The 144179-nt window shown below is 43.0% G+C and overlaps 2 protein-coding genes and 1 pseudogene across 5 annotated transcripts in view; all 3 read right to left on the reverse strand.

The window, feature by feature from the left end:
• Positions 1 to 19493: 19493 nt before the first annotated feature.
• LOC133423122 (protein NLRC3-like) lies at positions 19494 to 90624 on the reverse strand. Of its 4 annotated transcripts, none has more exons than XM_061713261.1 (12): positions 90570 to 90610; positions 86890 to 86977; positions 84256 to 84442; positions 83295 to 83414; positions 82123 to 82242; positions 80440 to 80675; positions 74831 to 76619; positions 63628 to 63804; positions 51502 to 51675; positions 27911 to 28087; positions 25350 to 25523; positions 19494 to 24510 (listed from the first exon to the last, which is right to left on the reverse strand). In XM_061713261.1, the coding sequence occupies exons 3-12, from the start codon at positions 84402 to 84404 to the stop codon at positions 24495 to 24497; spliced, it is 3132 nt and encodes a 1043-aa protein (XP_061569245.1). In that variant the 5' UTR covers positions 84405 to 84442; positions 86890 to 86977; positions 90570 to 90610; the 3' UTR covers positions 19494 to 24494. The 4 variants fall into 4 exon arrangements, with proteins under 4 accessions (XP_061569245.1, XP_061569244.1, XP_061569247.1 ...); XM_061713260.1 differs by having other exon boundaries at positions 74831 to 76622; XM_061713263.1 differs by lacking the exons at positions 19494 to 24510; positions 25350 to 25523; positions 27911 to 28087; positions 51502 to 51675 and adding an exon at positions 52309 to 52540 and having other exon boundaries at positions 74831 to 76622; positions 90570 to 90624.
• Positions 90625 to 103732: 13108 nt separating this feature from the next.
• Positions 103733 to 105052, reverse strand: LOC133423137 (caspase recruitment domain-containing protein 8-like; annotated as a pseudogene).
• The window catches only part of LOC133423116 (NACHT, LRR and PYD domains-containing protein 14-like), a 43851-nt gene continuing 4720 nt past the window's right edge, over positions 105049 to 144179 (reverse strand). The window contains exons 2-15 of the mRNA XM_061713251.1: positions 141118 to 141304; positions 139925 to 140044; positions 138831 to 138950; positions 135651 to 135886; positions 133768 to 135559; positions 133088 to 133264; positions 131572 to 131745; positions 112750 to 112923; positions 112394 to 112570; positions 109796 to 109969; positions 109086 to 109268; positions 107230 to 107403; positions 105253 to 105335; positions 105049 to 105131 (exon numbers count right to left, since the gene is read on the reverse strand). Coding sequence (XP_061569235.1) covers positions 105049 to 105131; positions 105253 to 105335; positions 107230 to 107403; positions 109086 to 109268; positions 109796 to 109969; positions 112394 to 112570; positions 112750 to 112923; positions 131572 to 131745; positions 133088 to 133264; positions 133768 to 135559; positions 135651 to 135886; positions 138831 to 138950; positions 139925 to 140044; positions 141118 to 141266 — 3816 coding nt within the window. The 5' untranslated portion in view covers positions 141267 to 141304. The remainder of the gene's footprint in view (positions 105132 to 105252; positions 105336 to 107229; positions 107404 to 109085; positions 109269 to 109795; positions 109970 to 112393; positions 112571 to 112749; positions 112924 to 131571; positions 131746 to 133087; positions 133265 to 133767; positions 135560 to 135650; positions 135887 to 138830; positions 138951 to 139924; positions 140045 to 141117; positions 141305 to 144179) is intronic.

Genomic DNA, 144179 nt, shown 5'->3' on the forward strand with positions numbered 1-144179 from the left:
TTCCCCCCCAGCTTTCAGTTTCTGTCTTGCCCCGCCTGTGTCCCATCTGCCCTTATTGTGTCTGCACCTGTGTCTCGTCATGTCTCGTTATCCCCTCAGTATATCTGGTCTTGTCATTCCCTTGTTCCCTGTCGGGCCGTACTGTTCTTCCCTCCATGTGCTCCTGGTTTTCGATCCCTGTATACGTGAGTTAATCTTGATCCTGCCAAGCAGCGCTTTTGTTTTTACCCTTCATGGAATAAACCCTTGTGTTTTTTGAGAACTCCTGCCTCCAGCCTCCCTCTCTCTCCTGCGTTTGGGTCCACACCTTACCCCCAGACGTGACAGAAGCGTGATTTGACGTTTTTTTTCTTCCGCCAAAGCGTTGTACACATAGATCTATGTGAAGCACTTTCTGACTTCCTGCTGTTGAATCGTCTATTTAAGTCTGATATGTGATGACATTAAAAGTATGACATGAATCTGGCTTCATTTCACCACCCCACCGCCTGCGTCCCCAGTTCCCCACATCTTCAAAATGTTTGTGCGCGAGGGTCAGGGTTGGCTTAAAGATACACACATTTTTCGGTTAGTTTTTTTCTTTTTAAATCCCAACCTTTGCGTAGAAGGTGGCTTGCGCATCTTTCAAGCCCTGTTTTTTGCGCAAGCAAGCTTTATAAATGAGGCCCCAGGTGATGTTGGGCAGCGTCACATCCAGCAGCTGGACCGTCAGCACTGACACCCCCCAGGGAAGTGTCCTCTCCCCACTGCTCTTGTCCCTCTAATGACCGCTCAATGCACAAACCTGGCAAACACTTCTGCTTCTAGTTCACTCGAGAGGATCCTCGTTTCACAAACAGAGAAAGTGAATGTGAGTCCGACATGTCAAGAAAGCACAACTGAAAGTTGAAGTGCTACATTACTGTTTCAACAACCACTTTAGCAGCTATTCTAACTTTGTCTCAGCTATTTTCTGTCTGAGACAACTCCTGCAACAGTGACGGTAAATATGTGTTCTTTCTCTGTATTGCAACCCCCCCCTCTCCACGTACCGTCCACATTCAGGTTGATGAAGCTCTCCTCATATCCAGCGATGGTTATGGTGTCACACAGATATCTGCCCCGGTCCTGGACCGTCACTCCTCTCAGCAGCAGGGAAGCGTTTCCTCCTGAGATCTGGTCTTCAAAGAGAGATGTTCTTCCTCTGAACCTCTGGGCCTGCTCTCCCGCTTGGTCCTTGTTGTGATAGTAGGAGTGAACCCGGGTTTCTGGTTGCGTCTTTTGAATCCAGTGGACAACAACGTCATTGTGAGCTGTGAAATTGCAGGGCAGGATACACGTCTCCTTGAACTGACAGGAGACCTCAGTATCTGTAGAAACACACACGTACAAACCTATGATCCATTTGGAATCACTAATTAACCCAAATGACATGTTTTTGGACAGTGGGAGGAGGATCAATTATCTGGAGAGAAGCAGGAACCTTCTTGCTCTGAGGCAACGGTACTAATCACTAAGCCACCGCATGTTCTTGTTAAATTAAACAAACATGATTGGATGACATCATCCAGTTTTATATCCATTATAAAACTATCAGGAACAATGTATTTTACACTTTGCAGGAGTTTCAGAGAACTGGGAGATAGATTAAAAAGGCCCAAACATCATTTGTGACTCGTGGCCTGGCTCACACTCCAGTTCTAAACCAGTTCCTCACCATCAGTTTAGCCAACTATATTGTAATCATGTCAGTAGAAAACTATGAGGCACTTTCTTCATCTGGTCTTTTCTGGGAGGTTGTCTGCCGAACAGAAAAGGTCTGTGTGTAAGTTTACTTTGAATTTCCTACAAGAAAAACTTTAACTGAGAAAAGTTGTTTGTCTCTATTTCTAACCAAGTGTCTTCTTTCTCATATCAACAAGCACGCAGGTTTAAAATACCCAACACCTCATTTCAAGGTCACCTTCACAGTGCACACAACACCGATTAAAAGAGCAAAAAAATAAAAAAGACAATATAAATTATTAACTTAAAAATATTTGTTAATTTGTCGAGTATAATATCTCATAATAATACATTTATTTTAAATCCGGAAGAACCAGTATGTTGTTGTCCTTATAGATATATATAAAGGCTAGACGACTCAAGGCGGAGTCTCCAGCGTCGTTCACCGGCGGCCATCTTACCACAGGACACTGTTTGGTGCGCTATCGTTGTTGCTGTTGGAGGGTGAGTGGTCTGTACAGACAAAAATACTCATAACTTGCTGAAATCTTGACGGATTTACAAACGGTTTGGTTTATTATAAACGTCATAAAAGGGTATGATTCGGGATGCTTGGACATGTTGAAATTGTATCTTTTCTTTTCGAAAAACGACTTAATATATATACACATGTAATAATATGTTGTAATATATATATATATATATATATATATATATATATATATATACATGTTATAATGTAACATAAATACATGTTATAATATCATAATATATATATATATATATATATATATATATATATATATATATATATATATATATATATATATATATGTACATGTTATAATGTCATAATATATATATATATATATATATATATATATATATATATATATATATATATATATATATATATATATATATATAACACACATGTTATAATGTAATGATATAAATACATCATAATGTAATAATATATAAACATGTTATAATGTCATAATATAAATACATGTTATAATGTAATAATATATATATATACATGTTATAAGGTAATAATATATGTATATATGTTATAATGTAAATATAAATATTACTAAGAATACTATAGAAATATTGATTTAATATAAATACCATGTCATAGCTATCTGTTTCTTGTTATTTTCATATAAAAGTACGTTTGTCAATGTTTATAATTATTCACAAGTATGCAGTGTCATAACTACATCTCTGACGTTCATAACAAACCAACCTGTTTGGAAATCTGTTGAAAATTTAGCAAGTTAAGGTTGTTTAAAGGGGACCTATTATGAAAAACACATTTTTTCTTGCTTTAACATATATAAAGTGGTCTCCCCTCAGCCTGCCAACTCAGAGAAGGAGGAAACAACCAGATTCTGCAGTGTCTATACAGCCGCCCGGATGAGCCGTCCCGTGTGATGTGGATCTACGAGCCGTTCGGATTTGGTGCATTTTCGTTACGTAACCAAAATGCAAACCACGGCCACAACTATAAAACCGTGTAACTGCATGTGAGCGTCCGACTATCGTAGCACTGCGTGACATCGTCTCTCTGTCCATCTCCCTCCAGCAGCTGCCACTTTATTGAGGTTTTTGTAGAGAAATGAGGAGGAATCATAGAGATAACTTCTCATTTTAACTAACTGGATCAGTCGTTCCTCATCATGACTGTTTCCTACAGCACTTTCAACCGGCTTTCAACGTGAGCGACAGGAAGAAAATAGAAGCAGGGCGTCCGACAAATGTTCAGCTCAAAACGGCTAGTTAGGACAGTCCAATAGAAAATAAAGCAATGGAATTGATTTGGTTACTGACGCTCGCTTGCAGTGCATGCAGTTATAACATGATGTAATAATAACTCCGCCGGCCTGATCTTCCGCCATTTTTTTGTAGCGGTGTATCGCGTCATTCAGGCAGCCAATCAGCACAGAGCCTCATTATCATAGCCCCGCCCACTCAGAATCCCGCATAGATAACGAGGTTAGAGAATGGGATGATAAAGACATGGCTCAGAGGCTGAATTTCTAATTTATTTAGCAAAAACAATCAAAAGCTTGGTTTTAAGACATTCAAGGCCTGTTTAAAATAGGGATTAGATGCCATAATAGGTCCCCTTTAAGCAGTACATGCACCATTAAACACAACGTTATGAGTGAGCGAGCTACCTGTGGCAAGATGGCCGCCGTGTGACGACGTTGCTCTGCATTGGCAGCAGCGCGGGTGAGTCATGTAGCCTTTATAGATATCTATGGTTGTCCTGCCAACGGATAACGGACATGATCATACATGCCGACGACCATGTTGCAAAGTGCAAATACTATCTAATCAGTTTTACGACTTTGACAGCTGTAGTTTTAGCTGTGCGCGCTCCCGTGGAGGCGCGTTCTCGGGATCGAACCGAAATTATCTTTATAACAACGCAATACAACGTTTGGTTGTTTTTTTAATGTAGATACTTGGATCAAACTACAATAATATTAATGGTCTCAGTGAAGTGACACTATTAAAAGTTAGACATAAGTTGGTTTACGTGTTGGTTTTAAAAACTAATATAGCAGCACTCACCACCGCAGACAACCGACGTGCACAAAAGCAAACCATAAACCATCGCAGTGATCCTGTTCATGTTCCTCATGGTCCTGCTGCAGTTGGACGCTCCAAGCCCTGATTTTAAATATTTACAACCTCAAATGCACTAAAAACAGAAACATTTCAGCCCAGTTTGTTGAGGACTCCCAGAAACAGCTTAACTAAAGTGAAGCTTCTGACTGAACTTTCGTTTTCTCTCGACACTCCCACCAAGACAGACTTGTTGAGAGACTTTACCAAGTTTGACTTGATTACAGCAGAGAAGTTAATGAATAATGAGGTCTGAGGTTTAATTCGTGCGTAAAAAGAAGTAACAGGAAGTACCATACAGGTATTATCAGTTGGACTCATAATTGTTTTACAACAAACAATAACATGTTAACAGGCTTGTCATGACTGTCTTGAGAGCAAGTTTTACCTGAATATAATATACATATACACTACCGTTCAAAAGTTTGGGGTCACATTGAAATCTGGAGCATCACATTTGTGGGGTCAATTAAACTCTCAAAATGGCCAGAAAAAGAGAACTTTCATCTGAAACTCGACAGTCTATTCTTGTTCTTAGAAATGAAGGCTATTCCATGCGACAAATTGCTAAGAAATTGACGATTTCCTACAACAGTGTGTACTACTCCCTTCAGAGGACAGCACAAACAAGCTCTAACCAGAGTAAAAAAGAAGTGGGAGGCCGCGTTGCACAACTGAGCAAGAAGATACGTACATTAGAGTCTCTAGTTTGAGAAACAGACGCCTCACAGGTCCCCAACTGGCATCTTCATTAAATAGTACCTGCAAAACACCAGTGTCAACATCTACACTGAAGAGGCGGCTGCGGGATTCTGTGCTTCAGGGCAGAGTGGCAAAGAAAAAGCCATATCTGAGACTGGCCAATAAAAGAAAAAGATTAAGATGGGCAAAAGAACACAGACATTGGACAGAGGTAGACTGGAAAAAAGTGTTGTGGACGGATGAATCCAAGTTTGAGGTGTTTGGATCACAAAAAAGAACGTTTGTGAGACGCAGAACAAATGAAAAGATGCTGGAAGAATGCCTGACGCCATCTGTTAAGCATGGTGGAGGTAATGTGATGGTCTGGGGTTGCTTTGGTGCTGGTAAGGTGGGAGATTTGTACAGGGTAAAAGGGATTCTGAATAAGGAAGGCTATCACTCCATTTTGCAACGCCATGCCATACCCAGTGGACAGCGCTTGAATGGAGCCAATTCCATCCTACAACAGGAAAATGACCCTAAACACACCTCCAAATTGTGCAAGAACTATTTAGAGCAGAAGCAGCAGCTGGTATTCTATCGGTAATGGAGTGGCCAGCGCAGTCACCAGATCTGAACCCCATTGAGCTGTTGTGGGAGCAGCTTGACCGTATGGTACGCAAGAAGTGCCATCCAACCAATCCAACTTGTGGGAGCTGCTTCTGGAAGCGTGGGGTGCAATTTCTCCAGATTACCTCAACAAATTAACAGCTAGAATGCCAAAGGTCTGCAATGCTGTAATTTCTGCAAATGGAGGATTCTTTGACGAAAGCAAAGTTTGATGTAAAACAAATCTTATTTCAAATACAAATGATTATTTCTAACCTTGTCAATGTCTTGACTCTATTTTTTATTCATTTCACAACGTATGGTGGTGAATAAGTGTGACTTTTCATAGAAAACACCAAATTGTTTGGGTGACCCCAAACTTTTGAACGGTAGTGTATATACAGTATATATATATATATATATATATATATATATATATATATATATATATATATATATATATATATATATATATAAAACTCACACAGAATCAACATTTCCATCTGTAACAATCTTTAATTCACCGTCTCGACTCGACTCCTTTTTATTTATAAAACCAGCATGTGTGGTATGATTTCCAGACAGAATCATAAATATTCAGGGATTAGTCAGTCTGTTAAGATGAAATATTAGAAAATCAACCTCTAAATAAAGACCTCTGGTGAATCCAGGAGTAACTGATCAGTAATTAATCAAAACAATGTGAGAATAAGTCGTCGTAAATCTAACACGTGTACAAAGCAGACTTTTATAAATGAGGAGTTTATACATTTTTACATTTTACATAATAAAAGAATCAGATAAATCAGAGTCGTGATTACAACATTCTTGATAATATAATATCTGTATAAGCACCGACTCTTGGGAATATAAAGTATAGTATTTCTACATTAATGTAGAACACTTGTATGTATGACAAGAATGAAGGTTAACGTTGACATGAGTGGGACAGAACCAGGCCCCGCCCCCATTTAACACTATCATTTCATTCAGATATTTAGATATTTATGTTCATATAGACAGCAGACGTCACTCGTGTCTTTGGTACATTTCAAAGTCATGATCTTGATGTTGTTTATCCATCCATCCATCCATCCATCCATCCATCCATCCATCCATCCATCCATCCATCCATCCATCCATCCATCCATCCATCCATCCATCCATCCATCCATCCATCCATCCATCCATCCATCCATCCATCCATCCATCCATCCATCCATCCATCCATCCGGGGCATCACTAGACTTAAGACTGTACTTGGGCACAGATAATACACGCGAAAAAAGACTTTTACACTTATTTATATTTAGAAAAGCATAAATAGTACTTTAAACTAAGATAGATTAGATAGTCCTTTATTGATCCCCACAGGGGAAATTTGGGAAACTATCAGATCAGATCAGATGATGTTAATAACTGGATCTTTCTTTTACCACCTGACTGAACTGACGCACTTGGCTTGATGATTAAGGAAAATGAACCCACATTTGCAAACCTAGACCGTTTGAGCCTGAGCCACTGCGGTATCCCTGGGCTTTATCTAGTGAACCAACACAAGCTCTCATCATTGAGCAGAGGTCCTGACCAGAACCAGAACCAGCAGGATCCCACCGTTACCGCACTTGTTCACCCGGATAGGAACCTCACAGATGATTTCTGTGTCTATTTTTCATAATTTACAGAAACATTTTCCACAATGTTTGTTTTATAAATTAACGCATCACTCATTGTACAAAATAAAGCAACAGAAACCAAAATAACATTTTGGTATTTTGGTATCATGCATCGCCCGAATGAAAGGTGCTAATACGCTGATCTCCTGCAAACCCAGGTCTCGTTATAACATTGAAAGTCTCACATTAAGCAGCATTAAGATTAGTAAAGTTACATTTCTAGGATAGTTTGATAAACGTCGGCACCGAGTGGAATAATTATTAATCCAGTATAACAGCTTGACATTCGGTGTGTCCAAAATGCCATACTAAAAAGTATATACTAAAAAGTATACTTAAGTTCGGCACACTTTTGAGTAAATGTCAGTACTATGCATTCATTCGGACGTACTATTCAGAGCGCACACGTCACTTCCTGCCGTTGGGAGGAAGTGACCTGTCACAGCAGCAGTAGCAGCTGTTACCATGATAACAGCAGCAGTAGCAGCCCCGCTCCGCTCTTTCCTGTTTATCCTGGCCCAAACAAGATGCCATTATATAATATTATTATATACGAATATTATAATATTAATATTATATAATAATATTATTATACTTAATATTATACTTATGACTTATACGTATCACTTAGCAACCAAACACCACTGCATTGCATTGTGGGAAGTTTTTGCTCGGCTAGTGTCCATCAATCCACACTAATACATTTCTCCAGAATGAGTATGGATAGTACTTACTATTGAGTACGTACTAATGTTTCGGACGCACTAAAAAATCTCGCATACTCATTTTGCATACTCAGGGTGGAAGGATGTGATTTCGGACGCAGCCATAGTGTAGCGCCCTCTGCTGGTGAGAGTTTGATATTGCATCACCACGTTTATCAAACAATAAACAAACCTTTTCCCATCAGACAACAAAGACAATTTTCAACACACTCATCATCTTTATACTTAATGCAAGTAATATTAAACATCACTGATGGCTCTGTATGCCACATTTTCACCACGTAACATTTACGCTGTTTTACACATCATAAAACTCAATAATGAATGAAGACGAGGTGGAGACGACAGAGCCACAACACAGAAGGACATAAACCGTTAAAAAGGTCAAATTAAAGGCATGGCAATTAGTGTGTCGACTCGAAGGAAAGTCAAAGTTAAAATCTGTTTTCACCTCTATTGTGAATAATCCTGATTTCCAGCCTGGGATGGTGGATGTTGGTTTTAAACAGTGGGGTGATAATGGTGTTCATAGACTGAGGGACTTACTCTCTGATAATATGGTTATGACATTTGAACAAATGATAGAGAGATATTCTATCTCCAGAAATGACTTCTTTCGTTATTTACAGATAAGGCATTTTATCTTGCACAGTACTACCTTGGTTGAGAACCATGACAGCTCTCCTATTGAGAAATTATTATTTTTAACAGGAAGAGAGATATCTGTAAGCCTATTTTATAAAGCTCTGTGTTTCACACCACCGGTTGGGCTAGACAAGCTTAAAGGCACATGGGAGAAGGAGCTAAACATCATAACTGATGATGAAGAATGGAAGGATGTATTCAATAATTTCAGTTTGCAATCGCGCCCAAGCAATACAGTTAAAAATGATACACAGAATGCACATATCCCCCAACCGTAGACTTCAATCTCTCACCCATGTGCCTTAAATGCAAGATAGAAATGTGTACCCTAACTCATTGTTTTTGGTCATGTTGTAAACTGCAGGTGTATATTGGTCTAATGTGTTATCTGAAATAGAAAAGATATTGGACTTAAAACTGGATATGGACCCTGTATCTCTTGTATTGGGCGTCCTAAGACAACACTTAATATCAAAACATAATCGGAGGCTGTATTGTATTAAAAATTACCAACTATTAAAGGCTGGCAAAGAGTGGTGTTTGATCTGGTGCCATTAGAATACCTGACATGTATATAACATTCAAAAATAGACCAATTCTATAAAGTCTGGGAGCGTTACTTGAACTATGTAGAGCCTGATGTCTTGACTGGTCATACTTTACATTTTTACGGTAACCCAGGGTATTATTTATATGAATCTGAGCTGGTGTTTTGTTGTTTTTTTTCTGTTTATTTGCTGCTTGTTATTTCTGTGGATCATATTATGTATCCATTCTTTGCTTGTAAAAGTGAAAAATGAATAAAAATATTGTATAAAAAAAAAGGTCAAATTAAAATCTGACTTCTCTGCTTCCATCAGCAGACACTTTTTTTTCCAAATGTTCTTGTAAATTGAACATCCAGGTGGAATAAAAAGTCAGGCATTATCACAGCTTTGGAGGTTTGCTACTGTGGACACAAAATCCAAATTGTATTTATAGTAAAACATAAAATAGCCACGTACCTAAGAGGGCCTAAAAATGTGAAGTTTTCAATCAAATAATTTGCCCATAAATCAGCTTGAAATTCGACTGATTGTGATTAATTAGTAATTAGGATTCTGAAATACCACTAATAGTGGGGCAGCATAGCTAAGCTATTGTGCATTTTGTGATACAAGCAACAAATTTGGCACAAATGTACATTGACATATGGCGAACATTTTCAGATATTGAGCCACTCGGAATTCTCTCTTCATGTCCGCCATATTGGAATTCAAAATGGCCGCCATTTAAAATCTAAATTTGCGCTTATCTGTGGATCTAAAATTGCTATTGACTCGATTCTGGTGCCAAAATGTATGTTTTGGGGGACAAGGAATCCAATGGTAACAATATGCATTGCATATTTTTTAACCACTGAGCCGCCATCTTGGATTTCAATATGGCCGCCATTTGAAATCTTCATTTTTGTTTATCAGCGGGTCTAATGCTGCTATTGACTTGATTCTGGTGTCTAAATGTATGTATTTGGGGGCAAGGAATTCAATGGTAACATTATGCATTGCGTATATTTTATAGATATAGATATATTTATAGATTATAGATATTGATGCAGTCCATCTTGCACGTGCTGCACACATTGTTCGCTGTCATATATTCGGAGAAGCCAAGACCTTTACAGGATTCCCTGAAGGGTGTCAAGAAGAATCTGTGCCACCGTTGCTGCTTGCACTAGTCAACATGATTCTCGAGGGACCCAGCATCAAGGACCAGACGAAAGACACTAACCCTGCAGCAATTACCGCAGCCCAGATACTGAAGTTCAACAGCGTCAAACACAAGCGAACTTGTGGCACGACATCGTCCACCTGTGTCAGACACAGTGTTGCACAAGAGACCCCACTTCCAACATACATAGGGATGATGTTGCATGCACATACACGCAAGAAATAATTAGTTGACAGACTTTCACACCTTGGCTTAAGCATCTCGTATGACAGAGTGCTCCAACTCTCATCACAGATGGGCAACCGTGTCTGCAAACAGTTTTACAGAGAACAAGTGGTCTGCCCTCTAAATTTGCGTGGCGAAGTGTTTACAACTGCCGCTGTAGACAACATAGACCATAACCCCAGTGCAACAACATCAAAAGACTCCTTCCATGGTACCGGTATTTCTTTAATACAACATCCTTCTTACACTGGTGAAGGTGTGAATCGGAGCATCGTCGTTGCCGGAGAATCTGGAGATGCACGGTCCAAGACTGTCGCCCCCTTGCCGCACTATTATACTGACGTACCCCCGTCTCTAGCAGCATCAAGGGGTCGCCTGTCACAGCTGCTAGAGTAGAGTCATTGGCCAGAGGAAACTTCCAACAGCAGACTCATGAAGAATACCAATGGCTAGGCAATGTAAAAAAGGTCCTAGAAGATAAAACTGGTACAGTAGACAATGAAAACACATCTTGGGCTGCATTTCACGCTAGCTGACAGCAACCAAATGCTGGATGCATCTGCCCCACGTCACTGCTCCCACTCTTCATGGAGTGTGCTCACACTGTAGCCATGATCCGCCATTCAATGGACGTTGTGAAGAATGCTGTAAAACACATGAATCCTGGACAGACACCAGTGATCACCTTTGATCAGCCACTGTTTGCTTTGGCCAAGCAGATACAGTGGAAGTGGCAAGATAGTTATGGTGAAGACCACATAGTGGTGATGTTTGGTGGTCTCCACATCGAGATGGCGGCACTGAAGACACTTGGGGACTGGCTGAAAGGAAGTGGTTGGGTGCAAGCACTGGTGCAAGCTGAGATTGCGACAGCAGGGACAGCAGACTCATTCTTGTGAGCATCTCATGTCTTGCGCACTAGAAGAGCACATCAAGTGACTGCAGCAGCACTGTACATCCTGCAACACCATGCCTACAACCGCTTCTGTTTGGAAAAAACCAGAGAAGCAGAGGACCTTCCCGCGTTTGAAGACTGGTGTTGCCAGAGACGAGACAACATCCCCCAGTTTCGTTACTGGGCAACTGTCCTGGAACTAGAATTGTCGGTTCAAGTTTATGTGCGTTCTCTCAGGCAGGGATCGTTTATGATGTACATAGATGCTCTGACAGATTTGGTCCCCTGGTTTCACGCACTAGATCATACCCACTATGCTAGGTGGACACCAGTGCACCTGAAGGACATGGCCGAGCTAAATACCAAACACCCAAACGTAGCCAGCAAATTCAGCGAAGGTCACTTCACGGTTAAAAAAACGCAGAGGGTGTTCTCTTCAATCCCAACAGACCAAGCACATGAGCAGAGTAATGCCTGTATCAAAGGAGACGCGGGCGCAGTTGGGCTTACTGACAACCCTAGTGCCCTTCGTTGCTGGATGGTTGCAGGACCAGAAGTTGCTAGGGTGATCGAAGAATTCCAAGATGGGAACCAATACTGTAGACGGCAAACAGCAGACACACGCCATCATGATCAGACTCCAAGTGTACAGGCCTCATTTGTGAGAGATGTCTCATCTCTCGTTGGTCAGCCGTTTTGAAATTCAATATGTTGGCTGATTTATAAAGATACACAATGCAGATTGTAACCATCGGATTCCTTTCCTCCCAAAACATACATTTGGACACCAGAATCGAGTCAAAACCAGCATTAGGCCTAAAGATAATCGAAAATGTAGATTTCAAACAACGGCCATTTTGAAATTCAATATGGCGGCCTATTGATACAAAATATGCGATGCAGATTGTTTCCATTAGATTTCTTGCCCCCAAAAACATACATTTAGACACAAGAATCGAGTCAATAGCAGCATTAGACCCAAAGATAATTGAAAATATAGTTTTCAGATGGCGGCCATTTTGAATTCCAATATGGCGGACATGAAGGGAGAATTCCGAGTGGCTCAATATCTGAAAATGTTTGCCATATATCAATGTACATTTGTGCCAAATGTTATGCTTGTATCACAAAATGCACAATCCTTTTGAAATTTTGAGCTAAACCGCCCCACTATAACCTCCACTGGTCGTATGTGACGTCACCAGGTCTGGACCAAGACGGCCTAGTACCATGGATGTATTATAACTAGTACCCCTCGCTGCAGCACCGCGGAAGGGGGCGGGGCGTCGGACATCACAGGGGCGGGGCGTCGGACATCACAGGGGCGGGGCGTGATATCAAAATGACACAGCACCATCTGGTGGCCATTTACAAGAATTACAAATGCAAATTTATATTCAAAGTCATCATTTATATACAGATGAATCTCCGAAAATAAGAATACCGTGCAAAAGTTAATTTGTTTCAGTAATTAAACTCAAAAGGTGACACTAATATATATACTCATAATATGCAAAGATAGATATTATATAAGATTATAAAACATACTTGTGTAATATAATTATTATGTTTAATATTACATAATTATAATAAAAATATATAGATTGTCATTGGGTATTGAGTGTGATGAGTAGGCTAGCACTAAAAATCATTGGTAGTAATGATTCCATATATACAAATTACATTTTTTCAACAAACAAAACCGGGACAAGGACAACAAAAGCAGGTGTTTTGTGTTAATGTGTTTATTCATTCAGCGAGTCAGCAGTGAGGAGACGCTGCCCAGAGAGTTGGAAAACTCAAGAGATGACTCCATTTATACCAGTGGCTCACAGTGAATTCAGTAGCAGGACTTCAGTTCAGTTGCAACTTTTCCGCCCAAAAGCTCCCCACACACTTTCCGCAGAGTTTTTAAAATGTTTTAACATTTAAAAAACAATCCAAAACAAAAGCAGGGAGGTGGATAGGGTCCTCGCTGCAGCACTAGGGGAGGTTGGAGTCAAAACTAAAACTTGCCTCCATTTGCCATTACATATTCCGCCTGCAGTCGGGTCACTCCTTTGTGCTGCAGGATTAGGATTATGATCTGGAAAACAGTTAAATGATCCGATCATAGAAGTGCACTGTTACTTTCATATGTTAATCTCCCATTTCCCAAGCGAGCTAGATTGATCATTTACCTCTGGGAGCATGACATCGAAAACGAAGTCAAGCAGCCTTATCTCCCCTTTTTTTATTCTAGTGCCAATTCCTGTGACCTCCTCAATAATTCTGAGGAGCTCCTGTAGCTATTTCAAAAGAAAAGTTAAAATCAACAAATTAATCATTCACATGCATGTCACATCTGTGTGTATATACACATACTGTACACATGACTGATGACATTTTGATTTACCCGCTGGTCACTGAAAGGCAGACTCCTCAGCTTCAGGTGCTGTTTCAGTGAGAGGGAGGTGGTTGGGTTCAGCCACAGGTAGAATCTGTTAGAACGGACTGTTCCATTTAACAGATCATCATGTCATTTCTGAAAACAATTTCTGAAGTGAAGTTAACATAAGCCCCGCCCCTGTGATGTCCGACGCCCCGCCCCCTTCCGCGGTGCTGCAGCGAGGACCTTCTCAAGACGGCCGCTCTGTCAGCACGTTATAGTATAGTATATTTTTATAGTATATATCATATATTATAGTACTCTGTCAGCACGTTATAGTATAGTATATTTTTATAGTATATATCATATATTATAGTACTCTGTCAGCACGTTATAGTATAGTATATTTTTATAGTATATATCATATATTAAAGTATAAATTGTATTCGATGGTGTTTTTTCAATAAGAGGATTGCAACAGTTCGCCCTCCGGTGGTTATATATGGTAACTGCACTCAGTGTAAAGTTAGAAGAATTAAATGACAAAGGTACATCCTGTTATTCCTTTCAAAATAAATCGACAATAAACAGTTAAAAGGGCACGACCACAACGAATCTGTTTCGAGGAGAAATTAGTGCAAATACAATCTTCATCCGTCTTCTTTAATTAATTAATGTAATTACAGTCGGTAATCTATGATTTTTTCTCTAATTAAAATGAATTACAGACGATAATGTCGTTAAATTGAAGAAAACGGTAGTTTCTAGTGTCACCACCAGAGGGCGGTCGTAACAACGTTTCGCCCTCTAGCGGCTATACAAGGTAATTGCACTCAGTGTAAAGTTAGAAGAATTAAATGACAAAGGTACATCCTGTTATTCCTTTCAAAATAAATCGACAATAAACAGTTAAAAGGGCACGACCACAACGAATCTGTTTCGAGGAGAAATTAGTGCAAATACAATCTTCATCCGTCTTCTTTAATTAATTAATGTAATTACAGTCGGTAATCTATGATTTTTTCTCTAATTAAAATGAATTACAGACGATAATGTCGTTAAATTGAAGAAAACGGTAGTTTCTAGTGTCACCACCAGAGGGCGGTCGTAACAACGTTTCGCCCTCTAGCGGTTGTACAAGGTAACTGCAGTCAGGGTAAAGTTAGAAGAATTAAATGACAAAAGTACATCCTGTTATTCCTTTCAAAATAAATCCACAATAAACAGTTAAAAAGGCAAAATGAGTCTGTTTCGAGGCGAAATTAGTGCAAAAACAACCTTCATCCGTCTTCGGTCATTAATTCATGTAATTACAGTCGGTAATTTATGAATAGTTCTGTAATTAAAATGAATTACAGACGATAATGTCGTTAAATGGAAGAAAACTGTAGTTTCTAGTGTCACCACCAGAGGGCGGTCTGTTCTCATCATCGCAACAACAGTCAACAAACTTTCTGCAGAAGAATAAAAAAAAAAGCTACGTATTTTCTTTATTTTTAGCACTTTAAACAGAAACAGCGGACCAAAGTGCAAAACTGCAATAAAAGACAATATTGACATGACACAAGATATGAAACATAAAACAGATCATGAAACCTAAAATAGAGAAGAATGGAGGACCGGACATGTTTAACATAGCTGGGAAGGATATTTTCATCAGTCAGCTGGCTGATGATACTACTCTTTTTTTTTTAAAGATGCAAGTCAAATACCTTTTGCACTTAATATAATTAGTGATTTCTCTAAGGCTTCTGGTTTAAGCTTGGATATTAACAAGTGTGAACTCTTAGCTATTTAAAATTGTGATGTTCATTCTATTTGTAATATCACAGTAAAAGAAGAGGTTAAATACCTGGGGCTCATCATCACAAAAGATCAAAAATCAAGATCCTCCCTAAATTTTTCTCCGATTATTCAGAAAACTCAAAAGAAGTTAAATCAGTGGCTGCAAAGAGATTTATCCTTGAGAGATAAACTGATCACTAAAGCGGAAGGAATTTCTCGGCTCACTTATGCCGCTATTTCTTTACACTTAGATAATAAGATAAGTAAAGCTGTTGACCAGGTGCTCTTTAATTTTATCTGGAAAAATCGCACACATTATATAAGAAAGAGTGTTATTATTGTTACAATTATGAAAATGGAGGGCATACTTTCTTAGATTTTACCACCTTAAACAATACATTTAAAATTAATTGGGCTAAAAATGTTCTTAAAAACCCTACCTCGATTTGGAATTTTATTCCACATTACATCTTCTCTCAGTTTGGAGGTCTAGATTTTATTTTAAGCTGCAACTACAATGTAGGCAAACTTCCAGTTAAGCTGTCTGTATTCCACCAGCACCTGGCCTGGGCTCTAATATAGAAGCATCATTTGTCACCACAAACTTACATCATCTGGAATAATAAAGATATCATTTCAAAAAAAGATCACTTTTCTTTGAGACTTGGTTTCAGAGTCAGATTTGGCTGCTGAGACAGCTGTTTAATGAGGAGGTCACTGCTCTTTTACAATTAATTTTATAGATACAACCTCCAAGTAACCCCAAAGGAAAATGCTGCTGTTATTAATGCCATTCCAACAGGTAGGATGTTGATGATCTTGATGTTATTTAGAGTAAACACATGCCTTCACTTGGACATGTTTCTCTCCCCAGTTTAATTGACTCTCCAGAGGCAAAATCTGTTTCTCATTCCACCCCCGAAATACTAATAGGAAACTGGAAGAAAGTGTGGATGCTCCCTCATAAATGTTTAATTGTAAACAAGGTTAAGGAGGTTTCCTTCAAAATTATCCATAAGTATTACCCGGCCAGTCATTATATGCAGAAATTTAAAAAAAACATTAATACAAACTGCTCATTTTGTGACCTTTATCCAGAAAATGTTTTACATGTTGGTTTTGTTCTTACACAAAAACATTTTGGGCAGACCTTTGTAGATTATTATTGATCATCTCACCGAAGATTTTTCTTTGTTTTGGGAAAACCTTGTGTTTGGCTTCCTAATATGTTCTAGAGAAGAAGAAAAATGTTACTTTTTAATAAATCTATTTTTAATTTTGGCAAAAAATTTTATACATAATACATTTTATACATGTGGTCTTTGTCAATAAAGATTTATTTAAAAAAAAGAAGACATGTTTAACATACTGTGAGAAGCAACACAAAACCACAGTTTCACGATTAAAGGAGTCAGTTTGGGGGACAAATGCACAGAGGTGTTAAACAAATGTTCATAAATGTATATGTTTAAATAACTGATTAAAACAATGAAATGGTTCTCTCCCAGAACGACGCGGCCTCTGGGGCTTTTCCATTTACTCGGCTCCTCTCCGCTCGTCTCTTCTCTTTTTTAAGGGTTTTCTTCAATGTGACATTTCCGGTTATAGTATAATAAAGTTATAGTATAATATAGTTTATTTTTACAGTATATATTATTTAATAAACCGTTTTCTATGGTGTTTTTTCAATAAGATGATTGCAAAAGTTCGCCCTCTAGCGGTTATACAAGGTAACTGCAGTCAGTGTAAAGTTAGAAGGTTTAAATGACAAAAGTACATCCTGTTGTTTCTTTCAAAATAAATCAACAATAAAAGCAGGACGACAACGAGTCTGTTTCGAGGAGAAATTAGTCTAAAAACAATCTTCATCTCTCTTCTGTCATTAATTAATGTAATTACAGTCTGTAATGTATCAATAGTTCTGTAGTTTGGATGAATTACACACGATAATGTCGTTAAACGGAACAAAACTGTAGTTTCTAGTGTCACCACAAGAGGGCGGTCGTAACACCGTAACACCCATATACACATATACGTATCCGCCCCATGGAGCTGCTGTGATACGTCAACGTCGCCGCCATATTGGATGTTCAAGACTGCGCTGTAAACTAATACAAGTAAATTGACTTATTTTCATAAAGCGCATTTCTACAAAGAAATGTACGTTTTCCGTCTCATTTATTCATTCACACACGCACTAATATACTTGGGAAACAGTTAGGCACCAAATATAATTTATTACATTTTCTCAGATGGCAAAAATAAGAACTTTATTGATCCCACATAGGAGTAATTCATGTTATATCAGCTGTAGAGAACAAGGTAGTGCCGAAAAACAATATATATCCCCCCTCACAAAAATAAGAAAAATAGAGAAACATATTTTCTCATCAACAAAACATTTAAAATTTTTCAAGTAACAAAATAACATAAAAAAGAAAGTCCAGAGTGCTCAGAAGGTTCATCTAAAATAATCATGTGACGAAGGTGCTCTTTGGTGGGAAAAAGGATGTCAAAAAATAAGAAAAATCCAAGGCAATCTTGTTCAAAGAGACTATACTACATGTATAAAAAGCCTTTATTTGAAATGGCTATTTCATGTAGAAGATTTTAAAAAGTCATCTTCTACATGAAATAGCCATTTCAAATAAAGGCTTTTTATATTTGAAGAAGAGTGCCTTGGATTTTTCTTATTTTTTAACAAAATAACACATTTGAACCATTTTTCAGACAATAAAATAATATTGGAACCATTTTCAGACAATGAAATAACATTTGAACCATTTTTCAGACAACAAATAACATTCTTATTTTTGTGAGGGGAGATATATATTGTTTTTCAGCACTACCTTGTTCTCTATAGCTATAGATATAACATGAATTACCTATAGCCTATGTGGGATTAATAAAGTTCTTATTTTTGCCATCTGAGAAAATTAAATATATTATATTTGGTGCCTAATAATAATAATAATAATAATAATAATACATTTTATTTGTAGAGCACTTTTCATGAATAACCTCAAAGTGCTTACATAAACAAGGGAAAAAAAATCAAGACACATAAAAGACAAGAAGTAAAAAAGGATAAAAATAATAAAAACATCTAAAAAAGACCAGGGAAAGCCTTCCTGAACAGGAAAGTTTTAAGCCCCTTTTTAAAGGTGTCCACAGACTGGGGTTGACGTAGCTGTCCAGGGAGGGAGTTCCAGATGTGGGGGCAGCGGAGCAGAAAGCTCGGTCTCTGGAGCGGAGTCGTGTGCGGGGCTGATAGAGGAGGTTGGTGTTTTGTGAGCGGAGGTTCCGGGTGGATGAGTGAGGGGTCAGGAGGTCTTTGAGGTATTGAGGGGCAGTGCTGTAGATGCAGAGGTGGGTGATGAGGGTGATCTTGAATTGGATTCTTGAGGTTATGGGAAGCCAGTGTAGGTTCTGGAGAATAGGGGTGATATGGTCGTATTTGCGGCAGCACAGTTCTGAATGAGTTGGAGTTTCCGAAGGTGTTTCTTGGGAAACCGATGAGCAGGCTGACTGCCTAACTGTTTCCCAAGTATATTAGTGCGTATGTGAATGAATAAATGAGATGTAAAACGTAAATTTCTTTGTAGAAAGGCGCTTTATGAAAATAAGTCCATTTACTTGTATTAGTTTACAGCGCAGTCTTGCCACATCCAATATGGCGGCGACGTTGACGTATCGTAGCAGCTCCATGGGGCGGATACGTATATATGTTTATGGTAACATGTATGTTTATGGTTTATGGTCATGAAACAACTGTAGAAAAATAAACAAAAGCTACAAATGTTTTTTATTTTATTTCATTTTATTTGTGTTGTTATTAATACTGCTGCCTCAGTAAGGTTGCAGATTGTATAACTCTATAAACTTTATACAAAATAGTGTTGAAAAGCTGAACGCAGGTGGCAGAAAACTAAACTTCAGGTTCATTATGACATTTATAAAGAGAGACTGAGCATTTATAATACAGAACCGAGGAATGCAAGACAATCTTATTTTTCTGAAATCATTAATAAAAACGACAACAATGTATTCTGTTCACTACTGTTAACAGGTTAACAACCCCCGGAGTCAGTGGACCCTGAACTTCTATCCAACCCTGTCTGCCATGAGTTTACCTCCTTCTTTACTGACAAGATCCAGAAAATCAGACGGTCAGTCAGATCTCCGATGCTAGAGCAGGATATGAGACACCTCTGTGTCCAATGAGAGAAACCAGGACACAATTCTGTCCAGTCTCCCATAAGAACCTGGATGACATCATACAACCTGTGGTCATCAATCCAGTCATATTTATACTGAAAAGGGAGGTGTTTTGTACGAAAACCCAAACGCAGAGAAAAACAGGAGGGGACCCATCAATCTTAAACATCCGTTCCTCTTCACCGTCCTCACCTAAAGAAGAACTCAGCTAATCAGTTTGGTCATAAAAACAGGAGCTGGTTCTGTGCTGAGAGCAACTATCAGAGTACAATCTTATAGAAAAAAACCCTCATACTTTTAACAGTTTCATAAAATCCTAACACAACAAACTATCATTCCAACCGCGTTAATAAAGACGAAGAAGAAATGCAGAAGTGTAATTCAGGCTTTAGTCCATACGCTGCTCCGTAGTTTCTGATGTGCAAAACTTCTCGGATGTTTTTAAGGATGTGATTTTTTTTTTTTATAATTGTTTCTTTATTTGGAATGGACAGGTCATTATACATATATAGAGACATTGGTTAGATCACTGAAGTCATTCCAGTTTTTTTTTGTTTTTTTCCCCCGTCCAAGTCAGAGAATCAGGGAGTGTCCTTAACCCTGTGGGCCCTTAGAAGGGTATTCCTGGGCTGTAGGTACTGTAGATCAGTGGTTCCCAACCTTTTTCCCTCTGAGCCCTTCCTACTTGTGTCTAAGACCAGCCAGGCCCCCCGACCCGTACGTACTAGCACAAAAAAAGTAAAGTAATTCATTACAAATCTTTAATTGAAAAAATTAACATTAATTATGTTTTTTTGATACATTTCTCTTTGGTTTACCCTGTATACATATGACTTTGTTTTTTTCACCTTTATTTTGTGTCACCAATGTATAAAATACGCACAAAAATAATTGCAAGGACATAAAAATATTTCTGAAAAATGTCTCTTTTAATATGAGAGCAAAATGTTTTAACATTCCTTTAAAACCTGTCGGCGTAGTAGTATGATTAAATATTGAATAATGATATAATAAGTAATACAATCATTTCCTGTGTTTGTCACCAGTGAACAAAAAACACAAAAATGATTCAAAGACATTCATAAATTATTCCTAACAATGTCTTATGAATGATTGTGTCATTCTGTTCATTCATGAACTAATGCCAACCTTGGGCTTGTATAACTGACGAGGGATGCGATGTTGGGTTTGATGCTTGTGACAGCCAGCCTGAAGTCCTGGTTGACATCAAGTCTGTTGCGTGCTTTTGTTTTTGTTGTTACAAGGGCGTTAAAGGCTGTCTCGGACAGGTATGTACTGCTAAATATAATCGACGGTGGCATGTAGGTTTATAAGAATCTTTTTGCAGAAAAAAAAAGAGCGACAACAACTACCCATAACTATGTAAATAAACACCTGCACCGCCGGCAGAGTCAGGATGCAGCGGCGCAGTCAGAAGAGCAGTGAAATATGCCCGAGTCACAATTTTTCCTACTGTACTTTTGTACTTTTTTCATAATCATTTTTCATTTTCTCTTGTACAAATCCAATTAATTGGGTTGCGGTGGGGTGGTGCTGATCTCCGCAATTAGAAGCCTTGTATAATAATTGTAAAAAAAACAAAAAAAAACAAGGGATTACCGTATTCCATTATGATTTTTTATTTATTTAACATGCGCAAATATAATTTTTACAACTGCATATCCAGGCAAAGTTTGGAGATCTCTGCCGTCCCCCCAGGCGCGGAGCCCAGGTTGGGAGACACTGCTGTAGGTCAATTAGTTCTTTGTGTGGATCATCATTCCACTAGTAACTTAGTCTTTTTTGTTGTGACATGAGTCACAACTGTGGTTTCACATCATCCTTTTGGAGAATGCTTACATATTGTCAAAGAGTACAAAATAAACAGTCTTAAACAGTGTGTTTACTTTTGAACAACCCTGATTTCACTTATTCAAGGTAGAACATTTTGCTGAAGAACTATGTACAAATAACAGGAGGGTCACCTGCCGCTGCCATCATATGAATAGTCAATCAAAAATAAAATAAAATAAAACACAGAATTAGCAGTGAGGTCAAATAAAGTCTGCTCTAATGGGGGATAGGCTATGAAAGAAATCCAATTGGTCCAGATTGGGTAAAACTTATCCTCTTGGGTTCTCAGTTGATAGGTTAGTTTTTCCATCCTAAATATCTCTAGAGTCAGTAATCCCAATCCAGTCATCCAGAGTAGGTTGGGTTGGATTTAACCATCTCCTGGTTATGGCCTTCTTACTCGCCACTAAGAGTGATTGCAGTAGTTTTATTTCTTTCCTGCATTTTAGAAAAGGGGCAAGACCGAAGTATAAGGTTTCAAAACTTAAAAGGATGTGATTTGATTTTTAAAATGTTTAACTCATTTGGTTGATTTTGGAAAGAAAGTTTAGCGTGTTAGCATACAGTACTAGCAAACTCGTGAAAAACGGTTCGACTTAATAGTTGTTTAGGCTACAACAATACTTCCAAACTAGAGAAAAACATTCTCTACCCTGACAACAGTGAGTTGTTACCAGAACTAGCATTGATAGCATTAGCATCCAGCTACGGGGACCAGAACTATATTCTTGACCAATAAGTTTGTTTCTGCTGCAAATGTAGACATTTCAACACGGAGGCCAAAGGAGACTCGTCTTTGGAGCCAGCCCCCAGTGGTCAGTCAAGGAACTGCAACCTCCTTTACTTCCGGGTTAGACTCAGCAGCCCAACCTTTTTCTCTCCTCTCTCTCTTTTCAAACAACAATATAACAGGAGTTTGAGTTTGGTGAATACGTTTGCTCTGATTCGTTGCTGTTTATAAAGTTGTGCAGTTTGTATGGGGACTTTTCTTTTATTCTGTTTTCACTTGATATTTTTACTTTGACGGGTTTGACTCTAGACACTGAACAGCATCTCATCATCTGGGCTTTTATAGTGAGGGAAATTAAGTCAGGTTTTTAGGAGAATCGTTCACTTTGTGAGACAAGCACCAAATTTTGCATGAACATTGCCGAGTACCTACTTATGCAGAAAAGCCCGTTAGCCACCTGAAAATCCAAGATGGCGGCCATTTTTCAAGATGGCTGTCTTATGAAAGCTAAAACAAGGCTGTCCGTGTAGAACTTGAATTGCTGAACATATTTTATCCATCCATCCATCCATCCATCCATCCATCGTCCGCCGCTTATCCGTTCCCGGGTCGCGGGGGCAGCAGTCTCAACAGAGATGCCCAGACTTCCCTCACCCCAGACACTTCCTCCAGCTCTTCCGGGGGGAGTCCGAGAAGTTCCCAGGCCAGCCGAGAGACATAGTCTCTCCAGCGTGTCCTGGGTCTTCCCCGGGGTCTCCTCCCGGTGGGACATGCCTGGAACACCTCCCTAGGGAGGAGGGACATGCCTGGAACACCTCCCTGTGGAGGAGGAACATGCCTGGAACACCTCCCTAGGGAGGCGTCCAGGAGGATCCGGTACAGATGTCCAAGCCACCTCAGCTGACTCCTCTCAATGTGAAGGAGCAGCGGCTCGACTCCGAGCTCCTCCCGGGTGACCGAACTCCTCACCCTATCTCTAAGGGAGCGTCCAGCCGCCCTGCGGAGGAAACTCATCTCTAAGGGAGCGTCCAGCCGCCCTGCGGAGGAAACTCATCTCGCCTGCGATCTTATCCTTTCAGTCACTACTCATTACCATAGGTGAGGGTAGGTGCGTAGATTGACCGGTAAATAGAGAGCTTCGCCTTTCGACTCAGCTCCTTCTTCACCACGACGGTCAGGTACACCGACCGCATAACTGCGGACGCTGCACCGATCCGTCTGTCAATCTCCCGCTCCATCGTTCCCTCACTCGTGAACAAGACCCCGAGATACTTGAACTCCTCCACCTGAGGCAGGACTTCTCCACCCACCCGGAGAAGGCACGCCACCCTTTCCCGGTGGAGAACCATGGCCTCGGTCTTGGAGGTGCTGATTCTCATCCCTGCCGTGTCGCACTCGGCCTCAAACCGCCCCAGCACATGCTGAAGGTCCAGGTCTGATGAAGCCAACAGGACAACATCATCCGCAAAAAGCAGAGACGAAATCCTGTGGTTCCCAAACCGGATCCCCTCCGGCCCCTGGCTGCACCTAAAAATCCTGTCCATAAAAATGTTGAACAGGACCGGTGACAAAGGACAGCCCTGCCGGAGTCCAACATGCACTGGGAACAAGTCTGACTTACTGCCGACGACTTACTGCTGTTGGGAATTCCTCAATAAATGTCCTCTCCTTGTACAGCAACAACACCGACTCGGCTCTTTTTTTCTTCTAAACAAACCTTGTTCTCAAAAGCACAACCTTTGACGACCTGTATTTTTTTTAAATTTGTACAAAAACATCTTGCTGAGTGCTAACAACAGACCGAGTTAAGTTAGAAGAACTTAAAACCCTCTGTGACGTCACCCAGAGGTTTTCTGAAGAGTCGCTTTGAACCTCATTTAACCCAAAAAATGAGTAGAACGTCAGACGAGGGTGTTTGACGAGGGGAGAGGTGGAGGTTGGTGGAGCCACATGTTTCAACCTTTGCTGGTGTTGAGAGATTATAGGAGGACGTCTCCTCTGAGAAGAGTCCACCTGGTCCACCGTCATCTGTTTAGCTCCTTTTTATTCTGCAGATAAAAACAGATGAGACTGTTGTTTTATTTGAGACTAAACTCATGACATCTGGAAATAATTTTATAGTTACACCTGAAATCACAACAAGAGGTTCCTGTTTTATTTTGAAACACCGTGTCCTCATGTTTCAGTTTTGTCTTGACTTCCCTTGTTCAGAGACTCACATGAAATTATAAGTTTACATATTTATGCACATAAACAAGGAGAGTTCTGCAGAGTTCGTAACCTGGATGAACCAATACGACGACTATTCCATCAACTGAACCTATTTATGATGAAATAACTGCACAAACATTTAATTTTTACGAAAAATTCTGTCCTGTTTATATATCATTATATTATCACTGCAGTTATTAGATTTTAAAAGATTTATTTCTTACATGTATACTAGACCAATAATGTGATAACTTATATCATTTAATGTGATAACTATATATTATTGGTTCAAAAACTTAATTCCATTCTTGTTTGTTCCTGTTTTTATTCCGTGTGAAACGGCCACATGGACGAGGTTATTGGTGGATTTTCCATTCTGGGTTCCTTCAGAGTTCAGAGCTGCAGTGGAGCAGCTGTGTGTCTGAACATCCTGGAAGGCCGTCAGCTGGAATACACCTTTATTTGTGGACACGTGAACACCAGCACAACACTGGTCTACAACACACATCTGGATCCTCTGATCCTGCAGCCTGTCATCATCCTCCTCTCACAGCTTTACTGGGGAAAGCAGCCGCTGAGAAGCTGCAGCTTCACTGGAAACACTGGATCTTTGATAGACACTGGTTTTAGTAGAAAACTGCTGGAAGCAGCAGGACCGACTCCAACCTCCACTGACCTGAGAGTCTGCAGCTTGTAGTCTAGACTCTGCACCAGATCAGACAGCTGCTCCACATCTGCAGCCTGCAGGTTGTTCCTGCTCAGGTCCAGATGTTTCAGATGGGAGGGGTTGCACTTCAGAGCTGAGACCAGAGAAGAACAGCTGATCTCTGACAGACCGCAGCACTGCAAGCTGCACAAAGACACCAGAGAAGAAGAAACCAGAGCAGTCAGATGGTCAGTGTGGATCAGCAGGAGATCAGCCTGATGTCTGCAGGTTAGTGTCAACACAACTTTCAATCAATCAATCAATCATTTTATTTATTTCAAACCAACAAAACCACAACTCTCGTACTACAAAACAAGAACAGAAAGTTACAGGACACCATTGAACAGAACAAACAACAATACCAACAACAGACACTATAACAAAACAAAACAAACACTGTTTGAAAAGGGGATGGCAGAAGCAAAGCTTATTAATTTGCATCCCCCGCCAACACATATAACAAAGACAACCATAACACAAAGTTACTCCCTTAAACCCCTCTTCCCCTCAAACATTTCATTTCTTTACATCAGTTTATCTCCCCTTCCCTTTTATACATTTCAAAGACTGCTTTTCTGTACTTGCTTTTAAATTGACTGACACTTTGACTAAGTTTAATTCCATGTTCTAAGCTGTTCCACAGAATAACCCCTCCAACAGAAACACACATACTTTTAAGAGTTGATCTTACACTTTGTTGTTGCAATTTAAGTTTTCCTCTTAAGTCATACCTTTTACAACCTTCCCTGTCATGAAATAATTTTTGAATTAAACTTGGAAGAAGATAGTTTTTAGCTTTATACATAATTAGTGCAGTTTTCAATTTTACCAAATCAAAAAATTTTAACGCAGAGGCCTTAAAGGTGACCTATTATGGCATCTAGTACCTATTTTAAACAGCCCTTGAATGTCTTAAAAACAATCTAAAGCTTGTTTTTTCTACATAAATCAGAAATTCAGCCTGTGGGCCATGTCTATAGTTTTACCGCTTCTAACCTCTTTTTCTGTGCTCCATTCTAAGAAAAATGTATTACGGTACTAATAGAGCCCCGAGCCCGGGGGAGCCGGCCCGCCGGAGCCGGCGGGTTCGAATCTCCGGGTTCGGAGCTCCGAACCCGGAGTTCCTCGACGGTCCGGTCCGTATGCGGCGCCGGGGCTCCGGAGCTGAGCTAAATACTTAGCCCATGCAAAGATCATACTCATAGACAAATATAAATGACATAAAAAAAGGAAATTACCGCTGACTCGTGTGCAGTTGCCGGGTCCGTGCTGTGGGATCTGATCCTTTTATAAGGGTAAATGTCGATGCAAAACCTCATTTCTACTCTCCCTCGCTGTTCAAACAGCCACCGCTTGTAAACAATGGCTGAAGCTCGGCTGAGCTGGTTGTGGGCGTGGTTTCAGCAGCGGAGGAGACCGAGGGCGTGGTTTGCATTTTGGTGACGTAAAGAAAATGCACAAATCCAAACGGCTCACAGAAACCACATGACACTGTTAGGTGGGGGGGAGCAGACCTTGCAGATTTTCATGGGGTATCATCTTTTCTGAGTTGGCAGGGTGAGGGGAGACCACTTTATATATGTTAAAACAAGAAAAAACGTGTTTTTCATAATAGGTCCCCTTTAAGAAAAAGTAAATTAGTGTGATCATTGAACCTGACATTGAAAACTGTTCATATGGCTCTTTTTTGTAATATGTATAGAGGCAACAGGTTGGTTTTATATGCATTACCCCAGACTTCCACACAGTAACTCAAATATGGCAAAACAAAAGAATCATATAAAATAAGTAGAGACTGTTGGTTAGGTATGAACCTAGATCGCCTCATAACATCAACACTCCAGCAAATTGTTTTATCAATTATCACGCCAAGAAATGTGATATGATCCACTCTTTCAATACTTACATTATCTATTATTATTTGCACTGGAATATCAACTTTACATCTGCCAAATAAAATTAGTTTTGTTTTTTCCAGATTAAGTGACAATTTGTTTTATTCAAACCAGTTTTTCAATTTATTAATTTCCTGCGTGATTTCTTGTAAAAGCTGCTGCAAGCCCTCACCAGAACAAATCATGTTGGTATCATCGGCGAAAAGTACAAATTTAATAATTTTTGAAACTTTACAGATGTCATTTATATACAAAATAAAGAGTAAAGGCCCCAATATTGACCCTTGAGGCACACCACAAGTGATATTTCTTTCTGAGGAAATATGATTGCCGATTTGGACAGACTGTTTCCTGTTACCTAGATAGCTTCTCAGCCAGTTCAAAACCGTCCCCCTAGTGCCATATCTCTCCATCTTTTTTAACAAAATATCATGATCTATGGTGTCAAAAGCCTTTTTCAAATCAATAAAAACTCCAATGGCGAACCTCCCTTTGTCTAAATGTGTGGTTATTTCTTCTATTAAATCAATAAGTGCATGTGAAGTAGATCTGTTTTTTCTGAACCCATACTGACTATCCGATAACATCAGATTTCACATCAGATTCATCTGATCACACAACTAAAACATGTCTGACCTCAGAGTCTCCAGTCTGCAGTCTGGACTCTCCAGGAAACCACACAGATGTTTCACTCCTGAATCCTGCAGGTAGTAGTTCCCACTCAGGTCCAGATGTTTCAGATGGGAGGGGTTGGACTTCAGAGCTGAGACCAGAGAAGAACAGCTGATCTCTGACAACCAGCAGCGCTCCAACCTGAATGAAGAAGAAACACTTGATGACTTCTGTAACCGTGTTGAAATAAATATTTCAGAAAACCCATTTGAATAAATAAGTTCATAGTTAAACAGCTCTGAAGTTGAAATGTTAAGAAGTCCTTGACCAGCAATACTGTTTTGGTATAGTTCACTAAGTGATGTTATTAGGTTAATGTCACAAAAAAATGTTGAAATCCTGAAACAAAAAGTGTGTAAAATGGAAAGGAAGTACTCTCGACACATCCGTGAGTCAGTTGCGTTGCTGATTTTTTAATAGTTCATGGTTTCATGGTTGAAAATCCAGACTCGCATATGTACGTGGATCCAAACATGGTTAGGAGGTAGATGGCAAATGCCCGGCAGTGATGAAACTGATGAGTAGAATGAGCCCAAAACTTGCACGGTCCATCTTCTGATAATTTAGCTTTCAGAACATCTGAGCTCTGAATTTGCACCAACTCCAACTGGAATGAGGCCTCGTCGATACTGGGCATCACGGCTTTGGCCTCGACTGGACAGGCCTCAGAAACATCCACAGCAAATGGATTACGCACAAATAAAAGAAGCTCTTTGGGAATATTGAAGTTGTTGAATCGCTCTTTGAAGTTTTGAGCAAGGCTTTTTAAAAGTCACGTCATTCCAGCCAGCGCTGTGCTGCTCACCGGGACACTGCGTAGCGTGGGGAAATGGATCTTCCTCCCCGTTATGTCAGGTAGGAACAGACTCAGATTGACCTGAAACACAGTTACATTCTCGAGGATCTCAGCCACACTCAAGTCTCTCCCCTGTAGCTGCAGATTGAGTTTGTTAAGGTGCCCCATAATGTCACACAGAAAGGCAACTTGTGATATGAAATCGGGTGTTTTGATGTGTGCAATCAGCTCTTGAGCTTTGTTGGACTTCTGGCCTGAGAGGAATTTTCCCACCTCCTCTCTCAAAGCAAAGAAACGTTCAACTACTTTTCCTCGGCTCAGCCAGCGGACATCGTTGTGTTGCAGTAGGTCTGAGTATGGAGCATCCTTTTCTTGTAGCAGTTTTTTAAGACTTGATGTTGAGCGAATGTGATTCACAATTTTTATGACAATATCCATAGTTTCTTTCAACACTCTTGACAGTTTTGCACACAAAACCGATGGGTGACGCAATGCAATGTGTGCACTGTTGAATACTCAGAGCATAGGCGTGAAGCAAAGCCCCGTTCTTTCCCAATCATGGATGGGCAGCCATCAGTAACCAGAAGGTTTATCTTCAAAAGCTCTTCAAAAAAAGCCTTCACTGCAGTGAACATCACTTCGCCTGTAGTGTTGGTAGACAGCGGTAAGAGGCAGAGAAACTCCTCCTTGAAAATGTCACCATTAAAGTACCTCACAAAAAGGGAGAGTTGGGCCGTATCTGTTACATCGGTGGACTCGTCAATAGCCAGTGACATGTAATCTGTTTTTTTGAGTTCGGCAAGTAATGCAGAAAAACCGTCATCAAACAGTACCTCCACCTTTCGGCCTCCCGATGTGTCAAAGAGTAGTACTTGTTTCATACGGCCAACTGCCGCCGCCCGTCCGCGCAGCGCTGGCGAACTCCAGCTGCCTTGCAACGGCCGACTACCGCGGCTTGGCTGAGGAAGCAGACCGAGTCCTGCTCGCTACCCGGAGTTTGGCCGTTCACCAGGTCGCAACAACCGCCCAGCGATCGACGTCGGAGGACGCAGAGCCAGCGGTGGTGGCTGCAGTGAAGACCCAGAGACGACGCGGGACAGATCTGTGTTTCTTCCATCAACGGTTCGGCGCCAAGGTGAGACGCTGCGTCCCTCCATGTCAGTTCGAGCTGCCGGGAAACCGGGGCTCAGTAGCAGCGATCGGCAGTCAAGAGCTGCTGTTCATTGCAGACTGCATCAGGGAAACGTTTCCTGGTGGACTCCGGCTCCCAGCTGAGCCTCCTACCGCCGACCGCCACGGACCGGTCGACCAGAGGTAACGGACCGCCGTTAAGCGCGGCCAATGGCTCCTCCATCACCACTTTCGGGACCCGGTCAGTGACTATGTTTCCACGGACGCCGGTTTGAGAGTGACTTTGTCATCGCCAGTGTTGCTGTTCCTATTATCGGTGCTGATTTTCTGTGTGCTAACGGTTTGATGGTGGACGTTAGAAACCGCAGATTGATCGATGCAGTGACTTTTATGACTTTCCCGTGTGAGACTGGGGGATCTGGACCGCTAGCACACGCTAATTTTTGAGCAGCAGGTAACGTGTTCCAACGTCTGCTGGCAGATTTCCCGCGTCTGATTAAACCTGTTTTATCCACTGCGACAACCAGGCACGGCGTCGAGCATTACATCACCACCACAGGGCCCCCGGTTTTTGCGCGTGCTCGTCGTTTAGACACACAGAAGTTAGCCATTGCTAAAGAGGAGTTTGCCTATATGGAGCGTTTAGGCATAGTTAGACGCTCCAAGAGCCCCAGGGCCTCACCGCTTCACATGGTGCCCAAGGCAGGCAGTTCGTGGCGCCCGTGTGGGGATTTTCGCCATCTTAACAACGTCACGGTGCACGACTGCTATCCAGTCCCACACATCCAGGATTTTTCCGCGCATTTAGCAGGGACAACCATCTTTTCTAAGGTGGATTTAGTACGCGGTTACCACCAGGTTCCCATGAGAGCAGAGGATGTGCCTAAGACCGCTGTCATTACCCCGTTTGGGCTTTTTGAATTTCTGCGCATGCCCTTTGGCCTGAAGGGGGCAGCACAGACCTTCCAGAGGCTGATGAACTCTCTGTTGCGAGACCTCATGTTCGTGTTCATTTACCTGGATGACATTTTGGTGGCCAGTTCCTCAACAGAAGAGCATTTGGCACACCTCAGGTGCAAATGACATCAGGTGCAATTTAGATAACCAAAAACTCACAGTCTTGGTTCTGCTGGATCTAACCGCCGCCTTCGATACAGTAGACCATCACATTTTATTAAACAGACTGAAGCACCTGGTCGGCCTCTCTGGTACTGTTCTTAAATGGTTCACGTCCTACCTCACTGATCGTAGTTTCTTCGTAAGTATGGATACATGTTCCTCAGGAATCTATAAGATAAGGTGTGGGGTTCCCCAAGGGTCAATTTTAGGTCCAACTCTTTTTAATCTGTACATGCTGCCCCTTGGGGACGTCATCAGGAGACACGGCATCAGCTTCCACAGCTATGCTGACGATACGCAACTGTACATCGCCGTGTCTCCTGATGACACTGGGCCAATTGATGCCCTTTTTAACTGTATTTTAGACATCAAGTCATGGATGGCAGCAAACTTCCTACAGCTCAACCAGGGCAAAACAGAGATTTTACTCATCGGTCCTGAAGGCCAGAGAGAGAAACTTTTACCAAAGTTACAGGATTTTAAACCCTCAAAATCAGTTAAAAATCTGGGCGTGATTTTTGACTCTGAGCTCACTTTTATTCCACATATTAAAAACATAACAAAGATCGGTTTTTACCATCTTAAGAACATAGCCAGAGTCCGCCCGTTTCTCTCTCAGGCCAGCACGGAGGTGCTAATGCATGCTTTTATCTCATGTCGTTTAGATTATTGTAACGCCCTGCTCTCTGGTCTTCCCAAAAAGAACATGTACAATCTACAATTACTACAGAACTCAGCCGCACGCGTGCTGACGAGGACCAGAGGGCGGGAGCACATTACACCTGTTTTAAAATCGCTGCATTGGCTCCCTGTGCGCTTCAGGGTTGATTTTAAGGTTCTTTTACTAGTTTTTAAGTGTCTTAATGGTCTTGGTCCTTCTTATTTGTCTGCACTACTTTTACCCTATCAACCCTCACGGACCCTGAGGTCCTCCGGTGCTGGCCTTTTAACCATACCAAAAGTTAGAACTAGGACACACGGGGAGGCGGCATTCAGTTTTTATGGTCCCCGATTGTGGAACAGCCTCCCGGAGAACCTCAGGGCCGCAGAGACTGTTGTTTTTAAAAAGAGGCTCAAGACCCATCTCTTTAATCAGGCTTTTAACTGACTCATTTAACTCTTTTACATTTTTTATGCTCACCCTTATTTTTATTGGATCTTACTACTCTGTTTTATAGTTAGTTTATCCTTTTTATTATCATAATTTATTCTCATTGTTTTATCTTAATGTTTTATCTAAATATTTTAGTCGTTATTTATGGTCTATTTTATACATTTTACTGACTTAGTCCTTTAGTTTTTAATGTCTTGCTTTTTAGACATACTTTTAGGATTTTACGTTATGTTATACTTTTTAAACTCTATTAGTGTATTTTATCCTGTTTTCTTGTAGCTTTTAGCTCCAGTGTTTCCTCATGGGGAGCCTCCATGCTGGGAGTGACTCTGGCCTGCAGGGGGTCGTCCTGGGGCTGGTTCTGGCCTGGATGGTTGTGGAGCTCTGCACCACGGCTTCACCGCTGTGGTGTGGACTCCTCTATCCGTCCGGGCCGGGATGGTCTCTGTGGGCCCCCCCCCCCCTTCTAGCTGCGGGCTATGGGACCTCCTGGCGTGGACGGCTCCCTGTTACCGTTTCCTCACCTGGATCCTCTGTGCCTAGCCATGTCTGCACCATGTGTCTGCGTGTGTCTATCTGTGTGTGTGTGGGGAGGGGGAGGGGGGCACTAATACATTTTATGTTTATGTTTTATGAAAAGCACTTTGTGTTACATTTTTTTTGTATGAAAGGTGCTTTAAAAATAAAGTTTGATTTGATTTGATTTGATTTGACCTCAAATTAGTCTTTCAGAGGTTAGATGAACATGGCCTTATTGTCAACCCGGCTAAGTGCCAGTTTGGCCTGCCAATTATTGATTTTTTAGGACACCGGATTTCAGCTCAGGGTGCAGTTCCACTGCCATCTAAGGTACAAGCGGTGGCAGAGTTTCCCCGCCCGGCCTCGGTTAAGGCGCTGCAGGAGTTTTTGGGTATGATTAATTTTTATAACCGTTTCCTCCCTCGCGCCGCCCACCTCCTGCAACCGCTTTATGGAGCCTTGCAAAAAAAGAAAGGCTGTGATCCAGTGGACTGGACACCTGACCGCATCAGTGCCTTTGAGGGTGCTAAGTCTGCCCTGGCCAATGCAGTACTTTTAGCTCACCCTTCACCTTCGGCGCCCATTTCTTTGACAACCGACGCTTCGGACATAGTCGTAGAGCAACGGGTGGCAGGAGTTTGGCAACCTCTTGCATTTTTCAGCCGCAAACTACGTGACAGTGAGCGAAAGTATAGTGTTTTTGACCGTTAGTTGTTGGCACTGTATCTCGCCACCCGTCATTTTCGATTTTTCTTAGAGGGCCGTTCATTCACGGCATATGTAGACCATAAGCCGTTGATCTTTGCCATGTCTAAGGTGACAGAGCCGTGGTCCGCTCGCCAGCAGCGTCATCTAGCGTCCATTTCAAAGTTTACTACTGACATTAGGCATGTGGCGGGTAAAACAAACCTTGTGGCCGATTGCCTGTCACGCCACGTGTGCCCTGTAAATCTGGGAGTGGATTTTTCTGCCATGGCTGCTGATCAGGCCGATGACCAGGACATTGCGAGTCTTAAGTGTGCGGGTACCGGTCTCAAACTGGAGAACTTGGCGGTGGAGGTCGGAGGTCCAGCCCTTCTCTGCGACATCTCCACTGGTCGGCCCCGTCCGGTGGTGCCAGTTTCCTGGCGCCGGCGGGTTTTCGATTCAGTACACTCCCTTTCACACCCTGGCATCCGGGCGTCAGTGAAACTGTTTGGGGCCAAGTTCGTCTGGCCCGGCCTCCGCAGGGAGGTTAAAGAGTGGGCAGCTGCATGTGTAGCATGCCAGCGGGCTAAAGTCCACCAGCACACAAAGGCGCCCCTGGAACCGTTCCCGATTCCAGCCAGGCGGTTTGACCATGTCCACATCGACCTGGTGGACCCTCTTCCTCCATCGCAGGGTTATACGCACCTCCTCACCATGGTGGACCGTACCACCAGGTGGCCCGAGGCAGTGCCCCTGTCCTCTACAGGGTCAAAAGATGTGGCGCGTGCTTTCCTGTGTGCCTGGGTCTCACGGTTCGGTGTCCCGTCTGACATCACGTCTGACAGAGGCAGAAGCTTTGGGAGTGCAGGTACACCGTACCACTGCATACCACCCACAAGCGAATGGCCTTTGTGAACGTTTTCACAGGTCCCTCAAAGCAGCACTGCGTGCTGCGCTCTCGGATGGTAACTGGGTGGACCGCTTATCGTGGGTCATGCTCGGTTTGCGCACGGCCCCGAAGGAAGATTTGAATGTGTCGCCCGCAGAGCTCGTGTTCGGTCAGCCACTTCGCGTGCCAGGAGAATTTTTGCCTGAAAGTTCGGCGCCGCAAATTCACCCAGCAAGCGGTCCCTTCGCATCAAATAGTTTTTTGATCCCGGGGCCCATTCACCACTGTTTTCCGCGAACATTCATCCCATCGGAGCTCAAGTCGGCTCGGTTTGTCTTCGTGCGGCATGATGCTCATCTTTCTACTCTACAGCCTCCATACGATGGTCCCTTTAGAGTCCTCGAGAGGGGCCCTAACGTTTTTTTCATAGACTTAGTTGGCCGCAAAGAGCACGTTGCACTAGATAGGCTGAAACCCGCACACACTGTAGCGGATGAAGCTGTGGTCCCGGCCCAGGTCCCCCGTCGTGGACGCCCTCCTCTGAGACCTCCTGTCATTGCTTCAAAGGATGGACTTTCTAATTTACCACGTAAGACTGTTGTTTTTTCCCCGCAGCGTCCTGCTCACAGTGATGCTCCTGTTGTGGTACAGGAAGGACGGCGCAGCTGTTATGGTCGGCTGATTAAGCCACCAGTGAGGGATTGATGGGCCTTCCAGGACAACCTTCTGGGTGTTCTGGGGGGGGCTGTGTGGCGGACACAATTATGGACCTCGCAACCATCAGGACTGTATGGAAGGGGGCGTGGTCACAAGTAGGGATGGGAATCGAGAACCGGTTCTTGTTGAGAACCGGTTCCCAGTGTTTCAATTCCTTGGAACCGTTAGCCTTTTTTGCAAACGATTCCCTTATCGATTCCAGTGGGCGCAAATGACGTCACCACGCAACGTGCGTGGTGACGTGGCAACGCGCGCGCCTGCGCAGTTTGCGCTCAGGAAAACGAGAAGGAAAAGAGATGGCGACGAAGAGGCTTAAGCGTTCTAAAGTGTGGCTACACTTTCGCAAGAAAGACGAAAACAGGGCGACTTGCAATGTTTGCGATGTTGAAATATCCTCCAAAGGAGGCAACACTAGCAATATGCTAAAACATCTGCATACAAAGCATGCGATTACCTTAAATGAGTGTCGCATATTTGATCTGCTCCGAGTCCGGACGACGAGTGACTCTTCTCAACCCAGCACCAGCGGCAGCGACAACGTCACCCAGTCCTCTGCAGGTAACTATTTCCCTTATTGTAAAGCTTGCTATTACTAACTACTAACGTTAAATGAATCGCTTCTCATGCATTACATTAGATGACAATGACGAGAGACGTAGTCTGACCGGCTCAGAGGCTGGCAGTACTAGCTGCAGGCTACCGCTAGCTGCTCCATTCATCGAGGCAGGGAAATCTATGACACAAGCCAGAATACAGGAATGTCACCGAGCAGTGACTAAGTTTGTGGTGAAAGGCTTGCACCCATTTACCACAGTAGATGCCCCTGATTTTCGGTAGGTGAATGTGTTAAATTGAAGGCTAAATCAGAGAATGTCAAAGTTGCATGTTTTCCTCTAACTAGATGTTTCACTCATTCCCATTATATATTTTTTAGGGAGATGACAAAGATTCTCAACCCCAAGTACAAACCCCCAAACAGAGACAGTCTATCTAATCACTTGATCCCTGCTTGGTATGCAGTTGAAAAAAGAAATCTGATCTCTGAGCTGAAAGATGTGTCGAAGGCAGCCATCACTGCTGATGGATGGACAAGTTTTAGCCAAGACCATTACCTCACAGTAACGCTGCATTATGTCAGGAATGGCCAGGCTCAAGAAAAAGTCCTCAAAACGAAAGCAGTGTACCAAGCACAGACAGGGACAGCTGTAGCAGAGGAGATTGATGAGATCTTGGAGGAGTATGGTGTCAGAGAGAAGGTTGTGGCAGCCACGGTGGATAATGCGGCAAACATGGATTTAGCTGTGAAAAAGCTACAAATGATCAAGTTTCCATGTTTTGCACACACTCTGAACCTTGCAGCTCAGAAGCTCTACAACTGCACTGAAATTTCCAACTGGGCGGCAAGAATTCGCTCTGTTATAGTATGGATGAAGAGGTCCCACATGGCAAAAGTGGTTCTTAAGGAGAAGCAAGACTTGCTCAGTAAGATTAATACTTTCTTTAGATTGTGTACATGTAAATTATTAGATCATGATCTAATTAATTCATAAACTAAAATAAAGAATATTACATTAGCATTTAAGTTGTGTATGTGTTACCCCTCAGAGCTTCCCAAGCACATGCTCCTCCTAGATGTAAAGACCAGATGGAACTCTTTATATCTGATGATGGAGAGATTCTGTGAGCAGTTTCCTGCCATCCAGGCTGCAGCCATTGACCCACGAATAAGAAAGCCCATGGAAAAGGAAAGGTGAGTAATGTTGGAAAAATTATGATAATGTGGCTTATTGTAAACTGTTTATGCAACATATATCTTTTGTGTTTTTATTTTATTTATATTGCAGGCTGGCCAAAATGGGCAATGAGGATTTAAGAAAGGCAGAGAAGTTTGTGCTTCTCATGCGTAAACACTACACCTCCACACTAGCGGTCTCCAGCGACAAAAGTCCGACCTGTGGTGAGATTTTGCCCATCCTGCAAAAGCTCCAGAAACACTACACTGTGCAGGAAGATGACTCTGCCTTCACAAGGAGCATCAAGGAGAACATTTGGAGAGATCTTTCCAAACGTTACCAGGTACAATTGATTAATTTTTTATCATAAATGAAATGACAGTTATAAATACTTAAGGATAGTCATCATCATAATGTCACATTTTCTTGCTTTTTTTAATTTAAGGACATTGATATCCAGAGATTCCTGCAGGAGGCCACCATCTTAGACCCAAGATTTAAATCCAAAGTGGTTATGGATGAAGTCTGGGACAGGATCAGGGAAGCAGCAATTAAAGCAAACTCAGAGGCGGCAGCAGATGAGGTATTTTAATTTGAATAATATCTTTGATTTTAGCACATTTCCATTGTGAGAGTGAGACCTTCATCCATGGCTCTGTGGTACTTAGATTTGTTTATTTGTCACTTTCTTCTCAAGCTCCCAGAGCAAAGAGTGACACAGAGGGAGGGGTGCGAGGAGGAGGAAGAACAGGAAGAAGAGGAGGAGGAGGAAGAAGAAGAAGAAGACGACGACAACTATGTAAGTTTAGTTCATTGTGATGATAATTTAGATGTCATGGATTATTGAGTCATTTTTTGCTTAATTTTTCTATGTCCATTTAATTTCAGGCGCCAACAATAAAGCAGAGAAAGACCGCTTTGGAGGAACTGTTTGAGGAGGAGGACAACGAGCTGCAGTCATTACAACAATGGCAGCCCCTTCTTTCCCTGGCCCAGAGAGTGGAACAGGAGATGCAGCTATACAGAAGCCTACCCCCCATCCCCTCCAAGGAAAACGCCACCCTATGGTGGTGGAGCAAGAGGGAGACTCTGCCCCTGCTGTCAGGACTGGCTGAAAGGTTCCTGTGTGTGCAGGCGTCCTCCACCCCATCTGAGAGGGTGTTCTCCACAGCTGGAGACACCATAAGTCCGGAGAGATCCCGCATCCTTCCAGATAAAGCAGACATGCTTATTTTTCTTCAAAAGAATTGTTGAATCTTCATATACAGGGGTGCACACAAGCCGGGACTCGAGGGCCAGTCTACTGCACGTTTTAGATGTTTCCCTGTCTTCAACACAACCCTGATAGACAAGGCTGTGTCACCAAAAGAGTTGTGTAAACCTTGATGACATGTTGATGACGACCAGTGATTAGAATCAGGTGTGTTGAAGACAGGGAAACATCTAAAACATGCAGTAGACTACCTTGAGTCCCAGCTTGTGTGCACCCCTGTTCATAGAATTGGACAATTTAATTTAAGTTGAGAGTTAAATATTTTTTTTTAACTGGCTGAAGAAGTTTATTTTTGAGTGCTCAGCTCGGATATCCTTTTTAAAAAGGAGAATTTTAATTTATTTTACAGAAGAATATTTATTTTATTACTTTATATTTTATATTTTCAAAACAAATACCTTTTTCTGGGGGGCTCTTAAAGCCTTGTTTGTATTTTGTCGTTGTTCAAATACATTAAGTTAAAGAAGTTAAAGAAGTTTATTTTTGAGTGTTCAGCTCGGATATCCTTTTTAAAAAGGAGAATTTTAATTTATTTTACAGAAGAATATTCATTTTATTATTTTATATTTTCAAAACAAATACCTTTTTCTGTTGGCCTCTTAAAGCCTTGTTTGTATTTTTTCCTTGTTCAAATACCAGTACATAAAACAAAGTTGATGTTAATCGACCTGTCCGTTCTCCTTTATTCCAAATGAGAATCGATAAGAGAATCGATAAAGAATCGAATCGATAAGCAGAATCGATAAGAGAATCGGAATCGGAAAAATCTTATCAATTCCCATCCCTAGTCACAAGTGTTTATTGGTTGCTTAGCAAAGCGTGTTAGTTTCAGTTAGTTGTCAACTAATAGACTCAATGAACAGGTAGGGATCACAGGGAGGGCTCTTAATTGGTTTTCCTCCTACCTCACGGGTAGGAGTTTTAATGTGGCTGTTGGCACACATGTGTCAGCATCTGCCCCCCTTTCCTATGGGGTCCCCCAGGGCTCCGTTCTTGGGCCAACGCTATTTGCACTTTACATGCTACCACTAGGACACCCATTCAGCACTTTTAAAAGGTATATCTTATCACTTTTTTGCAGATGACATCCAGCTTTATTATTCTTTTAACCCAAAGAGCCCAACTGATTTTAAATTCAACATTTTACATGAGTGCTTGTCAGCTATAAAGGCCTGGATGTCGGACAATTTTTTATCCCTGAATGAGACGAAAACCGAGGTGCTCATTGTGGCACCTGATAGCCTCATTCCAAAGGTGGTGGACTGCATCGGGCCCCTTAAAGACTATGTCCGTCCAAATATCATGAACCTAGGTGTCAACTTCAACCAGACCATGCAACTCAACACTCACATCAGCTCAATAACCCGCACCTGCTTTTTCCATCTCAGAAATATTGCCAAGCTCAGATCTGTTGTCTCATACCCAGAGCTAGAAATGATCATTCACGCATTTATATCATCACGTTTGGACTACTGTAATTCACTCTTCACCTGCCTCAACAAAACCGACATGGGACGTCTTCAGCTTATCCAAAATGCAGCAGCCAGATTACTCACCAGATCCAGCAGGAGGTGCCATATCACTCCCATCCTGGCCTCTTTGCACTGGCTCCCTGTCAAGTTCAGGGTCCAATACCTGTTTTAAAATCGCTGCATTGGCTCCCTGTGCGCTTCAGGGTTGATTTTAAGGTTCTTTTACTAGTTTTTAAGTGTCTTAATGGTCTTGGGCCTTCTTATTTGTCTGCACTACTTTTACCCTATCGACCCTCGCGGACCCTGAGGTCCTCCGGTGCTGGCCTTTTAACCATACCAAAAGTTAGAACTAGGACACACGGGGAGGCGGCATTCAGTTTTTATGGTCCCCGATTGTGGAACAGCCTCCCGGAGAACCTCAGGGCCGCAGAGACTGTTGATGTTTTTAAAAAGAGGCTCAAGACTCATCTCTTTAATCAGGCTTTTAACTGACTCATTTAACTCTTTTACATTTTTTATGCTCACCCTTATTTTTATTGGATCTTACTACTCTGTTTTATAGTTAGTTTATCCTTTTTTATTATCATAATTTATTCTCATTGTTTTATCTTAATGTTTTATCTAAATACTTTAGTCGTTATTTATGGTCTATTTTATACATTTTACTGTCTTAGTCCTTTAGTTTTTAATGTCTTGCTTTTTAGACATACTTTTAGGATTTTACGTTATGTTGTACTTTTTAAACTCTATTAGTGTATTTTATCCTGTTTTCTTGTAGCTTTTATCTCCAGTGTTTCCTCATGGGGAGCCTCCATGCTGGGAGTGACTCTGGCCTGCAGGGGGGTCGTCCTGGGGATGGTTCTGGCCTGGATGGTGGTGGAGTTCTGCACCACGGCTTCACCGCTGTGGTGTGGACTTCTCTATCCGTCCGGGCCGGGATGGTCTCTGTGGGCCCCCCCCCCCCTTCTAGCTGCGGGCTATGGGACCTCCTGGCGTGGACGGCTCCCTGTTACCGTTTCCTCACCTGGATCCTCTGTGCCTAGCCATGTCTGCACCATGTGTCTGCGTGTGTCTATCTGTGTGTGTGCGGGGAGGGGGAGGGGGGGGGGGGGGCACTAATACATTTTATGTTTATGTTTTATGAAAAGCACTTTGTGTTACATTTTTTTTGTATGAAAGGTGCTTTAAAAATAAAGTTTGATTTGATTTTCAAATTTTAGTTATAACCTACAGAGCACTGCATGGTCAGGCTCCTCAGTACCTTATAGATCTGGTCCCACGCTATGAGCCACAAAGAGCCTTAAGATCGGCTGATCAGGGCCTTATAACAACGCCAAAAACAAATCTAAAAACCAAAGGTATTTTTATTTTTTTTTTTGGGGGGGGGGGGCGGGTGACGACATCCACTGCCAATCCAGGAAGCAGGAACACACAGAGACACACGTCAAGCACTGGAAATCTGCAACAAAAAACCACAAACAAAGCACGAAACCGGCACGGAGCCAACCAAAAAAATAACAGCAATCGACCTAAATGTTGAGATCTGATCGCAGTCTGAGCTAAGCTATCGCTACCGCTACCTAAACCCAAAAACTAGAGAGCCAGCATGCAGGTGAACAAGCCAGTGTGTATGTGTGAGATTGATAGATCTTTTTGAATTAAGTTGCTGTCCTTATGAAAATATGAAACTACCAGAATTAGGCTTAATTAGGTCAGCTCAGAGAAACTGACCGCTGGGTTTTTCCACATCCTTATCGCAGTTACCAGAGGTCATAAGACAGGCCACCCCCCTGAGGGTAAAGGGGGTTGTCTGCTCTGATGAACAGTTGACCATTGTCAGATGGACACATCTGTCCCAGATTTCCTGGGTTCAGGAGGAGGCCCAAATTGACCTTTGCCCTGAAACCGATCACATGCTATGAATAGATGGCAGTTGGCCACTTCCTGAGAGATACTCAGGGGTTTTTGGACTGTCCTGGGACAACTGTTCTATTATATTTGTAAAGTTAGCCTGCACACATCTGTTCAGAGTTCCTGTTTCAGCCCCAGAGGGCAATTAACCTCAGCGACCTATGGTTTATAAAAACTTTAAGCTTCTGTTTACCTCTTTAACTGAAAATATCACATGTGTGACATTTTGACCCCGATGTCTGTTCCTCTGTATGTTTCCCGTTTTCTTCCATATGTCCATTGTATGTCTATTTTCTATTGGCTACCTAAATATGGTAATTTCCTGTGTCCCATTTTAAATAAAAAGCCCCTGCAGAGGATGAAACAGCGAAGCATCCGTCGAGGGCATCCATAGAGCCACGTTGCTCTGAAAAGCTCTGACCTTGCTTCCGCTTTCTGCAGAAAGGGCCTTAAAAATCATTCCAACAGTCTTTGGTGTTATTTTTTGGTTGAGAGCTGGGTTTTATGTTGATTTAAACCTAACATTTTTTGGTGCCGAAACCCGGGACTCAAAATCTGTGACTTGGAATAGGCGTAGGATCAAAGAGGCCACCTTAACGGACGGGGGCAATAGAAGTTGGTCCTGCGCTGGTTCCAGTGACGGTGACGGGTCCACGGCCCAGGGAAGACACCTAAAGACTGGTAAGAAGACCTCCTCTTACTTAAAATACCTGGGGTATTGAAGTATTTTTTTTGTGTAAAATACGAGGTTAAATTCTGTGTACTAACCAGGGTCTTAGTGGAAAAGGTGTTTTGGTGGCAGGCCAGGGGCTCATTTTTTTTTTTTTTTTTTTAAATCAGGGGATTTAGAAAGGGGGAAAGAAAAACTAGCCTGGGGCAGTGCATAAAGCCACACGTACTCGGTAGAAGACCGGTTTTGTTTAAGGTCAGGGGACTTTAAGAAGTGCAGAATAACGAGGAGGTTTCTTCGGAATGTTTTTTAATGGTTTTTGTTTAATGTTTGTCTTGTCTAAATGTTTTTTTGTTGAAATGTTCGTGATTGAAACTGTCTATTGACAATATTGCAGTTTTTAAAAATATGAAGTAAAAGTTTTCAATTGCTCACTAAATAAATCAGCGCTAAAAACCAAACTGTTGAAACAAAAGATCACTAAAATAACAAATACGTAGTTAAACTAAAACTTATGGTGAACCTAAAGTAAATATTTAAAAAAACAAAAAACAAAAACAAACTCTTAGTTGACGGGACGTCCCTGAAATAGGTAAATAAAAGATTGTGACACAATATTGTGCAAAATATACGGAACATAAAAGATAAAAAAATAATTTAAGGCTAAAAAGAAAAACTGACTGAACGTTCAAAATGGGACAAAAGTCCAGCAAAAAGTTACCACCAGATACACGGTTTATGATGCAACGTTTTCCTGAAAGTTGCAAACCTGTGAAAAAGTGGCAGAAAAAACATGGTTTTGATGGTAAATTTGACACTTCTAAACTGCTTGAAATAAAAAGAACATTGCAGCATGAAGAGAGGGTAAAGAATGGCAAAGCGGGTGATAAAATACGAAAACAGTTGAAGAATATTGAAGTGTGGATTGTACAAGCAAGACAAAGAGAAGCAGATCGTGAAGCGAAGAAAGAAAGAAAAATGTTTAAAAAAGAAAGCTATACTGCAGCGATGATGAGGATTAAACCAGATGAGGAGACAGGCGCACGCTCACGCACCGCCCAGCCCGATGAGGTCCCAGTGCTGGCTCCGCCCCCACAGCCAATCCCAGTGCTGGCTCCGCCCCCACAGCCAATCCCGGTGCTGGCTCCGCCCCCACAGCCCATCCCAGTGCTGGCCCCACCTCCACAACATGACGCCTCATCTACAGTTGTAGTCCACACACTAGAGGGAGCCACAACCCATGAAAGAAACGAGGTTTGGTCACCAGTACAGACCAGAAATCAGCGACAGTTGAAGGGAAAAGACAGGCTTTACCCTCTGCTCACCGTTTCAAGTGGTTATGAAGACCCACCACCATATCCACCCGCTCAACTTCAACCTGGGCCACCACCATCCCAGCTCTATCCCTTGGTCCAGGTCGCAAACCCCCACTATGGTCTCGACAATGACCAGGACAGGACCCTGAGAGTTTTTCGCCCGTGGACTGAGACCGAATGTAGAGATGCCTGCAAAGGCCTGGGGGACCCCACTGCCACCCCCGGCAAATGGATCGAAAATTTCCGTCTACTCTGTGATTCATATGGACTAAATGGGATCGAGGTAGAAAGAGCTTTCAGAACCAGCTTGGGCCACAATTGGACGAGGGTTAAAGGAAATTTTAACCCAAGGGGTAACCAAAACGACATTTTACAACCAGGAGATGCCCTCAGAGGACGGGTGGATGAAGTGATGAGACGAGTCCGCGACGCCTGGACCGCCGCCCCAGATTATGGTAAAATCAATACCACCGCCCAAAGGGAAGATGAAGATGTCCATGTGTTCAGAGGAAGAATGGAAGAGATCTTCAAAGCCCATAGTGGGCTGGAGGAAGACCAGGATCCTGAAGGTGCTTACCAAAGACAACTACAGCAAAGCATCATGGCAGGCTTCCTCCCACGAATTTCAGGTTTCATCACCAAACACTGCGTCACCCATCGCACCCAGAACATGGCACAGATGATGGAGTGGGCTGCTCATGCTGAGACAGTCCACAAGAAGAAAACCACCCCCACCACCCAAGTCCACGCCCTGGCCCAAGCTCTAGCAGCCCTGACCCATTCAGAGAAAGATCAAGAAGAAGAAGAAAAAGTTCTTTACAAAGAAAATAAAAAATTCCCCCGGAAGTTTGATCGCCCCGGAGAAGGACGCTCAAGAGGACCAATACGTTTTAATGGCAGATGCTACAACTGCTGCCGACTAGGCCATTACTCTAAAGACTGCCCTGACCCTCACAAATGCTACAACTGTCGCCGACTAGGCCATTACGTTGAAGACTGCCCTGAGACTCTCAAAGAAAAGCGTCCACCATCACATAGCCCGCATCATGGTGACCACCAAGAATGACGCCAAAAGGATCCAGTGGAGAAAAAAGGGGATGATGACAACGAGACCCCTACCCCTGTTGACATCCTCGACTTGACCCAATTGTGCTCTCTAAACTCATCAGATCCAAAGAAGCCATATTATACCTTAAGATTAGGCCCCTCAAGAAAAGCCATAAGGTTTTTGTGTGACTCCGGTGCTGACAAATCAGTTCTGAAAGATAAAGCTCCAGGAGTAGAGCCAGGAAAGAAGCTGATCACAGTAGTCGCTGCGGGGGGCCACACCTGTTTACTGAAATGGTCCAAACCAATTGATTTCGAAGACGAAGACGGAGATGTTAGTACAACTGAGTTTGTGCTAAGTCCACACTGTCCAGTAAACCTTCTAGGGAGAGATCTCCTATTGAAATTAAAGATCAGTCTAATCCCGACCGACGATGGGATAGAAGCTAGGAAAGCCACTGATGATCTAGGTGACGAGACCAAAGTCTATGTGATCCAAGGGACCGGAGAACCAAAAAAGTTCTACACCTTGGACCCCATACCTGGGGGTCCCGGTTCAGTAGTAAGCACTTTGGAGGGCAAAATCAGTGCAGTAAAAGGTGAACATCAAACCAAGTGGCCTCTCCACGTCACCATGAGAGTTGGACCTGGAGACGAGCAGTACGACCACAAGTTTGAACACTTGGGCCCCCAAACGCTCACAGTTAACCACTTGTTCACCACCACCGGTGGAGATGCATGGGTTACAGTCAGTATGCCCACCAAAGCAAGAACACTAAGGTGTTTCTGGTCAAACACCACACCACACATCTCCCTGTCCAAAAAACCAGGGAGACGCTGGAAAGACCTAGGCCAAATAGCATTCACATTTAAGAACATGCCAGAAAAGAAGTGGACACAAACTGGACCAAAAACTGCTGAATATGAGTCCAGAGAATATGGCCTAGTAAAGAGAACAGCCCTCAGCTGGACCACTGTGGGACAGACGAAGACCCATTTGACAGAATGACATCAGAACCTCATCTGCCACACTGCAGAAGATTTCCCTGGTGTCCCAGCCACCTTGTGGTCAGCATCAAAAACCGATGTAGGACTGATGACTACAGCCAAGGAAGTAGTCATCACACCTAAGACCTCTCATAGACCTAGACTAAAACAATATCCATTAAAACCAGATGCAATTGAAGGAATAAGACCAGTAATTGAAGACATGGTGAAAGCGGGTGTGCTAGTTGAAGATCCCACATGCGAGTGCAATACCCCCATTTTTCCGGTCAAGAAGGCTGAAACTGGAACATGGAGACTAGTCCATGACCTCAGACATGTCAACACTGCTGTCCAGTCAAGGGCCCCCTGTGTACCAGATCCATATACGTTGCTGAACGAGCTAAAACCCCAACAAGAGTATTTTACCGTGGTAGACCTCAGCAACGCCTTCTTCTCCATTCCGCTGAATCGACAGGCCCGCCACTGGTTCGGCTTCACGTTTGGAGGCCACAAGTACACATATACCCGTCTTCCCCAAGGGTTTTGTGATAGCCCAACAATCTTTTCTCAGGAGATAATGGCATGTCTGAGTACACATCAACATTCACCAATGACCCAGATTCTGGTGTATGTAGATGACATTTTAATAGCTAGTCCAACAGAAGAAGAATGTAAAGAAGAAACAATAGCTCTGCTCAAGCACCTAGAGGAAACTGGAAACAAAGCCTCATTAAAGAAGCTCCAATTCTGCCAGAAGGAAGTGGTTTTCCTAGGACACAATGTCTCTCAAGCAGGAAAGAGCCTGACCGAGAACAGGAGGGAAGCCATCAGAAATTGTCCAAAACCCACTAACAAAAAGCAGATGATGGCATTTCTAGGATTAACCAATTATTGCAGAAGTTGGATCCCAAACTTTGCAGAGCTCACACAACCACTGTTGGATCTCATCTACACCGTCGAAATGTCAATGAATGACCCCATTCCATGGACCCCAGAAGGCAACCAAGCATTTGAGGAGGTGAAAACTGTGATCCTGAACTCTGGAGTCCTGGCCCTACCAAACTACAACAAGGCATTCATCCAGAGTAAAGTAAAGGTAAAGGTATATTCATGACCTCAGTGCTACTACAGACATTTGGGGACAAATTAAGGCCAGTAGCATTCTACTCCAAAAGGTTGGACCCAGTAGCCGCTGCACTGCCTTCTTGTGTTAGAGCAGTGTGCGCAGCTGCATTGGCCATACAGGCCTCAGCTGAATTGGTGTTGTTTCACCCCCTCACCCTAAAAGTGCCACATGCTGTTGATATGCTAATCACCAGCACTAAAATGTCGTTCATGTCGCCTGCTAGACACCTGTCAATTACTGCAACACTGCTATCCCAACCACACCTGACGTTGCAGAGATGCAACACTCTGAATCCAGCCACACTTCTCCCAACAGAAGATGACGGCGACCCTCACTACTGTGTGGAACGAACAGACAGCTGCTGCAAACCAAGACCTGACCTACTAGACACGCCCATCCCAGACAGCACATATGTCTATGTAGATGGATCAGCCTCAAAATCACTTGAAGGAAAGAATCAAGTTGGTTACGCAGTAGTCACGGATGACAAAGTTTTGCATGCTGAAACACTGCCGTCCAACCAATCAGCTCAATCTGCAGAAATCCAAGCCTTGACAAAAGCCTGTCAACTGTTTGAAGGAGAAATAGTTACAATATTCACAGATAGCCAATATGCACACTCGGTTCTCCATGTATTCTCCGCCCAATGGAACCGGCGAGGAATGAAGACATCCACAGGGAAACCAGTGGAACATGCAGCCTTATTGAAGGAACTCCTCAAATCAGTACTGCTCCCCAAAGAAATAGCAGTATGCAAATGCAGGGCTCACACCAAAGGAATCGACAGAATCACCAAAGGAAACGCCAAAGCAGATGAAGCGGCCAAAGCAGCAGCTCAAAAAACCACAACTGACATCATGACCAACACACAAATGGACACCATTCCAACTCAAATTTTAATTGACATGCAAAACAATGCTCCGCAAAGAGAGAAAGACATTTGGCTAAATGAGGGTGCTACTGTAACTCTAGAAGGCCTCTATGTAGTGCAAAACAAACCAGTACTCCCAAAAAATCTGTTCCCCCTGGTGGCTAAATTGAGCCATGGGAAGTCCCATGTCTCAACAGGGGGGATGCAGAGTATGGTACAAGAAATATTCCATACATCGCCAGGTCTAAATACCTACTTTAAAAATTTTTGTAGGAGCTGCCTAACATGTTGCAGGCACAACACGCAAGGCAATATGAGACCTAAAAGAGGTCAGTGTCCCCAAGGGACCTATCCATTTGAAGTTATCCATATGGATTTTATTGAGTTGTCCAGAAGTGGGCAATACAAGTATTGCCTAGTGTTAATTGACTCCCTATCCAAATGGGTTGAAATAGTCCCGGCCAAAACAGCTGACGCACTCACAGTAGCTAAAGCCATTTGCAAACACATAATTCCAGAACATGGCATTCCAAGATTAATTTGGAGCGATAACGGTGCACACTTTGTGAACACTGTAGTCCAAAACATGGCTAAACACCTAGGTATCTATCTAAAGAACCACTGTGCCTATCACCCACAAAGTGCAGGCCTAGTGGAACGAACTAATGGCACTGTTAAGCTAAGGCTCAGAAAAACCATGGAAGAAACTGGAAAACCATGGCCTGAATGCCTGCCATTAGTCAAAATGTACATGAGAATCGTCCCAAACCCATCAGGCCTCACACCCTTTGAGGTAGTGCATGGTCGCCCGTTCCAACTCCCTCTATGGGAGGGAGAGCCGTGGCAAGAGAAAACCGAGGAGGCAGATCCACTCTCGATGTGGATGAGTAAATTGTTTGCTGAGAAAGATGTTCAAAGTTCCTGTAAGCTGCCGCTTTCTCCTCTCCCTTCTACGCAGGAATTGCTGAAACCAGGTGACCAGATCCTGGTTCGAGTGGTGAAACGAAAGACGTGGTCATCACCCCGATGGGACGGCCCTTTTGTCGTCCAGATCGCGACCCCGACAGCAGTAAAGATTGCTGAACGATCTACGTGGGTTCACCAGTCACAGTGCAAACTAGTAAAAAATTTTCCAGACCCTGAGTAGGCCGGAAGTCGGACGGTATCAAAACCTTTGTCCGCCGAAGAACTCATCTGACGCCTACTCGCCAGCCACGGGTCGTGCCTCCTTGCACTGCCATCATGAGAATTCCACTCATCATCATAGCCATTGTGGTCCTCTTGACCACAATCTGGCTCCTGGTGGAGAAGAATGAAGAGGAGCCCCGAGAGAAGAGATCAATAGCGGCCATACCAATCCGCAAGTGGTATGAAGTCAAACAACCCAAGACTCGGTTTGAAATGAACATGTGGTACAATTTTGCTGGGTTTATAGCTAAGGAACAAAACATGTCTAATTGCTATGTGTGTAGCCGAATGCCTTTGTCAGCAGGTAGCCCACCAGTACACCCCATTCCCATAGACCCACGCAATGGTTCGTACTACCCTGATATATTGAAATCCAGGTACAGCTCAGGCAATTTGCTAAATTACGTTAAAGGATTCAACAGCACGGCCCCAGCTAATAAAGGCCGTGGGTTTAGCCATCTCCTATCATACGATTGGTCGTCCCCAATCATGATACAGGAAATACCGTTCCCACAACACCTTAAAGCAGTTTGTTACAGCAACGAAATAGATTTTGGGAAACCCACATTCGTAGGAGAAGTCCCAATCTCTAAGTGCTCCATTAATCTAGCCGCTTGCGGCCGGAACACAGCTGACCCGACCAAATTTAACAAAACATTTTTGCCTACGAATGCTACTTGTACTGAGTACTATGCAGCTCCTGATGCAGTTGGGACTGACCCACAAGATGATATCTCTTGGATGTGTGGCAACTCAATCTATCTACTCCTCCCACCAGGATGGGTAGGTAGATGTATGATGGTAAGATTGGTCCAAGACGCATTTGTGTTTCGTGGACACCATACCCCTGCACGTACTAAACGTACCATAGGTATCCTCCCCCATGACTCAGTCTGGGGTAGAGATGTCCCCGATGACCATAAACTCTGGTCAACAAGCCAAAAGATAGTTTTGTCAGCACTTCCCCAGTTGGGAGTCGCAAAGACCATGTTAAGGATTGAGACTATAAATTATCGCATGGGTCTGTTCATTAACTCCACTCTTAAAGCCTTAGGAGGAGTGGCAACGGAAATGGCTGCCATTAGAGAAATGGAGCTCCAAGATAGAACTGTGTTAGATTTGATAACTGCTAAGGATGGTGGAGTCTGTGCAATGATTGGGGAACACTGCTGTACATTCATCCCTGATGAAACCGGTACTGAAGGTAATATTACTACAGCTATAGCCGAATTACGTCAGTTGGCCAAAGTCGTGTCAGAAGACAGGCGCTCAGCAGGTACCACTTTTTGGTCCTGGCTGATCTCAGGCCACTGGACTGACATAATGACTAAAATTATGATTCAATTTATCACTGTTCTGGTACTGTTCTGTGTTTTCACTGCCTGTATCATTCCGTGTCTCCGTGCAATGGTCCAAAGGTCCATCCAAACTTCATTAGTCCAGTATTCTGAAATCCATTACCAGCAACTCCAACAAACCTAAATTGAAGAATGTGGCTACCCCAACAAAATTAATGACGAGAATGTCCATGATGGTACCGGAATGTAAACTGTTTCATTTTGTTTGCCAATAGTTGCATTAACAAATTTGCATTAAGTATGTTATAAACTTTCCCCTTGATATTTCTCATATGTTGAACTTATAGTATGATGCTCATATCCTAAGCCTGATGGACGGATATTAGTTGAAGTTTCATAAGAACAACAGGAGGGAATTGTGAGATTGATAGATCTTTTTGAATTAAGTTGCTGTCCTTATGAAAATATGAAACTACCAGAATTAGGCTTAATTAGGTCAGCTCAGAGAAACTGACCGCTGGGTTTTTCCACATCCTTATCGCAGTTACCAGAGGTCATAAGACAGGCCACCCCCCTGAGGGTAAAGGGGGTTGTCTGCTCTGATGAACAGTTGACCATTGTCAGATGGACACATCTGTCCCAGATTTCCTGGGTTCAGGAGGAGGCCCAAATTGACCTTTGCCCTGAAACCGATCACATGCTATGAATAGATGGCAGTTGGCCACTTCCTGAGAGATACTCAGGGGTTTTTGGACTGTCCTGGGACAACTGTTCTATTATATTTGTAAAGTTAGCCTGCACACATCTGTTCAGAGTTCCTGTTTCAGCCCCAGAGGGCATATAACCTCAGCGACCTATGGTTTATAAAAACTTTAAGCTTCTGTTTACCTCTTTAACTGAAAATATCACATGTGTGACATTTTGACCCCGATGTCTGTTCCTCTGTATGTTTCCCGTTTTCTTCCATATGTCCATTGTATGTCTATTTTCTATTGGCTACCTAAATATGGTAATTTCCTGTGTCCCATTTTAAATAAAAAGCCCCTGCAGAGGATGAAACAGCGAAGCATCCGTCGAGGGCATCCATAGAGCCACGTTGCTCTGAAAAGCTCTGACCTTGCTTCCGCTTTCTGCAGAAAGGGCCTTAAAAATCATTCCAACAGTCTTTGGTGTTATTTTTTGGTTGAGAGCTGGGTTTTATGTTGATTTAAACCTAACAGTATGTCTATGTGTGTGTGTGTGTATGTATATGATCATGCGTGTGTGTGTGTGTGTGTGTGTGTGTGTGTGTGTGTGTGTGTGTGTGTGTGTGTGTGTGTGTGTGTGTGTGTGTGTGTGTGTGTGTGTGTGTGTGTGTGTGTGTGTGTGTATGCATGCAACTTTTACACTTTAAACATCATCACACATCTCTTCCAGGGGAGAAGGGAGAAATAAACTTCTAGACATGTTTAATTAAATTAATTACACTATATTAACCTATAAGGGGAACTCAATGTTACAGAGTCACTAGAAAGAGTCTTTCTAGAAGTTTCCAGGTGTGTTCAAGAATGATCTCCTGCAGCCGTCTGTATGACGGAGAACCTGAAGACGTCTCTGACTGAACACACTCCTTAGTTTCATCTGTGTTTGTGGAGGATCTGTTTGGACGGACTTTTCAAAGCGTCTACGATGTTTAAAATCTGTGAACTGACCTCAGAGTCTCAAGTCTGCAGTCTAGACTCTCCAGGAAACCACACAGATGTTTCACTCCTGAATCCTGCAGCTTGTTCAGACTCAGGTCCAGATGTTCCAGATGGGAGGGGTTGGACTTCAGAGCTGAGACCAGAGAAGAACAGCTGATCTCTGACATCCCGCAGTCCTGCAATCTGAACAAAAAGAAAGTTCTTCAAATATCAACATTGTCATCATGTTCATGTGGGTCATCACTGGTATCGGGACTTTATAAAACAGGTTTAAAAGTTCTATTATATCCATGATGTTGGTTCCTGGTTGTTCCTCTGACATGTTCACCTTTTAATGAACATTAAGTTAAAAACAGCTACCTAGGAAGTATTGTGCATGTCCCAGAGTCCCGGGGGGGTTCATTGTTCTGAGTGAGAGAGTGGGGTTTCCCTCCTTGGTGTCCGGAGCCAACAGCCTTACAGTAGCTGGTAGAAGCTGTTGTAGAAGCTCTGTAGGTGCTGATGCTCAGGTTGTAGCCCCCCCACTGGAACAGACCATGGAGGGTGGCGTCGGCCCCTGAAGGGGCTCTGTGCTGGTTGTCAGTCTGCACGCCTTCCAGTCATCTTCAGGATTCTCTCTTGTATGTGTTTATGTTTTGTTCAAATAAAGGACTTTGCTGCCCTCTGTCACCTTTGGGTCTGCTGCTTTTGGGTTCTGTAATCCCACCTCATGACAAAACCTGCAGCTATTTTAAAACTAGTTCAGACTCAGGAAACTGCAAACTACAAACACAATAAAGTACAAAGTACTTATCAAACATGTACTCTGACCTGATGTACTGGGACTTCAGACCCGTGACAAATCACTTCAGTTGCCATGAAGAGTCTGGAGAAGCTGGTCCTCCGACAGCTCAACTGTGCTGCCAGACACCGTTGACCTCTTCAGTTTGCCTACCGCTCCAACAGATCAGTGGATGATGCGGTGGCATTGGCACTTCACTCAATTCTGCAACTGGGGCCTCATGTACAGCTGCTCCGGTTCAGACCAACATGATGCTTTCAGCTGGAGCTGCTGACAGGTCAGACATCTCTGTCACCGCGACGACCGTATGGGATGACTAGTTGAGATAAAAGCCAGATCCTAAAACATCCCATAACTGTCTGTCTGGACAGAAAAATATTAAAATACATTTTGCAGCGAAAAACCGGTTCTGTAAAGTTGTCTTTTAAAATAAAACTATGATGTCACAGAAAAGGTTGGTTGGTACGAACTGATGTGACTCAGCAATTAATTAATGAAGTTTTTATTGAATGTTTAGGCAATAATCACGTTAAACAAGTATTTCTGCGGCGGTGGAATTAGATTGTGCTACTTCATGTTGTTCACATTGTTATACTTATGACAGTGTTGATCGCGGACATCCACAATGTGTAGGACTCAATAAACGTGTACATTGGGCTTAATCCGTTAGTATATACAATAAAGCGGAACGAGGAGCCGTTTTTCATCCCACCAACTTAAGTTCTTATCTTAAGTTCTTAAAATACAAACAAGAAAAGGAAAGTGTAATGATGCACTAACGCTGCCCATAAACATTCACAAACCCTTATGATCATAATAAAACCACAACTCTTCACGGAACGCAACACAAAGCAAAGAACAACAATCCCCATAATGCAATGCGGCTTAAATCCAAAGAAATGCCCCCAAATACATTATTTTTTCCAGGCCTCAACTTCTGACAGGACTGTCTCCAGCTCAGGGCTGATGTTTTTTTTTAATTTGTTTTGGCAATTCTTTGTTAGGATGAGCGTTTTTTAATGGATAATTATCCTCATTATCATATTCAAATATATCTACTTGAGGGAGGAGACGGGGCGGAGTGTTGTGCTCACGCATGTGCGCTCAAATCCATGTTGATTGTGATGTTCAAAGAAACCTGCGTGGATTTGGGCGTACGCACAGTTTTGAACATCAATTTTTTTTTGCGTACGTAAGAATTCCACGCACGGATTCACGTTGAAATCCACGCACTGTTTGTACATCAGGCCCCTGGTCCACAAAATCACTGTCTATGGGGGAGACAATGATCTGGTTCTGAACCTGGACAGAACAAAATAATTCATCCTTGACTTCAGGAAAACGCCCCCCCTCTGCAGCCTCCTCTCCTCAGGGGACTGTGGTTGAGCGGACTAAGAGCTACAGGTTCCTGGGCCTTCAGATCAGTGAAGCCTCAGCTGGGCAAAACACACTGCAGCTCTGGTGAAGAAAGCTCAATCCCACCCCCACCCCACACACACACACACACACACACAAACGTGCAATGCAATACTTATGGCGCTTTTATACTAGTACCTACTAGGCGAGACTCGTCTCGCCTCCACTCGCCTTGTTTGTTTTTAGACACCCAGATGAGAAATAAGTGGGTTAGAGCGATGCTGCTGTGACGTATTTAACCCTCTGATGCACAACATGGGTCAAAAGTGACCCGACTGAGATTTTATGTTCTTTATCTTTGTAATAAATTAGTTTCATCTTTTGGTCTTCCAGGTATTTTTATTTAACCTGTATTTAACCAGGGGAGCAAATTAAGAACAAATTTCTTATTTACAAGTGCAGCCTAGGGGGGTAAGGGGAGGGAGCTAAGATGAAAAAAACAAAGTTATATAAATACACAAAAAGACATTTAAACACAATACAAAAGATAAAACAATTAATCAAGTAAAACAGTCAGTATGCATGAAGGAGGACTAGGGGCAAGTGCAGGAGTCGATTGTACTTAATAAAAGATGTAGTTTGAAGGTGGAGATGGAAGTGAGAACAGAAAGTTTAAGGGTTTTTTGTAAGGTGTTCCAATCAGAGGCTGCAGCGAACCGGAAGGCATTGCACCCAAAGGTGGTGCGGACTTTGGGGATGGAGAGATTGATGAAGGCGCTGGACCTTAGAGTGCGGGCAGGTTGTGAGAGGTGCAGAAGAGAAGAGAGGTAGGGAGGAGTAATGCCGAGGATAGTTTTATAGATGAGCAGAAACCAGTGATGGAGCCGTCTGGTGTGAAGGGAGGTCCAGTCTACCAGGTTATAGAGGTCGCAGTGGTGAGTGGTGAAAGGAGCCCCAGTTGCAAAACGGATGGCGGAATGATGGAGTGGGTCCAGTTTACTAAGAGTAGAGTGAGGTGTGATTCTATAAATGGTGTCACCGTAGTCAAAAATGGGCAGAATGGTCATTTTGACGAGTGTGTGTTTGGCTGCACGGGTGAAGGAGGCCTTGTTCCGGTAGAGAAAGCTCAGACGAGCTTTGACTTTGGACTGTAGGTGTTTGATGTGGGTGGAGAAAGAAAAGGATGAGTCCAACCAGAGGCCAAGGTATTTGTAACAGGATACGAGCTCTAGTTCAGAGCCGTCGGCGCAGAACAATTTAGGAACAGTGGTGGGAGTGTGTTTCCGGTCAAAGACAATGCATTTTGTTTTTTTGGTGTTGAGGAGGAGCTGGAGACTGTGGAAGTGCTGTTCAACGGAAGTGAGGCTGTGTTGTAGTGTGGCTGCAGCGGACTGGAGGGACGGGCCCTCAGAGTAAAGGATGGTGTCATCGGCATATAGATGGATTTTTGAGTTGCCGGAAAAACCTGGTTGTGTCATTGATGTAGATGGAGAATAGTGTTGGGCCTAGAATAGAACCCTGAGGCACCCCTTTGGTGATGGTGAGAGAGGCTGATATGAAGTTTTCGGACTTGACTTGCTGGACTCTGTGGTTTAGATAGCTGGAGAACCAGTTGCAGGAGTGGGGTGAAAGACCAATGTTGGAGAGCCTCTGTAGGAGTATGGGATGGGTGACGGAGTCAAAGGCCTTGGAAAGATCAATGAAGGTATTCCTCGATTAACTTGTTTTTGATCAGTTATGTTGGGCCGCACCCAGTGATCATCTGGACTTATAAATGTATGAATATTTTGTGATTATGAGGACCTGTAAAACCAGACTTTGCCCCTTCTTCCTGAAGTCCTGCGACCCCCTGCTGCTAACTCCTGGTTATCTCGGCCTGGGTCGAGATAGTCCGTTTACGACCCCCACGGCATGGCCGGAGATCAAAACAAGGACCCAGCAGGGTTTCTGCCAGGGAAAACAGACTTCCTTGGGGTTTTTTATGACACCTAAGCAGGGGTCGGGACGCAGCGGAGCGTAAAACCAGACCTCAAAATGGTACTGCTTCTTTGAACCCCCCCCTTTTCCGCTTTAATGTGCCTCATAAAATGGCGCCGTTGCCTGAACTACAACCCCCAGCATGCCTTGCGGGGGGGGGTGGCACCTACAAGCGGCGCACATCCAATCGCAATGAGGCACCGATGACGTCACCGCAGCGCGCGTAGGATCAAAACCCCTGCCGCTGCTCCTCTTCTCTCTCTTCCGATCACCCTCTCATCCGAGCTGGATCGTTTGGCTCTGGGCCAAGATCCCATCTCCCTTTCTCCCCCCGGCTGGGGGGAGGTGTAAGGCCCCATCGGGCCGCTCCGTTGGACCTGCAGCCCGTTGAAGCCGCGGTGCACGGAGCCGCCCCCATCGTCTCTTCTCAACCTCATCTCATCGGCGCAGGCCAAAGCATCCCATCTCCTCTCTCTCCCCCCGGGCTGGGGGGAGGCAGGAGGCCCGCACCGGACCGGGCCCTGCGGGGTCCGGCCGTTGAAGCCGCGGTCCCCCGGGAGGCTCCGATTTCTCACTAAACTCTGTTCCTCTTTAAGTTCACAGATCCAAGCTTCCGACGCCCACGCGCTCCCGGCAACCAGATCGGGACACAGCTGCGATTGAGTTCTCTGACTGAACCCCCCCTCCCCGCTCCGAGCCCCTGTCTGCGAACCGGCGCAGGGATCGGGGACGGACGGCCGGCGTCTCGCCCGGCGTGAGCTCTCCCGGGGCCCGGACGGCCGCGCGTCGGCGACCGGCGCAGAGAGGGAAGCACGGCAAGGAGAGACCGGTCCCCCCGCCGCGCCTAGGAATGCGTGTGAGCCTCCGTTTTGGTCCGGAACCACGGCCCGGCACGAGGCGGCCCCGCCGCTGTCTAATCCGTTTCAGGGGAAGGGACGGGACGCGATAGCCTGACTGCGAAACCCCAGCAGGACCGCGAACCCAGTCACAAACCCGCAGGCACCCGATTCCGGATCCCAGAGGAGACGTGAGCCCGCGTAGCAGTGATCAGTAGGATTTAAGAGTGTTCAGAACTGTGTGTGAGATTGTGAGACCTGGGTGTATGAGTTTAACTGGGAGTGTTACAGAGCTAAATCTGTGTTCAGAGCTGAGATTACACCACCATCATTATAAGGACTGTTTTCATTAATTTGTAGTCACTACTTTCTGCTAGTCATTCACGTTTTAAAGCGCTGTTTTCTGCAGTTGATCACGGTTTAACACCGGGATCACCATCCGTGCTAATTACACGTGGCCAAGAGGGCGCGTCCATCTTTAAAAGACCACAGGAACCCTGTTTGAACTGTAGATGTTCTGTATCTTCGTTATTATTGCTTGATTTCTTTTCGTTTTCATTCCATGCATTTAACGTTTATGTTTCATTTTATTGATTGTTGTTTTTCTTGTTAGTTAATGGTTTTATAATAATGTCGTGTGCCATCAGATTTATTCGGGTACTTATTTACATCTCTTTTGATACCCGTATGTAAATAAACTCTGATTGATTTCTTTATGAGTGGTTGTGTTATTTCATGCAAGATTTGGTCACAAATTGATTTGTTTAAGCAGAGCCTAGTGTTCGGACATCACGCCTTCACTGTTATTCTGTAAGATTTGCTGTTCTGCAGGATAATTCAAATCATAATGAGACTGATTTTCTGCTGTTAGTTATCGAATCCCACCGGAAGTAAGGCCCCGGCGGTGGTGCCCCTACGAGAATTATCATTTTTGATAATACAATTTGATAAATAGTCAACTTTATTAATTATTAATAATTCTTTAATAGAATTATCATTAGCCTTGATAACTGGACAGCCAAGCTACCTATGAGTTGCACAACATAAATGGCGCCCCAGCGTGAGGCTCTCTCGAAACGATATTTGTGGCCAGTTTGTATGAAATAACAGAACATTAATTTTGATCGGGAAAGAAAATATTTTTATTTTTCTTCCCCCCTCATTATCTGATTCCTACGGTTATTTTAAAACATCCCTGTTCTAATGGCAACCTCGCCTCACTAAAGGGTGATTGCTTTGTTAAGTTCTTTAATTTTATTAATTTGAACTTTTATTTTTCATCACACGATTATTAATCTTGTGATTGATTTCCTCTGCAACCTTGCTTCACTGAAGGTAATGGTTGGGTTTGCTTTAAGTTCTGTTAAGTTTATTAACCTGAACTTTTTCTATCACTCAATTTTTGTGAATCTGTTTGAGTAATTTCCTCTTGCAACCAGGTTCCATGGAAACTAATGGTTGGCTCGCTGTAAGTTCCTGATTTTTATTAATCCGAACTTTTATTGAGGGATCACTATTTTATTAATCGCTGATTAATTCCCTTTTGCAACCATACTTAACTGAAGGTAATGGTTGACTTAATTTCTTTAATTCTATTAATTGAACTGTTGCTGATTACCCCATGTGAGTTATTCATCTTCTCAGATTAATCTCTACTGTGTTTTAAGTTGAATCTTTAATTTAAAGTTATTTAAAGATTCCTCCCTTTTTATTCACTTTATTAATTCCTTTCAGTTGGTTCTTGCTTCTAAGGTTATAACCAATACCCCAGTCTCTCAGGGTTTGTTATCGGTTTAATTTCTTCTAATCTGGGTGATAACGTGAGCTGACTTCGTTAATAAGTGTAATCTCTTGCCAGAATCCCAAGCGAAGCGCTGGGGCCTGGATCGTGAGCTGAGGTGTGGTTATTAATGGCAGAGAGCTCATCGCAGTGGATGGAGAACCAGAAGAGGTGGATAGGCTGATGCAGATGGACCGACAGGCAAGTCTGTTCTTAGGCTGGACCCAAAAGTGGTGAGCCCGGTCATCTCATCCCCTGAGCCCCCTGGTCAGACGCCACCATGAGTAAGCCAAAAATTAATTACCCGAAAGGAGCTGCGGCCCTTCCCAGTTTTCACTGTTACTGACGCTGAAGAAGCAGCTCAGCGTTTTCTTAAAGTAAACCAGAGAAGAACAACCAAGGCGCAGACGCCGTACCTTAGAGCGAGGGGGGTCCCACGTTCCCACGTTTGACCTTTTTAGCCAAAGAACACTGAACAGCTGCATTACCTTGTATGCAGCGGCCCCCTCACAATTTTTCTGACCCAGAAGTGGAAGTCCGCTCCACACCTGGAAAGGGGGGTAGGATACCTTGGGGCGTTAAAAAAAAAGAATTCACGCCTACACACAACTTTCAGGCTTCCACAGCCAAACATAAGTTAATGTGTGTTTTTGTCGCCTAGCAATTAATCAAAGAGTGGTTAAATTGTTGGCTTTTGATTTTAGGTACAGTGTACATCCTGAAACCTAACTAACCCCTCCTTTTATCTTTCATCTACCGCACTTTAAGAGTGATATCACTGTGTTAGGTAAATGAATGATGTTATTGCTTCAAATACGTTTTTCTTTTCGTATTTTTGTGCATTGCTCGCCTAGTGGACTAACCAGGCCAGCTCACGCCCTCAGAGTTTGATGATCACATGGACTTGGACCGTTTGTTTTAGCTCCGACGCGGACCCTGCAGTCCTTCATCGAATCTCAAAGGGGGGATTGTTGGGCCGCACCCAGTGATCATCTGGACTTATAAATGTATGAATATTTTGTGATTATGAGGACCTGTAAAACCAGACTTTGCCCCTTCTTCCTGAAGTCCTGCGACCCCCTGCTGCTAACTCCTGGTTATCTCGGCCTGGGTCGAGATAGTCCGTTTACGACCCCCACGGCATGGCCGGAGATCAAAACAAGGACCCAGCAGGGTTTCTGCCAGGGAAAACAGACTTCCTTGGGGTTTTTTATGACACCTAAGCAGGGGTCGGGACGCAGCGGAGCGTAAAACCAGACCTCAAAATGGTACTGCTTCTTTGAACCCCCCCCTTTTCCGCTTTAATGTGCCTCATAAAATGGCGCCGTTGCCTGAACTACAACCCCCAGCATGCCTTGCGGGGGGGGGTGGCACCTACAAGCGGCGCACATCCAATCGCAATGAGGCACCGATGACGTCACCGCAGCGCGCGTAGGATCAAAACCCCTGCCGCTGCTCCTCTTCTCTCTCTTCCGATCACCCTCTCATCCGAGCTGGATCGTTTGGCTCTGGGCCAAGATCCCATCTCCCTTTCTCCCCCCGGCTGGGGGGAGGTGTAAGGCCCCATCGGGCCGCTCCGTTGGACCTGCAGCCCGTTGAAGCCGCGGTGCACGGAGCCGCCCCCATCGTCTCTTCTCAACCTCATCTCATCGGCGCAGGCCAAAGCATCCCATCTCCTCTCTCTCCCCCCGGGCTGGGGGGAGGCAGGAGGCCCGCACCGGACCGGGCCCTGCGGGGTCCGGCCGTTGAAGCCGCGGTCCCCCGGGAGGCTCCGATTTCTCACTAAACTCTGTTCCTCTTTAAGTTCACAGATCCAAGCTTCCGACGCCCACGCGCTCCCGGCAACCAGATCGGGACACAGCTGCGATTGAGTTCTCTGACTGAACCCCCCCTCCCCGCTCCGAGCCCCTGTCTGCGAACCGGCGCAGGGATCGGGGACGGACGGCCGGCGTCTCGCCCGGCGTGAGCTCTCCCGGGGCCCGGACGGCCGCGCGTCGGCGACCGGCGCAGAGAGGGAAGCACGGCAAGGAGAGACCGGTCCCCCCGCCGCGCCTAGGAATGCGTGTGAGCCTCCGTTTTGGTCCGGAACCACGGCCCGGCACGAGGCGGCCCCGCCGCTGTCTAATCCGTTTCAGGGGAAGGGACGGGACGCGATAGCCTGACTGCGAAACCCCAGCAGGACCGCGAACCCAGTCACAAACCCGCAGGCACCCGATTCCGGATCCCAGAGGAGACGTGAGCCCGCGTAGCAGTGATCAGTAGGATTTAAGAGTGTTCAGAACTGTGTGTGAGATTGTGAGACCTGGGTGTATGAGTTTAACTGGGAGTGTTACAGAGCTAAATCTGTGTTCAGAGCTGAGATTACACCACCATCATTATAAGGACTGTTTTCATTAATTTGTAGTCACTACTTTCTGCTAGTCATTCACGTTTTAAAGCGCTGTTTTCTGCAGTTGATCACGGTTTAACACCGGGATCACCATCCGTGCTAATTACACGTGGCCAAGAGGGCGCGTCCATCTTTAAAAGACCACAGGAACCCTGTTTGAACTGTAGATGTTCTGTATCTTCGTTATTATTGCTTGATTTCTTTTCGTTTTCATTCCATGCATTTAACGTTTATGTTTCATTTTATTGATTGTTGTTTTTCTTGTTAGTTAATGGTTTTATAATAATGTCGTGTGCCATCAGATTTATTCGGGTACTTATTTACATCTCTTTTGATACCCGTATGTAAATAAACTCTGATTGATTTCTTTATGAGTGGTTGTGTTATTTCATGCAAGATTTGGTCACAAATTGATTTGTTTAAGCAGAGCCTAGTGTTCGGACATCACGCCTTCACTGTTATTCTGTAAGATTTGCTGTTCTGCAGGATAATTCAAATCATAATGAGACTGATTTTCTGCTGTTAGTTATCGAATCCCACCGGAAGTAAGGCCCCGGCGGTGGTGCCCCTACGAGAATTATCATTTTTGATAATACAATTTGATAAATAGTCAACTTTATTAATTATTAATAATTCTTTAATAGAATTATCATTAGCCTTGATAACTGGACAGCCAAGCTACCTATGAGTTGCACAACAGTTATCATCCTTATTTTATTATTTGTTGTCTTACTTTTTGAATAAAAACGTTTTTTGTATCACTACACTTCTAATGCACAACATGGGTCAAAAATGACCCACATTTATTTTCTGTGTTATTTCATGTATGGCTGAGTGTTGCTTTGCTCTGCCTTTGAAATACATGTATTTTATCATCCACTATCCCATGTATACAGTAAATAACATGTTTCTATTCAGCACTAGTCATCATTTTTATGTTTCTTTTCTTACTTTGTGAACAAGCACAACTTTTGTATTCCTACATCAACTTCGCACACATGCACATGCACCTGCACGTGCACCTGCACGTGCATCTGCACGTGCACCTGCACGTGCTCCTGCATGTGCACCTGCATGTGCACCTGGTAGGAACCTTTGACCATGTTTGAAATTAGGAATATAATGACTGCGGACATCTGCTAATCACCACCTGCTCAGCACAACTGCCTCTAGTAAGTAAGTTGCTTTACCTAAGAAAATATTTGATGACACAGAAAGATAACTGAATTGAGTTTATATACATTACTGAAAGTATTGTGCTTTTGATTTACTTTATCCAGAGTACTGCTTGCAGATTTACAGCTGAAATGGTTCTGAGAATGTTGGATGAAGAACCAGATGAGGATGCTATTGGAAGTGATTTTGAGTCTGTGGCCTTGCGGGAGCTGTTTTGTAGATCTGCAACAAAATCCAATGTACAAGGCCACTATGGGGCTCAGGAGATATGAAGATATCCGGCACTTCATACATTTTGATGACAAGAGGGAGGACCAGGGCATTGCGTCAGGGAACAGACCACTATCAGTTCTATTTTATTTTACTTTGGTCAACGCATCATTTTATTTTTAGTTATCTATTGTCAGATGTATTTGTGTGTTCCAAAGTGAGAAATAAACATGTTTCAAAAGTTACTTTTATGAATGTTTGGTCCAAATCACAACTAAAATAGTAAAATATTGTTATTATATGCCTTCATTTATCTTTAAATCATACTTGGATAAACGGGTCATTTTTGATCCATCTGTGTTAACTTGATATAGTAATACAAAAATTAAGTATATTCAAAAAATAAGGCTGGAAACAAATAAATAATGATGCATGATACTCAAAAACAAGATATCTAAAGAATATGTGGATTATTGGATACTAAAATACATTGATCTAAAAAGATACAGGAAAGAAAAACTCAGCCTGCATGAGATAACATGGGATATGAATGCGGGTCATTTTTGACCCATGTTGTGCATTAAAAGGGGTGTCCTTATATTGTGCATCAGAGGGTTAATTGTGTGATCTAAACGGAGAAGTCAACAACACTAAAGATGTAGAACCTGGAGGAGATGACATATGTGCTGCTGGGTCTGTGACTTGTGTTCGATATCAAGTTAAAAAATGAGAGTGAAAGAAGCTTTAAGCCGTGAGGTTTTTTTTTGTCTCGGCGTTGCTGAAAAGTCAGCTGGAGCCGTGAGCAGCTTTGAAGTGACAGAGCTCCTGGTGGATCTGGTCGTTCCTTATCGCCTGTCTACATCAGCCACCAGGTTTATGAACATCTGCACCTCAGAGTTGGATCACCAAACAGACTTTTGCGCTGCCATTTCCTGTCAAATAAAATGGAGAAGCTGCGAGTCGCTCTTTCGCTAATCTCCGCCTCCTGACTCAGACGTCTGACGGCCCCCCGAACAATCGGTGGCCTGTAGTGTGATGACATCAGATGCAGCCGACTCAGCCCGCTTAGAACCTCGGCAGAATAGATACAGAAGAAGTATCAACTCGGCATGCCTCCACCTGCCTCGGCCCGTAGTGGAGAAGCGCAAAACCGGGGTGTGGCAAGTCGAGTCGCGCTGAGTAGGTACTAGTGTAAAAGCGCCATTAGAAAAGCAGAAGTAAATTGTACAATAAATCTCTCATCTACCTGGTAAATGTCCTGTATTTAACGGCGAATGCAACTCAGGGACCTCAGCTATACAAGGACATTATATACCGGTGTATATATTTTTGTATTATATGTACATTATTGTTATTGCAATATATGTTGATTGTTTTTTGTATAGTTATTTGTTCTTTTCTTAATTATGTGTATTTCTGACTTGCCTGACTTTGGGAGAACGCAAAATAATTCCAATGTACCGGTGACCTATTGTGTACCTATTCTGTTCTATTCTATTCGATTATTCCTAAAATAAAGACGTTTCTTCATATCAGATATTAAATGTTTCATGAAAATGCTTTGGATTAAAGTACGTAGTTTTGGAGGATGATAAGTGGATAAATGTGGAAACATCTCCAGTGGACTGACCTCAGAGTCTCCAGTCCACAGTTTGGACTCTCCAGTCCACCAGACAGAAGCTTCACTCCTGAATCCTGCAGGTTCTGGTTCCGACTCAGGTCCAGTTCTGTCAGATGGGAGGGGTTGGACTTCAGAGCGGACGCAACAACTTCACAGTGAGTCTCTGAGAGATAACAACCAACAAATCTGTGATGAGAGAAAATATGATGTCAGTTGTAATAAAGTCTGATTTAAAGCCAGACTGACCCCTCCCCTTCCCGTTACATAGATTAATCTTGGAGCAGCAAACACATCAACTAGATCAGGGGTTCTTAACCTTTCTGACCTTGGGGCCCAATTTTTTCAGTACAGACTGGCCCGGGGGCCCATGAAATATTAACACTGTATAGCAGGGGTATTCAACTAAAACTTTAAGAGATCCATTTAGAGAAAATGTACTCAAGCGAAGGTCCAGAACATCATAATATATATATATATATATATATATATATATATATATATATATATATATATATATATATATATATATATATATATATATATTCAAGTAGCCTCATAGTTGTATCAACATCTGCATCTGACTGTTGTAAAGTACATATTTGCCACTTAACATGTGTAACTTGAATTAAACATATTTTTTTCTCTTAAAAATAAAATATTTTAGTTTATTTTTCAAATGCGATCTTATTTTATTTCTCTACCATCAGTTTGAATTTCCCCTTTTCTTTGTTAATTGTCTCAACACATTTCTATAATAAATGAATATAAACACATCTTAACAATTGAACAGTTTTGCAGTTTCTCTTTCTTCCCCTCTTTTAATCTTATGCCCCCGCTTTCTTTTTTTTTTTTTTAACTTTATTTTTAAAGATTTTTATATTTTTGACATTACAAGTAAAATGTAACAATGACAAAGTTAAAAGCCAAGCAAAATAAAAGAAAGAAAAATAACAAAAGTGCACAGATTGTAACAACAGGTCAGGTCGGTGAGCCACTCTGAAATCAACAGCAAAGGAAAAGCCACATGGCAAGCATTGGAAGTGAAACCCCCATCAAAAGTCCCAAACATAAAGTCCCAGGCCATCAGTTACACATACATATATACCGGCAGAGAGGGATGTGAAGAACCTGTTTATCTTCATAAACCTCACATTCTCACAAATATGTACACACAACTCCACGCCCTCTTCTTCACCCATCAAAATAAGATGACCACTTCCACCAGTAAGTATTAAATGTACCCATATTGAGGTTCAAGGAGAAGGTTATTTTTTCCATGATATATATCTCATTCATAATTCCTGTCCATTCCTCTTTTGTCGGGGGCTCTTTAGTCAGCCACCTCCTTGTTAGAGCTTTTTTACTGGCTGCTAACATTATTTTAAACAGGTATTTGTCACTTGGGTCAAGTGAGGCAGGGATATTCCCAAGATATATTATTTTGAAATCCTGTGTGATCTGCAAACCCAATATTGAATTGGTTATACTTATTATATCCCCCCAGTAGGGCTGGATCGTTGGGCAGTCCCGGAAGATGTGGAAATGATCTGCCTGGGGGTTTCCACACTCCCGCCAGCATTGTCCACTTCCTGGCTGATTCTGTGGATGTTTCATTTTTGGAGTGATAAAAAAATCTGACCATGTTTTTCCACGCAAATTCCCTCCATAGTCCCGAACTCGAAGTGCTCAATGGGTTTTACAGATGTTTGACCAATCCTCGTCTGATATTTCTATTTTAGCTTCCTTCTCCCATTTATGTTTAATATAAAGTGTGGAGTTCCCAATTTGAGACTGTAAACATGCGTATAATCTAGCAATCATTTTTCTGATGGACTTGGATTTATATGAGTTGATCAAAATATTTATTAGATCTATGTTACACTCTTCTGTTGTTTTTATATTACTGTGATAATGGGCTCTAACCTGAAGGTACCTATAGAAGTCATGTTTTTCTAAATTATATCTATCTTTTAGTGTTTGGAAACTTTCTAATACTCCTTTAACAGAGATGAGGCAGTATGTAGTAATGTTTGTATCAGTGACCAGTGTTTGTATCTCCCATCCATCTGAGCAGGTTTAAAATCTTCATCATGTGTCACCCATCTTAATAGTTTGATTTGTTTTTCCAATTTAAGTTTGCGACATTCCCCAAACCATATGTTTATGGGCGTTTTTGTCCAGCAGTTTAATTTTCCTTTTTGTTGTAGGTATTGAGTTCTGTCTCCAAGCAATGTCTGGAGGGGGATGTCCAGTTGGGACAAGTCTAGGTCCTTCCATTTAGCGCTGTAATTTGGATCACGCCAATAAATCAGATACCTCAATTGTGCCGCTTTGTAGTAGTTCTCTATGTTTGGCAAAGACAGTCCCCCTTCTTCTTTAGTTAGTTGCAAAGTGTTATATCTAACCCTGGGTTTTAGGCCTCTCCATATGAAAACAGAGAACATTCTTTTCCAGTCGATAAATTGTTTAAGTGGTATTTCTATGGGTATCGATTGGAAGAGAAAAAGTAAACGGGGTAGGGTGTTCATTTTAATGATGTCTATCCTGTTATGCAGGTCTAATGGTAACAAGGTCCATCTATTTAAATCTGTTTTAATGTCTTTAGTAATTGTCAGGTAATTTGTAGCATAAATGGTGGATAAATCCTTTGGAATTTTAATTCCCAGATATTTAATGGTGTCGTTATCCCATTTGAAGTTATAAAGGGTGTAGATACACGGTGCAGGTCTGTAATTATAGGAGAGGATCTGCGTTTTGTGCAGGGCTCCAGACTAACTTTTTCACAGGTAGCACTGGTGCCACCTAGCTTTTCATTTAGTAGCACCAAAACAAATTAGGTAGCACCATATTTTTCATTGCTAACATTAGTTACATTATTAAGCATTAATTGTTTACGTATGTATAGGAAACACATATAGCCTACAGTTAGGCTAGTTAATGTTTACTAGTCAGAGTTAGTTAATAAATTAAAAGTTGGATAATATAATCTATATAAATGCTTAGTAATGTTAATGTACTAACTAATGTTAGGCTAATTAAGGTGACTTTATGGTAAAGTGTTACCTCTGTGTTTTTATAAGATACCTGGGGTCCGTTTCACAAAGCAGGTTTAGTGAAAACTCTGAGTCTGTTAACCCTGAAATGAGGGAAACTCTGAGTTTTCCGTTTCACAAAGGGAGGTAACTCAAACCAGAGAAAGAGAGGTAACTCTAGCCTGTTTCACAAAGAGAGGTAACTTAAGCTCTCGGTCAGTTACCGTAGTAACAGACGCTCTGAACCTAACCTGGTCGGGACCAGGTTTATATCGTGAAACCTGGAGTTTTTCTGCGTCTCCGCCTCTTTCAGAGCCGCACGCACATTTGATTTCCTCATTCATTCAGTCAGCAGGCGAGTTTTGGCGAAGTTCTGCCGTCTGTCATTAAAAACAGACTCAGAATATATATTAGAAGTCCATCGTCACGAACATGGCATGTCCTTTTGATGAAGACACAATTGATGAAGGTGCAGAATTAATGCGCAGAGAATTAAATATTCGTCGGGAGATGGTTATCAGACCACGTAATACATGTACATTATAGTCTCATTACAGGCAAAGCAATATATGTTAATCCTTTATTTGTTATAATTTTGATGATTGAATTGTTTAATGATATTCAAATTTTTTTAGATTTTTTATTTGGGGTTTTCATAAACTGTGAGCCATAATCACCAAAATTATAACAAATAAAGACTTGAAATATCTCACTTTGCATGTAGTGGGAAATAATATTTGTTTCACCTTAAGTTGAATTTACTACGAATGAAGTTTTGCAATATATTCAAATTTTCCGACCTCCACCTGTATATTATTACACGAATAAAACGAGAATAAACAGGGGTCTCCAACTCCGGTCCTGGATCCACCTATCCAGCATGTTTTAGGTGTCTCCCTGCATGAACACACCTGATTCTAATCAATCGTCGTCATTAACTTGTCATCAAGGTCCGGACAGTTCTGTTGCTGACACAGCTCCTTGTATCATGGTGTGGTGAAGCAGGGAAAGATGTAAAACATGCTGGATAGGTGCTCTCCAGGACCGGAGTTGGAGAACCCTGGCATAATATGTGTCTGTATTGGTTCAATACGGAACGCAACTTTTAATTCCCAATTACGGAACAATTCTGTATTTCAAGGGACGGGTGGCAAGCCTAAACCTGTCCAAGCCATCAAGGAGTTCCACAGGATTGCAGGTGAATGATGTGGAGATCTGTTAAATTAATTTTATATTATTCTGTGCTGCGGTGTTACTCTTTTTTCCAAAAACATGTTCAAATTCACTGTATGCGCGTATTTAAAATATCTAATTCCATTCTGGTGAAAAAGGACACGGCGTGAAGTATGTGGATCTTCAGATGCAAACTAACGTTTCCTCAAAGGGATTTTGTAAATTGAAATGGTAAATAAAGTTTAAAATAAAAAAAAGAAAAAGTATGTCGCTCTTTTGTGTCGCCGGTTGCCATGGTGAATCCTTGTATCAGCGCTCTACTGATGATGGCTTGTTATTTCCCTCACGCACGAGCTTAACTCCAGGTGAAACTACTTAGAGTTGAGTAAATTACCTCAAATCCGCTGTTCTGGAACCGATAACTCAGAGTTTCCGATCTCAGAGTAGATCAACCAAGAGTTCAGGTTTAGACTTAGAGTTTGTTGAACCTGCTTTGTGAAACGGGCCCCTGATCATTTACCTACAGAAATGAAAATGCTACATTTAGTCTGGGCTATCTCGCCCATCAGACAATCTAGCAACAGAAAATAAAACAGCAACAAAAATAAATATAACCATAAATATACAGGACTGTCTCAGAAAATTAGAATATTGTGATAAAGTCCTTTATTTTCTGTAATGCAAAAATGTCATACATTCTCGATTCATTAAAAATCAACTGAAATATTGCAAGCCTTTTATTATTTTAATATTTCTGATCATGGTTTACAGTTTAAGAAAACTCAAATATCCTATCTCAAAAAATTAGAATATTCTGGGAATCTTAATCTTAAACTGTAAGCCATAATCAGCAATATTAAAATAATAAAAGGCTTGCAATATTTCAGTTGATTTGTAATGAATCCAGAATGTATGACATTTCGTTTTTTTTAATTGCATTACAGAAAATAAAGAACTTTATCACAATATTCTAATTTTCTGAGACAGTCCTGTAAACTTGCTTGCGTCGTTGTGCTTGAACCACTTCTGAATATCCATGTTACTTTGTGTTAACGGAGCAGCAGAGAGCAGCGTCTTGCAGATCAGTGACGTACACTGGCTGATTTATGGTTCCGCGCTGCACCAACGCAGATCTTACGGCGTAGGATACGCGGGGACGCGAACGTACTGGGCGCGTCGCTGCGTACCCTACACCGTAGGATACGCCGTCGATTTAACGCGGAACCATAAATAAGGCTTAACGCGGGCGCATTTATCAGTTTTCTTTTCGTCTTTTCAACTGAGCAACACATAAACTGAGGGTGCAATGCTTATGCACCCTCGTAGAACCAGGCCTGCCTGTCCCTCGTATCTTAACCACGGGAACTGTGCCAGCCGTTGTTGAAAGCTGTACTTTTTTTTCTTCTCCCCACTCTCCCCCGCCTCTTTCACCAACCTGTCACTCTCTTCATCAGAAGAAGAAGAATCCATGTCGCTCCCTCTGCTAACCCTTCTCCTCCTCCTCCACCAGCCCATTTTTCTTCTTAAAATAATCGACTATAGACCGCTTCATACTGCATCTGCTTTGTTTACCTTTTTGAGCGCGCTGCGTGTACGCGCGCGTGCACTGCTGTGCACGTAACGTGCGCAGACCGTACCAGGTGCAGTCAGGCAGGTATAGGACTCGCAGGAATGAGCCAGAAAGTAAGATTCTATTATCAACCACTCCATTAATGCACTAACACAGCCGAGTGAAAAAAAAAATAAAATATTTTTTTGTTTCCACTAGTCCTCTTGCAAGTAGCACCGGAGCGACTTCATTAAATTTTAACTCGCACCTTAATAAATTAGGTCGCATATGCGACCTAATAGGTCGCACTCTGGAGCCCTGGTTTTGTGTGTATTTAGTTTATACCCAGAGATATGACCAAAGGTTTTCATACAGGACATTAATTTGGGAAGGCTCAAATCTGGCTGGGAGAGAGTGACCAGTATGTCATCTGCAAAGAGGCAAGTTTTGTATTCAGTCCCTTGAATCCAAATTCCTTGGATTGATTGATCTTCTCTGATTGCCTCGCGAGCGGCTCAATGAACAGAGCGAATAGGGCTGGACTCAGAGGGCATCCCTGTCTGTAGCCTCTTCCAAGTAGCACATGGTTAGATAAACTGCCATTTATTTTTATTCTTGCAGTGGGTAATTTGTACAGTTTTTTTTAAATTAGGATTACTTAACTGTTAAAACCAAAGCGTTAAGTATAAGTATTTTCAGCTGACAGAATCAAATGCCTTTTCAGCGTCAAGGCTCAGAGCAATAGATTCATCTTTGTTTTTACTCATATGGTCCACTAGGTGTAAGGCCCGTCTTGTATTATCATGTGTTTGTCTATTTTTAAGAAATCCTGTTTGATCTTCGTCTATTAAATCTGGAATTATGTCTTCCAATCTTTTTGCAATTATTGCAGCAAACAGTTTATAGTCTAAATTCAGAATAGAGATTGGTCTGTAGGAGCTGCATTCAAATTTGTCTTTACCCATCTTTGGTATTACAGTAATGATTGCTTGTCTCCAGGATGTGGGCGTTTCTTCCCCTTTAAGGATAGAGTTAAAGCAATTCAGCAATATTGGTGATAGAATTTCCCTAAACGTTTTGTACCATTCCGCTGGGTATCCGTCCACACCCGGCATTTTATTTGTCTTAAGTCTCGAAATGGCATCATCCAATTCCAGTTCTGTTATTTCATCCGTCATTATTTGATTCTGTACTGTACCAATGGATGGCAGATCCAATGAATTTAGAAAGTCTGTAATGTTTGAACATCCGGCATCCTCTGGTTGTGCGTATAAGTCTTTATAATAATTTTAAAAGGAATGTTGCATTTCTTCCAGTTTATGGCATATTCTACCAGACTGTGGGTCTTTGATTTTGTAAATGGATCTTTCATCTTGTTGCTTTTTTATCCTCCAGGCTAATAATTTCTTAGCTCTCGGCCCGTTATCGTAATATCTTTGTTTAATGAATTTAGCTTTTGTCTCTTCTGAACTAACATATATTTTATTTAAGCTTTGTTTGGTCAGGTTTATCTGGTCCAGGATTTGTGGGTCGTTCAGTTCCATATGTTTGGTTTCTAGAACTTTCAATTTGTGTAATAGATCGTTTAATTGTTTTTGTTTAGCCTTCTTTTTAATGGAAGACCACATTATGAGCTTCCCCCTGATCACAGCCTTAGCCGCATCCCAAACAGTACCTGGAGACACCTCATCGTTGTCATTGTATTCTAGATATTCCTTAAATTCCTTTTCAATGTATTTTATACACTCAGGGTCATTTAATAGACTAGTATTAAGCCTTCCATGTTGAAGCTTTAACTTCAGTGTCCAGATGTAGGGAAAGATACACACCTGCATGGTCTGATATATCCTTTACCCCTATTTCGCAGGTTATAACTCTATGTCTGTCCAAATTAAACAAGAAAAAATAATCAAGCCTTGAATATACACTGTGTGGGTAGGAGAAAAATGTGAACTGTCTTTTTGTTGGATGGATTTCCCTCCAAATATCCATCATACCAGCTTCAAAAAGGAACTTTTTGGCAGTGATTGTCTCTGGGTTTATTCTCTTCGTAACGTTGGTAGAGTCAAGGGAGGGTTGCATTTGTATATTCCAGTCCCCACCACAAATAAGAACCCCCGAAGTCTCATCAGTTATTAAATTAAATATTTTTTTTACAAGTAAAGTATCGTTACCTGGGTGTCTATATACGTTTAATAGTGTCACTGGTTTGTGATCGATATATCCATTTACTATAATGTATCTTCCCTCTGTATCTGTTATCTGTATTGTTAATTGGAATGTTATTTTATTCGAAATTAATATTGCAACACCTCTCGCTTGACCGTGCTTGTAAGAGGAGTAGAAAGTATTCTTAAATCCAAAGAGCTTCAGCTTCTCATGTTCCTTATCACTAAGATGAGTTTCCTGCCAAAAAATTATATGTTGTTTCTCTCTTTTCATCTTAGTTATTAATTTCTTCCTTTTGATGGAGTTTTGCAATCCATTAACATTTAAAGCGATTACACTGTACTCTTGATATGGCATCCTATCCCTTAAATTCACACACATTATGCTCACCTAATGACCTGGAAACATAAACAAAAAACATCTGTGCAACACAACAAGACATCTGACAAAATAGACCTCCAAAAGTGAAGTAATAAGATAACTTCGGAACAGGGAGAGGAAGCCTCCTAATAGAGGGCCCCTCCAAATGCGCTCTGACATCCTCGTTTGAGAGTTATCAGAACACATAGTGGCCGCTGGTGCAGTGTCCGTCAACCAGAATATGCGGTCTTAGAAATATTTTTCAAAATTACTCCAAAACTAAGAACATTCAACTCTTTTAATCATATTAAAAATCCACACAAAAAAAAAATTGTATTGATCAGGCAATGCTTAACTGCTGAATGTCTTTTCAATAACTGACAAATTAGTCTCATATGGACAGGTGAGTTCTTGTCAATATAAGTTTATCAATCCTTCTTTGTCTTTAATTACTCACGGGTACACCTCAGGCTGTGTCCCCCTCTCGTGAAAGGGTATTTCGAAACCTCTGAAGCTTCTCCCGGGCTCGCTCAATGTCCGCGTTGCGGTTCCGGCGTCTCGCGGGTCCGCGGAGCTCCCAGCTGTTTCCCCCTGGTGTCCTGCGGGGCGCCGCCGCTGCGCGCGTCCGCGGCGCGCTGTCGGCTGCTGCATCCTGGTTAGATCCTTCATCAGCTGGCAGTATCCCCCTCCTCAGCATGTCCTCCCTCTCCTCTCCAATGTTGTTGTAAGTTATGGTTTTTTCTTCATAAAAGACTCAGAGTTTTGCAGGTGCCGGTGTCTGAAACCTAAGTCCTTTTTCTTTTAACACCTTCCTCAGCGGTGCGAACTCCTTTCTTTTCTTCATAATTTCAACCGGGTAGTCGTTGTCGAAATAAACTCTCTTTCCGTTGAGAAGGAGTACTTTTTTCTTCCATGCATTGGTCAGAACCAGTTCTTTGGTCCTATAAACTAGGAAACAAGCGATCATGGATCTGGGGGCTGCTTGCGGGGGAGGCTTGGGCCTGAGCGATCTATGACAGCGTTGTATTTTAAGATCGATGTCTGTGAGGGATAACTCGGACTTGATAAACTTCTCCAGAAACTCACAGGCATTATCGCCTTCCACCCCCTCGGGAACCCCGAAAATGCGCAGGTTGTTCCTCGGTGAGCGCGCTTCTAGGTCTGTTAATTTAGATTGGATGCGTTCTTGCTCCTGCAGGACTTGCAGCAGCACATCCTTTGAAGCGGCGCTCCACTCTTCAACTTCAGCCACGCGTCTCTCTGCTTCATCCATCCTGGATTCCGTGTTTTTCAGTTCGGCTCCAATCTCACTCAGCTTCTGGTTGACTTCTTTTCTAAAGTCCCCCAGCTCTTCCTTCATGTCTCTTTTAATAGTTTCGCGAAAAGAGTTAAATTCCTTCTTTCTCATGTTATATTTCCCCGTATATTTTTTGTGGAAATAGCCTTAATGAAACCTCTAAAATGGGGAAATTTTCAGACCTTTCTGGGAGCTCTGAAACTATCCGACTGCTCGTCTCGCCGCCATTACCGGAAGTCCCCTATGCCCCCACTTTCTGTTCAGTGAGAGAACTGAGCTCTAATTTCTCCTGTCAGGATTTTAAATCTGGGCTGGATGGTGTCAGGTTCTCATGCACATGAGAAGGTGCTCATTGTTGAGCCTGGAACGATATTTAGTTTTAATTATGTTCACTGTGGAGAAAGCTGCTTCACAGTTGTATGTGGACCCAAACATGGGCAGGATGTTTTAAGATGGTCAGTTTATTTTTTTGTGACTTCAGTTCAGACTTGAGTGGATATGTTTGATGAAAAACTTTGTGTTTTGTTTCAGTGGCTTTTCACTTTTGCACTTTGAACGCCACGGTCTCTGATCGTATGAGACACTGGTTTTGTCCCAGTGGGAAGACTGAACAGGATGAATCTGTCCATTCCTGGTTGAACTTCCCTTTCCACCTGTTACGCGCTTCTCATCTCTGTATATAGTCAAGATAATTACCGTATTTTGACGACCATACGGCGCGCCGTGTGGAAAGGCGCACCCTCAGTTTTGTGTCATTTCTGGATTTAAAACACACACACACAGCGCGCCGTGTGGTAAAGCGCCGTCTACATACACGGAGCGCCGCCTTACAACACACACGCGCAGGCATACAAGATTCTATTTAAAAATAGAGCGAGGACAAAACTTAGTTTGATTTTACTTTAAGTTATTTACATTAATAAGTTGTCAGGACTCAGTGTGTCGGGTTTCATCCGAGCCTGATCAGCTGCGACGGGCAGAGCCAGCACCGCAGCTCTCTGGTCGCGCTGCAGCAGAGTCACTTTCCGATGCTTTTTCGAAAGCCCGAACAGTCCAGTCCAGCAGACACGACAGCCCGCGCATCTACATCTACCATCTTTCACCAGTAACGACGGAGCCGCCCGAGCGGCACCAACCTCCCCGGCCGCGGGGACGCGACAGGATAAATGATCACGCCGCGCTCGCTCGCTCGCTCTGGGCGCAGACCCAAGTAATCGATCCCTGATCCTGGCGGATCTAAACCTACTCTGTGCAAAATGAAGGATTTTCTCTGTAAAGACACACCATTTCTCTTACTATTACACGTACAGCTAGCTGAGTGTCTTCTTCTCCTCATTTGGTCGGGAGTTGCTATGCAGTCCTGCGGCCCCCGCGGCCCACACGTACAAAACTGAATTCTTTTTGCGGCCCACTAGGTGGCGCTCGCAGCCCAAGTGTGGGCCGCGGCCCTATGGTTAAGAATCACTGAACTAGATCAAGTGTTTGAAACATGAACCTCTGGTTGACGTGACTTGAGGTGAACCAGAATAAAACAAGCACATCCGACTTCAAAAGTTTTCATTTTCAAGATCAAAACCAGATTTGAAGAAGTGAACTGCTAACTGATGGTGTTATTGATCCATCTGGACTCACCGAGCCTTTCTGCAGTTCCTCACAGCTGGAATCAGTCTCCGTCGACCCCCCAATGTTGTCTTGTACTTGTTCAGGTCCAACTCATCCAGAACCTCCTCCGACATCTGCAGCATGTAGGCCAGAGCTGAACACTGGATCTCAGAGAGTTCCTCCTCTGATCTGTTCTCTGACTTCAGGAACTCTAGGATCTGCTGATGAACTGAGAGGTCGTTCATCTCCATCAGACACTGGAAGATGTTGATGCTTCTGTCAGGAGAGATACTGATAGTGTTCATCTGCTTCAGGTTGTTGATGACTGTCTGGATGGTTTCTGGATCGTTCTCCCCCTGGTCCAGCAGACCTCCTAACAGTCTCTGGTTGGACTCCACAGAAAGACCATGAAGGAAGCGGACAAACAGGTCCAGGTGGCCATTTTTACTGTCCAGGGATTTCTGCATGACTCTCTTCAGGAAGTCATCCAGGGATGAGTATCTGTAGTTTCCTCCCAGGAAGTTCTCCAGCACATCTGTGTTCCTGGTGGACCAACAGTGCAGCACGTAGACTGCAGCCAGGAACTCCTGGATGCTCAGATGAACAAAGCAGTAGACGGGTTTCTGGAAGACCTCACACTCTCTCCTGAAGATCTGGGTACAAACTCCTGAGTACACCGAGGCCTCTGGGACATCAAGACCACACTGCTCCAGGTCTTCTTGATAGAACATGATGTTTCCTTTCTCCAGATGTTGAAACGCCAGCCTCCCCAGCTTCAGGAGAAGGTCCCTGTCAGCCTCAGTCAGCTCCTGTGGACTCGTCTCATGTCCCTCCTGGTACTTGTTCCTCTTCCTCTTGGTCTGGACCAGCAGGAAGTGGGAGAACATGTCAGTCAGGGTCTTGGGCAGCTCTCCTCTCTGCTCTGTGCTCAACATGTGGTCCAGAACTGTAGCAGTGATCCAGCAGAAGACCGGGAGTTGACACATGATGTGGAGGGTTCTGGATGTCTTCATGTGGGAGACGATGCTGCTGGACCGCTCTTCATCCCTGAACCTCCTCCTGAAGTATTCCTCCTTCTGGCCGTCGGTGAAGCCTCGTACTTCTGTCACCCTGTCCACGTGTTTCTGAGGGATCTGATTGGCTGCTGCAGGTCTGGAAGTGATCCAGATGAGAGCTGAGGGAAGCAGGTTCCCCTGGATGAGGTTGGTCAGCAGCACGTTGACCGATGAGCTCTGTGTGACGTCAGACACGACCGGACCGTTGTTGAAGTCCAGTGAACGTCTGCTTTCATCCAGGCCGTCAAAGATGAACAACGGTTTCCCGGCAGCCAGCTGCTCTGCTGTGAGCTTCTGGAACGATGGATGGAAAACCTGGATCAGCCTGAGAAGACTGAGCTGCTCATCTCCGATCAGGTGCAGCTCCCTGAACGAGAGCAGAATCACCACGGTGACGTCTTGGTTCTCCGAGCCCTCGGCCCAGTCCAGAGAGAACTTCTGAACCGAGAAGGTTTTCCCAGCGCCAGCGACGCCGTTGGTCAGAACCACTCTGATGGCTCCACGTTGGTCAGGTAAGGCTTTAAAGATGTCCTCGCACCTGATTGGAGCGTCATGGAGGCTCTTCATCCTGGAAGCTGTCTCCAGCTGCCTCACCTCATGTTGGGTATCAACCTCTTCACTCAGTCCTTCTGTGATGAAGAGCTCCGTGTAGATCCTGTTGAGGGCGGTTCTACTTCCTGGTTCATCAGTTCCTTCAGTCACATGTTCACATCTGCTCCTCAGACTGGTCTTGTGTTCATCTCGGACCTCCTGCAGACCAGCATCTGCTGAAAGACAAGAAGAACTCTGAAACTACAGAACAAAAGTCTTTCCAGTTGTCAGAAATGAGTCCATCCCTCTCTCCGGGCCCGTGTCCAGTCTGGACACGGAAATTAACTGGGTTTGTATGTGTACATATATGTATGTGTATGCGTATATATATTAATGAGATAAATATATTAACAATGCATATATATTAGGGGTGTCACGGTACACACAAGTCACGGTTCGGTACGTACCTCGGTTTAGGGGTCATGGTTCGGTACGGGTTCGGTACAACGGAAAAAAAATACAAAAAGTCCCAAATGTATAAGACAAGTTTTTTCTTCCTTTATTTTGATCATAGCATTTGAAAGTTAAAGTTTGTTCAATTGGCTACAAAACTAAAAAGCATCTCTTATTAAAGTGTAAAATAAATAGAATAAAACATTTAACTTGTGCATTAGTGTTTTTAATTTTACCACGGACTGGTTTATGTGAGCGCGGGATGGGACATTGTAACGAGGCTCGAGCACTTTTAATAAATACTTGAACCCAGGCTCCTCTACTGCTGCATATGGGCAGAGCCGTCTGGGGGCGGAGCATTCTCCATGGGCCTTATGATAGTCATTTTAACGTTCAACAACATCATCCTACCCATCAAACTACATTTATTCTCACTTTTATGAGCCAAGCCTATAGGCCTATGCTGCAGAAAGCAGAGTAAAGTCACAAATATGGGGGTATTATTGTTCCAATATTATTTGTGTGTGCGTATCTCAATCTGTGTGTGCGTAAAAAGATTTGTGTGTCTGTATTCAGATCTGTGTGTGCGTAAAAATATTTGTGTGTCTGTATTCAGATTTGTGTGTGCGTAAAAAAAGATTTGTGTGTCCGTATTCACATTTGTGTGTGTGTAAAAAGATTTGTGTGTCTGTATTAAGATCTGTGTGTGCGTAAAAAGATTTGTGTGTCTGTATTCATATTTATGTGTGCGCAAAAATCAGCCGGTAGCTCTCGATTGGCTGTCTTTGCACATGTGGATTTTGACACAGTTCTGCCGCGGCAAATCTGTAAAAAGATCTGTGTGTAAAACGATTTGTCCGTAACTTTTGCTTTGCCCTGAGCGCGGACTCACAGGCTCATGCCAGGCTACAGTAGCAATGCAGCCTTCACACCACTAGCGTTTTATAATAGATCCATGACCACTAGTCGGCGCGTAGCTCTCAGTCAGTACGTTCACCTGCAGCAGTTCCATCGGGGTTTTGAACATATTATTAGACATCGTTTGGACTTTTATACTGCATGCAAACACCTGAACCCCATCTACTTCGGACCTATGTCGGACATTTAGTAATCGGGTTGCATATGGAGTAAGATAACTTCCAAAAAGATGTGTCCATGTTATAACTATTCGTATTCATAATGATAAACATTTGTATGTAAATAGAAAAGTTGTACTCAAAATGCTGCTGTCACGCACATGAGTCTGATAAATTATTAGGGTAAGAGTAAGAAATTAGGTAAGAAATTGACCTTTTACGTCTCATTTATTCATTCACACACGCACTAATATATTTGGGAAACAGTTAGGCACCAAATATAATATATTTAATTTTCTCAGATGGCAAAAATAAGAACTTTATTGATCCCACGTACTGTAGGAGTAATTCATGTCATATTAGAGAACAAGGTAGTGCCGAAAAACAATATATAGCCTATCCCCCCCCACAAAAATAAGAAAAATATATTTTCTCATCAACAAAGCATATTTTACATAAACATATTAAAAAATTTTCAAGTAACAAAATAACATATTTGAACAATTCTTCAATTTTTTCAGTTCTTTTATTGTCTGAAAAATGGTTCAAATGTGTTATTTTGTTATTTGAAAAAATTTAAATTTGTTTTGTTGATGAGAAAATATGTTTCTCTATTCTTATTTTTGTGAGGGAGGATAGATTATTGTTTTTTTTTCAGCACTACCTTGTTCTCTATAGCTGATATAAAATGAATTACTCCTATGTGGGATAAATAAAGTTCTTATTTTTGCCCTCTGAGAAAATTAAATATATTATATTTGGTGCCTAACTGTTTCCCAAATATATTAGTGTGTCACGTGTGTGAATGAATAAATGAGACGTAAAAGGTCAATTTCTTACCTAATTTCTTACTCTTAACCTAATAATTTGTCAGACTCATGTGCGTGACAGCAGAATTTTGAGTACAACGTTTTTATTTACATACAAATGTTTATCATTACGAATACGAATAGTTATAACATGAACACATCTTTTTGGAAGTTATCTTACTCCATATGCAACCCGATTACTAAATGTCCGACATAGGTCCGAAGTATGGGGTTCAGGTGTTTGCATGCAGTATAAAAGTCCAAACGATGTCTAATAATATGTTCAGAAACCCGATGGAACTGCTGCAGGTAAAGTACTGACTGAGAGCTACGCGCCGACTAGTGGTGTGAAGGCTGCATTGCTACTGTAGCCTGGCGTGAGCCTGTGAGTCCGAGCTCAGGGCAAAACAAAAGTTACGGACAAATCGTTTTACACACAGATCTTTTTACAGATTTGCCGCGGCAGAACTGTGTCAAAATCCACGTGTGCAAAAACAGCCAATCGAGAGCTACCGGCTGATTTTTGCGCACACACAAATCTGAATACAGACACACGAATCTTTTTACGCACACACAAATCTGAATACAGACACACAAATCTTTTTACGCACACACAGATTGAGATACGCACACACAAATAATATTGGAACAATAATACCCCCATACACAAACTTGTTCAGAAGAACACACACACACACACACACACACACACACACACACACACACACGGCGCTGAAAACTCAGATAGTCACAGACTGACTCAGTTCCATCTTTGATACAGCTTAAATACAAAAAAAAAAAACATTACACAGTCTATTTAGATAAATATAGACACAGCGGTCTATAACATCATTTCTGAGCTCTATAACAGAGAATAGACTCGGCGGTCTCGTTGACAACACAAAGCACATTAAAATAGGCAGGTGGTCAAGAATACCACAATATTATAAAGAAATTATTTAAGAAGGTTACACTGACTCACCAACGGTAGTTGACTCTTCCATAACCCAAAATAATCCAGGTAACGTGGAAAACGGGGTAACATTCAAAACTTTGTACAAATTTAGTCCTCTTTTAAACTTTAGCGCTAATCTCCTTCACTGTGACTGTTAAGGTTGATTTATGGTACCGCGTTACACCAACGCAGCGCCTACGGCGAAGGTTGCGCGTCGCCGCATAACCTCGCCGTAGACTACGACGTACCCTATGGCGTATGCTCTGCGTCGATTTAACGCAGAACCATAAATCAGGCTTTACACCCAATTCGCGCTGGCTCGCGGCCCTGATGCGTTCAGGGCAGTTGTAAATTAAGAATTAGAACATTTTATCGTTATTATAGCCTACAATTTATGATGATATATGAATTGCACATATATTTATTGATATGCACAGACTAGCACACATTTAGGTCTGTAATGGAACGTGACTGTTGATATTTATAAGGGAAGAAAAAAAAAACGATGATTGATTTTTTTTTTTTTTTTTTTTTTTTTTTAACTCAGTCAGACGTATTCGCCGTATGACTGCGTGCACCGAACCGTGGCGCCCGTACCGTGACGGGACGGGACGAATACAAATACCGTTACACCCCTAATATATATATATGCCTTAAGTTCTTACCAGCATGGTATTTACCATTAATATGTGTGCAGACAAGTTAAAAAAAAAGAAAAAAAAAGAAATGAGTCCATCAGCAGACAGATGTCCAGTCTTACCTCGTACAGTTCTGCTCTGACTGGCTGTCTGCAGTCCAGCTCTGGTTCTGGATCTTTCTCCACACTGAGGACAGGAGGACGGTCCTGCTGGAGCAGACTGGTCCCAATATGAGCTCATGCAGCGTCTGCAGAACCAGTGTCCACAGCTGCTGGAGACTGGATCCTTCAGGACGTCCTGACACAAAGGACAGCAGGACGGCTGCTCCTCCACACGAACTCCTGTCCTCTTCCTCCCTCTGTGAACACATGTCTTCATCACTAAAGTCATTTCTGACTGTCGTAGAAAAACATCCAGATGGGTCAACAGTGTCCAGAAGCTCAGATGGTTTCAGAAACAGTAAAAGTCTGGCTGCTTTTCTGTTTGAATTCAACCTCCAGACGGGAATAAAACTGATGCTTCTGGAAGACCACATTCATTTATGTCTGTTATTATATTAATATTTAACACAACTGCCCCAATGGTTTATGCTTACAGAAGAAAAGGGAGCTGCATACAAGTGTGCTAGTTGTAAGAACTATTTTGTGGTATTTTGTGTGTGATTTGAGGTGGAGTAATACATCTGACAGGTGGAGAGTTCAACGTGGTTCTACAGTTCAGCTGTGACGGGACTGAGAAGAGGAAGACTAAAGAGAGGAAGATGCTGGAACGCTGAGTCCGTCTCCATGTTGTTGTTTACCCCCCACTTGATATTAATTAAGACTTGACACAGACAGCATATAATGTTTTACACTTCCTGGTAGTGTCATGGATATGATACTGTTATCTACAATACAAGCATCGGGTACGTGTTAAAATGAAACAGGACGTGTTTGTGACATGCTGAAAGTATGACGGTAGTAAACCCTTCTATATGATACGTTTTCTTGAGGTTTAAACATTGTTTACTGGTGATCCGTTAAACTGGAGGTGAATCGGGATTTGATTACTTTGGTCTGCAGGTGTATGTAATTCCAAGTTTGTCCAGTAGAGGGAGGGTGTTTCTTGCTGGCTGCTTTTAATACATGAGAGCAGGAAGCAGCAACTTCTGTCTGTTTTACTTGTGTCAAACCTTTACATTAATTAATGCATTACATTTGTAACGGGAAATAAAAGGTTAATTAATATAGAAAGAGAACAATAGGAGGTGTGATAAGACTGCTGCACCTTTCACTTTTTTAAATTGTATATATGTTAATAAGTGCCACATTGTGTATTTACTGTACATTTGTTATTTACTGTTGCTACTTTTAAATCTGGGTACAGTGAGCGACATAACCGGAGTCAAATACCTTGTTGGGCAATGTTCAAACTTGACCAATTATAAATGAAAAATGTATTAAAACTAAATCACATGCAATTATATGGAAGTTTATGTTGTTTTTATATTTTTATTGAATCTATCTATTTATAACTAGCAAAACATCCGTCACTGATTAGTTTTTAAAGAACGAGTACTAGAGTCCTAAAACTGCTGCAGACTCTCCTGGACCGATCTGGAGAGCTGGTTTCATCCTGAACCAAACTCTGGTCTCTGAACCAGCAGGACCACATGGTTGAGGAACACAGAAGACTCTGTGGTGGAAAAACAGGAACCAGAAGGAAAGAGTGATGTTTGAAGAACCTATATCATCAAATAAACCACCATGGACAGAAAATATAAAGTCATGATGAGTCATAGAATCAGTTAACAGCAGTTGTCTTACTTTGTGTCTGAGGGTCCAGGTTCTTTAATGAAGTTTGGAGGTTGATCTTTGGACCAGTCACTCTTCATAGACAGACAGCTGGATCCTGGAGACTCTGGTCTCTGACTGCGGTACCGACCTCTGCAAACACAAATTCCCATCAGTCACTGATAATATTGCTGATGAGCACTGAAGAAGATCTACAGCAGGGTCTCCAACTCTGGTCCTGACAGCCACAGTCCTGCATGTGTTAGATGTTTCCTGCTTCAGGATTGTCCACCCCTGATCTCGTCTGTATCCAGTCCTGGAGCAGATTACTGCTTTCCTCTCCTCCTGACATCAGAGCTCATGTTTCCTTTGCAGGAACCTTCCACAGGGATGAGGGATCTGAGGACATTCCTGCTTCCTGACCTTCTGAACATCTCAGTGATTCAAACTCAACACTTCCTGAATTCAACTGAAATTCTTTTGTTGATGACAAAATAAGATGAATCCATTTACAGTTTTTGTGCAGCGATTTAACATCAAACTGTCCTCCTTCCAAAACCTGTAAAATGTTGAAATAAAACAATTACAATTTGTTGAACATTTTACCTACAATCAAACCTGCAATAACCCACATTATTAACTTGCAGTGGTAGCAGTTGTAGTAGTAGTAGTAGTAGTAGTAGTAGTAGTAGTAGTAGTAGTAGTAGTAGAAGTACTAGTAGTAGTACTAGTAGTAGCAGTAGTAGCAGCAACATTACTTGCAGTAGCATTGGTAGTAGTAGTAGTAGTAATAGTAGTAGTAGCAGTAGTAGTAGAAGTACTAGTAGTAGTAATAGTAGTAGCAGTAGTAGTAGTAGTAATAGTAGTAGTAGTAGTAGTAGTAGTAGTACTAGTAGCAGTAATAGTAGTAGTAGTATCAGTAGTAGTAGTAGTAGTAGTAGCAGTAGTCGTAGTAGTACTAGTAGTACTAGTACTAGTACTAGTATCAGTAGGATCTGGAGAACTGGTTTCATCCTGAACCAAACTCTGCTCTCTGAACCAGCAGGACCACATGGTTGAGGAACACATAAGACTCCGTGGTGGAAAAACAGGAACCAGAAGGAAAAAGTGATGTTTGAAGAAACTAAATCATCAAATAAACCACCATGGACAGAAAATATAAAGTCATGATGAGTCATAGAATCAGTTAACAACAGTTGTCTTACTTTGTGTCTGAGGGTCCAGGTTCTTTACTGAAGTTTGGAGGTTGATCTTTGGACCAGTCACTCTTCATAGACAGACAGCTGGATCCTGGAGACTTTGGTCTCTGACTGGGGTACCGACCTCTGCAAACACAAATTCCCATCAGTCACTGATAATATTGCTGATGAGCACTGAAGAAGATCTACAGCAGGGTCTCCAACTCTGGTCCTGACAGCCACAGTCCTGCATGTGTTATATGTTTCCTGCTTCAGGATTTTCCACCCCTGATCTAGTCTGTATCCAGTCCTGGAGCAGATTACTGCTTTCCTCTCCTCCTGACATCAGAGCTCATGTTTCCTCTGCAGGAAACTTCCACAGTGATGAGGAATCTTAGGACATTCCTGCTTCCTGACCCTCTGAAAATCTCAGTGATTCAAACTCAACACTTCCTGAATTGAACTGAAATTATGTTGTTGATGTCAAAATAAGATGAATCCATTTATAGTTTTTGTGCAGCGATTTAACATGAAACTGTCCTCCCTCCAAAACCTGTAAAATGTTGAAATAAAACAATTACAATTTGTTGAACATTTTACCTACAATCAAACCTGCAATAACCCACATTATTAACTTGCAGTGGTAGCAGTTGTAGTAGTAGTAGTAGTAGTAGTAGTAGTAGTAGTAGTAGTAGTAAAACATATTTCACTAATTAATTTTTAATGTCAGGAAGGAGTACTAGAGTCCTAAAACTGCTGCAGACTCTCCTGGACCGATCTGGAGAGCTGGTTTCATCCTGAACCAAACTCTGGTCTCTGAACCAGCAGGACCACATGGTTGAGGAACACAGAAGACTCCGTGGTGGAAAAACAGGAACGAGGAGGAAAAAGTGATGTTTAAAGAACCTAAATCATGAAATAAACCACCATGAACAAAAAATATAAAGTCATGATGAGTCATAGAATCAGTTAACAGCAGTTGTCTTACTTTGTGTCTGAGGGTCCAGGTTCTTTACTGAAGTTTAGAGGATCATTTTTGGACCAGTCACTCTTCATAGACAGACAGATGGATCCTGGAGACTCTGGTCTCTCCTCCTCTTTCTCCACACAATCATCCATCTTCTGGACTTCAGTCATTCAGAGACATGAACCAGAAACACCGACCATCTTTGAATCTGTAGACAGAAACTTTATTATAACGCGACTAAGTCATGAAATCAATTTAAAAGGAACCCCGGTTATTAAGACTTTTAGACCCTAATAAGCCACAATTGTTCTCTTATACTAAAATATGTTGTTAGAAACACATGAAATAATGTAATTGCTTTAAAAATCTACAATGTTTATTACATATTTTGACCTGCGGGAGGCGCCATGTTTTACTGGCGCAATGCATTCTGGGGGCGATGGTGTAGTTCGGTTGCTCTGGGAAGATAAGCCACGTTTGTTTAACTGCGACACGTATCTAAAACATAGATGAGCAGCACTCTCCCGGCCGTGGAGGCTGACGAGGGAGCCCATAAGACGTCTCGGTTCAGGCAAACTGGCTCAAAGTTCTCGTGTGCTGTGATGCACGGGAGATCTGCAAAAATGATCAGTCGTGTGCATCTTATCAGTGCATTCAAATGTATATCCTAATGGAGCGGCGCCGCCAGCCGGAATCCTGTACGCACTGTGCGTACCCTTTTTTTGAAGGATTTATGTATTTATTTTTGGTACGTGCTGGGTCCACCGTTTGATGTTACCATGACAGACAAGAGGCTGAGTGGACTTGCCCGGGAGTTTGACGAAACAGGGAGGCGCAGACTTCGCTTCAAATAGGCAAGAACATCATTATTTAATTTAATGACTATTCTGATCATTTTGGTGGAGCCACATCTGGCTGGGGTTTGTATTGTAGCATAGGCTATCTGCTACAGTAGTTGAAACATGTGGTCTGTTAGCCTATCTGAGTTTTATGGTGTTTTTATAGTTCATGTTTTATGGTGCTGTACTTTTTTTTTTTTTTACTTTTTAGTAGGTGCGCTGTCACCTTAATGTCTAGCTGTGTTTTAATTTGTGTTTCTGGTGCGCCGTCACCTTCATTTTTAGTTGTGTTTTCATCTGTGTTTCTGGGTGCGCCGACACCATAATGTTTATGTTTGCATCTGTGTGGAGGTGCGCATAATAATGTCACCATATCTGTAGTGCGCCGTGCGCACGTTATCCAATTTGTCACTGCAAAGTTTTGTTTGAGGAAAAAAGATCTTTGAAATACTTATTGAACTCTGAATAGCCAACCAATCTATACTCTACCTAATGGATAGTGGAATATTCAGGCCGAGTGAGACCCTGAAATGAGCCGTATAGAGCAGTGGACGGACTGTTTCTGTGCCTATTACGAAATTGAATCCTGGCGGCGCCACTGTCCTAATGATTTATAAAGCATAGGACAGCGGTGGATGATAATAATCTCCAAAATTATTGATATTGGAATACGTTTTATCACACAATAGCTTAAAGTGAACAGCTGCTGACAAAAACATGAGCTCTTGACAACAAACGCTCTCCTTCTCTGTTGGCATCGAGACGCAGTTGCTGCACAGACACCATCGATTTTGTCCCACTCTCGCCTCATCCCGTCTTTCTTGGTCTTCATTTGACTCGTTTTGAGATATGTTTTCAGTGTTGTCCTCATCCTTGACCTTGCGCTCGGGTTCAAATTGAAATAGCTGAACAGATTTTTGGAACAGAAAGGGTCTCAGTTTAGAGACGTTTAGATATTTATAGATGCATTTGTTGCTGGTTGAGACATAACACACACACACACACACACACACACACACACACACACACACACCTTGTTTCCATATGTCCTTTTATTGCAACATATTCATTTACATACATGCTAGTGACACATATACACTGCATTGATCACCACACTACACACACTGCACCATCACTGTCTCGTCTTTTCTTTTTTTACATCCGTGACTTTAGTCGTCTGACAGAATCAGGAATTCATCTGTTAATAAAATATGTTGGATCAGACTTTCAAAGTGAAGGACGGGATCTGAACCTGGTCTCCAGAAAACTAATCCTTTCAGCAGAAACAATATTCAGCTTTTAAATATAAACTGTTCTGAAATCGTCACATTACATTTATCTGTATGGTCACAATAATGCAGCAAAGTTTTGGGAAAAAATTCAATCAAATCTGATGAAAGTTATTTCCAGCGTGGAGAACCTCTGAGAACGTGACACATCTGTCTGTGGAGACGATGTCACCAGCAGAAAAACAAGATTTAAGTCTTTTTAAGTCACCAAATACCCAAAGTAACACTTTCCCTGAGATCTTTGTACATTAAATCAACTTCATGAGACTGAATCATCGTATAAATACAGTTTACTGACCTGTTAAAATGTAGATATAACAGAAACCACCACAACAGGAAATGTTCAGAGACAAAAAGTTCAGCACACACATGCCTGTCCAGCTGTCCTTATGAGGACCTTCTATACTTCTGTTATGTGTTTCCACCTGAACCCAAACCTCAGATCTCACTTCACCCCTCAGCTGGACTCCAACCAGAACCACAGAAATGACATTTAAACAGCAGAAGAAGACTGAACCAACACTAACCTGGTCTCCTCTGCTGCTCCGTCCACATCAACATGGAGTCTGAACTCTGAATACTTTTATCAGTTAGAATCAGAGCTGCACTTCCTCCCTGCAGTTACAAGAAACCACGTGACTGCTGTTAAGAGAGAGAGCGTGGTCGCCCCCTGGTGGTCGTGAGTGTTCAGAGATTTTTCCAAAAACACATTTGTTTGTGTAAATGTATTTGTTTTGTAAAGAAGCTCATTTCAAATCAATCTTTTCAAAATCAGTTAAAGTCATGTGACCATAACGTGGGACTGCAGGCAGAACGATGAGAAACAACTATCAGACCAGGTCGGGACGTCGTTGGACCTGTTTTAGGGGCTTCAGTCGTACAACGTTGTGTAGAATCTGTCACTTGTTTTATTCCCAAACATCACTTTCATTTACAGAAACTGTAAAGTTTTGATGTTTAGGTTCAGAAGTTTGGATTGAGAAAGGTTTTCATCAACAATAGAAGTTGACAAGGTCGTGACGGAGGATTTCAAATACACGTCTGCCGTAAGTCTAAGTTTGAAATCAGTCGTGTGATTGTTCACCAAACCTGCACCATCTCTCTTGGTCTTGAGGTCAACATTTGTTGACACAACACTTAAGATATTTAGGGTTGATTGTACAACAATGATGAAAAAGTTCCTGAAGGCCTGTTGCTCAGTCAGGACTGAAAGAGAAAACACTTGTACGTGTCGTCCAAACATTGATGTACTAAACATCTCAACGACTCTTTTCTGCTGCAACACAGATCAACGCTGGCTGAGGAGGCGGGGAAGAGCTTCTCATCCATGTTTCTAACCATAACTTTCAAAGCTTCGGTTTTCCTCCGATTTCTTGGACACCAAACATTTAAGACAAAGATGAGAAGACAGAGTTTTGATGTCCATTAAAACGGTAAGATAAAGGTCCGTCTGTTATCAGGTGATGATCTAGTCATCTTTAGGTGTTTATCCTCAGGGACCTCAGAGGAATGAATGTGTCAAATGGGATGCTTGAACATTAGCCAACATCTCCTGAGCTTCCAATGGTCAGGATTTTAGGAATAAAACGTTTGAAATAGGCTGACGGGAGTCCCTTTACTACAGGTGTTTCAGTCATAGGGCGGAGTTACGTCCTACGTCACACACTGTCTGATGCGCGTTCTCGTTGTTAGCCGTGGAGCGTCAGCAACATGCTAGCGAGTCCCTAACATGAAAAGTTGTTTTATTTATAAAAGGTTTTCTTAACACAAAAGTTAAACCTGCGGTAGACACCATACTACGTTGTAGTGTCACCCAAACTAATTGTTTGATAGTCATTGTAATTCATAATTTACGTTAATTTAATCTCTACAGCTGGTATTTAAACTTTAAATGGGCATATTGGTGTAACAAACAATAAGAAAAAACAACTCATTAAATGCATCAATGCATGTACTATAATTGTAGTCTGGTTACATTATAGTATATATTTCGCCCAATATTATAACATGTCACAGTGTAAAATGTATTAGAGTAAGACTTAATAATAATAATAGTGTACAGCAATGACAACTGTAGGTTACTGCATGTATTAATTGGGCAAACGGATGCATAATAATAATAGTACATGCAGACTAAAATTAGACTATGATGATCAGCTGTGTTCTCTTTCTCAAATGTGTGTCCCCCCCACCTATCATATTGTATGCATTTTAATAGAAAGAAGTTTGTGCAATAATTATACAAGTGACTCCCATCAGGATATATTAATAATTCACCTTAAGTTAGCAGAGGAAAGACAGTTTCAAATCCTTTTGTGTATATTTATATAGGCATATATGAAAAGCAACATAGAAGTAATGCATAAAGAATTGACATTACGGCATGATATGCAATATCAGCAGTTTATTTGAAACACATTAAGATTGTCATTTAGTTTTACATTTGAGGCATTTGTTCTTTTTCTACTCCTCTATATGGATCCAAATAGTGTTCTGCTGAAGCGTGCACTCAAACCACGCCCATATGACTGAAACACCTGTAGTAAAGGAACTCCCTAGGCTGACAAAGCTTCAACACTAACGTTAAATGTTTCTTTATCCTCTGTAGGATCCTCAATAGCTCCTTGTCCAGAGTCATCATGGCGATTGATTCCTTTCAGTTCTGAGACGTGAAAGTTTCCTGCATCTCTGACAGAGTTGAGGTTTTCTCTACAAATGCTTTTACCTTTTCCACATCCTTTATAATAATAATAATAATAATAATAATAATAATACTACATGTAAATGATCATTATTCAGCCTCACAACAACCCGTGAGGCTAATTTTTTCCATTGATTCCTTTCAGTTCTGAGACGTGAAAGTTTCCTGCATCTCTGACAGAGTTGAGGTTTCTCTGTATTTGTGGAAAGGAGATCTGCTGCAGGACTTGAAGATGGACTTCACCGACTAATAAACGTTCCCTGATCTTCCAGTGAACAAACTCATGGACGTCTCTCCACACTGACAGTTGCTGTCAGCGTCTCTGCTGAGGGTCAGGAGTGCCGCTCCATCTGCATTACCTCCACTTTTATCAGACCGTAACATTGATGGCACCCCGACTCAGATATGAGCAAATTCTTTTTTTTTTTTTTTTTTTTAAGATTTTTTTGGGCTCTAGTGGCCCTTTATTGAGATGCAGACTGGAAAGGGGTAGAGAGAGAGAACGGGGAAGACACGCAGCAAAGGTGCGCGGGCTGGATTCGAACCCGCGACCGCTGCAGGAGGACTGTAGCCTCAGTATATGAGCCGCCGCTTAACCCACTGCGCCACCGAGCGGCCCAGATATGAGCAAATTCCACAATATACTATGTTTTACAACTGGTTGCAGTCTCATCGTCCACTTCTGTAATTCTCTCTGTCATCCTTCTACTGGACGCCTAAAGCGCACCGGTAACTATTTCAAATACAGAACAGGTGTGTGGATCAGAACCACTTTAACTTATCAGTGCTCACTTTAACCGCCTTAACTGGCTTCTTATCATGGTGTCGTTCTCTGAACTCTGGTCAGGGCATGAGAAGTCCTGTTAGACGCACCAGCGTGGCCAAGAAAAACAAAGTTAGTCGCTTTCCATAAATGTTTGGTGTTAATTTGGAACCGAAAGGGTCTCAGTTTAGAGACGGATGTTTAGATATCTATAGATGCAGTGGTTGCTGGGTGAGACGTAGCGCACACACACACACACACACACACACACACACACACACACACACACACACACACCTTAAACATCTCATGAATGTATGCAACCACCTTTGATATATCAGTCTGGGAAACACAAATGCTTTTACCTTTTCCTCATCCTGTATATATATGATAATACTAATAATAATAACAACAACAACAACAACAACAACAACAACAACAACAATAATAATAATAGCTTAAATAACTGTAATAATAATAATAATAATAATAATGATAATAATAATAATAATAATAATAATAATATTAATAATAATAATAATAATAATGTAAATGATCATTATTCAGCCTCACAACAACCCGTGGGGCTCATTTTTCCACATAAACAACAGTAAACAATAACTTCAGTGGACTCACGTGCTGCTTAATCAAAGCAACAAAGGACAATAATCACATCAACAATAACATGTTGCTAAATGGGCAGTTCAGTGACTGCACACAGGAAGAAAAAGCGTTTTTCTCACCGTTTGAAGAGGAAGAGCATCCTCCCGTCTTCCATGGTGGTAAAGTGGTGAATGAGCCGTCGTAGAAACTCCAACTGGCCTTTAGGTCCTCGACAGCAACAGTCCATGTTTCTGTTTCTGACATCCTGCTGAAGATGCTGACGAGCCCAGAACCCTGCAAGAGTGCTGTCACTTTAGTCAAGTATTGGTACTAAAAACCCTCCATAACTGCACTAATAATGTTGCTACTTTACTGAGGAATCAACACACATCTGCCGTTATTTCCTTCATGACGTTGATGCTATTGTGCTGTAATGTGATAATAATCATGACCGGTACGTTGTATTTCCAGATCAGTCGTCTCATCTTGTACATTTAATATCAGTTCTGTGTCTATCTGAACTTATTGATTCATGTATGAACTCTACATTTAATATCAGTTCTGTGTCTATCTGAACTTATTGATTCATCTATGAACTCTACATTTAATATCAGTTCTGTGTCTATCTGAACTTATTGATTCATCTATGAACTCTACATTTAATATCAGTTCTGTGTCTATCTGAACTTATTGATTCATCTATGAACTCTACATTTAATATCAGTTCTGTGTCTATCTGAACTTATTGATTCATCTATGAACTCTATTCCAGCAGTCCGGGCTCAGAGCTCTTTCCCGCCTTACGCGGTTGCTAGGCAACGAGCCCCACCGGCTGATTCCGTTAGGTTTACGTTTATCAACAATACAAACATAAAATCTAAGCATAAACTCACACATTACACATTCACCCATCAAGTACACGATTATAACTCTCCATTCTTACCTGCAAACAGCAAAAAATAAGTATTACTTATCCTCGTTACGCTGCACACGTCTTCACAGTCAAGTGTGTTCTCGTTCTCGTGCAATCTCGCGAGACTTCATTTATCCCCGAACATCAGTGCAGCGCCCTCTGCTGGTGAGAGTTGGACACTGCATCACCACATTTGTCAATAAACGAACCTTTTCCTATCAAACACAGACAATCTTCAACACACTCATAAGTTTTATACTTAATTCAAGTAATATTAAACATATAAATAATAATAATGTGGGTATATCACTGATGGCTCTGTATGCCACATTTTCACCACATAACATTTACGCTGTTTTACACTTCATAAAACTCTCAATAATTATCTATTGCAATTCACTATTCCCTGACTGATGTGCCTGTGCCTTTTTTTTTTTATTTATTATTATTATTATTATTTAATTAATAATTCTCATTACAATTTTTTATATATATATATTTTGTTTTTTTTTTTGTTTTTTTTTTTGTTTTTTTGCAATTGTCCATTTCTGTCTTAGTTTTATTTATTTTATTTATTTGTTTTTTTTATTGTGGTTCTAGTTTTATGTAGGTTGTTCGGGTATGCTGCAATACGTAAGTGACCACTGTATTTTTCTGTTGTTTTTTCCTAAAAGAAAAATGTGTGCTTAATTTGCAAAATGTTTTGATATAATTGTATACATCTGCAAAACCCAATAAAAAAAGTTGAAAAAAAAAAACTCTCAATAATTAATGAGAGATGAGGTGGCGACAACAGAGCCACAACACAGAAGGACATAAACCGTTTAAAAGGTCAAATTAAAGGCATGGCAAGTAGTGTGAAGACTCAAAGGAAAGTCAAAGTTAACATCTGTTTTCACCTCTATTGTGAATAATCCGGATTTCCAGCCTGGGATGGTGGATGTTGGTTTTAAACAGTGGGGTGATAATGGTGTTCATAGACTGAGGGACTTACTCTCTGATAATATGGTTATGACATTTGAACAAATGATAGAGAGATATTCTATCTCCAGAAATGACTTCCTTCGTTATTTACAGATAATGCATTTAATCTTGTACAGTACTACCTTGGTTGAGAACCATGAAAGCTCTCCTATTGATAAATTATTATTTTTAACAGGAAGAGAGATATCTGTAAGCCTATTTCATAAAGCTCTGTGTTTCACACCACCGGTTGGGCTAGACAAGCTTAAAGGCACATGGGAGAAGGAGCTAAACATCATAATTGATGATGAAGAATGGAAGGATGTATTCAATAATTTCAGTTTGCAATCGCGCCCAAGCAATACAGTTAAAAATTATACACAGAATGCAGATATCCCCCAACCGTAGACTTCAATCTCTCACCCATGTGCCTTAAATGCAAGATAGAAATGTGTACCCTAACTCATTGTTTTTGATCATGTTGTAAACTGCAGGTGTATTGGTCTAATGTGCTATCTGAAATAGAAAATATATTGGACTTAAAACTGGATATGGACCCTGTATCTCTTGTATTGGGCGTCCTAAGACAACACTTAATATCAAAACATAATCGGAGGCTGTATTGTATTACAAAGTACCAACTATTAAAGGCTGGCAAAGAGTGGTGTTTGATCTGGTGCCATTAGAATACCTGACATGTATATTACATTCAAAAATAGACCAATTCTATAAAGTCTGGGAGCGTTACTTGAACTATGTAGAGCCTGATGTCTTGACTGGTCATACTGTACATTTTTACGGTAACCCAGGGTATTATTTATATGAATCTGAGCTGGTGTTTTGTTGGTTTTTTTTTCTGTTTGTTTGTTTGCTGCTTGTTATTTCTGTGGATCATATTATGTATCCATTCTTTGCTTGTAAAAGTGAAAAATGAATAAAAATATTGTTTAAAAAAAAAGGTCAAATTAAAATCTGACTTCTCTGCTTCCATCAGCAGACACTTTTTTTCCAAATGTTCTTTTACGTAAATTGAACATCCAGGTGGAATAAAAAGTCGGGCATTATCACAGCTTTGGAGGTTTGCTACTGTGGACACAAAATCCAAATTGTATTTATAGTAAAACATAAAATAGCCACGTACCTAAGAGGGCCTAAAAATGTGAAGTTTTCAATCAAGTAATTTGCCCATAAATCAGCTTGAAATTGGACTGATTGTGATTAATTAGTAATTAGGATTCTGAAATACCACTAACCTCCACTGGTCGTATGTGACGTCACCAGGTCTGGACCAAGACGGCCGCTCTGTCAGCACGTTATAGTATAGTATATTTTTATAGTATATATCATATATTATAGTACTCTGTCAGCACGTTATAGTATATTTTTATAGTATATATCATATATTATAGTACTCTGTTAGCACGTTATAGTATAGTATATTTTTATAGTATATATCATATATTATAGTACTCTGTCAGCACGTTATAGTATAGTATATTTTTATAGTATATATCATATATTATAGTACTCTGTCAGCACGTTATAGTATAGTATATTTTTATAGTATATATCATATATTATAGTACTCTGTCAGCACGTTATAGTATAGTATATTTTTATAGTATATATCATATATTATAGTATTCTGTCAGCACGTTATAGTATAGTATATTTTTATAGTATATATATATTATAGTTAGACCCTCCAGGAATCCGCGATTCCGTGATCGCGGAATTTTTCGCGGATTTCACGGCTGTCCGCGGATTTACAGACCTTCCGTGGATTTCAATGTCTGGTGCAGAAAAATCACTTTTACTGGGGTTAATATTGCATATGTCCGCGCTGAATATGCGAATTATGCGGCTCGCTTGATTTCACCGCATCATCGCCGCATAAAGTTTGGAAAAAGGGGGGAGTGTTGTGAGTGACAGGTCGGGACGCCCGGTCGCGACGTGCGGGACCGGCCCGGGAACCTCCGCACCCCTCACCGCCACCCCCCAAACAGCAGCTCTCACCCGCGGGGGTGAGAGGTAAAGAGAGTGCCGCTTGCGCGGGGGGCTCGGCTGCCGGGGGACTCAGGTCTCCGCGCTGACCGCGTACCACTGCGCCTGCGAGGGCCGGCGGAGGCGGAGCTCCCATCCACTGGGGGATCTTGGCGGCGGACGCGTGGGGTGACGGCGTTATACATCCATGGGTGACGGAGCTCTGTCTCGTCCCCCTCGTCGCGCCGGTGCGCCCGGCAATCACCCGAGCACTGAGCCGCGGGCTGGAGGGAGAGAGACGGCCACCGCCCCTCTCCTCTCCACCTGCGCTCTCCTTTTTTTTTTTCTCTACGACCTCAGATCAGACGAGACAGCCCGCTGAATTTAAGAGGGAATTGAGCTCAGCGCCGAATCCGCAACTTCCAGCATATTCCGCAATTTCACTGCATAAAAGCACATAAAAAACCCGCACATTTAATCGCATAATCAATGATTTTAGCCCGCAAAATCAAGGATTTTAGCCCGCGGAATAAAGGATTTTTGCCCGCGGAATAAAGGATTTCTGCCCGCGGAATAAAGGATTTTTGCCCGCGTTTTTCTGGAGGGTCTATATAGTATAAATTGTATTCGATGGTGTTTTTCCAATAAGAGGATTGCAACAGTTCGCCCTCTGGTGGTTATATACGGTAACTGCACTCAATGTAAAGTTAGAGAAATTAAATGACAAAAGTACATCCTGTTATTCCTTTCAAAATAAATCGACAATAAACAGTTAAAAGGGCAAAATTAGTCTGTTTCGAGGAGAAATTAGTGCAAAAACAACCTTCATCCGTCTTCTTTAATTAATTAATGTAATTACAGTTGGTAATCTATGAATTGTTCTCTAATTAAAATGAATTACAGACGATAATGTCGTTAAATTGAAGAAAACGGTTGTTTCTAGTGTCACCACAAGAGGGCGGTCGTAACAACGTTTCGCCCTCTAGCAGTTCGCCCTCTAGCGGTTATACAAGGTAACTGCAGTCAGGGTAAAGTTAGAAGAATTAAATGACAAAAGTACATCCTGTTATTCCTTTCAAAATAAATTGACAATAAACAGTTAAAAGGGCAAAATGAGTCTGTTTCGAGGAGAAAGTAGTGCAAAAACAACCTTCATCCGTCTTCTGTCATTAATTAATGTAATTACAGTCGGTAATTTATGAATAGTTCTGTAATTAAAATGAATTACAGACGATAATGTCGTTAAGTGGAAGAAAACGGTAGTTTCTAGTGTCACCACCAGAGGGCGGTCTGTTCTCATCATCGCAACAACAGTCATCAAACTTTCTGCAGAAGAATTTTTAAAAAAAGCTACATATTTACTTTATTTTTAGCACTTTAAACAGAAACAGCGGACCAAAGTGCAAAACTGCAATAAAAGACAATATTGACGTGTCACAAGACATGACACATAAAACAGATCATGAAACCTAAAATAGAGAAGAATGGAGGACCGGACATGTTTAACATAGCTGGGAAGGATATTTTCATCAGTCAGCTGGCTGATGATACTACTCTTTTTTTTTTTAAAGATGCAAGTCAAATACCTTTTGCACTTAGTATTATTAGTGATTTCTCTAAGGCTTCTGGTTTAAGCTTGGATATTAACAAGTGTGAACTCTTAGCTATTTAAAATTGTGATGTTCATTCTATTTGTAATATCACAGTAAAAGAAGAGGTTAAATACCTGGGGCTCATCATCACAAAAGGTCAAAAATCAAGATCCTCCCTAAATTTTTCTCCGATTATTCAGAAAACTCAAAAGAAGTTAAATCAGTGGCTGCAAAGAGATTTATCCTTGAGAGGTAAAGTCCTGATCACTAAAGCGGAAGGAATTTCTCGGCTCACTTATGCCGCTATTTCTTTACATTTAGATAATAAGATAAGTAAAGCTGTTGACCAGGTGCTCTTTAATTTTATCTGGAAAAATCGCACACATTTTATAAGAAAGAGTGTTATTATAAACAATTATGAAAATGGAGGGCATCATTTCTTAGATTTTACCACCTTAAACAATACATTTAAAATTAATTGGGCTAAAAATTTTCTTAAAAACCCTTCTTCAATTTGGAACTTCATTCCACATTACATCTTCTCTCGGTTTGGAGGTCTAGATTTTATTTTAAGCTGCAACTACAATGTAGGCAAACTTCCAGTTAAGCTGTCTGTATTCCACCAACACCTGGCCTGGGCTCTTATATAGAAGCATAATTTGTCACCGCACACTTACATCATCTGGAATAATAAAGATATCATTTCAAAAAACAGATCACTTTTCTTTGAGACTTGGTTTCAGAGTCAGATTTGGCTGGTGAGACAGCTGTTTAATGAGGAGGGGTCACTGCTCTTTTACAATTAATTTTATAGATACAGCCTCCAAGTAACCCCAAAGGAATATGCTGCTGTTATTAATGCCGTTCCAACAGGATGTTGATGATCTTGATGTTATTTAGAGGTAAACGCATGCCTTCACTTGGACATGTTTCTCTCCCCAGTTCAATTGACTCTCCAGAGGCAAAATCTGTTTTTCATTCCACCCCCGAAATACTAATAGGAAACTGGAAGAAAGTGTGGATGCTCCCTCATAAATGTTTAATCGTAAACAAGGTTAAGGAGGTTTCCTTCAAAATTATCCATAAGTATTACCCGGCCAGTCATTATATGCAGAAATAAAAAAAAAAAACATTAATACAAACTGCTCATTTTGTGACCTTTATCCAGAAAATGTTTTACATATGTTTTGGCATTGTTCTTACACAAAAACATTTTGGGCAGACCTCTGTAGATTATTATTGATCATCTCACCGAAGATTTTTCTTTGTTTTGGGAAAACCTTGTGTTTGGCTTCCTAATATGTTCTAGAGAAGAAGAAAAATGTTACTTTTTAATAAATCTATTTTTAATTTTGGCAAAAAATGTTATACATAAAAGTAAATTCATTAACAAAAAAACTTGTTTTGTTGTGTTTCAGAAGGAAATGGAAATTTATTTTAAATCACTTATTGATTCTTCTAATCAAAGGGCTATTAAGACTGTGAATATTTGCACCCTTTACAAAGTTTTTATATAATACACTGTATATTGTGATCTTTGTCAATAAAGATTTATTTAAAAAAAAGAAGACATGTTTAACATACTGTGAGAAGCAACACAAAACCACAATTTCACGATTAAAAGAGTCAGTTTGGGGGACAAATGCACAGAGGTGTTAAACAAATGTTCATAAATGTATATATTTAAATAACTGTTTAAAGCAATGAAATGGTTCTCTCCCAGAACGACGCGGCCTCTGGGGCTTTTCCATTTACTCGGCTCCTCTCCGCTCGTCTCTTCTCTTATTTAAGGGTTTTTCCTCGAGGTGACAGTTTCGGTTATAGTATAATAAAGTTATAGTTTAATATAGTTTATTTTTATAGTATATATTATTTAATAAACCGTGTTCTATTGTGTTTTTTCAATAAGAGGATTGCAACAGTTCGCCCTCTGGTGGTTATACATGGTAACTGCAGTCAGTGTAAAGTTAGAAGATTTAAATGACAAAAGTACTTCCTGTTATTCCTTTCAAAATAAATCAACAATAAACAGTAAAAAAGCACGACTGCGAGTCTGTTTCGAGGAGAAATTAGCGTAAAAACAATCTTGATCCGTCTTCTAACATTAATTAATGTAATAACAGTCTGTAATCTATGACTAGTTCTTTAGTTAAGATGAATTACACACGATAATGTTGTTAAACGGAACACAACTGTAGTTTCTAGTGTCACCACAAGAGGGCGGTCGTAACACCGTAACACCAGTCATGAAACTGTAGAAAAATAAACAGAAGCTACAAATGTTTTTTATTTTGTTTTATTTCATTGTATTTGTTTTGATATTAATACTGCTGCCTCAGTAAAGTTGCAGATTGTATAACTATATAAACTTTATACAAAATAGTGTTGAAAAGCTGAACGCAGGTGGCAGAAAACTAAACTACAGGTTCATTCTGACATTTATAAAGAGAGACTGAGCATTTATAATACAGAACCGAGGAATGCAAGACAATCCTATTTTTCTGAAATCATTAATAAAAACAACAATGTATTGTGTTCACTACTGTTGACAGGTTAACAACCCCCGGAGTCAGTGGACCATGAACTTCTATCCAACCCTGTCTGCCATGAGTTTACCTTCTTCTTTACTGACAAGATCCAGAAAATCAGACGGTCAGTCAGATCTCCGATGCTAGAGCAGGATATGAGACACCTCTGTGTCCAATGAGAGAAACCAGGACACAATTCTGTCCAGTCTCCCATAAGAACCTGGATGATCAGACAACCTGAAGTCCAACACTTGCTGCCTTGATGCTCTGGAAACAGCAGGAGTTCATGTAGTTCATGTAGTAGTTCATGTAGTAGTTCATGTAGTAGTCCATGTAGTATTCATGTAGTAGTTCATGTCGTAGTTCATGTAGTAGTCCATGTAGTAGTTCATGTAGTAGTTCATGTAGTAGTTCATGTAGTATTCATGCAGTAGTTCATGCAGTAGTTCATGCAGTAGTTCATGTAGTAGTTCATGTAGTAGTTCATGTAGTAGTTCATGTAGTATTCATGTAGTAGTTCATGTAGTAGTTCATATAGTATTCATGTACTAGTTCATGTAGTATTCATGCAGTAGTTCATGTAGTAGTTCATGTAGTAGTTCATGCAGTAGTTCATGCAGTAGTTCATGTAGTAGTTCATGTAGTAGTTCATGTAGTAGTTCATGTAGTAGTTCATGTAGTAGTTCATGCAGTAGTTCATGTACTAGTTCATGTAGTAGTTCATGCAGTAGTTCATGTAGTAGTTCATGCAGTAGTTCATGCAGTAGTTCATGTAGTAGTTCATGTAGTAGTTCATGTAGTAGTTCATGCAGTAGTTCATGCAGTAGTTCATGTAGTAGTTCATGTAGTAGTTCATGTAGTAGTTCATGTAGTAGTTCATGTAGTAGTTCATGCAGTAGTTCATGTAGTATCCATGTAGTAGTTCATGTAGTAGTTCATGTAGTAGTTCATGTAGTAGTTCATGTAGTAGTTCATGTAGTAGTTCATGTAGTAGTTCATGTAGTAGTTCATGTAGTAGTTCATGTAGTTCATGTAGTAGTTCATGTAGTTCATGTAGTAGTTCATGTAGTAGTTCATGCAGTAGTTCATGTAGTAGTACATGTAGTAGTTCATGTAGTAGTTCATGTAGTAGTTCATGTAGTTCATGTAGTAGTTCATGTAGTAGTTCATGTAGTAGTTCATGTAGTAGTTCATGTAGTAGTTCATGCAGTAGTTCATGTAGTAGTTCATGCAGTAGTTCATGTAGTAGTTCATGTAGTAGTTCATGTAGTTCATGTAGTTCATGTAGTAGTTCATGTAGTAGTTCATGTAGTAGTTCATGTAGTAGTTCATGTAGTAGTTCATGTAGTAGTTCATGTAGTTCATGTAGTTCATGTAGTAGTTCATGTAGTAGTTCATGTAGTAGGTCATGTAGTAGTTCATGTAGTAGTTCATGCAGTAGTTCATGTAGTAGTTCATGTAGTAGTTCATGTAGTAGTTCATGCAGTAGTTCATGTAGTAGTTCATGTAGTAGTTCATGTAGTAGTTCATGTAGTAGTTCATGTAGTAGTTCATGTAGTAGTTCATGTAGTAGTTCATGTAGTAGTTCATGTAGTAGTTCATGTAGTAGTTCATGTAGTAGTTCATGTAGTAGTTCATGTAGTAGTTCATGTAGTAGTTCATGCAGTAGTTCATGTAGTAGTTCATGTAGTAGTTCATGCAGTAGTTCATGTAGTAGTTCATGTAGTATTCATGTAGTAGTTCATGCAGTAGTTCATGTAGTAGTTCATGTAGTATTCATGTAGTAGTTCATGTAGTATTCATGTAGTAGTTCATGTAGTAGTTCATGTAGTAGTTCATGTAGTTCATGTACTAGTTCATGCAGTAGTTCATGTAGTAGTTCATGTAGTAGTTCATGTAGTAGTTCATGTAGTAGTTCATGTAGTAGTTCATGTAGTAGTTCATGCAGTAGTTCATGTACTAGTTCATGTAGTAGTTCATGTACTAGTTCATGTAGTAGTTCATGTAGTAGTTCATGTAGTAGTTCATGTAGTAGTTCATGTACTAGTTCATGTAGTATTCATGTAGTAGTTCATGTAGTATTCATGTAGTAGTTCATGTACTAGTTCATGTAGTAGTTCATGTAGTAGTTCATGTAGTAGTTCATGTAGTAGTTCATGCAGTAGTTCATGTACTAGTTCATGTAGTAGTTCATGTAGTAGTTCATGTAGTAGTTCATGTAGTAGTTCATGCAGTAGTTCATGTAGTAGTTCATGTAGTAGTTCATGTAGTAGTTCATGTAGTAGTTCATGCAGTAGTTCATGTACTAGTTCATGTAGTAGTTCATGTAGTAGTTCATGTAGTAGTTCATGCAGTAGTTCATGTACTAGTTCATGTAGTAGTTCATGTAGTAGTTCATGTAGTAGTTCATGTAGTAGTTCATGCAGTAGTTCATGTAGTAGTTCATGTAGTATTCATGTAGTAGTTCATGCAGTAGTTCATGTAGTAGTTCATGTAGTATTCATGTAGTAGTTCATGCAGTAGTTCATGTAGTAGTTCATGTAGTATTCATGTAGTAGTTCATGTAGTATTCATGTAGTAGTTCATGTAGTAGTTCATGTAGTAGTTCATGTAGTAGTTCATGTAGTAGTTCATGTAGTAGTTCATGTAGTAGTTCATGTAGTAGTTCATGCAGTAGTTCATGTAGTAGTTCATGCAGTAGTTCATGTAGTAGTTCATGTAGTAGTTCATGTAGTATTCATGTAGTAGTTCATGTAGTAGTTCATGTAGTAGTTCATGTAGTTCATGTACTAGTTCATGCAGTAGTTCATGTAGTAGTTCATGTAGTAGTTCATGTAGTAGTTCATGTAGTAGTTCATGTAGTAGTTCATGTAGTAGTTCATGCAGTAGTTCATGTACTAGTTCATGTAGTAGTTCATGTACTAGTTCATGTAGTAGTTCATGTAGTAGTTCATGTAGTAGTTCATGTAGTAGTTCATGCAGTAGTTCATGTAGTAGTTCATGTAGTATTCATGTAGTAGTTCATGCAGTAGTTCATGTAGTAGTTCATGTAGTATTCATGTAGTAGTTCATGCAGTAGTTCATGTAGTAGTTCATGTAGTATTCATGTAGTAGTTCATGTAGTATTCATGTAGTAGTTCATGTAGTAGTTCATGTAGTAGTTCATGTAGTAGTTCATGCAGTAGTTCATGTAGTAGTTCATGTAGTAGTTCATGTAGTATTCATGTACTAGTTCATGTACTAGTTCATGTAGTAGTTCATGTACTAGTTCATGTAGTAGTTCATGTAGTAGTTCATGTAGTAGTTCATGTAGTAGTTCATGTAGTAGTTCATGTAGTAGTTCATGTAGTAGTTCATGTAGTAGTTCACACCTTCACACCCATCTGGAGTAGTTGAAAAATATGCTAGAATTATTTTTATACTTATATTTTATTTACATTTTTTTTTATTCTTTGCGCTGCACCTTCTGGTGGAGAACGATGTTTCCTTCTCTTGTGTAACGTATCGACCACAGAAATGAGAAATAAAAGGAATCTGAATCTGAATCTTATTGGTTTCTGGTTTACGTTTTCAACATCTGCAGCATCTGTAACAGAACTGATCCATTTAGAGAAAGAAAAACTTCAGAAAGAAAACTGCACAGATGTGGAGACACATCTGCAACATCAGATAGAACTGGTTACCATAGCAACGCTGTGTTTGGTCTCCAACCTGTGATGGAGTTCTGTTGAAATCACCGTGCTGTCAGTTGTTCTGTCCTCCTGCATCAGATCCAGATGTTCATCCTGACCCGTTTACGTGGAAATGATGCATCAAATTCCCTGTGTTGGAGTTTCTGTCATGTTTTCATTCTTGTTAACTTCCTGCTCTCAGTTTAGCCCAGATATTCCCCCCGGTGGTCCAAATATCATCCAGAACTATTAATAGTTGGTTCCACAACAAGTTAGCTACATATTTACTCACGTTCCTGTAAAACAAGGAGCATTTTAAAATGTTTATCAGTAAACTAAAGTAGTGCAGGTCTCTGGTGGTCCTGTGTGGTCGTGGTGCTGGATTTAAATGATTCCAGTGGAGATCGTCTCTGTGCTGCAGTTTCCTGGTACCTACTATGTCATACATTCACTGGTTTCTCACCGTTGTACAATTATCTCCACCAGCATGTAAACCAGAAGCCTTACATCAAGTTTCACTTGCAGTAAAAATATCCAGGTTCAAATCCTTTAATGAAAAAGAAACAGCGATTGATCAGTTAGAGACTCTGAGTCTGAATTTATTTAGATTCTTGAGAAACAAAGAAGAGTGTTTGTGTGTTTTCTTTATAAATGTAACATCAAGATAAAAATGTATTTTGGTTTCTCCTTTTTTTGTGTCACTAAATGTAAAAATAAAGACCATAAATGTGAAAAAACACCAGTAACTACAGTATTTATTACTAAAAATGCAGAAGATTAAAGTCATAATGTTTTTCTCAAAGGTTAAAATAAAATGATTAAAGGAGGCATATTATGATCGTTGAGAGTTTCCTGAAATTGTACTGAACTATTGTTTCTATTGATCACATAGTTTCAGAGCAACAGCGATCTTTTCAACCAAACTTTACAGCTGGGTTTAGGGGGCGGAGTCAGACACTTGACTCCACCCCCTTCTCCATGGGATAAACCTTATTTGAGTTCAGTGATAAAAACTTTATGCTACAAAGTTCTGAAACACAACAAACGCAGCATAAAATGAAGTTTGAAGATACAGAAGGATCTGGATGGATCTCACAGAGTTCAGGGTTTTAAAACCTCAGCGCTAATCTCAAGAGTTTTGGGGATCTTTTCTTCTAGTTGAGCTGTGACACCTAAGACGCCTAATATACATTCTGAAATACAGAAATCAACTTTTTTGATATTGTGTCCTGTTTAAATCCTACACTTACAATGTTTTCATATCTGAAGTCCATTTATATGAATATGGAAGATAAATGTACATAGTTATACCAAAACATAACAGTCATAAAAATGGCGATACTTTTAAAGCCCCTCCATGTAGGAATTCCAGCTCTGACCAGCGGGGGCAGCATGTGACAAGAAAGTTCATGTGTCGCCCACTGGTGACGACAGCAACGTGGAACAAAGTGTCACTACATTTCCGGCTCCTCCCACCAAACGCCAGCAATCAAACTTCCAACTTGTGGAAACATTGCAGCAGAAGAAGAGGGAATGTTTTTGTTCCCCTGCTGGATCTGGTCAGTAGCACTAAATATTGGGATTTAAAAACTCACTACTTTTAAATCCACACATCATTTCTACACATGCCCAGATTGAGTGGTCAGTTCCTCTTCAGATCAAGGCCAGATGTTCACAGAGGAACGGGTCGAGGTCACTGAGAATCTCAACCATCTCTGAACTGGCCTTTTGACCTTTTCTCCTCACCGTATCAATAACAAACCGTGCACTTTCTTCTGTGTTTTGCTCCTCCTTTGCCGACTGCTTTTCAGAATCACTGATCACACCTCTCTCCAGAAGTCGGTCCAGCAGACTGTGGAGGTTAGGTTTTGATATCCCCTGAATGAAACCGATGCGTATTTTCAAGAGCAGCTCTGGTGGCGGGAGGTTCAGACGGGCTGATCCAGGAGACGCTTTTACCTCAGAGGAAGAAACACAAACCCGTCTTTCCCAGACACCGTTGGAGCTGCTGTCCTTCAAACTCAGTCTGATGTGTTTCATCTTCATTTCATAAATCAGCTGGAACGTTTCTAAGTAGTTGTTGTAGGAGTCTTAAAAAAATTCAGCCTCTGTAGGCTGGACTTCAACGGAGTCTCCTCCAGGACTGGTGGTCAGAGAGTAAACCTGCTGGGGCTGCAGTTTACAGTGAGGGGGGGTTCGTACGTACGTCTCATCTCTGTCTAGTTCCTTCCTGGAGCGCACAACATCCTTGACAGAAACATTATGTGGGAGCAGCAACACGTTGATGATGTGTTCAGTGTCTGGACCCTGTGGAGGCTTGTAGAACGGCAGAACCAACGCTCGGATCGGAACAGAGGGAGAGGCTTCATCTATGACGTTACCGTAACAAGAAAACCCTGTGACGTTGATGACAACATGAGTTTCTGTTATCTTCTGAGGCCTGATGAACTCGATGCCGTCATCGTTTACGTGAGCGACCGACAAGAAGCGACATCCCCCTGTGGAGCGGATCTCACAGTGAGGGAGGTGAAGCTGACACATGGACCCCTCCTTCACACACCTGATGTCAAACAGGGGTCCTGCAGGCTTCTTGTGATGTGGGCTCAGCTGGCTCCTGCTCCAAGGAAGGATCCTGTACAGAACCTGGCCTCCGTCCTTCATGTGAAACACCAGAGCCGTCTCTCTGCACTGGTACTGACCTGGACGGGAGCACTGGAACCAGTAGCTTTCACCAGCAGACTCATCAGTGCAGGCAGGTGTGAACTCCTCAAAGCTGCTGCTCAGGTTCCCGGCAAGGAAACTTCCACATCTTTTTAGGGCTCTGCTTTCTGCAGAAGGTTCATGAGTGGGCGAGGGAAAGCTGCTTGAACGGGAGCTGCTGCAGGACTTTTCCTTCCTCTCACAGGAACCTGTGGTGGAGAGTTTTAGAGGACCAGAGGAAGGCGGAGCGTTGCTCGCTGGGATCGCCTTCATTCTGATAAAAGGCTCACATCCTTCTCCCAGGTTGGAGTCTTCTTCTTCACGCTGTTGTGTCTCTTCACTGCTGTTTCAGCTGATTTAGGAGCAGGGACAGAAGGAATGTTAGTCTGAGAGCAGGAAGGTGCGGTGGGAGCAGACCAGGGTGTTTGATGAGGGGAGAGGTGGAGGTTGGTGGAGCCACAAGCTTCACCAACCTTTGATGGTGTTGAGATTATAGGAGGACGTCTCCTCTGAGAAGAGTCCACCTGGTCCACCGTCGTCTGTTTGGCCCCATGTTCTGCAGATAAAAACAGATGAGACTGTTGTTTTATTTGACACTAAACTCATGACATCTGGAAATAATTTTAAAGTTATACCTCAAATCACAACAAGACTGTAAAAATATGAGAGTTTATGGAAACTGACATGTAAAACCATGGTGGCTCTAATGAATGTGAGCAGGTAAATAATGATGAGTGAGGCAGAGGTGCGTGCAGCGTCCCAGCATGCACCTCTGCTCACACTGAACTGGCTGCTCTGTCTGATGCTGAAGCTGCTTCTGGGTCTGGTATCAAACCCGTCCTTCCTGATGAGGAACCTGGGTTTCTTCCTGAAGCTCATGTTCAATCCAGAGCCAACGCTTTAGCTGCCATGGTTGAGGATGCTGGAAACCAGCCTGGAGTTCAACACCTTCCTCCAGAGATCTGATCAAGAATGACTGAATCTCCTCCTGAACAAGATCAGTCAATACTTGGAACATTCAGTCAAGTCTCTCTGTCAATCTGGGAACTGTGGGCACCATTCAACCCCAAACGTCTGGATGAGAGAAGAACTAGCAGAGAACCCAGAACTGGACCAGGAAGACTGTTCTACTTTTCTGAAGCTCTACGAGGCTGCTGGACCACAGAGATCTCAGCTGGTAATGAAACACTTATTGGTCCAGGACGGCTGATGGATGAAAGCCTGGATTCTTCTCAGTCACGGAGCTTTTGGACAGTTTGACGTTAAGGACATTTATTGGAGGAAGTCAGGTCCATTTAATGTTGATGTTCTCCCCTCAGTTCTGTCCCGGTTTGGAGTTCATGTCCCAGTTTTGGGGTTTAGGTTCCTTTTTTATTTTGAAACCCCGTGTCCTCGTGTTTCAGTTTTGTCTTGACTTCCCTTGTTCAGAGACTCACATGAAATGATAAGTTTACATATTTATGCACATAAACAAGGAGAGTTCTGCAGAGTTCGTAACCTGGATGAACCAATACGACGACTATTCCATCAACTGAACCTATTTATGATGAAATAACTGCACAAACATTTAATTTTTATGAACAATACAGTCCTGTTTATATATCATTATATTATCATTATATTATCACTGCAGTTATTAGATTTTAAAATACTTGATTTCTTATACTAGACCAATATACTAGAGACCGACTAGACCTCAGCTACTGCCGGGGCAGCAGTAGCTGAGGTGGTAGAGTGGGTCGTCCAATGATCAGAACGTCGGCGGTTCGAATCCCGCTCTGTCCCAGTTTGCTGTCGTAGTGTCCTTGGGCAAGACACCTTACCCACCTTGTCCCGTGTGAATGTGTATGCATGTTGGTGGTGGTCGGAGGGGCCGTTTGGCGCGACATGGCAGCCACGCTTCCGTCAGTCTGCCCCAGGGCAGCTGTGGTTACAAAATGTAGCTTACCACCACCAGAGAGGATGTGTATGAATGAATAATGATCTCTGTAAAGCGCTCTGGGTGCCTTGAAGGGCGCTATATAAATCCAAGTCATTATTATTATAATATTATATTATTGGTTCCTAAACTTAATTCCATTCTTGTTTGTTCCTGTTTGTGTTCCGTGTGAAACGGTCACATGGACGAGGTTATTGGTGGATTTTCCATTCTGGGTTCCTTCACAGTTCAGAGCTGCAGTGGAGCAGCTGTGTGTCTGAACATCCTGGAAGGCCGTCAGCTGGAATACTCCTTTATTTGTGGACACGTGAACACCAGCACAACACTGGTCTACAACACACATCTGGATCCTCTGATCCTGCAGCCTGTCATCATCCTCCTCTCACAGCTTTACTGGGGAAAGCAGCCGCTGAGAAGCTGCAGCTTCACTGGAAACACTGGATCTTTGATAGACACTGGTTTTAGTAGAAAACTGCTGGAAACAGCAGGACCGACTCCAACCTCCACTGACCTGAGAGTCTGCAGCTGGTAGTGTGGACTCTTCACCAGATCAGACACCTGCTGCACATCTGCAGCCTGCAGCTTGTTCAGACTCAGGTCCAGATGTTTCAGATGGGAGGGGTTGGACTTCAGAGCTGAGACCAGAGAAGAACAGCTGATCCCTGATATCCTGCAAAACTCCAACCTGAACAAAGACACCAGAGAAGAAGAAACTTTAGTTTATTTCCAGAACCCCGGTTCTCTGAGTAATATGAGTGAGATGTCTCACTATGGGAAGCCCCGCTGCATTAATCTCATTACAACAATCCTGATTGGCTGGTGAAACGTGTCCGTCCGCCGCAGGTAGCACCACCCACCTTAGAAGTGTAGCACTTTGAGATTCACTGAATGGAAAGTGCGTTACAAGTTAAATGCATTATTATTATTATATCCCGTGTGGACGACACCACGTCATCACGGGGCAGCAAAACCACGAGGTCCAGGGGAGAACATGAAACACCACCTGAGGCACAAATCCCCCGAAAAAGCTGAGCACATGACGGCTGCACTGGGTGAAAGACCGTCCCTGTCCCTGCAGCAGGTCCAACTGCAGGTCCCTCACAGATCTGGTGAATTCTGCCCCGACCTGTCAGGCTGCGTCCGTAGTGTCCACCTTCCTGGACAGGACAGACCCCGTGGGTCAGAGAGGACAGGACTCGCCAGTGACGCTGTGAGCAGGGAGAGGACATTGAGAGGACATTGAGAGGACATTGAGGGGACATTGAGAGGACATTGGGAGGACATTGAGCGCTCTGGCCGAAAGCGCAGCCGCCTCGTACGGCGTTCCAGTCGGGGCCGATTGAAGACGGTCACACTTGGACAGCAGGCCGGGGCTCCTGGAGGACACGGCCAGGGCTCCTGGAGGACACCGCTGACAGCCGGCTGCCTGGAAGCTGCAACCAGTGGCTCCATGGGAGGCGTGCAGAGCAGCCCCAGCTCTCCATGGCCTGGCAGTGGAGGGATGAGGCCGTAGCGGGATGTGGGGGTCTGGGCCGAGGGCAGCTAGTTCCCTCTGTAGCGGGATGTGGGGGTCTCGGCTACGACAGGGGACAGGGGACAGCATGTCCCAGCTGGGGAGAGAAGCTGGTGTGCTGCTCACATCTCCATCCCCAGAGGACACGGAGGCTGCGGGCTGTGCAGCCCGAGCCGGAGTGATGAAGAGCTCGTCCTCGTCTTCATCCTCTGACATGAGGAGGTCCCAGGTGTCTTCTTCATCGTCCCCATAGTCCAGTTCCAGGACGTCTTCCTCCTGCGGGGCGGGGGTGGAGCTGGGAGCCCCAGCCCACGCTAACCTCTGGCTCCTCCACCAGGTGGGAGAAAGGAGCTGCTGTGCTAACACTCGGTACTGGAGCAGCCGTGGTGAGGCGTCGTGACGGTGCCAACCGAGCCGGGGAGGGGGAGGAAAGCACAACATTCCAGCTGGTGGGACCGACGCAGCAGATAAACACATCCAAAGCTGGCTAGGGCCCGGAGACAGAAGCTAGTGAGATCTGTCTGGGGACAGTTCAGCTAACAAGCCCAGGACGCCAGATGAGCTCCGAGTGAGAAGAGGAGGTTGAATGACGTGGTGTCGTCCACATGGGACATCTAAGGTAGCTGGTCCTGTGGGGGACGGACACGTTTCACCAGCCAATCAGCATTGGTGTAATGAGGTTAATGCAGCGGGGCATCCCATAGTGAGACATCCAGAGAAATATGATGAAAGACAACCAGAGCAGTCAGATGGTCAGTGTGGATCAGCAGGAGATCAGCCTGATGTCTGCATGTTAGTGTCAACACAACTTTCACATCAGATTCATCTGAACACACAACTAAAACATGTCTGACCTCAGAGTCTCCAGTCTGCAGTCTGGACTCTCCAGGAAACCACACAGATGTTTCACTCCTGAATCTTGCAGGATGTTGAAGCTCAGGTCCAGATGTTTCAGATGTTTCAGGTGGGAGGGGTTGGACTTCAGAGCTGAGACCAGAGAAGAACAGCTGATCTCTGACATCCTGCATCCCTCCAACCTGAATGAAGAATAAAAGATGTGAGCTGAACCACCAGGATATGTTCATGTTCTGGGTATCTGCTTGGCACGGCTCCACCCGCCTCGGCCCGTAGTGGAAAAGCGCAAGACGGGGGCGTGGCGGGTAGAAGCAAGCTGAGTAGATACCAGTGGAAAAGGGCCATTAGAATATCTCAGTCGGTACAAACGTTAGAATCTCAGTGTTTGGATCAGATGAAACATGTTGGACAGATGAAGATGAAGATGTTTGTAAACGATGCTGCACGATCTCTGCACAAACAAACATTCTGCTGCACAGGTTCAGTTCATGTTGGGATGGAATGAAGACGTCTTTGTTGAGGGAACATCGTTCACCACTCTGTACTGCACACTTGTGCTCAACGGAGAGGAAAGCAGCCTGCAGACACTTCAGCTTGTTTCTAATGATGTCAGGAGCAGATGAGTCCAGAGACCAGGATGGTTCAGAGCAGCTCAGGTGTTTGTGGCTGCAGAACTCACAACTGTTACAACTTCAGTCAAAGAACAAACCTCAGAGTCTCCAGTCTGCAGTCTGGACTCTCCAGGAAAACACACAGCTGCTTCACATCTGAGTCCTGCAGCTTCTTCTTACTCAGGTCCAGATGTTCCAGATCAGACGGGTTGGACTCCAGAACTGAGACCAGATCATCACATCTGATCTCTGACAAACTGCAGCGCTCCCACCTGGAGAAAGAATAAAACACAGATAAACATCTAGATGAGTGTTTTCTCCTCCTCCGTTCAGGGGGGTGTGGTGGGCAACACTGGAGCTTCACAGTCACAAGGTTCCTGGTCCAAATCCTGGCCCGGTTCTTTCTGCCTGGCGTTTCCTGGATCTTCCCTCATGTTCACTCGGAAACTCCACAGTTCAGAAACACGTCTGTCAGGATTCTTGAAGCTTCCACATTAAACGCAGGACGGAGATACCGGATCGTCTCTTTGATCAGATTATCATTTTTAACGACAGTCAACAAAGTACTACGTTTACTTTCAGGAATGTGGTAACAAAGTATTCTAGAGTAGTGGTGAGTACTCTGATTACTATCGGGGGATCATGGAGACCCTGTATGGACTTGGGAATGCAGGACTGGACTTTTACTGGTTCTGTTGCTGCCATCAAATTCAACATTCATCAATGTTTTGGTATTTTTATCAGAATTATTATAATTATTTCATCATATTTCTGTTAATAATGGATGAAACACAAATGACAGACTTATCACAATCAAACAGAAGCGATTGTAGGAGGAGAAGAGGTTCTGGAGAACTCCATACAGGACCTGCATCATCCCACTGATAGTAATAAGAGTATTAAACACTATTCAACAATATTCCTGAAAGTAAACAAAGTATTTTGTTGTTCAAAATGACAAATTACATTTTACTCTCTCAGCTGATTATACGTCTTACTTTTAGCTCGGCGGAGTCACAGATGTGTTTTATTTTACAGTGTTTGGAGCATCTTCATGAAGGAAAGCAGCAGTTTGGTCTTGTTGATTGTGAGATGTGATATCTGACATAACGATGCTGAACATCTTCTGCTCCAGGATCTGGTGTGGACTGTCTGAGGGAGCAGCAGCAGGAAGAGCTGCTGGTCCTTTCACTGGATCACAACTGTATCTACTTATTACAGATAACATCTATTTTCATGGAATAAAGGTTGGGATGATCAGAGTGGTGTTGATTGACAGACTAATGTTACTTCCTGTTGCTTCTTTCCTCCTGCTGCTCTCTGCAGCCTCTGCTGCTCCTCCCTCCACAGACGCCACACGTGTTAAAGGCTGATGGGAAAACCTGCATGGTGCTGGTTCTGGCGTGGAGACGAGTTTATCAGCAAGCGTTTGTCTCCGTTCCTCCAGAACCAGGACAACAACGGCTGCAGGAAGCTTCTGAATGTCACTCATGAGTTCTGAACCGGGGAGCTGCTGACTGAGAGAGCTGTTGGACGCTTCCATTGTTGACTCAAGCAACACTTTTACTTTACAATATGTTCACATGTGGGACGGTGCACGTGCAGTGAATGTGCAACAGTGCAGAGCCCGGGGGAGAACGTCTGCTGTAAAGAGATACGGCGGTACCGACAAACCCAAACCTCACAGCGACTACAGCGGTCCATGAAGAACCTTCTGGAGGGAGATGAAGAGTTTCCTGTCAGCTGATCACCCTCATCATCCTCACCTCTTCCTCTTCTATTTAAACCGTCTGCAGCTCTCACTCTCACCAGATTGGGTTTGTGGTCTCCCTGCAGATACCGGTCTCCAGCAGTTCTCCTGGGACTGCTATGCTGGACCGGATCTGTGTCCTTGGACCTGTTTCAGGTCCAGCCCTGATCGCTACGTCTATCTGAGCTTATCTGTCTGTCTTGGGTTCTGACCCTGGCCCGCTGTTCCTGGATCTGTCTTCTGCCTCACACTAACCGAACTACAGACCGTCCTGGTCTCTGGACCGGTGGCCCGTCCCTGCATGGTCCCCATCTCCCTCTCCCGATCCCCTCTGATTCCTATTTGGATCAATAATTATTTAGATGAGGGTTCTTTACTCCTGGTCAGCCGTCATTCCAGCCCAGTCCCTGAAACCTGAACAACATGTTAGTTTGTTAGCCGTCAGCAGAAACCCGTCTTCCTTCAGGACGCGTGTGGTCTGTGTCTTCAGGGGGGTCTGTCTCCGTCAGAGATGAGCTTTCATACAGGATTTAGAGATGAATATGTAACTCAGTTCTGTCTGGTTCTGTCAGGTTCTGTCTGGACCTGGAGCTGCTTCCTGACAGCAGGAACACACATGTGTGACGGTGAGGTGTGTGTGGTTCTAACAGAACACACGTGTGTGACGGTGAGGTGTGTGTGGTTCTAACAGAACACACATGTGTGACGGTGAGGTGTGTGTGGTTCTAACAGAACACACATGTGTGACGGTGAGGTGTGTGTGGTTCTAACAGAACACACATGGATCACAGCAGGTTTCACATGAAATGTGAGTGAATGATGAAGAAGCAGCAGGAGGTTCAGACGATCAACACCTGAAACACCTTCACCTGGACTGACGGAGTCTTCTCTGTTTGAGGAGACCAAAACCTCCAAGAAAACTCCAAAAGCTCCAGTCAGAACCGACCTGAGAGTCTGCAGCTGGTAGTCTGGACTCTGCACCAGACCAGACAGCTGCTCCACATCTGCAGCCTGCAGCTTGTAGTTGAATCTCAGGTCCAGATGTTTCAGATGGGAGGGGTTGGACTTCAGAGCTGAGACCAGAGAAGAACAGCTGATCCCTGACAGACCGCAGCACTGCAAGCTGCACAAAGACACCAGAGAAGAAGAAACCAGAGCAGTCAGATGGTCAGTGTGGATCAGCAGGAGATCAGCCTGATGGTCAGTGTGGATCAGCAGGAGATCAGCCTGATGTCTGCAGGTTAGTGTCAACACAACTTTCACATCAGATTCATCTGAACACACAACTAAAACATGTCTGACCTCAGAGTCTCCAGTCTGCAGTCTGGACTCTCCAGGAAACCACACAGATGTTTCACTCCTGAATCCTGCAGCTGGTTCCAGCTCAGGTCCAGATGTTTCAGGTGGGAGGGGTTGGACTTCAGAGCTGAGACCAGAGAAGAACAGCTGATCTCTGACAACCAGCAGCCCTCCAACCTGAATGAAGAAGAAACAGCTGATGACTTCTGTAACGGTATTGAAATAAATGTTTCAGAAAACATATTTGAATAAATAAGTTCATAGTTAAACAGCCCGGAAGTTGAAATGTTAAGAAGTCCTTGACCAGCAATAATGTTTTGGTATTGTTTACTAAGTGATGTTATTAAGGTTAATGTCACTGAAAATGCTGAAATGCTGAAACAAAGAGTGTGTAAAATGGAAAGGAAGTGGTTCTCTTGTAAGTCTGTAGACTCCTATCGTGCAAGGAAAAAGTCTAGTCTATAAAAAAGCCCTTCACACAGCTAGAACAGCTCATTACTCATGGTGGATAGAGGATAATAAAAATAACCCACGTTTTCTCTTCAGCGCTGTAGCCAGGCTGACAAAGAGACACAACTCTGTTGAGCCGAGCTTCCTGCAGCTCTCAGTAGTGACGACTTTATCAGCTTCCTTAGCAGTAAAATATCAGGATGAGAGTAGAAATCAACCAGGACGACCCGGTAGCCGCTGTGGGCGTTTCTTCAGCTTTAGCGACTTCCTCAGGCTCTGACTTGACTCTAGACTGCTTCGATCCTGTAGACCTCCCCGAGCTGGCATATATATGTGCATTATTACTATATTTAATATATATACATATATATACGCATACATATGGGATACATATGTACATATGGGGGATGGGGGGGAGGGACGACATCCACTGCCAATCCAGGAAGCAGGAACACACGGAGACACACGTCAAGCACTGGAAATCTGCAACAAAAAAAAACACAAACAAAACACGAAACCGGCACGGAGCCGACCAAAACACAAACAGCAATCAACCCAAATCTTGAGATCTGATCGCAGTCTGAGCTAAGCTACCGCTACCTAACCCCAAAAACTACAGAGCAAGCATGCAGGTGAACAAGCCAGTGTGTATGTCTAAGTGTGTGTATGCGTGTATGTATATGATCATGCGTGTGTGTGTGTGTGTGTGTGTGTGTGTATGTGTGTGTGTGTGTGTGTGTGTGTGTGTGTGTGTGTGTGTGTGTGTGTGTGTGTGTGTGTGTGTGTGTGTGTGTGATAAACCAAACAAAGCTCCACCTGAAGTGTATCTATAGTGGGGGAGGGAGGGGGCAACCCCGTCACCCGCGAGACCAGAGGCCGACAAGGAAGAACCCGGAACCCAGGCCACCAGCAACCCCACAGAGGGGAGAAGTAGGAGGGAGGCAACCAACCGCCTGCGAGGCCCCCCCCGGCGGCGGCTGAGGCGGCGGGCGGGCCCCCTATACATAATCATAATAGTAATAATAATAATAATAATAATAATAATAATAACTAGAAAATTTCGGGAAATTTTGATATGGGCATGCCCTACTGCCCATTTGACCCCTCTTGCTGCTTTGGTTTGGGGCTGTAGTGGTTGTGTTTGGGGTGGTTCTATGTCAGTTTGAGGTGTTTTTACGCTTGTATTTCATTCATTCCTGTGCTCCCAATAGTTATTAATGGGGCGCGCTTTTTGGCATCTAGCGTCGTCACGGTAATGCTTTTGACTGAGAAAAGTAATGCCCATCGAGGCACGATGGAGACGCATCTAACGATGTATGCCATGCATGGGTGCACGTTCCGGTTCAGGCTACGTTAACGGATAGGTTTTTTTTTCACCGTGGTAAAAAACCCCATTCAAATGAATGGGGCCATTTGGCCTGGATTTTGACATAAAATTTCCTTAAATCGCAGCTTCATGAAATTTGACTATGTTAAAGTCCACAGCGTGCCGAGTCTGGGGACATTTGTATGATGTCTCTACGGTAATCTGTTGCCTAGCAACAAGCGTCCAAAGTCAAATGGAAATTTAAAAAAAAACCAAAGGTAAATATCGCAAAAACTGTACTAATTGGCATTATGAGATTGTAAGGAGATTGTAAGGTCCGTTAGTGCCAATCGGGCCAAGTGTTTGAAGTTTAAACGATGTCTCTACGATAAAGTTCGGCCGAGCAATAAGCGTCGGAATTTTCGCCTATTTTTTTGCGTTTTGGCATCTAGCCTTTCCACAGTAACGCTTTTGACTGAAAAAAGTAATATCCATCGAGGCACGATGGAGTCGCATCTAACGATGTATGCCATGCATGGGTGCACATTGCGGTCCAGGCAGCATTAACAGATGGTTTATTCACATGGTCCCCCATACAAATGCATAGGTTTTTGTTGCCATGGTAACAAGCTCCATAGGATAGAATGGGACAATTTGGCTTTAATATCTCAAAAGTTGTAAACGACAGCGTAATGAGACCTCAGTATGTTGTAGTCCACAGCAACCCGAGTCTTTTAACGTTGAATCAAAGTCTCTACGATATCGCGTTGCCGCGCAACAAGCATCCAAAGTTCCGTTAGCATCAAAATGAGCAAAGTGGAATATCTCAAAAACCGTAATAGCTAGCATGATGAGACTAAAATATGTTGCAGTACAACATGTCCCGGGTTTGTCAATGTTGTAATGATGTATGTACGATAAACCGTTGCCTAGCAACAAGCGTCCAAAATAAAATTGATTTTTTTTTTAATTGAAAGTGAAATATCGCAAAAACCGTAATAACTAGCATGATGAAGTTGTACGGTCCTTTAGTGACAATCGGGCCGAGTGTTTGAAAGTTTGAACGATGTCTCTACGATAAAGTTTGGCTGAGCAATAAGCGTGCGAAATTTCGCCTTTTTTTTTGCTTTTTGCCAACTATCGTTGCCACGGTAACCCCTATTACTGAGAAAAGTAATGCCCATCGAGGCACGATGCAGACGCATCCAACGATGTATGCCATGCATGGGTGCACGTTGCGGTTCGGGCCGCGGAATAAGAATAAGAATAATAATAAGAAAAGGGAAACCTTTTCTGTATACTAATATATCGCCTTAATTTTTCAGGTTTTTCGGGCCGTGTTTTACTTTTAGGGGATTTTTCTTTTCCACATCAGAGCGGGGTCATGCTGTACACCCGCTGGTGCGCAGTGGGACTTTTGCGACTTTAGCTTGTTAGCAAAATGCTAGCAACATTGCCATTTGGGCCATTCTGGACGATTGCAATATGGTCATGCCACTACTTGGCATGCCCATAATAATAACCATCTTTGTATAATATAATATTGATAAATTATTAAGTTTTGTTGTCCTGCCAATGGAGGCTCAAATCCTCCATGGCAGGACCCTTCCACACCGCATTCTCACCGACACAGACACACAGTCACGCACCGTTTCCCCCTCCCCGGGGGGTCCAGCACCGCCAGAAGGCACCCCAGGCTGCACGGCGAGCCCCGCCAGGCCCGGGCATCACGATCCACCTATTCCAGGCCGGCGAGGGAACGCGTGTGATGTGGGACCCCCTCCTAACCCTGGTGTTGAGTGCATGTGATTAATGCCATAAAAACAGGGAGAGGGAAGGCCAAGTATCGATTTGACACTGACCCCCCCCCTCCCGAGCTACGTGTCCTTGTCAAATGTATTTATTAAGTGTTGAATGTGCAGTGTCTACATTGCTGTTAAAACCGTGAGGCGGGGAGTGCCGGGCCACGCGGGACAATGCCCCCCACGACCCGGACCCCCTGCCCCTTCGCCTATAGCCCCTTTCACACAGAGATTCCGCAATATTGGTGTAAAGAAGTCCTGCCAATACGCCGCCTTTGTTGGTTCACACAGAACCATACAACGCCGGCATAACGCCGCTCCCGTCTGTAAATTCACACAGCATGCCGGCGTTCCGCAATCAGAGGCGTGACGACAGCGTCAGCGTCTAGTGGCATGCCGGCATGCCGGCTGTGTCATTCACACAGACCCCGTTTCGGCTCTGTGACTACCTCCGCTGCCGGCTTATTGGTGGGGCCACTTGGCCCCCCCATTCCGCCTCCGTGACTTTCACACAGAACAGCGAGGCGGCTTAAAGGCGCAACGTTCCCGCCTCGAACTGGCTGTGTGAAAGGGGCTTATGTGTGTATGAATCTTCACCCTTCGAGATTTTCAGCAAAATCTGTCGGTTTGATCACCGGTAACGGGCGATGCGCCGCGGAGCCATGCTGGGTGCCCGGCGTGGGGTTGCGAGGCCAGCGTTCAGCATCCGCCGGGCAGATCCGGCTGAAATAGTGCATAAATGTTACTTATATACAACTCATATTTTATTTTTTTAACAATAAAGTTGCCATTTGTGAAAATTCAGTGTTGTATTTATTTACAGGCTCGGGCTGCTCTGGCGGAGCGAGGTTTATTCTCCTCCCCTGCTACACGTCATTCAGGGAGCCAATCAGCACAGAGCCTCATTATCATACCCCCCCCCCCCCTTCCCTTAGAATGGAGCACAGAAAAAGGGGTTACAAGCGGTAAAACTAGTGACAGGGCCCACAGGCTGGATTTCTGATTTATGTAGAAAAAACAAGCTTTAGATTGTTTTTAAGACATTCAAGGCCTGTTTAAAATATAGATTAAATGCCATAATAGGTCTCCTTTAAGAAATTCCCACCAAGCTGATAAAGTTGTGCTAATATTAATGCTTTTGAAACATTGATGATGTTTGATGCTTTGACTAATAAATGGTAACTCTGAGATTTCTAGTTCGTTGCAAAACACTTGCTCTGAGTCCAGCCATTGACTATCTAAAGGATGATCTTTTGACCATTTTACGATATACTGTAATTTATTGGCTATGAAGTAATACTGAAAATTAGGTAACTCTAAACCTCCATATTCTTTGGATTTTTGCAATGTCTTTAAACTAATATGTGGAGTTTTATTTTTCCACAGAAATGTTGATACATATGAGTCCAATGATTTAAACCAGGAAGGGGTTTGAATGGTATCATTGAGAAAAAATAATTTACTTTTGGTAAAACCATCATTTTAATGGTGGCAATTCTTCCCAGGAGTGAAATGGGGAGAGAGCTCCATCTGGAAAGATCATCTTCTATTTTCTTTATAAGCTGAACATAATTCAATTTTATTAACTCTGACAGCCTAGGGGAGATGTTTATGCCTAAATATCTAATGTTCCCTGATTGTAATTGAGTATTGGTTATATTCCTAAAATTGCAGTTAACACACAAAACAGTGGATTTATTTATTTATTTATTTTTATTGATCTTTTTAGAAAAAAAAATAACATACAATGATAACATGGACACATATAAACAAAGATACGAATTATGCATTATACATTGCCCCCTTTTTTTTTTTTAAACACACAGAACCTAACTAAGAACAGAGTCTCTGTAGAGTTAAATAAAAAATAAACAGATGAGCAACAAATGAACAATGGAGGAGAGTAATGGATGAGCAAATGCAGCATACAAAAACAAATGCAGTGGTAAATGCAAATGCCCATCACTAATATCCCATTAAATGGAAATGATAAATAAAAAATTAAAGGCAACATAAATAACAATAATCAAAACAAATAAAGAAATGAAGGAAATGAAAAGAAAATTAAGGTAAGGGGGAGGGTAGAGTCTTCAACGAGTTAAAGTAATCTACGAAAGATTGCCTTTTACGAACAAATTTAGCTGAGTTGCCTTTTACTGAATATCTCACCTTTTCAGATTTTAGAAAAAACATAACATCACTAAGCCAAAGAGCAATAGACGGAGACTTGGGGGATTTCCATGAAAGTAGGATACGACGTCTATCTAAAAGAGATGTAAAAGCCGATACTTCTGACTGTACGGGGCTGATATGTGAGGAGTCAACCGAAAGTCCGAATATTGCTATGAGAGGGGCCATAACAACATTTTTCACCAGAACTTCAGACATGATCACAGAATAGTCACTCCAAAATTTCTGTAACCTAGGACAGGAGAAAAACATGTGACTTAAATTGCAGGGAGAGACCTGGCATCTGTCGCATAAGTCTGCAACATTCGGATATAATTCAGATAATCGAGATTTTGATAGGTGGGTTCTATGCAGCACCTTGAATTGAATAAGTTCTAGTCTAGCGCAAGGCGTGCTAGATCGTATGCTGCGGATAGCTTTATCCCACAGCTCCCCTGTGAAGTCAAGGCCCAACGCTCCCGGGCTTTATCTACAGAATGACCATCAAATGTCATACACAGTGCATATATCCTAGATATAAGCAGGGCTGCACATAATTATTTTGGTCTGGTGCTCAGAGGAGCCCCTGGATATGTGACTTGGGCCTCCAAAAACGCGGTGACCCGTCTCGCCGGATCGATAAAAGAGGGATGCAGGAATAAGTTATATATACTTATAAAGATGAATGACTCAATATGGTCCTTTACAAAGTTAATTTATTTCAATAATTCAACTAGAATATGGTGTAAAAGTTAATTTATTTCAATAATTCAACTAGAAAATGGTGTAAAAGTTAATTTATTTCAATAATTCAACTAGAATATGGTGTAAAAGTTAATTTATTTCAATAATTCAACTAGAATGTGTCATGGTTAGGTTGTTTTAGGACCCAAGTGCAGGAGACAGAGGTAGGCTGGAGACAGGAGTTCTCAAAACAAAAAGGATTTAATCCACAAAAAGGCAAAACAAAGCGCTGCAGAGCAGGATGAACAAAAAACCAGGATCATAAAAAGGGTACGAGGAGACATGGAGGAAGACACAGTACGGACCGACCGAGCACAAAGGAATGACAAGACAAGATATACTGAGGGGATAACGAGACATGACGAGACACAGGTGCAGACACAATCAGGGCAGATGGGACACAGGCGGGGCAAGACTGAAACTGAAGGCAAACTGGAGGCTGGGGGAATGTCAACCTTGACAGAACCCCCCCCCTCAAGGGACAGATCCCAGATGTCCCATTCGGCCTACCACCCAGGGCGGGCGGAGGGGGCCTGGAGGAGGGCCCAGGCCAACACACGGCCAACGTTCCGGGGGCCATCCTGGGGACTGTGCAGACCTGCGAGACAGCTCCGGGGGTCGCCCACGAAGCCGGGCAGACCGGCGAGAACGCTCGGGGGGACGTCCACGAGGCCGACCAGACCGGCGAGAACGCTCCGGGGGCCGCCCACGAGGCCTAGGCCTGGGTCTTGACGTGGGTCTCGGCGTGGGGCTTGGCGCGGGTCTCGGCGTGGGGCTTGGCGGTCTTGGCGTGGGGCTCAGCGTGGGGCTTGGCGGTCTTGGCGTGGGGCTTGGCGGTCTCGGCGTGGGGCTTGGCGGTCTCGGCGTGGGGCTTGGCGGTCTTGGCGGGGGGCGTGACAGGGATTCCTGGCGGGACTCGGGAACCTGACGGGACTCGGGAACCTGACGGGACTCGGGAACCTGACGGGGCTGCGGGACCGCCTCAGGAACAGAGGGCTGCGGGACCGCCTCAGGAACAGAGGGCTGCGGGACCGCCTCAGGAACAGAGGGCTGCGGGACCGCCTCAGGAACAGAGGGCTGCGGGACCGTCTCAGGAACAGAGGGCTGCGGGACCGCCTCAGGAACAGAGGGCTGCGGGACCGCCTCAGGAACAGAGGGCTGCGGGACCGCCTCAGGAACAGAGGGCTGCGGGACCGCCTCAGGAACAGAGGGCTGCGGGGCCGCCTCAGGAACAGAGGGCTGCGGGGCCGCCTCAGGAACAGAGGGCTGCGGGGCCGCCTCAGGAACAGAGGGCTGCGGGGCCGCCTCAGGAACAGAGGGCTGCAGGGCCGCCTCAGGAACAGGACACGGCTCAGGAACGGGACACGGCTCAGGAACGGGACATGGCTCAGGAACGGGACATGGCTCAGGAACGGGACATGGCTCAAGAACGTGACATGGCTGCGGGGGTGCCCGGGTCCGAGGCGCTGGCTGCGGGGGAGCCCGGGTCCGAGGCGCCGGCTGCGGGGGTACCCGGGTCCGAGGCGCCGGCTGCGGGGGTACCCGGGTCCTGGGCGCCGGCTGCGGGGGTACCCGGGTCCGTGGCGCTGGCCCCCCCTCGAGGGGCGCTGGCCCCCCCTCGAGGAGCGCCGGCCCCCCCTCAAGGGACAGATCCCAGATGTCCCCAGAGTCCACATCCAGGGCGGGCTGGGGGGGGACACGGGTCCTCGGAGCTGGCTGGGGGGGGACACGAGTCCTCGGAGCCGGCTGGGGGGGGACACGAGTCCTCGGAGCCGGCTGGGGGGGGACACGAGTCCTCGGAGCCGGCTGGGGGGGGACACGAGTCCTCGGAGCCGGCTGAGGGGGGTCCGAAACCATCACCGGAGGAGGGGCTGATGCGTCCGGGACCACCACAGGAACGTGGGGAGGTGCATCCGAGACCACCACAGGAACATGGGGAGGTGCGTCTGGGACCACCACAGGAACAGGGACAGGTGCAGGAGCTGGAGCCGGAACAGGCTGGGGCTGGCGCTGGCGCTGACGCCGTCGCCGTTGCATCTGCAGGCTCCTGGGTCCACCCAGAGCCAGGCGTGTTCCCCAAAAGGGGTCCCAACACTCACGCACGTTTTTAGCCGCTTCACGGCAAAGGAAGTCCCACATGGTGAGGTACTCTCCCGCTGGGTCCACCTGGTCGGTCCGTTCTGTCATGGTTAGGTTGTTTTAGGACCCAAGTGCAGGAGACAGAGGTAGGCTGGAGACAGGAGTTCTCAAAACAAAAAGGATTTAATCCACAAAAAGGCAAAACAAAGCGCTGCAGAGCAGGATGAACAAAAAACCAGGATCATAAAAAGGGTACGAGGAGACATGGAGGAAGACACAGTACGGACCGACCGAGCACAAAGGAATGACAAGACAAGATATACTGAGGGGATAACGAGACATGACGAGACACAGGTGCAGACACAATCAGGGCAGATGGGACACAGGCGGGGCAAGACAGAAACTGAAGGCAAACTGGAGGCTGGGGGAATGTCAACCTTGACAGAATGTGGTGTAAAAGTTAATCTATTTCAATAATTCAACTTAAAAGGTGAAACTAATATATTACCTAGTCTTATTACATGCAAAGCAAGATATGTTAAACCTTTATTTGTTATAATTTTGATGATGGAATTGTTTATTGATTTCATAAAATATTCTCTAATTTATTTTTGATTTGGGGTTTTCATAAACTGTGAGCCATAATCAGAGAGCAGCGTCTTGCTGGCGCAGGTAACTGCTGAACGCAGTGACGGACCCTGGCTGATTTATGGTTCCGCGTTGCACCAACGCAGAGCTTACGGGGTAGGATACGCGGGAGCGCGAACGTACGGTGCGCGTCGCCGCGTGCATCATGCAGCCACTTCTCGGCGAACACACGTTTTCTGTTTCTATCCACGGGTAGTGGTTCAGTTTGGCGTCTCTTTGTAGTTGGTGGTGGTGGAACGCCAAAATAATTACTTAATGGCGCTTGCTTCTTGGACATTTTGACGAGACGTGTCGGGGTTTGTTCAGTAAAACTGATCCTTACCTCTCTTCCTGCGCAACCCACCGCAGCAACGGACGCGCTGTGATTGGCCAGCCCAGTACCAACTTTGAGTGGCAGTTCTGGGGAAAAGCTCTCCCAATAGATGTTTTAATATTAGTATTCTGGTCTGGCCACAACCAATAATATGAGCCCCAGTACGCAAAAGCGCTTCGCAGCACAAGATTGGCAGCGCACTGTGGATTTTGACGGCGCATGCGCTCTGGCGGCCCACTTATGTGCAGCCCTGGATATAAGAGACTTTTGACTAAGTTTCATTGTTAGAAGATCATCCCACGGTTGGTTAGCAGGAAGGGAAGGGAAGCATGGAAACAGAGCAGAGGCACAGTGTCGAATCTGGAAGTAACGAAACAAATGGGAGGCAGGCAAATTGAACTTTGACCTCAGATCTGAAAATGTGGAAAAGATACCATCCTTATATAGATCCCTGAAGTGCTTAATGCCCCGGCTGTACCAAATCATAAAAATGGTGTCTATTAATGACGGAGGGAACAAATGATTCTTAGTAACCGGTGTATAGGAATATGGAGAAGCAAATTTAAAGTGGTGCCTAAACTGTGACCAAATCTTAAGGGAGGAAAGCACCACAGGGCTATTTGTAAACTTAGAGGGATTCAATGGTAAAGAGGAGGAGAGTAGGGCCGTTAGAGAGGATGAAGAGAGAGACTGAGCCTCCAATCTGACGGACCGCTTCTTTTCACCAGACAGGGTGAGGATTCTCTGACCGGACGTAGCGCGTGGAAGGATCACGTTATTCCGGCCAGATCCTCCCCACCCCATCTGGCGCCCCGGTTGGCCAGAGCATGTATAGCCCAGGACTGTGTGCATGTTTTTGTGAGGGTAGCTCACATTGCTACCCAAGGGAACACGGGGAGAACATACAAACTCCACACAGAAAGGCCCTTTCTCCAACCCCACCCAGGGTGTGGGCTCCGAAGTCATGGGGGAACTTACACGCACTTCCGCGCCCACAGCGTCCCCGGCGGGAATCGAACCCAGGACCTTCTTGCTGTGAGACGGCTGCACTACCTGCTGCGCCACCGTGCCCCTGCAGACGGGCTGAGTTTAAAGGGAATATCAGATTGTTTGAGTAGTAGAGCAGAAGTGTTTATGAGGAAGCATTCACACTTGTGAAGATTGACTTTATAGCCGGAGAAGGATCCATAATTTTTCAACAGAGATAATATTGATGCAATGCTGGTTAAAGGGTCAGATACATATAAAAGGAGGTCGTCTGCATAAAGTGACAATTTGAGTTCCACATTGGACCTAGAGACTCCGCGAAATAGAGGAAGAGTTCTTAAAGCAATTGAAAGTGGTTCGACGGATAGAGCAAAAAGCAAAGGGGAGAGAGGGCAGCCCTGTCTCGTGCCACGTGATAATGTAAAATAAGTGGAGTAGTTGTCATTGGTGTGAATGCTGGCCTGAGGGGAAGTGTAAAGAAGCCTAATCCAAGATATAAACCATAGTTTCATTCGACACGATCAAACGCTTTCTCAGCATCAATTGCGATAACAACTTCAGGAAGTGGAGAAGAATCTTTAGAGAAAATCACGTTTAGAAGTGTACGAACATTATAAAAGAGCTGCCGTCCCTTGATGAAACCATTCTGCTCCTCAGATATGATACTAGGAAGGATCTTATCGAGACGAATCGCTAGTGCTTTGGCTAGAATTTTTACATCCACATTCAGTAAAGACAAGGGCCTGTAGGAAGTACATGATTCAGGGTCCTTGTCCTTCTTCAAAAGGAGGGCAATGGACGCCTGCATTAAAGAGGGAGGCAATGAGCCATGATCAAGGGACTCGTTGTACACTGAGAGTAGAAGGGGGGCTAATTTGTCTTTGAATTTTTTTAAAAACTCAGCACCGAACCCATCGGGACCAGGTGCTTTGTTGCTTTGCATAGCTTCAATGGCGGCAGCAATTTCTTGCAAGCTGAAAGGAGCATCGAGGCCATTAGCCACATCCAAGTTAATAGTAGGGACAGTGATATTATCAAGAAAGGAGGTCATTTCTGCTGTGTCAGGTGGAGATTCTGATTCACAGAGAGAGTGGTAGTATGACTTAAATATTGTGTTGATGGCGATCGGATCGGTGGTTAGCGTGCCTGTAGAGTCTCTAATACTGGGAATCATTCTTGACGTTGCTTGCCTTTTTAATTGGTGAGCCAATAACCTGCTTGGTTTATCGCCGTGTTCATAGTAGTTGGCATGAGCGCGTAATAGGAGCCGTTCAGCATCTGCTGTCGCAATAAGATCGAATTTTGACTGCAAATAAAGCCTTTGTTTCAGTAAATTCGGACTTGGGTTAACTGAGTTTAGTCTGTCTATGTCCGGAATTTTAGACGTGAGCTCCTGTAATTTAGCCCTGCGGATTTTACTGGCGTAAGCTGAATAAGAGATAATCTGTCCTCGCAAATATGCTTTGAGTGATTCCCATACTAGTGAAAAATTGGTAGAATCTGTTTTGTTTAGTGCAATGAAATCATCTATTGAAGCAGATACAGAGCACTCTCCGTTCTCAGAGTGCAGGTTTACTCGTAGTTCCTAGAGTATCTAAATGTAGATTTGGAGGGCGGGCGTTCTGCTATCAGGCACCACTACTATGGAACCAACTTCCAATCTGGGTTAAGGAGGCTGACACCACCTCCACCTTTAAAACTAAACTTAAAACATTTCTGTTTAGTAAAGCCTATAGTTAGTGTTTAGTAAACCTCTAGCTGGTGTTGGTAAATCTCTAGGTAGTGTAAACTTTAGTGTGTCAGAGTCGCTCCTGTAGTTTCTTGTGCTGGCCCCCCCTTCTCCTCCCTTTTCTCTCTTTTGTCCATGTTGCAGCATCCTTTGCCGGACACCGGAACCTGCAGGTGGTCGTGGGTGGCTTGTAGCTTGCATTACGGAGCACAAGTCTTTCCCTGACCCTGCACCCCAACCTGGGACTTGCTGATTGGGCCGGAGCTTCAGGAGCTGCGTGCTGGCCTGCGGTCCCCACCCCTGGTCATCCCGTTGCTGGCCCCCCCTTCTCCTCCCTTTTCTCTCTTTTGTCCTGCAGGTGGTCGTGGGTGGCTTGTAGCTTGCATTACGGAGCACAAGTCTTTCCCTGACCCTGCACCCCAACCTGGGACTTGCTGATTGGGCCGGAGCTTCGGGAGCTGCGTGCTGGCCTGCGGTCCCCACCCCTGGTCATCCCGTTGCTGGCCCCCCCTTCTCCTCCCTTTTCTCTCTTTTGTCCTGCAGGTGGTCGTGGGTGGCTTGTAGCTTGCATTACGGAGCACAAGTCTTTCCCTGACCCTGCACCCCAACCTGGGACTTGCTGATTGGGCCGTAGCTTCGGGAGCTGCGTGTTGGCCTGCGGTCCCCACCCCTGGTCATCCCGTTGCTGCTTCCACCTGCCTGCTGTGCTGTTGCCGTCCCTGACCCACCAGTCTGGCCCTCGGCAGGAGGGTCCCCCCTTATGAGCCTGGTCCTGCTCAAGGTTTCTTCCCTCCTAAAGGGGAGTTTTTCCTTGCCACTGTTTGGCTTAAGGTTTTTCTCCCACTAGGGGAGTTTTTACCTGCCATTGTTTATGTAATAACTGCTCGGGGGTCATGTTCTGGGTATGGGTCTCTGTAAAGCGTCTAGAGACAACTCTGTTGTATTAGACGCTATATAGATAAAATTGAATTGAATTGAATTGAGATACAGATACATTAAATAGATCGTCGGATAAAAGCAATGGATTAAACCTCCAGGGAGAAGAAAAACGGGGGCGCTCAGACAATGTTATATTCAAAGTTAGAGGGGCGTGGTCCGAAATAACAATTGGGTGGTATACCACAGAAGTAACTTTGGAGAGAAGAGAGCCATCAACAAAAAAATAGTCAATACGGGAATATGACTGATGTACTTGTGAAAAAAAAAGAGAATTCCTTATCTCCAGGATGTGAGAACCTCCACGGATCAACAAGCCCGTTCTTGACTGTAAAATCGGAAATAGATTTCGACATAGAGGATTGAGTCAAAGTACGAGGATTCGAACGGTCCAAAGAAGGATTAATAACACAATTCAGATCACTGCCCAATATTGCAATATGTGTATTTAAGAACGGGAGGTTGCCAAACAGCCTGTAAAATTGGGGTCATCAAAATTAGGGGCATATATATTCACCAACAATACAGGGTTACAGTATAGAGTGCCCGCAACAATAAGATATCTACCATTCTTATCGGATATGGTCCTGGAGACGGAGAAATTGACTCTTTTGTTGATCAAAATTGCTACCCCTCTAGACTTAAAATCAAAGTTTGAAAGAAAAATATCACCCACCCAAGAACGTCTGAGTCTGAAATGATCTTTATTTCGCAAATGAGTTTCCTGAAGGAAAGCTATGTCAGTGTCCAAGCGTTTCAAATGTGAAAAAATCTTTGATCGCTTAATTGGATTATTCACACCTTTAACATTCCAGCTAGTGAATCTAATGTTCGATCCAGTATCAGGCTTGTGCAGATTACGATCGTTCATATAGGCATACTTCTTTGAGAGAAATAAAACAGACTCACCCACCACAAAAGGAAATATAAGAAAAAGAGGTAAAAGGGAAAACCAAAAAAAACAAAACACAGGAGTATATACATACCTACAGAGACATAGCCCAAAAGCCAACAACCCATAACACCCGCCCACCCACCCATCGCACATTAGATGTTCCCATCCCCAAACGATGGAAACAGCCGTGCAGGCTTCAAAGGAAGCCATTCTCAAAAAAGATGCTTTCGACTATAAAGCTAAATACGAAAACAAAAACAAGATTAGCTCCTGCAGAGTTAAATGGTAAAAAAAAATAAGTAAAAATATGAGGCATATAAGACCAACAATCTTAGCCATTCTGACAATCACTGTCTTGTCAGGGTAACAACAAACATTAAGTAAATTAAGGAGATCTTTGGCCTGTAGAACAATGATACATATATATATATATATATATATATATATATATATATATATATATATATATATATATATATATATAGATATATAGATATAGATAAATTATTAGGCCTTCAATTGTAAACGTTGCTGTTCCCATTGATAGTTAAAGAAAAAAAAATTACGACATAAAGTCCCATTTTCTGAATTGACTCACTCACCAAGGGCCAGAGTCCCGCATGGACAGCAAGCTGGATAAATCATCCCAGAAAACTAGCTGGGAGTCACTTTTTTAATTTTCTTGATGAATGCCAAGGCTTCATCTGGCGACGTGAAGTCCCGTTGCTGGCCTTCATGGGTTACACGCAGCCGGGCGGGGTACAGCAATCCAAACCGGATCCCTTCAATCTCCCGCAGCTGACGGCGCACATCATTAAAGGCAGCGCGCGCCCGCGCTGTCTTGGCGGTGTGGTCCGGGAAGACAGAGATGGTCATATTCCGTACCTTTATCTGCTGCCGCTCTCTCGCCTTTCTGAGGATATCAGCGCAGTCCGTGTAATAATGAAGCTTGGCCACTATAGCACGGGGCCGGTCACCGGGCTTGGGCTTTGGCATGAGAGTACGGTGAGCCCTGTCAATCAGCGGCTCCGCGTCAAGGGCGAAGGCTTCTTATAACAGCTTGGACACACTGGCTGCAGATGAAGAATCAGGATCCTCCTCCGGGACACCAATAATCTGTATGTTCTGACGACGAGACCTTGACTCCAAATCCTCGCATCTGTCTTCCAGCCGCACACATTCTTTCGACAAGTGATCAACTTTTTTCTGGAGAGCAACGATGTTGTCTGAGCAGATGGAAAGAGACTGCTCCATCCCCGTAACTGCAGCTGTGAGTCCCGCGAAGTCTGCTTTCATGGAGGAAATACTGCCAGAAAGTTCCGTTTTAAGGGAAAGCAGCTCGGACTTAATAGAAATTAAATTGTCACTCAATGCTGCTTGTAGCAGCATTAAATATAGCCGCAACATCATTGCGAAGAGCAGAGAGCAGTTCCGTCTTGAGCTGGCTGAACTCCGCGGCGGGAGCCGGCGCGGCGCAGGTGTTCTCCGGGGGAGGAGAATCACCGCGGGGCGAGGGGACAGCGTGAGCAGCAGGCCGCGGGTTAGTTGGAGGGATATTCCCCGCTTTATTGGACTTTGGAGGCATTTTCGTGGTAAGTTGCCAATGTTACCGCGTCGAGAAGAAGTTAGCTCAAACTCAAGCCGTGGGAATAATGCAAATAGTGCCGATAAATGAAAAATTAAATTAACTCTGCAGGAGCTCCCCTACACACGTCTCACCCCATGTATCGCTAACCCGGAAGCCCAAAACAGTGGATTTAGACCAATTAATAGAATAGTCAGACAGAGATGAAAATCCCTCTATAAGTGCAATTGTCTGTGATAGTGAAGATCGTGAGTTCCGGAGGAAGAGGAGTACGTCATCCGCATAAAGACTTATTTTGTGCTCTAATATTTTGCATTGTATACCTTTAATATTCTGGTTTTGTCTAATAGCTGCTGCTAAAGGGTCAATAAATATTGCAAATAATGAGGGAGAGAGGGGGCAACCCTGTCTAGTGCCTCTTTGCAAGTTAAAACTTGTAGAGATTTGATCATTTGTCCTTACACGTGCCTTGGGAGAGCTGTATAATATTTTTATCCAGTCAATGAAAGATTCGCCAAATCCAAATTTATGTAAAGTTGCCAATAGTAACTTGCAATTTACCCGATCGAATGCTTTTTCCGCGTCTAAGGATATAATAGTAGTTTCCTGTTTATTGATACTCGAATAGTCTATAATATTTAATAATCTGCGAATATTAGTAGAAGAATGTCTACCTTTAATGAAGCCTGTTTGATCCAGATGTATAATAGAAGGGGTGACTCTTTTCAGACGTTCAGTAAGGGCCTTGCTAATTATTTTAAGGTCTACATTTATCAATGAAATTGGGCGGTAGCTCGATGGGAGCAAGGGATCTTTGTTCGGTTTTAATAAAAGACTAATATTAGCAGAGTTCATATTTAAGGGTAAGCTTTTATTCTCCCTAACATTTAGGATCATTTTATAAAATGTTGGTGCTTATATGCTCCAGAATTCCTTATAAAATTCAGCTGGGAAACCATCTGGGCCCGGAGCTTTATTATTGGGCATATGTTGAAGAGCTTCATGGAGTTCTCCTATTGAGAGCGGTGAGTCTAAATTCGTAACCTGTTCCTGATGTAACTTCGGCAGGTTAATTATTCCAAGAAACTCATTAATGGATTGATCAGATGGTTCAATTTTTGACGAGTATAATTTATAGTAAAAGTCTCTAAAGACTGAATTTATTAAACAGGGATCATGTGTAACTTCCCCTGACTGGTCCTTAATAGATGTTATGGTTGTTTTTTCTTTGTTTATTTTTAATTGATTGGCTAAATATTTTCCTGATCTGTTAGCATGTGCAAAATTTTCCAGGCGAAGCCTTTGTTCTAGAAACTGCGTTTTTGCATCAATTATTTTATTTAATTCTATTTTAGTTTTCCTTATTCTGTTAAGGATACGTTCGTCTGCAGAGGTCTGGAAGGCCTCCTCTAGCGTTTTTATTTCACATTCTAATTCTTTTGTTTTTAAGTTGTCTTTCCTTTTCTTATTTGAGGAAAAGGAAATTATTTTGCCTCGCATTACTGCTTTTCCTGCTTCCCATAGAACGCTCGCTGATATTTCCGGCTGGTCGTTATTTTGCAAAAATATATCCCATTCTTTCTTAAAAAAATGTGTAAAGTCAGGGTCTTTGATCAATGATGTATTAAATCTCCAAATTTTGGAGGATGATACGCTCCCCCTCTTCCCCAGAGTGAAAGAAACAGGTGCGTGATCGCTAATATTGATTGGGGGAATTTGTGATTCTGAGATATCTCTCATCAGAGAGCTACTGACTAAAAAATAATCTAACCTAGAGTATGAGTGATGAACAGCTGAGAAAAAAGTGTAGTTCCTAAGGGTTGGGTGTAAAGAGCGCCATGTATCGCAAAGACCCACATCATTCATGTATTGCTTAACAATACTTGCTGACTGCCAACTCCTGTGTCCGCCTGCATTACTGAGCCTGTCCACTCCAGGGTCCAGAACCATGCTCATTGCGTTTGTTAAAATAAGAAAAAGGACAAATATGGAAGTTAAGTGAATATATTTTATTTGGTAATTCTGTTGTGAAGAGCCAATTGCATTCGAGGGTGGGAGGGGCCAAGGATACGACTGAATGTTTGTAGTGGGGAGGGGGGCGGAGTTACAGCTGTGGGGGAGGATGCAGGACGTCTGCTGCAGGATGACACGTGTTATCTGCTGTGACGGGAGACTCTCAGGTGTCCAACCAGGACTCTCAGAAACTGAAGTGGTGGTAGAGTCGGTCAGTTCAAGTCACTCATTCATGAAGACTTTGACCGAGTTGCTGCTAAGACCGTCCTAATGGACTTTGTTAAGAGGCTAGCGGCCTGCAGGCTAAATCGGCAGAGACCGGGTGGATCTGTGAGCCTGACGGAGAAGTGATGGAGCCTGACAGCGTCGCCGTGTGAGGAGACGGACGGAGGCGACCGTGAGGCTGAGTCATCTCTGCAGCTGCTGGATATCTCTGCTCATCCTCCAAGACTGGGGTGGTGCAACGTCTCTGAAGGGACCATTGTCTTATTCAGCCTTCATTTGTTGGTGGCTGCAACATTTGGACATTTGAGATTACTTTATTTTACTGTGGGCTATAAGTTAATTATCTGGGCTCCAAGGACGTCTCTGAGTTTGATAGAGATCATTCTGAATGCTTTTATCATCCTGAGGGTTGGAAGTGTTTCTGAAGAGTTTTGAAAGCAATATTTAACTGCTATTTCAGTTTTCTTTAAGTAAATGTTTAATAATTTTCCTGACATGTGTACCCCAAGTTCTCTGAAGGTTCAACGAACTCAGGTCAGCACCTCGTTCTGGTCACATCCACTGGAGAGGCGCTACACTTCCACTCAGACTGCACTTTAAACTTCAACTCCAACTTTTACACTTTAAACATCATCACACATCTCTTCCAGGAGAGAAGGGAGAAATAAACGTCTGGACATGTTTAATTAAATAAATTATACTATATTAACCTCTAAAGGGAACTGATGGTTGCAGCAGAAAGTCAGTGTTACCGAGTCATTAGAAAGAGTCTTTCTAGAAGTTTGCAGTTATGTTCAGGAATGATCTCCTGCAGCCGTCTGTATGACGGAGAACCTGAAGACGTCTCTGACTGAACACACTCCTTAGTTTCATCTGTGTTTGTGGAGGATCTGTTTGGACTGACTTTTCAAAGCGTCTACGATGTTTTAAATCTGTGAACTGACCTCAGAGTCTCCAGTCTGCAGTCTGGACTCTCCAGGAAACCACACAGATGTTTCACTCCTGAATCCTGCAGCTTGTTCAGACTCAGGTCCAGATGTTCCAGATGGGAGGGGTTGGACTTCAGAGCTGAGACCAGAGAAGAACATCTGATCTCTGACATCCTGCAGTCCTGCAATCTGAACAAAAAGTAAGTTCTTCAAATATCAAATTTGTCATCAGGTTCATGTGGGTCATCACTGGTATCGGGACTTTATAAAACAGGTTTTAAAGTTCTATTATATCCATAATGTTGGTTCCTTGTTGTTCCTCTGACATGTTCACCTTTTAATGGACATACTGGGGGTTTCTGCTAGAATAGAATAGAGTTTACTGCCATTTGTACAAGTTAAAAACAGCTCCATAGGAAGTATTGTGCATGTCCCAGAGTCCCGGGGGTTCATTGTTCTGAGTGAGACCAACAGCGCTCCAACAGATCAGTGGACGATGCGGTCGCATTGGCACTTCAATTCTGCAACACCTGGACTCTCATGACACCGATGCACGGTTTCTGTTCCTGGATTACAGCTCAGCCTTCAATACAATCAGGCCGCTGAAGCCGACCACGAAGCTGGCAGACCTGGAAGTTCCCGCTCCCACCTGGAACTGGATCCTGGACCTTCTCACAGACAGACCACACGTGGTGAGGATGGGAGAGAAGGTCTGCTGAGCTCACAGTGAGCACAGGAACCCTGCAGGGCTGCTGCCTCAGCCCACAACTCTTCTCCCTCTACATATATGACTGAACCTCCAACCAGGACAATAACATCCCCATCAAGGACGTGGACGACACCACCGTCCTTGGTCTGATTACAGGGAAGGACGAGTCATTGCACAGGAACCTGATCCACAAAATCACTGTCTATGGGGGAGACAATGATCTGGTTCAGAACCTGGACAGAACAAAATAATTCATCCTGGACTTCAGGAAAAAAGCCCCCCCTCTGCAGCCTCCTCTCCTCAGGGGACTGTGGTTGAGCGGACTGAGAGCTCCAGGTTCCTGGGCCTTCAGATCAGTGAGAGCCTCAGCTGGAACAGCAGAACACACTGCAGCTCTGGTGGAGAAAGCTCAACCCCGTCACAACGTACAATACAATACTTACAAAAGCAGAAGTAAAATGTGCAATAAATCTCTCATCTACCTGGTAAATGTCCTGTATTTGACGGTGAATGCAACTCAGGGTCCTCAGCTATACAAGGACATTGAATATTGGTAAATATATTTTTGTATCATATGTACATGGTTGTTATTGCACTATATGTTTATTGTTGTTATATAGTTATTTATGTGTATTTCTAACTTGCCTGACTGGGAGAACGCAAAAGAATTCCAATGTACTGTTTTATTTTACTATATTCTATTCTATTTTTATTAGTTTATTCTTTTCTATTCTATTCTATTAGAGACAGAACTTTTGGAGACAGTTACATCTTTGGAGGATGATAACTGTATAAATGTGGAAACATCTCCAGTGGACTGACCTCAGAGTCTCCAGTCTACAGTTTGGACTCTCCAGTCCACCAGACAGAACCTTCACTCCTGAATCCTGCAGCTTCTGGTTCTGACTCAGGTCCAGTTCTGTCAGATGGGAGGGGTTGGACTTCAGAGCGGACGCAACAACTTCACAGTGAGTCTTTGAGAGATGACAGTCAACAAATCTGTGATGAGAGAAAACATGATGTCAGTTGTAATAAAGTCTGATTTAAAGCCAGACTGACCCACAGGAGTTACAGGACGGTGCAGGAGATCACAGAACCAGAGTTACTAGAATTAAAGTCACGTACCAAGTACAACTGTGTCCACATAAAACTATTGTAGGTTTACAACTCTGAGCCGTTTAAACTTGTAAACTTCTTCAATAATCTCAATGAAAATGTCTGATCTGATGAGTTCTCTGTAAAACTGTCTGTAAGTTCACATCAACAAAACTCCCCGGTGGTTCTGATGTTTCATCTTTCTCCGTTACATAGATTCATCTCTGAGCAGCAAAAACATCAACTAGATCAAGTGTTTGAAACATGAACCTCTGGTTGAGGTAACTTGAGGTGAACCAGAATAAAACAAACACATCCGACTTCAAAAGTTTTCATTGTCAAGATCAAACCCAGATTTGAAGAAGTGAACTGCTAACTGATGGTGTTATTGATCCATCTGGACTCACCGAGCCTTTCTGCAGTTCCTCACAGCTGGAATCAGTCTCTGTCCACCGCTCCATGTTGTTTTGTAATTGTTCGTGTCCAACTCATCCAGAACCTCCTCCGACATCTGCAGCATGTAGGCCAGAGCTGAACACTGGATATCAGAGAGTTCCTGCTCTGATCTGTTCTCTGACTTCAGGAACTCTTGGATCTGCTGATGAACTGAGAGGTCGTTCATCTCCATCAGACACTGGAAGATGTTGATGCTTCTGTCAGGAGAGATTCTGTCAGTGTTCATCAGCTTCAGGTTTTTGATGACTGTCTGGATGGTTTCTGGATCGTTCTCCCCCTGGTTCAGCAGACCTCCTAACAGTCTCTGGTTGGACTCCACAGAAAGACCATGAAGGAAGCGGACAAACAGGTCCAGGTGTCCATTTTTACTCTCCAGGGATTTCTGCATGACTCTCTTCAGGAAGTCATCCAGAGATGAGTATCTGTAGTTTCCTCCCAGGAAGTTCTCCAGCACATCTGTGTTCCTGGTGGACCAACAGTGCAGCACGTAGACTGCAGCCAGGAACTCCTGGATGCTCAGATGAACAAAGCAGTAGACGGGTTTCTGGAAGACCTCACACTCTCTCCTGAAGATCTGGGTACAAACTCCTGAGTACACCGAGGCCTCTGGGACATCAAGACCACACTGCTCCAGGTCTTCTTGGTAGAACATGATGTTTCCTTTCTCCAGATGTTCAAACGCCAGCCTCCCCAGCTTCAGAAGAAGGTCCCTGTCAGCCTCCGTCAGCTCCTGTGGACTCGTCTCATGTCCCTCCTGGTACTTGTTCTTCTTCCTCTTGGTCTGGACCAGCAGGAAGTGGGAGAACATGTCAGTCAGGGTCTTGGGCAGCTCTCCTCTTTGCTCTGTGGTCAACATGTGGTCCAGAACTGTAGCAGTGATCCAGCAGAAGACCGGGAGTTGACACATGATGTGGAGGGTTCTGGATGTCTTCATGTGGGAGACGATGCTGCTGGACCGCTCTTCATCCCTGAACCTCCTCCTGAAGTATTCCTCCTTCTGGCCGTCGGTGAAGCCTCGTACTTCTGTCACCCTGTCCACGTGTTTGTGAGGGATCTGATTGGCTGCTGCAGGTCTGGAAGTGATCCAGATGAGAGCTGAGGGAAGCAGGTTCCCCTGGATGAGGTTGGTCAGCAGCACGTTGACCGATGAGCTCTGTGTGACGTCAGACACGACCGGACCGTTGTTGAAGTCCAGGGAACGTCTGCTTTCATCCAGGCCGTCAAAGATGAACAACGGTTTCCCGGCAGCCAGCTGCTCTGCTGTGAGCTTCTGTAACGATGGATGGAAAACCTGGATCAGCCTGAGAAGACTGAGCTGCTCATCTCCGATCAGGTGCAGCTCCCTGAACGAGAGCAGAATCACCACGGTGACGTCTTGGTTCTCCCAGCCCTCGGCCCAGTCCAGAGAGAACTTCTGAACCGAGAAGGTTTTCCCAGCGCCAGCGACGCCGTTGGTCAGAACCACTCTGATGGCTCCACGTTGGCCAGGTAAGGCTTTAAAGATGTCCTGGCACCTGATTGGAGTGTCATGGAGGCTCTTCATCCTGGAAGCTGTCTCCAGCTGCCTCACCTCATGTTGGGTATCAACCTCTTCACTCAGTCCCTCTGTGATGAAGAGCTCCGTGTAGATCCTGTTGAGGGGGGTTCTACTTCCTGGTTCATCAGTTCCTTCAGTCACATGTTCACATCTCCTCCTCAGACTGGTCTTGTGTTCATCTAGGACCTCCTGCAGACCGGCATCTGCTGAAAGACAAGAAGAACTCTGAAACTACAGAACAAAAGTCTTTCCAGTTGTCAGAAATGATTCCATCAGCAGACAGAAGTTCAGTCTTACCTGGTACAGTTCTGCTCTGACTGGACGGCTGCAGTCCAGCTCTGGTTCTGGATCTTTTTCCACACTGGGGACAGGAGGATGGTCCTGCTGGAGCAGACTGGTCCCAGTATGAGCTCATGCAGCGTCTGCAGAACCAGTGTCCACAGCTGCTAGAGACTGGATCCTTCAGGACGTCCTGACACAAAGGACAGCAGGACGGCTGCTCCTCCACACCAACTCTTCTCCTCTTCCTCCCTCTGTGAACACATGTCTTCATCACTAAAGTCATTTCTGACTGTTGTAGAAAAACATCCAGATGGGTCAACAGTGTCCAGAAGCTCAGATGGTCTCGGAGAGTAAAAGTCTGGCTGCTTTTCTGTTTGAATTCAGCTCTCCAGACGGGAATAAAACTGATGCTTCTGGAAGACAACATTTATTTATGTCTGTTATTATATGAATATTTAACACAACTGCCCCAATGGTTTATGCTTTCAGAAGAAAAGGGAGCTGCATACAAGTATGCCAGTTGTAGGAACTATTTTGTGGTATTTTCTATTTGATTTGAGGCGGAGTAATGCGTCTGACAGGTGGAGAGTTCAACATGGTTCTACAGTTCAGCTGTGACGGGACTGAGAAGAGGAAGAATAAAAGGAGGAAGATGCTGGAGCGCTGAGTTTGTGTCCATGTTGTTGTTTACCCCCCACTTGATATTAATTAACACTTGACACTGACAACATATAGTTCTACACTTCCTCTTAGTGTCATGGATGTGATACTGTTATCTACAATACAAGAATCGGGTACGTGTTAGAATTAAACAGGACATGTTTGTGACTCACACTCCTCAGCCTCCCGGAGAAAGTCTATTCCAGGGTACTGGAGAGGAGAATTCGGCCGATAGTCGAACCTCGGATTCAAGAGGAACAATGCGGTTTTCGCCCTGGCCGTGGAACGCTGGACCAGCTCTACACCCTCTGCAGGGTGCTCGAGGGCGCATGGGAGTTTGCCCAACCAGTCCACATGTGTTTTGTGGACTTGGAGAAGGCTTTCGACCGTGTCCCACGTGGCATCCTGTGGGGGGTGCTCCGAGAGTATGGGGTCGGAGGCCCTCTGCTGAGGGCTGTACGGTCCCTGTATGACCGGAGCAGGAGTCTGGTTCGCATTGTCGGCAGTAAGTCAGACCTGTTCCCGGTGCGTGTTGGACTCCGGCAGGGCTGCCCTTTGTCACCGGTTCTGTTCATTATTTTTATGGACAGAATTTCTAGGCGTAGCCAAGTGCCGGAGGGGGTACGGTTCGGGAGCCACTTGATTTCATCTCTGCTTTTTGCAGATGATGTGGTCTTGTTGGCTCCCTCGAGCCAGGACCTTCAGCATGCACTGGGGCGGTTTGCAGCCGAGTGTGAAGCAGCTGGGATGAGAATCAGCACCTTTAAGTCTGAGGCCATGGTTCTCGACCGGAAAAAGGTGGTTTGCACCCTCCAGGTCGGGGGAGAGTTCCTGCCTCAGGTGGAGGAGTTCAAGTATCTTGGAGTCTTGTTCACGAGTGAGGGGAGAACGGAGCGCGAGATCGACAGGCGGATCGGTGCGGCGGCCGCAGTTATGCGGTCATTGTATCGGTCCGTCGTGGTGAAGAAGGAGCTGAGCCGAAAGGCAAAGCTCTCGGTTTACCGGTCGATCTACGTTCCCACCCTCACCTATGGTCATGAACTTTGGGTCATGACCGAAAGAACGGGATCCCGGATACAAGCGGCCGAAATGAGTTTCCTCCGCAGGGTGGCTGGACGCTCCCTTAGAGATAGGGTGAGGAGTTCGGTCACCCAGGAGGAGCTCGGAGTAGAGCCGCTACTCCTTCACATTGAGAGGAGCCAGCTGAGGTGGCTCGGGCACCTGTATAGGATGCCCCCTGCACGCCTCCCTAGGGAGGTGTTCCGGGCATGTCCCACCGGGAGGAGGCCCCGAGGAAGACCCAGGACACGTTGGAGTGACTACGTCACTCGGCTGGCCTGGGAACGCCTTGGAGTCCCCCCGGAAGAGCTGGAGGAGGTGTCCGGGGAAAGGGAAGTCTGGGGATCCCTGCTCCGACTGCTGCCCCCGCGACCCGGACTCGGATAATGCGGTGGACAATGGCTGGATGGATGGATGGATGTTTGTGACTTGCTGAAAATAGGACAGTATTACATCCTTCTATATGATACGTTTTCTTGAGGGTTAAACATTGTTTACTGGTGATCCGTAAGCTGGAGGTGATTCAGGGATTTGAATCGGGATTTGATTACTTTGCAGGTGCATGTAATTCCAGGTTTGTCCAGTAGAGGGAGCGTGTTTCTTGCTGGCTGCTCTTAATACATGAGAGCAGGAGGACCCCCCATCCCCCTTATGATTCAGGTCCTGCTCAAGGTTTCTTCCTCCTAAAGGGGAGTTTTTCCTTGCCACTGTTTATGTAATAATTGCTCGGGGGTCAGGTTCTGGGTCTCTGGAAAGATCCTAGAGACAACTTTTGTTGTAATAGACGCTATATAAATAGAAATGAATTGAATTGAATAGAGCGGGAAGCAGCAACTTCTTTCTGTTTTACTTGTGTCAAACCTTTACATGAATTAATAGGTAACATTTGCAACGGGAAATAAAAGGTTTATTAATACAGAAAGAGAACAATAGGAGGATAGGATTGATAATAGGATTGATTGTAGTTTATAAATGAAAACTGTACTAAAACTAAATCACATGCAATTATATGGAAGTTTATGTTGTTTTATATTTTTATTTAATCTATATATTTATAACTAGCAAAACATCTGTCACTGATCAGTAGTACTAGCAGTATTAATAGTAGTAATGGTAGCAGTAGTAGTTTTTAATGTTATGTTGTTTTATATTTTTATTGAATCTATTTATAACTAGCAAAACATCTGTCACTGATTAGTTTTTAATGTGATGAAGGAGTACTAGAGTACGAGAGACTAAAATTGCTGCCGACTCTCCTGGACCGATCTGGAGAGCTGGTTTCATCCTGAACCAAACTCTGGTCTCTGAACCAGCAGGACCACATGGTTGAGGAACACAGAAGACTCCGTGGTGGAAAAACAGGAACCAGAAGGAAAAAGTCATGTTTGAAGAACCTAAATCATCAAATAAACCAAGATGGACAGAAAATATAAAGTCATGATGAGTCATAGAATCAGTTAACAGCAGTTTTCTTACTCTGTGTCTGAGGGTCCAGGTTCTTTACTAAAGTTTAGAGGTCTATCTTTGGACCAGTCACTCTTCATAGACAGACAGATGGATCCTGGAGACTCTGGTCTCCGACTGCGGTACCGACCTCTGCAAACACAAATTCACATCAGTCACTGATAATATTGCTGATGAGCACTGAAGAAGATCTACAGCAGGGTCTCCAACTCTGGTCCTGACAGCCACAGTCCTGCATGTGTTAGATGTTTCCTGCTTCAGGATTGTCCACCCCTGATCTAGTCTGTATCCAGTCCTGGAGCAGATTACTGCTTTCCTCTCCTCCTGACATCAGAGCTCATGTTTCCTCTGCAGGAACCTTCCACAGGGATGAGGGATCTGAGGACATTCCTGCTTCCTGACCCTCTGAACATCTCAGGGATTCAAACTCAACACTTCCTGAATTGAACTGAAATTCTTTTGTTGATGACAAAATAAGATGAATCCATTTACAGTTTTTGTGCAGCGATTTAAAATCGAAATGTCCTTCCTCCAAAACCTGTAAAATGTTGAAATAAAACTTGTTTTTTTATCAAAAACAACAATTAGAATTTGTTGAATATTTTACCTACAATCAAACCTGCAATAACCCACATTATTAACCTGCAGTGGTAGCAGTAGCAGTAGTACTAGCAGTACTAGTAATGGTAGCAGCAGTAGTCGTAGCAGTACTAGTAGCAATAAGAGTAGTAGTAGCAGTAGCATTGATAGCAGTAGTAGTTTTGAATATTATGTTGTTCTATATTTTTATTTAATCTATATATTTATAACTAGCAAAACGTCTGTCACTGATTAGTTTTTAATGTCATCAACAAGTACTAGAGTCCTAAAACTGCAGCAGACTCTCCTGGACCGATCTGGAGAGCTGGTTTTATCCTGAACCAAACTCTGGTCTCTGAACCAGCAGGACCACATGGTTGAGGAACACAGAAGACTCCGTGGTGGAAAAACAGGAACCAGAAGGAAAGAGTGATGTTTGAAGAACCTATATCATCAAATAAACCACCATGGACAGAAAATATAAAGTCATGATGAGTCATAGAATCGGTTAACAACAGTTGTCTTACTCTGTGTCTGAGGGTCCAAGTTCTTTACTGAAGTTTAGAGGTCTATCTTTGGACCAGTCACTCTTCATAGACAGACAGATGGATCCTGGAGACTCTGGTCTCCGACTGTGGTACCGACCTCTGCAAACACAAATTCCCATCAGTCACTGATAATATTGCTGATGAGCACTGAAGAAGATCTACAGCAGGGTCTCCAACTCTGGTCCTGACAGCCACAGTCCTGCATGTGTTAGATGTTTCCTGCTTCAGGATTGTCCACCCCTGATCTGGTCTGTATCCAGTCCTGGAGCAGATTACTGCTTTCCTCTCCTCCTGATATCAGAGCTCATGTTTCCTCTGCAGGAACCTTCCACAGGGATGAGGGATCTGAGGACATTCCTGCTTCCTGACCCTCTGAACATCTCAATGATTCAAACTCAACACTTCCTGAATTGAACTGAAATTCTTTTGTTGATGACAAAATAAGATGAATCAATTTACAGTTTTTGTGCAGCGATTTAAGATCGAAATGTCCTTCCTCCAAAACCTGTAAAATGTTGAAATAAAACTTGTTTTTTTATCAAAAACAACAATTACAATTTGTTGAATATTTTACCTACAATCAAACCTGCAATAACCCACATTATTAACCTGCAGTGGTAGCAGTAGCAGTAGTACTAGCAGTACTAGTAATGGTAGCAGCAGTAGTCGTAGCAGTAGTAGTAGCAATAAGAGTAGTAGTAGCAGTAGCATTGGTAGCAGTAGTAGTTTTGAATGTTATGTTGTTCTATATTTTTATTTAATCTATATATTTATAACTAGCAAAACATCTGTCACTGATTAGTTTTTAAAGTCATCAACAAGTACTAGAGTCCTAAAACTGCAGCAGACTCTCCTGGACCGATCTGGAGAGCTGGTTTCATCCTGAACCAGTGTAGTAGTAGTAGTAGTAGTAGTAGTAGTAGTAGTAGTAGTAGTAGTAATAGTAATAGTATCAGTAGGATCTGGAGAGCTGGTTTCATCCTGAACCAAACTCTGGTCTCTGAACCAGCAGGACCACATGGTTCAGGAACACAGAAGACTCCGTGGTGGAAAAACAGGAACCAGAAGGAAAAAGTGATGTTTGAAGAACCTAAATCATCAAATAAACCACCATGGACAGAAAATATAAAGTCATGATGAGTCATAGAATCAGTTAACAGCAGTTGTCTTACTCTGTGTCTGAGGGTCCAGGTTCTTTACTGAAGTTTAGAGGATAATCTTTGGACCAGTCACTCTTCAGAGACAGACAGCTGGATCCTGGAGACTCTGGTCTCTCCTCCTCTTCCTCCACACAATCATCCATCTTCTGGACTTCAGTCATTCAGAGACATGAACCAGAAACACCGACCATCTTTGAATCTGTAGACAGAAACTTTATTAGAACACGACTAAGTCAAGAAATCAATTTAACAACTTTCCCTGAAGGACTTTGTCAAAAGGTTAGAGTCAACCCTCCAGGTGCCAACATTTCTGTCCAGGTGGGATCTGTGAAGCTTCACCTGGAGAAGATATTTTCTGTTTCATTAAAAACTCAAAGAAAGACTGATAAAGTCATCCAGGAAACCACTTCTTCACTGATTCTCACTAAGGAGCCCCAACCTGAACATTACCTGCTCGTGTTCAGTTTTCTACACAAAAACATCAGTTTATTTCTCTTAAATCATAAAACGACAGTTTTCAGGAAACAGTCAGACTTCAGATGTTGGTTAGTTTAACCCTGAATCCTACTTTGTTAGCTCAACGCTAACTTCCTTCTTTGTTCAGTAAACAAACCCCTGAACGACTCACTGAGAAACAGACTTACAAAGAAACTTTGCGTTAAAGTCTAATCCAAGTCTCAGAAAGAAGAGTCTAAAGTTTTGAAGAATATAGAAACTTGGAGCTTAAAAAAGTCTCAGTTAGTGAAATAAATCAAACTTTTAGAATCTGTAAAACTCTTCTGAACATCAGGATCACACACACACAGGCGACAGGTTTGACAGGTTGACAGGTATTGGCTACCAGGTTGTTGATACCAGGTTGTTCATGTCTCCTGATCCAGGAACTGAACCTAGTCCTTTCAACGGAAACAATATTCAGCTTTTTATTATAAACTGCCCTGAAATTGTCACATTATATTTATCTGCATGCTCAAAATAATGCAGCAAAGTTTTGGGAACAAATTCAATCAAATCTGATCAAACGCTCAATAATTATAACTCTTGGCTATCTGAGACGACCTGACCACTGAACTGTACTTGTAATCTTTTTTTTTCGTTTTTTTTCTTATATTGACTGGATTTTACATTGTCTCGCCCCAAACCTCTTTGTTGTTGTTTTTTTTTTGTTCAAAAATTGAAAAATAAAAGTTTAAAAAAAAAAATTCAATCAAATCTGATCAAACAGTTATTTCCAGCGTGGAGAACCTCTGAGAACGTGACACATCTGTCTGTTTAGACGACATCACGCAGCAGAAAAACAAGATTTAAGTCTTTTTAAGTCACCAAATACCCAAAATAACACCTTCTCTGAGATGTTTGTACATTAAATCAACTACATGAGACCGAATCATCGTATAAATACAGTTTACTGACCTGTTAAAATGTAGATATAACAGAAACCACAAAAACAGGAAATGTTCAGAAACAGGAAGTTCAGCACACACACGCCTGTCCAGCTGTCCTTATAAGGACCTTCTATACTTCTGTTATGCGTTCACAACACGAGGATAAAGAGGGTAGATATATCTTAGTGAAGGGCAAACTGGAACATAAAGAAGTCACTTTTTGCAACGTATACGCCCCCCCAGGCAGCAATATCACGTTCTTCAGGAAAATATTCAATTTGATCGCTGCTGAAGCATACGACACTCTCATGATTGCAGGAGATTTTAATATACTTCCTAACACAAAATTAAACACCACTAACAAACTGAGGAGAAAGAATCCCATAGAAACAGAAATAAATAAAATATTGCAGGAACTAGGTCTGATTGACATATGGCGGTATTCTCACTGATTTGACAGTGAATTCACTTTTTATTCTTCAAGGCACAATATTCATTCAAGAATTGACTATTTTTTCATTTTTAATAAGGACTGCCATAAGGTAAAGGAGTGCCAAATTGGATAGAGGGATATATCTGATCTCAGTGTTAACAAATCGGCGGGTTGCGACGGAGTCCCCCCAGAATGGTATAAGGGTATGAGGATGCCACTGCTCCCCTTATTACAGGCTTTGTTCAACTTCACTCTGAAGGAGAGCTTCCTCCCACCATCATGGAGTCAGGCATTCATATCAGTTATACCTAAGGAAGGAAAAGATAAAATATACTGCAAAAGCTATAGATCAATCAGTGTCTTAAACATAGATTAAAAAAATCTATGCCACTATTTTGGCCAAGAGATTGCAAACAGTAATGCCTTCCTTGATAGAAAAGGGACCAGACAGGCTTCTTATCGAACAGACAAACACAGGTCAACATCAGGAGAGCCCTTCATATACCACATTTCCAAAGAAAAATCGAGTGCAGTCCTTCTCAGCCTTGATGCTGAGAAGGTCTTTGACTCAGTTGGTTGGGATTTTTTATTTCAAGTTATTGACAGATTTGGATTGTGTGAATCATTCATACAATGTATCAGAACCCTTTATTCCTCACCAACAGCAAGGATAAAAATTAATGGAAGCCTATCAAATTCTATCAGGCTACAACGTGGTTGTAGACAAGGTTGCCCCCTTAGCCCGTCGCTCTTCAATTTATTTATCGAACCACTGGCACAAGCCATCAGAGAGGAGACGGCTTTGGAGGGCATACAAATAGGTGACGTCGAAAACAAAATTTGCCTTTACGCGGATGACGTGTTAGTAACACTCAAGAACGCTGAATCTGGAGTACCAGTGCTGATGAACATCCTGGGGACGTATGGGGAATACTCTGGTAACATGCTTAATGTCCAAAAAACCCAAGTTTTAACCTTTAATTATGCTCCATCACAAGAACTGTTAGAGGAAAATCAATTTAACTGGTTCCAGCTTTTTAACGAAGAATATAGCACAACTATATGATGTTAATTATAAGCAGATTAACAGGAAAATATATGATGATCTGGGCAGGTGGCGCATGCTCCCCCTCGACCTCGGCAGCAGAATAAGAACTATTAAGATGAACATCCTCCCAAGATTGTTATACCTATTCATATCACTTCCAGTAGAGGTGCCTTTAAAACAGTTCAGGGGATGGGATAGGCATCTGTCT

The sequence above is a fragment of the Cololabis saira genome, chromosome 22 (genome assembly GCF_033807715.1).
Source record: "Cololabis saira isolate AMF1-May2022 chromosome 22, fColSai1.1, whole genome shotgun sequence".
NCBI classification, from domain to species: Eukaryota; Metazoa; Chordata; class Actinopteri; order Beloniformes; family Belonidae; genus Cololabis; species Cololabis saira.

Coding starts and splice junctions, on each gene's coding strand:
- LOC133423122 (XM_061713260.1), bottom strand. CDS start 84,404: ATGACTGAAGTCCAGAAGATGGATGATTGTGTGGAGAAAGAGGAGGAG. Junction 83,415..84,255: donor CCTGGACCCTCAGACACAAA/GTAAGACAACTG, acceptor TTGTGTTTGCAG/AGGTCGGTACCCCAGTCAGA. Junction 25,524..27,910: donor TGCAGACTGGAGACTCTGAG/GTCAGACATGTT, acceptor GTCTTTGTGCAG/CTTGCAGTGCTGCGGTCTGT.